This window comes from Centroberyx gerrardi, chromosome 3, assembly GCF_048128805.1.
Source record: "Centroberyx gerrardi isolate f3 chromosome 3, fCenGer3.hap1.cur.20231027, whole genome shotgun sequence".
NCBI lineage: Eukaryota > Metazoa > Chordata > Actinopteri > Beryciformes > Berycidae > Centroberyx > Centroberyx gerrardi.
In genome coordinates, this window is record NC_135999.1 from 25,460,555 (window position 1) to 25,582,450 (window position 121,896).

A 121,896-nucleotide genomic window follows, 5' to 3' on the forward strand; every position below is an offset into this window, starting at 1 on the left:
CCCGGCATTCTCCCCGGGTTAAAAAGGGAAGCAGGTCTAGATTATTTATGAGAGGGATTACTAGCTGTGACTCTCCGCAATGACTCCTTTAAGGAGAGGAAGGAAGGAGATGGAGTGCTGTACTTTGCGGATGTGGATGGTGCATGCCTACTGTATGTTAATAAGCACCCATGCTTGTAGGTAATCATAGTGCATGTTGAGCAGTATGAGATCTAAAGTGAGCGTAAAGATGTAAATCTACGCTGGTTTGTAATTACATGTGTGTGTGTGTGGAGCAACACAAGTATACATTCTGTCTGCACACACATACACACAAAGTGGTTCACCAGAGGGTTTCAAACATCGCATAAATCAACAAATTGTAAAGTGCTTCTCTGTCAATATCCTTCCATTAATAGCCTCCTGACATACCGTATAATTTCACTCGACTCAGCACTGCAGACAACAACTGGATGGAGGTGTGTGTGTTCCCCTGCATGTGTATTACACTGCTGCAGCTCACTGACACAACCTGCTGCTGAGTGTCACAACAGCTGTGGATCTGACTTTTTAACCTGAAACCCCTGGCTCTAAATCACTCATCTTAATCAGCACGTCACATAAACCATGCACACACACACACACACACACACACACACACACACACACACACACACATACAGACATGGAACAAAGAGGGGCACAGCTGCAGAGAGATGGTGAATCTTTCAAAAGCAGTGTGTGTGTTTGTATGTTGGAAATGAACGGGGCCACAGGTCAAAAAAGTTATTCAAATTTCATTAAATTTGTTTACATCTTATTCACTGGGTTGTCAAATTTTCACACGTGAATGTGACTGTGCCACCGGTGATTCGTAGCAGCCTATGATCGGAGGATTCTTTCCAGTGTGTTTTGGGCAAGAAAGATGGAGCAGATTTTGATCAGAAAGCAACAGAGTACGCAGCCTGAAGCAGCTGAAAGTTTTGGCACCACACAACCTACTGCGTCAACACAAATAACACAAACAATATTGTAAAAACTCAGCAATAGAGAGATGGAAGATAGCTGAGGACAGAGAGGGGAAAACAGCACCATCCTCTTCTGTAAGGCCCGCTGCCAGTTTCCAGCAGTGGGAAAGAAGCGTGGGACATTTAGTTGATTTAAAATAAAACAAATCTTAGTGGTACAAATTGAGTGTTTATTTTCCAGTATGTACTGCAAATGTATTATCTCAAAGTTCAATAAAATTGTCCCCGAAAAGGACCAAAATGCACCTAAAAATGAGATCAAGGGGCAAATAATGTCCCCTGAAAACAACAAAAAAGTCAATTCCTTACGTATGCACGCGTATCATACTGTGCATCCTCTTTCCTACGCTACATCCTGGAAAGAGCAGAGGCTTGCAAGGCAACTAAACTGCTGACGCAAGTTGAAATCCCCTGAAAAAGCCAGAGGAAGCGCTAGGATTCACCTGCAGTGGCCCACAGCGTCCCGCTGGCCCCCGTCCAGCGGTGGGATGAAGTGCGGGTGAGGAGGAGGGCGAGGGTGCAGCAGGAGGGCCTACAGCTGTCTCAGAGACTGGCTGTGCTGGCTGTATAGAAATATAAGCCACACTACGTCAAACTGTATAAATAATGCAGGAAGCATTAGTGCCAGCAGCAGCGGAGAATATAGTATATGTGTCAAACTGAGTAATGATGTTCCTCAGCGTCTCAGAACAGCATGAGGTGAAGCAGAGAAAACTGCATCAGTTTATATTAAAAGTGGAGTTTCTATTCTATGTTTCAGAGAAAATAGTATGACTTCCAGAAATATATAATTTATGAAACTCCTTCAGAGGTTTCTCATATCATAGACTAACATGTTGGAAAAAGATGATAAATAATTAATGAGTAAATCTCACATTTTGTAATAATTTAACCTGATGAAATGCGAACAAATAGCCCCAAGCACAAGGCTAAATTAATAATTCAGATTCATTTCTTTGTTTATTCCCAGAATACGGCTGGCTCGTGTCCCGGGGCAACTATGGGGTGTGGGGGTCGGAGGAGATATAACTCCTGGCCTATTTGGGGTTGGGGGTGGCTCTGTCCAATTCCTCATTTTGACTGTAACTCTATGTGACAGAGGTAAACACAGTGTTTCAGCTAATGAGAACATGTCTAGTCAAGAGCTGCTCATTATGATCAAAATACACAATGTGACAGGGACCAGGGCTGAGAGATACTGACAAAACATCTAAATGAGATTATTTGTCAGAATATTGCAATTGCGATTTAAACTGTCAAATTTAAAATGCTTAAAAAGCTTTAAAATTGTTTAAAGAAAAGTGATTTTGTTAAAAAAAAAAGTGCAGGATTTACTGAGTTTGAGTTTGATGAAAGGTTTTCACCAATATTGTACTTGATTCATAGACCAAAGATTATCCGCAGCTCTAAAATACCTCGTTTACAAATCCATTTTGGACGCTCCTCTCTCTTAAGCAATTAATTGCCGCCTCTGCGATTTGGAAATTGCAGAAGTTCATGTTGCAATTTTGATTTTTTTTTTTTTATTAATTGTTCACTTCAACAAACTTCAACAGCGTGATAGCAAGTAGACGCTAGAAAGTATAATTTAATTTAAAGACATGAAATTCAATAATCAAATTTCTTAAAACGGCGACAAATGTGTGTTATTTAAAATGTAAGTCACCTCAGTTGACCCCCCCCCCCATAACCCCTCTGCAAAGAAAACAAAATGCGTTCTGGTTATTCAATAACTTCTGTGATGTCCAGTTTGCAGATAACATAAAAGTCATCCGCCTACAACATGAAAAGTGAACTTAATCTCCCAGTAGGGTCTAGAGGAGCCAGTTCAGACATGAAGTAAATCTCACACTTAGCCGAGGGGGGCTTTTCGACCATGAAAGCCCCACGTGGAGAAGGGGGCCGCCGGGTTTAAAGTCTGACTCCAGTGGAGACGGGAGGGAGGGACCAGACAAACACCGCTCACTGCCAAGCATCGTTACTTACAACACCCATTCCACTCCACAGCACAGCACATTTCCATCGCCGGCTGCCAGATGCAGTAATGATGATATTAGATAAAAAACAAACTCTTTTTTTTTATCCCCTCCCACGGAACAAATGAAATTAATTTGGGATGAGGTATTGGAGAGAAAAGCATTTGGACAGCTTCAAAGTCTATTTGTGCAATAGGAATAAATGTAGATAATGACCAAAGAGTATAAATATTATTTAATTATTGTGTGATTCCATTGTGAATAATGATGTGTGATGGTTAGTTTCAGTACCTGGCACATACTGGGTTGCTATGGATGAACCAGCTTGCACTCTCACCAAGTAAACATGTCACCCCCCGCAGATGATGCAGGCACCCTGTGGGCCAATCAGCAACCAGGTGCATTGTGCCTCCAAGTTTTATCAACATCAGACTGGTGGTGCAGCAGTTCCGGCCTTCTAAAGTTTGACATTTTAGGCCAATCAGTGTCAACTTTTTTAAATGCCAGAAAAAAGTGCCAAAACCCAAGTTTAGTCAAAATCGGACCAGTGGTGTCAGAGATATCATGTTTTAGTTAACATGTTTGACCTTTAATTATAGCGCCCCCATTAGGCCAATCAGTGTAATGTTTTTAAACACTGGAACACAGCGTGAAGAAGCATCATCCTTCCATTTTTCATCAAAATCAGACCCTGATTATCAAGTCTGACAAACAGACACAACCCAATTTCTAGTCCCCACCCCCTGGATTTCATCGCATGGGGGACAATAAACACTCTTACATACAGTAACTGTATCTGTACCCCAACACTTATATAGTTCTGGGAAGCTTCTCAGACTCTGATCAGTATGAACGAGCCAGACACTACAGTGAAGTACAGTGTATATATCATATCTGTCCTAAGGGAGGGGAGGTCAGACAGGACATCAGGATGTTTCTAACCACACAGTTCAGCTCTCACACTCCTCTACAGTAGATATAATGCCTGTTAATTATAGAGGTAAAAAACTACTATTAATCAATATGCTGCAGTGCTGAGAGGTAGGAGATGCATGAGTTATTACAGCATTGCGGTGTGATTTCAAGTAAGATCTTCTTGCTACTTGGGCAGAATGTGAATCAGGCCATAAAAATGTTAGTTTGGTCTGACCATCATAACGTTTCTGACTGAACACAAACCAAGCCAGACAGTTATAGCTTTTTTGTGAGCCCACACTTTACTACGGCCTAAAATTTTCAAAGAATTTTCTGAAGGTAAATTCCCTGAACCCCTAAACCTGAGCATTTAAATGAGGCCTTAAAGGAAAAAATCCACCTTCTGATAATCAATCTGTTATGTCCAAAGCATTCCAGGAGTTATTTTGATTTACTTTTTTGGTGAACCCACTTTCCCTCATCCTGCCTCGTCTACTTCTACTTCAGCTAGTGATTTCCTACGTTTCCCAGAATGCCTTTCGACAACCCCCGGAGGCGTACGGACATTTAAATACCTTGAAAGTGTTAATCATTCAGCTGTGGATTGTGTAGGCGGAGAGAGCAATAGCGATACCGATAGCGAGAGTAAAAAGGAAAAGCGCAAGTTCTTCCAGTTGAGACAAAGTGAAAGTCATGTCTCATACTGAAAGTGCAACATGTCTTGTGGCTGCATTGCATTCTGGTCTATTGAGGCTGCTGTCGGTGGAGAAATTGCTCTCTCTCTGCTTCTTCTATGATGGATTTCTCCCTGTGTGATTGTTGAATGTCGGTGCAAAACAGTGAGTCTACACAGAAGCCAATGCTCTTTGATTCTGAGGGACTGACACCAAAACATGATGTTTACTGTTGATGTTTTTGATAGCTGAAAAATGTTTCTGCTATTAAACTCCATAGTAGTTGTGCTGGAAATATCTTAACATTACACAGTCTACATTTGGCCATTTTTTCGCAGGAATAAGAAAATTACACTGCTAAACAACAAAATGGGCAAACAAAGACAAGGTACATCACCAATAACTGTTTTATTTTAACAGTTTTATAGTGTTTTAGGGTGGATTTTAGAGCTGCAACGATTAATCGATTAGTTGTCAACTATCAAATGAATCGCCAACTATTTTGACAATCAATTAATCAGTTTGAGTAATTTTTTAAGAAAAATAAGTCAAAATTCTCTGATTCCAGCTTCTTAAATGTGAATATTTTCTGGTTTCTTTACTCCTCTATGACAGTAAACTGAATATCTTTGGGTTGTGAACAAAACAAAACATTTGAGGACGTCATCTTGGGCTTTGGGAAACACTCATCGACATTTTTCACCATTTTCTGACATTTTATAGACCAAACAACTAATTGATTAATCGAGAAAATAATCGACAGATTCATCGACAATGAAAATAATCGTTAGTTGCAGCCCTAGTGGATTTTCCCTTTAAAACTGACCTGACCCCACCTGGTCCAGTCAGGTCAGTTTTTGGCCAGAACGTCAACCTTTAACACTCCAAATCTTTCTACTCCTTCTCTCCTCATCCTCCTCTCTCTTCTTCTTCTCCTCTTCCCTCTGTAGCCGGTCCATTTTCTCCTGTCATGTCATGAGGAGGCTCTAATGAATCAGCCTATTGAGCCGAGCGGAGCTGTGCACTGGCCTGACACTGCCAAAGTGTGTGTGTCTGACTGTGTGTGTGTGTGTGTGTCTGAGTGTGTGTGTGTGCTGCGGTCCGACTTTCCCAGCCTCCCAGAAGACAAAGCTGTCGTTTGTGGCCTCTCGGCGCTACAAAAGCCCCACAGGCCACCAGAGTTGAAAGTGAGTGTGTGTGCGTGTGGGTGTGTGTATGTGTGTGTCTCTCTGTATACATGTCTGTGTGTGTGTCTGTATGTGTTTGACTTAATGTGCATGTATGTATATTTACGAGCAAATGCATCCATGTTCATAAATGTGTTCAAAAGAATATCTGTGCATATCCGCAAAATCCTGCATGACAAGTCTTTTTATATTTCTATATCGGGGTGTGTGTGTGTGTGTGTATGTGTGTGTTTGTGTGTGTGTGGCCATGATGTGACCACATACAGCCAGTCTGCCTTTTATAGGGATGCGCCTAATGATTGCAAGGCATCATGAGGCCCAGAACAGAGCGGAGCAGAGACTTCACCACAAAACCGCGTCACAGACAGACGGCGATAAACCAGCAGATCTACGACTGACCGCTTCAACAAGACCAGAACGCTTTCTTCCATCCTGACGCAACGACAAACAGAGCGCAGCAAATCATAACAAATATGGCTGTAAAAACACACACACCACACACACACACACACACACAATGGCTGCTGTCCAGTCAGATGACTCACCATGGAGACAGCTGGTTTGTATCAGGGAAACACCCATTCTGATTAATATTGAAGCATTTTGTAATTAGAAATCAATGTGTGTGTGTGTGTGTGTGTGTGTTGTGCCCCTGGAAAGACCTCTTCTGGTTAATACTGAAGCACATTCATCACAAATGAGTGTGTGTGTGTGTGTGTGAGTGTGTGTGTGTATGTTCTTCTGGGCTGAGAGAGAATGTCAGAGTCAGTCAGAGTGTGTATGTGCTTCTTTGTGTGTGTGTGTGTGTGTGTGTGTGTGTGTGTGTGTGTGTGTGTGTGTGTGTGTGTGTGTCTCCCTCCGGGGTGAAAGAGAGTGTAGCCAGTCAGAGTGTGAACTCGACCTTTTCCAGATTCATCTCTGTCCTCTTCTTCTTCGGCAACATTTGTGACTTTGGGTTTGTACAGTTCAAAATTATACAAGACAAAAATTAAAATTCAAAAGGTGACATTAGTTCTTACTCAATGAGATGTGAACGCTTTAACATTTGATACCTCAGAAATGCGGAAGAAATGTAGGAAAAATGTAGGTCAAAAAAGGTAAACAAAAAAAAATAGTACTCTATTATAATTCTAAACACAGTTTTCCCCGTCATATTTCCCCTGCCATGTTATCTTTCACTAAACTGAACCCATATCATGCTAGAGAGCTAGACTGAACAACATTCCACCATCTTCCACATCAAATTTGCCCATCTTTACATGATTTAGACCAAAGCGTCTCCCTTACAGTCCAAGTACTGCATGCCTTCTATCATTTACACCCTCTATGAAAACCATCACTTTGGCCGCCTGCCTACAGTCGTCTGATGTTTCTGTATCGCCGTCTCTGCCCACCGACGTCTGCCTGTCTCGTAAAAACAACTCGTACAAATCAAAACCTCCTTTGTCCTGCAGATTCCCCGATAACCTTTAACTCGAGCCAGCTTCCCCATTTGTGTGTTGATCTGTCTTTGAGTGTGAGAGGGAGAGTGAGGGAGACTTGTCTGAGTGAGCGTGTATTTATGAGAGAGAAGAAGAGAGCGAATACATGTGTGTGTGTGCACATGGTGAGCTAGTGGAGTTCAGGACAAGCTGATTTTACATTTCTGTGAGTGTGCATGATTTAAGTCCTCACATTCAAAAAGAAAACACCTGATGAACAAGTATCCGGTTTTGGTGTGTTTCCAATAAAGAGCAGAAACACTGAAATGGGGAAACACATGCAGGTACAATACCAGCACATCCTGGAGGAAGGCTCTGTGAAATGTCAGGTGTGTGTGTGTGTGTGTGTGCATCATTTTTGTCCCTGCTTCCTCATTTGAGTGTCACTGCATTTCAAATGACCAAAGATCAACCTCATGTAAATCAGCAAGGGAATTTCCACTGTCGCCAATCCCCGATGTATTCCTCCAATCTCCCCACCCTACTGTGTGTGTGTGTGTGTGTGTGTTTATGCAGAGGCAGAGTGAGTTATGCGGGCAGGCGGTGTCCGGTTTGGGCCAACAGGAAGATAAGAGCAGCTGTGATGCCATGCAGATGATTAGAGCGGAGAGGAGGAGGAGGAGGGGAGGAGGAGGAGGAGAGGAGAGGAGGAGAGGAGAGGAGAGGGCAGGCGGTCGTGTCACTGCCAAGTCAAACCAGCATCTTGGGTCACACAGCTGATTAAGCGCACCGAGCGCATCAACATCGGAAAGTTATCTGGGGCGCTGGCAGCCTGGAGGTTTTAGAAGCTGGTTTGTGACTGAAAGGTGGCAGGTTCGAGTCCCCGGACCGGCTGGGAAAATGGGAAATGAATGAGTACAAACTCAATAAATACCACAAATACCTTGAGAAAGGTACTTGACCCTCAACTGCTTATTGGCTGACAGTAGAAGACTGTGGTTGTACTGGGCAGCTTGAATGTGTGAATGTGTGTAATAGTATGAATGTAAAATGTGTTGCAGAAAGAAATGATGCATGTCCAGCAAACCATTTCTGGATAAATAAACGTTGAAATAAAAATGTATGTAAAAAAAATAAATAAATAAATAAAAATAAAAATTCCACTTTAAGGATGTGCCTTTATTTTCTTATTCTGCAAACTTGATTTCATCACTTGTAGAATAATTTTAGTGTAATATTAAGTATTATTAAGTATGTCATGTCATGTTTTGTTTTGATATATAAGCCTTTTCTTCCGGAGCTGTATTTAAGAAAATGAAGAGCTAAATGATGTCTCACAAAAACAAAAAATCACAAAAGTCACATCATGAAACGTCATGATGGTTTTACAAAATAAGGACAGAGGTCAGATCCAAACAAACCTCATATGAAACCATCAATATTTCGGGTATTTTCCCTGTCAATTTTTGTCAATGTTTCCTCTGCAGAATGCACAGCACTAGACAGGCTGCACTATAAATTACATCATAACCAGGTGCGTGACATCATCAGGGCAAGACAGCCAGGACCAGGGAGCGTGCTGAGGGATCTGGGAAGGACACGGGGAGATGAGGAGACTTTATATGAGCGCAGAGGGAGTCACTGACGTCTCTTTACTGCCCTGCAGAGTGCAGGACAGCTTGTCTTACTGAGGGGAAACGAGAGAGGGGAGAGAGAGAGAGAGAGAGAGGGGAGAGGAAGAAAGAGAGGGAGAGAAAGAGAGAGAGGGAGACAGATGGAAAGGGAGAAAGGAGAGAGGCAATAAGAGAATAGATGACAAAGCCAGAGAGAGAAAAACCAAGAAGTAGAAAGAGAGTAGAGAAAGGAGAAAGAATAGAAAGAGACAGAGAAACCGATCACTTACAGAGAATAAAAGAGAAAGCATAAAGAAAGAAAATGAAGGGTGGAAATTCTTGACCTCGCTCAGCTGGTGGGACGGGTGAAACCTTCGCTCCTAGCGGCCCAGTAAAAGATTTAGCAGTCATGGGGTTTTATCTCTCTATTCTATCTCTTTTTTTTTGACCCTCTACTCATCTCTTCAGTCTACCTCTCTGTGCAGACGCCCTCGCAAACTCTCAGGAATGCCCCGCTCTCTTCTTCATTTTATTTTTTTTTATGCCCTGTTGTTTTCTCATCAGGAGCCGTGCGCCTCATTACATGGAAGCCTTCGCAACTCGCTGGAATGCCCCCACTCTTTCTCTCTTTCGCTTTCTCCCTCTCCCATAGACATTAGTCACATTAGACTGACTTACAGGAATGGAATATATTAACTACCTGGAAAGACAGAGAGAGAGAGAGAGAGAGAGAGAGAGAGAGAGAGAGAGAGAGAGAGAGACAGAGAGGGAGAGAGACAGAGAGGGAGAGAGCGAGGGGTGAATGAAGAAGAGAGGAGAGAGGCAAGCTGAATGAGGAGAGAGAGAGAGAGACGATGACTTGTGATGCTTTTTTGAGAGATCCTACTTAACAGAGGAAAGACAGACGGGGCTTAATTCTCATCTGACTCCCACTAAACTTTCATTATTACTGGAAAATGTCAACATGACACAAGAACCACGATGACTAAGGCTCCTGCTATCAGTGCAGGATAAACCAAATCACAGAAAAGCACTATGAAACTCATTAACTGGATTACAGCAACAAGTTGTTAATCCACTTTCTATTGTGGCGTAATTTCTAAATGGAGCATTAGGAGCTTAGCCAGATGGCTTAGCTGTCATTTTCAGTCTAAATCGCAAACATGTCCAAATCACAAAGCCGTGAACTGCAGTGGCAATCCTACGAGAGAGTCAGCGTTGATAAGAGCCAGGCGTGAAATCAACTCAAATCAATTCAATTAGAAAACATGAACGTCCTCAATGAGGCAATTTGAGATGAAGCAAACACACACACAAAAATAAAACAACAGTAGATCAGGACAGGTAGCAGGCGTAAAGTCCCAAAAAAACACTGCAAGTATTGCTGCAAGTGCTTTATGGAGCCTGTGCTAAACCCAAATATCTTCACATATCTTCATATGAGTTTTGAAAAATCCTCTCTGCAGTCTGCCTCTGGTACAGTATGAGAAAACGATGCAGAATGTCTGCTATCTACTACTATCTACTACACTATCAACAAGTTTCCTACTTGGAAATTTAACATGAACGCCCTCTGAAGTCGAATCATTTAGTTGGAAACTTCTTTAATCTTAGACCTTTAACCTTCTCAAAAAGGCAAAAAAAATGAAGTTTTGTGTCAGTCAACAGTAAGAAAACACATGCACCTTGTTGTTAGCCAGACTAACCTAACATTTGTTTGAATGAAGTTTGGCAGATTAGCTTGTTCAGCTGCAGGAGGGCCATGTGTATTTATTTGTATGTCTGCTGGGTTTGATTTTCCGACAAAATAGCACAAAATAGCAGCCGTCTTTGAAGTCCTGGATGTCGGACTTTCCCACCAGCACATGAACACACAATTTGTCTCAGAAAGATATGCAAAGTAGCAAATTCCTACTTAGACTGTGTGTAACCTGACAATTCAACAGCCTGCTCTAAATATACAGCAGCATTAATCACAGATACACACTAACAAGAGTGTCAAGGACTGACTGACAATCTCTCAGAGTGATGAAGACAACTGAATCATTCAGCGATAGCCTTGGTGAGGCTCAAACCGTCCCATGCGGGAACACAGTGCACAGATATGAGAAGGCCAACTGTCGCCAGGCTTCGTCTGCAACAGTATCCCAGAGGAATCTGACACATTATGAGACACGTCAGCAAGCAGCGCTGCATTGTTTTGTTTTTTTTTCCCCTGGCCTAGAAGGCCCTGGACCTGGGAAAGCTGCCAGGCTGGGACTGAGATGACGAGAGAGATGCTTTAAAACTATCTGACAGAGAGAGAGAGTGGGAGGGAGAGATAGATAGATAGATAGAGAGAGAGACAGAGAGAGAGACTGAGAAAGAGAGGGAGAGAGACACAGACAGAGAGAAAGAGACAGAGACAAAGACAGTGAGACAGAGGATCTTTCTCAATATGCGTCCTTGTGAGTTCTTGTGTTCTCCATGATGCATCTGAAGTCACATCTAACAGCCAGAATACAATGCCAAAGCAAAAGAAAGCAAGGATAGAGGACGCATAAAGATCCCATCCAAGTATTTTTATGCAAAAGCATGTCTTGAATTAGAAAAGCTAAATGGAACCAACAAATTTGGATAAAAGTTACTCAATATCAAAAGGTTTTTACGCATAAAAGTCAACTGTACGATACATATCTACGGATCAATATCTACAATATCTATTCTTTGTAGAAAACAATATTTGTCTAAGTCACCCATCAAGGTTGTACAGCCATTTGTTGGTAAATTAAAATACTGCCAAGTGCATTTCTTTGTTTTTTATCTTTGGACTACATGAAATGTGGCTAACACTTAAGACCAATAACAACTTTCCAAACACTAATAAATTATTTAAATACTCTATTTTTCTGGTGGATGTGTTTTTTTCCTGATGTGCAAGAAGCCTCTTTATTTGCTTCGACCCCTTGATGGAAACACACCTAATTTGCAGTTTATTTTTTGCAACATTTCAGAAGTTTGCTTAAAATTCGCTTGACAGTTGGATGGGAACATAGCTTTAAAGAGGAAGAAAGAGAGAGAAAGAGAGAGAGAGAGAGAGAGGCAGACAGACAGGGAGAGACAGTCAGGCAGAGAGACATGAAGGAGTGGATGAAGGAAGAAAACAGAACAGGAGAGAGAGAATAGAGAAATTAATGAGAGAGATGCTAAATGCAAAACAGCCGTCTGGTGTCCCTATGCTACCAGGTGCCGCTGCGTCGAATGAGATTATCTCAGTAAATATCATTATTCTGCAGGCACAGAGACTCTATGAGCTTCAAATAAAGTTGTAAAAAGAAGCGAGGGCACTATTTTTCAGTAAGTGGAAATGAAGCATGGCAGCTGTGGTCTGTGCGCTCATGTGCAGGAAAAGCAATTAAATTCTCACAAGCTGGAGGGCTGACAGTGAAATGAACAGGTGCTCTCCCACTGTAGAGCGGGTATGACAAGATAACAGTCTGCTAAAACCAAGACTGAATAGGTTTGGGGGCGTGAGCGCAAAGAATTAAAAGATGTCGGAATGTAAGATTAAGAAATAAAAGTGAGGAAGACGGAAGAAGTGCTTAGAATCTGTACTTGAGGAATTAGTAGTGCTTGGAAAGTGCACTTCAGGTACCAAAAGCGGCTTGTAAAGTGTACTTAAAGTGATGTGGAATGTGTTTATTGTAGGATCTGGTGGTGTTTGGAGCCATAGCAGCCATCAGGAAGTGTGGATGTGTAGTGGCACTTGACCTGACATGCTTTGCCTCCAACAGGCAGCTCATCTGAGAAGCAACTCAACTCACAGCAGCAGTTGTGAGTGCAGCAGCATTATAAACTACCATTATGCAAAGACTGTTCCATTTTATGTTGCTTTAAAGACTGCGAGGATCACAAACCCCATAATTAAATGTTATTTCCATTAAGTCAAACTGACCAAGACAAATTCCCGTGCATTTATTGTACTTGGCAAATAAAGTGATTCAGATCCTGATTCGCGCTCTTTCCACCGGCCGTTGACAGATGGCAAACATTCAAAATAAACGAGTGCCAGAAAGTTTAGACAATCACAGGAAAGTATTTGAATGTCAATATTTCTGTGTTTGACAATTTCCCTGATGCTGAATTGTCCTGATGCGGTAAACCCCACCCATCTGGTACACCGTGGAGGTTAAAACAGAAAGTATTTGATAATACTGAAAGAATGAGCCAGGTCTGGTTTCTAAACAAAGAAAGATTTGATAGTCTGCAGCCAGGCTATAAAGGGGATTAATGGATGTTCAAGTCATCATATGGTAAACAAGATCCTGGTTAGTTTTCCTGATGACAAAATGAGAGAGAGAGAGAGAAAGAGAGAGATAGATAAACCCCACCCATCTGGTTCACCATGGACGTTAAAACAATACTGACAATACTGAAAGAATGAGCCAGGAAGCCATGAAAGATTTGAGAGAGAGAGAGAGAGAGAGAGAGAGAGAGAGAGAGAGAGAGAGAGAGAGAGAGAGAGAGAGAGAGAGAGAGAGAGAGAGATGATGCAGTAAACCCCACCCATCTGGTACACTGTGGAGGTTAAAACAAAAATTATTTGACAATACTGAAAGAATGAGCCAGGTCTGTCTCTTAACAATGAAAGACTTGAGAGAGAGAGAGAGAGAGAGAGAGAGAGAGAGAGAGAGAGAGAGAGAGAGAGAGAGAGAGAGAGAGAGAGAGAGAGAGAGAGAGAGAGAGAGAGAGAGAGAGAGAGAGAGAGAAAAAAGAGAGACGGGTCGTAACACCAGCGTGTCACTATTTCCCTTACAGGAGAACTTCCAGCACAGTAAACCGTCTGGCCAGACCCGGCCTGCCTGCCGCTGACCGGAGCCGTGTCATTTACTCAAGGCTTTCCAAAAAAGCGGTCACCCTTACTCTCCATTTGTCCTTGAGAGGAGCGAAGAGGAGGGGAGAGGCGTTCGGATGACGGACCAAAACTTTCCACTCCGGGATCGACGCTTAAGACTATATTTGAGACAAGTCCTCCGCTTTTTTTTTTTTTTCCACTGAAATTCCCATCAAGTGTGAATGTTATGGCGTAAAATAATACTTGGAACGGCACTGCGGTGTTGATACAGTCAACAGGTGTTTTAAAAGTTTGAGTAGGAGCTGAAACGGAGCTTGTTGAAATTCTTACCTCTCGGGGGATTTCGATGCCTGGTCCGGACCAACAGTTAACGCCGTCTCGCCAACTGGGACAAAAACAGACACAAACACATTATTACTTTCTGCACCCAAAGCCCTCTGGGGACTGAAATGTGTGGCTGCTACCTACCGCCAGTCAGTAAAACACAGCGCCATATTATGTGTCTGAGGAACTTTAAAAGCAAAATTAGTGACAATTAGAAGCAGACACACGTGCGTTCGGTTTAAACATCCTTCACTCATTCAGAGTTTTTTGAAGTCTGGGATGCCAGGTCGCGAAAACACAAATTAGGCACGAAAACCTGAAATCAAAGGGAGGCAGCTCCTGAAATAAAGCCCTCCTTCTTATCTTGTCATGTGTAACACGGGCCTTTTCATTATCCTTGAAAAGTCCCTTGTAATTCAAGAAAGCATAATACACATACTCGCAAAAAAAATCTATACAAATCAAAAAGAACGTATGCAATGCTAGCATGCACCTGTAATCTTTCATGGACTTTTACATTAGAGGACTGACATGGATTTATGTCTCAATGTTTAATGCTTGTGTTATTCTTACATCCTACACCTCAGGCTCTTTATTATGTATGTAAGTGAAACTAGCAGGATACTACAGATCTTCTAACTATCCAACTAACCAAATGTCAAATATTGTTCTTCCCTTTCTCACACATCATTTCCAGGAGGGAAGACTCTGCAGGGACGGGAAATGTTGTCCAAGTCTAGCATTTGTTTTCATTCTCTCTCTCCAAGGGTCAAGTGTATCCCGTTACCCCTGCAACAGCACAGGAACCCCCATCATCTGTGGTACGAGGCCCAAGTAGGAGAAGTGTGTGTGTGTGTGTGTGTGTGTGTGTGTGTCTCGTGTGTGCGCATATAGGCCTCAACGTGTGTGTTCTCCATCACAGCGGTCAGCAGTTTCCACTATGGGGAGTGGGCTGGGCCTGTGTACTGTAGCGCGGGCCGAGCCGGGCGGCAGGCGGCCGGAGGGACTCGGCCGCCCTTGATAGCCATCTCTGTCATCTGCACAAACACCAACTGTGTCAACAGCAGGCAGCTCGGCTCAACACAGGAGAACACCAGGGCTATTGATAGCATGTGAGATGTGTTATTGCTGAGGGTGCTGCGCCTACATTCCAATTTAATGATAATTGGCTACTGAGAATTTTGGAATTGGCTCAAACGACGTGTTAAAAAACATTCCGACTCTGTGTCTAAAAAAATTACAACAATGCGCTTAGAGAACAATCCGCAGCCACGAATGCTGAAGTGGCGATTAACCTTGTCTGAATCCTCAGGACTCGAATTAGCACGTGGAGATAAAGGCTAACAGCTGGCTCAGGCTTCACATGGAAATGAACGTGATGGAGTGCGTGTGCTGTCTGGTCAAAATGACGCAACTGCAGCCAAAGCAAATGGGTGTGTTGGCATATGGGAGTTGCGCGAGAGGTCGTACAACACCTGAAATCTGAAACAACACGGATGGTGCCGCAGTTACGTAACGCACCTCCATCCAGGATGAATGAATGAATGAATGAATAGGAACTGCGACCACAGGACCATTCTGGTGGGGCTTTATCTGTTATAGGGGGATGTGGAGAGCTGATTTTTTCCTACACCGCAAGAGTTTTCAGACGCGGGGTCGTCATGAGAAGTGCGAGAAGCATAAATGCCAAAGTACGCGGACGGCAAGTTTGCGTTCTTACGTAGCTCGAGTGCATCTAGCCACACAGAAAGAATAAAGCAGCCTGAGGATTACTCAGCTGGTTGGTGAATGTCTGACAGAGATAACCGGGGCTGAATCCCAATGTCAAAACTGGGATGGACAAGAGATTCTGCGATCACAGACTGTGGTTGCACTTAGATATGTATCCGCAGCCTGATGCATTGTGCGACTGAGAAAGTATGCCTTTGCAATGGGCCACCACAGATGTATGTTAACATGTAACGTGTCATTTGGTGGATGTGTTTATCCACAGCACCTTATAGTACCATTTTAATCATGAGTGGCCCCAGGGGGAATTAAATTTTCAAGTCATAACCTCCAGACATTAGTTTCAGGACTGGGTTCAAAACACAGTGTCAGAAGCAGTAATGAACTGTACCAGAGAAATTGAGAACAGCCATAATGAATTCTGCATCAGATCATTTGCTTAGCCACGTACTGCGCTGGACATTCCCATCATTTTTCCTTCGGTGAGATGCTGAGAGACAAGGACAAGCAGCACACTTACATAACAACGTTTTCTGCTGACCGCTGTGATGGCTGCAGTGTTTTGGTGGATGTGCTGGTCCAGCGACACAGCATGGCTCCCCCATCGGCCTAATTATATAACATCGCGGCCCAATTAATTACAAAGTGTTATTAAAGCTAATTAGCGCTTCAGTATCAAGGAAGGGGAGTTCAGTTCTCATGGTCAGGAAGCACTTTCAGGTCTTCGACTTTTGGCTTGAGGACACAAGCACCGCTTAATTAAAAGGAAAAAGCCCGGGGACACGATGGGGGACGGCTTCGCTTGCTGTCTTGTTGGTTTTGTCACAGTTACACAATGACCCCCGACATCTCATTAATGTGATTTTGTCAGTCAGGTTCAGAGAGGCGGCATTAGAGCGGCGGTGTCCAGTATGTTTGGCCCTGTGTCACTCTGACTGGGTCGTGGTTGGAGTTAATGCAGAGGTAAGAAGAGTCGATTTTGTGATCCGTTCTCCTACACCACCGTCCTTTCACTGCCAACTCCCATTTTGAGTTGATTTGTCTAACTTGTTAGACTGGTTAAAGATTCCTGAATCGTGTCCAGCTGACTCTAGAGATTTTGTCGAGCGATTCAGAGAGTCTGGTGTTGCTCTAGTCAACGGCTTGTTCTCACTTGCAGAAACAATCGAGTCAATCAAAGCCTTTGCGGGCGGGAGTAAAGTTTGAGCCGTTCATGCACCGGTTTTTAATTTGCGTTTTGGCAGAGTAATATTTTTTGACATCACCCCATTAACCAACATATTGTCTTTGCAAAAACGAGTTGGTAAATCCGCTGGCTAACCATGGATGTAGAGACTAATTGGCTGCAGCATCAGTGTTGACTGACGCTGCAGCGTCAGTCAACACTGAGTAACGTCAGAGCAGCCAGACTTTGAAAGTCAATGAGGATAAGTGAGGGAGAGACGAAGGTAGGGGAAGGTGGGGAGACAGGTGAAGGGGAAGATTGGTGGGGGCAAACTTGTGAGTAGAGGTTGAACGCAATTCGAACAGAGAGGCCAAACAATTTAAAGTAAAACCAGGCACGTGTTAGAAATCGCTCATCTTCACGTCGGCTGCAGAACAGATGGCAGATAAGACGGCCTGTCAGGACGGCGTTCAATCAGCAGGAAACATCAGCAGACGACTCTACATGACTGACGGCTTGTAAAATCAACCCACTTATCAAAGTCGGTGATCATACATGGACACAGCAGCATCCCGCCATGTTAGGGCAACACAATAGCGGCATACAGATCGTGGCAAGCCTGGTTGTCATTATTTCCCCCCCCCAATTCCTAAAATCAACCTCTATTTGGATGTAATTAAAATGTATAGCAGGATGGACCCGAAGTGGAATAAGCTGCTTCGTAGGGCTTGAGTCTCTTCACTCTCCAAATCAGTTCAAAATTTGCTTAGCATTCACTCTCAAAGATTCCCTCCCGAGTTGGAAATTGCAACCTGATCATGACACATTTTTCTGTATTTAAGAGTAAATGTGCCCTGCTGTCTGGCCCGCCTGGCTGGAGAGCAGTTTGGCGATAAAAGGAAGATCATTTCCCCCTGGCAGCAGCAGTTTTTGGGATGGTGTGATTCTGTCTGTGCTGCAGTTCAATCTAAAAGCCCGCTAATCTGACTACTGTTGACTCTGCTTTTATAGGGAGTTTGTGTGTGTGTGTGTGTGTGTGTGTGCGTGTGTGTGTGTGTGTGTGTGTGTGTGTGTGTGTTTGTTGGCTTCCACACTGGCGGCTCCAAATAGGATGAATCTATAGAGTCTCAATGGGTGGGAATGGGACACTTTTCTGTACTGCAGCCCTGCTTCATGATTTAGGCTGATAAGGCAGGTGCATCTTTACATACAAATCTTGGCAAATACAGGAGTGGATGGATAGATGGGCAAATTCCCCAATATGAGCAAATGGCAAAAGTGAGTGGAAAGGGAAATGGCTAGAAAACAAAGCTGAAATAAAGATGTATTTTTGATAGATTCTTTGATAGAGTGACACTTCAGAAAAAGAAAACAACTGTTTGCAAAGCGTGTGAACCCCTGGACTTGACTTGCACAACACATCATATAAATTTGCGAACACAGGAGGCCAAATACCTCTAAATATCCTCTTTTCCACGGTAGAGCTAAGTGGTACTTGCACGGCCAGGGCCAACTCAACATGTTTATACAAGGAAATTGAAAGCACTATTTGTTTACTTGAAACTAAAGCCAAAATTACAGCTCATCACTGTTGGCAACAAGATGCAAATACAGTTAAAGTAATGTTTTTTTCTACAGAGAAATGTGGTGAGTAATTGAGTAATGAATACACCCTGGCAGGCTATATCTGGCTCTCAGGAACAAGGCAATTGTCTCTTGCCGTCTTTAGCTGGTGGCCTTTGCCAAAACTACAAATGGGCCACATGGCTGACGGAGGGAGAGGCCGGTTGGTGGAGTCCCGTCCTGCAGGAGTCTCAATGGAGAGAATAGCAGTGAGGAGAGGAGACAGGCACCGGGTCACCAGGACTAAAGGAGGATAAACACAGCTGCTCGGGGCTAGAGCGCTGTACACACACACACACACACACACACAGAGAGTATGCATAGGCAAACATACAGTTACATGTGCAAATATAGATATCTGAGCTACGGCACACACACATCCCCCTCCTTCAGATCCAATCTTCTAACAGTGACAGTGATGGTGACACTGAATATAATTGTTTGTGTTTATGTGGAGCATTCATGACATGAATTAGCCTCCACCCTCATTCTAAAGGAAAAATCCACTTAAAAATTAGAATAACTTACAATGCCCTCGCTGCATCAAAGTCAGATACACTCTTTTGAGGGTTTAAACTTCATGACATGTGGATTGAGGTAGTAGAGTTCATGAGGGGTAAAGGGAAGATTTGGAGTTTCTGTGCATTGCATCAATCTCTTTCCTCTCTCCTCCCTGATCGTTTCTTGCCTCTTTTATCCGCCAATCTCTCCATCCTTCTCCATTTGACACTTCCTCTTAACACACATACACACACTTCACTTCTGTCTTTCACCGTCTGTGTTCATCTGTTTTACCCACTTTATCCTTCCCACTCGCTGCATAATCTCCCCTTCTTTCTTATATCCCTCCCCCTCCTTCTTCCATCCTCCCTTCCCTTGCTCCATCCTCCTATTACAGTAGAATTAATGACTTAATCCTCACTGTGTCCTTTCATCTCTAATCTATATCACAGAGATCAGCAGTGTTCACCTCACTCAGCCAGCCATCCCATCTTAGGAGGGGAACCCCGCCCATAAACACACACAAAGCCATCTAAAGCATTAAAGCCCCTATCCAGATTTATTTTCACTGTATAAAGTTTGGGTATACTCGCATACAGTATATCCTTGTGGATGGAAACTAAACGTTTAGGAACCACTTAACCTACTTAAACCAAAAATACAAGTCGATTGTAAATATTTTAAATGTAAAGAAACCTTTAACAACTAGAATCTATATTAATAATTCACAGTTTCCTAAGAATTCCTTCAGAATCAAGAGCTCAGTCAGTTCATTTGAAAATTATCAAGCCCCTCTAAAACCAGATTCAACTTTTTTGGTGGTGGAAATAACCTTTCGTTTACTTTAGGATTACAGGGCCTTTGACAGATACACACTCACACACATAGACCCACACAGACCCCACCCCAACATGCACCTCTCAGTCCCAGGCCATTAAGATGACATGATAATCCAATTAGGATGATTATCCAAGAAACGATTTGTTTGGCGGAAAACACCGCCTTCGAATGGCTGCGTACAAACATCAAATTCCCAGATCTTTAGTAGGAAGGCAGGGAACCAAAGATGGGAGTAGTGTGGCCAAGTGGTTAGACAGACCGTCCCGTAACCGAAAGGTCACAGGTTTGATCCCTGCAACAACCAATGTGTTGTTGAGAAAGACACTGAACTGTGTAAGTCGCTCTACATAAGAGTGAACACCTAAAATGTAAGTATATATCCGCACTGATACGACTGCATTTGTGAAAAATGAAACCTCACAAGCGCACTCTGTCCTTTCTCTTGTTGACACACTGTAAGAGTAAGTCAACATTTGAATGTTTGCTTTATAACAAAACTATCTGAGCGTCACTAACGTGTGGGACATGTTGTTGTCTAAATTCTGCCTGTGTGAGATGACAGGGTTTTCTCTCTCAGGTCGATCTGTACTCGGTCTGGCACACAGCCACAGTCTACAGAGTCTTCACAGATCACCCAGACAGCTGTATTAACAGGAAGAGAGCAGCGCTGAAGGATGAGTTCAAGCACAGTACATGACAGGACTAGCCTGGATCCAGACTCATTAAACACTCATTTTTGTTTTGTGTTTGCTTTATTAATAATAACAACAACTATAATAATGTGATACATTATTAATCCAAGTAGGGAAATTCCCTTTTCTCTTGCCATGGTCAGACTCAGCTAGGGAACAGCACCCCTGGAGCACCAAAATGTCCTGCTCAAGCAGAAGTATTGTTGCTTTACTGAAACCTATATAGAAATAAAATTACTAATGAACTATATTGACTATTTGGCAGTTGAAAAATCTACTTCAGTAAAAGTCAAAAGTGGCTCATTAGCGATGTAGTCAAATTTACTGAGTTATTTTTTGATGTGTGATAAAAAAAAGGGAAAATGCTCAATCACAGTACTGCATTGATATACTGTATCTCTTACTATTAGCTATCCAACTAGCTACCAAGGCTAACAAGCTAACAAAACAACAACCAGACAAACACAAACCTGTAATGCTGTAGCTGGATGGATGGCTTTTGGCTACTGGTACCTAAGCTAAAATCATGGATAAATTTTAACATTTAATGTTACAGTTAGTTTCCCAACTGGCAGGAACAGAACACATTTCCCAACACAATTTGTACTCATGGTACACACTCACACTCTGTAGTCATGGATGTGATTAAAATCGAACAAAGTATAATACTTCACTCAAAACCTACAGTACAAGGACACAAAAAGCTACTTGTGTTTTTTTACTTCTACCCTTGCTTCCCAATCCCCTTGTTCGCTTGTAAACCACGTCAGCATTTTGAATTTTGCGGCTCATGGGACTGTCACAGCTGTCACCTGAATCTGTGGATTACATCATTGCCTGGAGCAGTGACATTTCAATGTTGGCCAGTTATTCAGTGTTGGCCAGTTATTCAATCCTCATGCCAACAGTCTGGCACGAGGTTTGAATAACTGGCCAATAACAGCAGTAGGTGTTTAACTCAAATGGGTACATGATGGGGTAAGTGAATTAGAAACGCTCTCCCCTCCCTCAACAGTTGCCGTCAAGCTGCTCTCGAGCAAGGCACTAAAGCCCTCCGTCTCTCCAGTGGAGCTGCTCAGTGACCGGCAGGAGAAGACTGACTGTACTGGGCAGCTGCCAGGTGGGAATGTGTGTAACTGTGTGAATGTGACATATGGAGTTGCTGAAAAAGGGCAAACATGCTCAGTTAATGTTCACTGGATAAATAAAGGTTAAAAAAAAGAAAATTGAATCACAGGGTAATGGCATCCGGTCCACAAACTGGCTGTGAACTTGAACTGCCTTCTCAGAGGAAAATCCTGCCAGTCCCATGAACTACAAAATTCAGATTATCATGTGAAATATCATGAGTGAAAACAACACTGAGCAATTCACGGGAATAGATCCAGGCTATGATAAGACACTGTCCTGTAAAAGTGTGGTTGAAATACACAGGCATATCCACACACACACACACACACACACACACACACACACACACACACACACACAGGTGAAACACCCATGAACCCGAACATGTAAAACCTTGCATGCACATGCTAGAAAACAAAACCTCAATTTCTTACAAATACTCAAAAGCTATATGTATGAATTCACACACACACACACACACACACACACAGAACCCCCCCCCCAACACAGGCCTGTGAACTTCAGATGCAGTTGTTATTTCCCTCTCTAGCTGGTTGTGAAATCCTTCGGTCCCTGAATTTATCACACTAACACCCGTCTATTGGTCTGGACTGGCCCAGGCTCCCATGCATGACTTCAGTTATTATGCCACAGTCCGAGCCGGGCCAATGAAAATAACCATGATATTACTCAGAGCTGGCATGGCACCCGCACTGACGCAGGCTTTGACTGTGTGTGTGTGTGTGTGTGTGTGTGTGTCTGTGTGTGTGTTAGTTAAATCCAGAGATAGCTGTTAAAATCAATGTAGCGAAAAGAAAACAAAAAAAAGATATTAAAAAAGAGACAATTCTTTGTGATTTATAGGTCATGAAGTGTCGTCACAATCACTAATCCGACTTCTTATGAGAGTTTCTTTTTAGTCATATTAGGAACATTTTGGGGTTGGCCTAAAGTGAACTTGTTCTGCACGAGTGTGTGTGTATGTGTGTGTGGTGGGATGCATTCTCAGTATAATAGTATCTTGCTTTTTGCAGTAGTGAGCATGAATCTTGCTCACACACACACACACACACACGCACACACACATGTTGGAAGAACACCGCAGGCCTATTTGTCATCTTTTCCCCCCATTGTCACGTCCCAGAGGCCATGGAACAGATTTTTCCGGAACAGAGCGACATCACATAAGGGCCCCAACTGATGACATCATCTTCGGGACAACACCACCAACTTCCTTTAACCGCGGGACGGATGACATCACTGATCCAAGCTGACAACAATTGCTCTTGAAACACCAGAACATGTCAACAGCCCATAAAGAACATAGAAGCATGACATATGGAGATATCATATGGCCGCGTGCGACACGCTGTGTTGAACTAACTTACAGCCTGAAGCCTATCAGCGCTCATCCTGGAGGGACAGAACAAAAGATTTGTCCTTATCTAGTGATTTCCTTTGCTGAGGAAAAGGAAATAAGAGTCTTCCCGTACTTCCTGTCATGTGACAGGGGTCTGAGGCATGTGACCCGACACCAGAAAGACATCTGAAGGGGTATCACACCCTGTCTCCATCCAGATACATCCTCAATGGAAACTCTGTGTGTGTGTGTGTGTGTGTGTGTGTGTGTGTGTGTGTGGGTTCATCCATCGGGAGGGGGGAAACTGATAAGGGGCAAAGTGTACTTGACATGAGGATCTGTCTCCTGGCTTAAAGGAAAATCTACCATAAACCACTGTAACAGTGTTAAAAAAAAAAACATCTATTAGTGATGTACGTTGCATTTCTGGGTCCATTTTGATGTTTGGTGGTGAATGTTTCTTATTCCCACAGATAAGTGGCCAAACACAGACAATGTGAAATCAAATAGAGGAGTTTGATAGCAGTAAATATTTCAGCTCTCTAAAACATCAACAGTAAACATCAGGTTTTGGTGTCTGTCCCTCAGAATCAAAGAGGAAGAGCTTCTTTCTACAGCCGACATTTTGCACCAACTTTAACAATCATACAGAGAAATGGGAGCAATCCATTGTAGAAGGAAAGGAGGGCAGGGAAGAAGAGTAGAAGAGGAAGAGAGACCAATTTCTCCACCCACAGTAGCCTCAGTAGACCAGAATGCAATGCAGCCAGAAGACATGCTGTGTTTTGAGTATAGGGCGAGGCCTCGATCACAGACACGTCCCAGTGTTCGTGAACTAGTTGGCTAGTGAGCTATATTTATACACCCACCTTTGATTGGAAGTTCACGCCCTTCCTCTGGGGGTTTTCAAAAATAACCTGCTGTCTTCCTCTTACTATCACTATCGGTAACGCCATTGTTCTCTCCGCCCACATGTATGATCCACAGCTGAGTGATCACACTTTTGAGCATTTTATAAGTCCATACGCCTCTGGAGGCTGTCGAAAGTCATTCTGGGAAATGCAGGAAATCACTAACTGAAGTAGAAGCAGCCGAGGCAGGTTGAGAGAAAGTGGCTACACTAAAAAAGTAAATTACAACACTTCACATCACAAAATAACTACTGGAATGAATTGAACATCACAATTTGATGAGGTCTAATAGTGTCTAACAGAGTATCTGAGGGTGGATTTGTCCTTGAACACAGCCTTTAGAAAGCCACTGAAAGCACACTGTGTATGCCCACTATTCACTGTGAAGGTACACACACACACACACAAATACACACACACACACATGCATTCAGTATCACAAGATCAAGTCGAACCAATGCAGCCAGAGGCATAATAAAAGTTTCAAGAATGGAATGAAATATGGAAGCAACCGGTGTCAAGTGCTCACATGTAGCTGTGGGGGCTTCCTTCCAACACAGAGAAGTTCTTATGATTAAAATCTTCAATAAAAAGGTATTGAAGTAATTGTCTCTCTCTCGCTCCCTTTTTATATTTCTACTATAAAGAGAACGGGCCATTTCCATCATGACTTATTTCATGTTGTTCATGACCACTGGAGAAAAAAATGGTTTAAGAGACTTAATCCATGTCTGTCAAACCAGCCTGCTATCCAGCCTTACCACACCTTATCAACTTTATACCAGCATGGCTGAATAAGACTTAATAAAGAAAATACACTGAGATCATCATTACACACGTGTTTTATGTACGACCAAAACGGCACCTTGTCATCTCAAATCATCTGTGTTTACTTTCAAAACAGAGCGTGTTTCAAAGTGACTCACATGTACATGCACACGCACATGCACATACACACACTGGCACATTCACCTTTGCCAGCGGTTGATTTACGGCCATTCATACGAGCTCTAAAAGTGGCAGAGAGCAAAGTGCTTCTTGCCAAGCTGCCAGACACACCTCAGGGTTACAGGACACCATGATAAAAGAGCTGCAGCAGGGTCTGTTCGTCTGTTGGTAGCGCACACACACACACACACACACACGCACACACACACGGACAGTCAAACAGACAACCACCAGAGAAGGGGTGTGTAGGTGGAGAGAGTGATAGCGTAGTAAGAGCAAGACAGTGAGTTCTTCCAGTTGAGAAAAAGTGAGAGTCGCGTCCCTTACTCAAAACACAACATGTCTTGTGGCTGCATTGCATTCTGGTCTATTGAGGCTGCTGCCAGTGAAAGAAAAGAGAAGAGAAATTGGTCTCTCTGCCTCTTCGACGATGGATTTCTCCCTGTTTGATTGTTGAATGTCAGTGCAAGACAGCAACTCTAGAAAGAAGCCCTCGCTCTTTGATTCTGAGGGACTGACATCAAAACCTGACGTTTACCATCGATGTTTTAGATCGCTAAAACATTTTCTGCCGTCAAACTCCATTGTAGCTGCGCTGGAGATATCTTAACGTGATGTGATGCTGTCTACATTTGACCAATGATCCACAGGAATAAGACAAATTCACCACCGAACCACAAAATGGGCCCACAAAGGCAAGCTACATCACCAATAGCTGTTTTTTTTAACATGTTCAAGTGTTTTAGGGTGGATATTTCCTTTAAAGGAAGGGCTGTGTCACCATCAAAATACACAGGATGTAATGCAACATCCCTCCTCAGTAACTGAAACTAGTAACAGATAGGGAAGCTTGGGTGTGACTGTGTGCATCTGCTATCTAATTATCAGCCTGTTCTCTGCTGCTCAGGCTCAGCATGATTTCCACTATAATAACTTGAGACTTGAATATGAAGACTGAACAGGACAGGCTGAGTGACAGCCGGGGGGGCGGAGACAGATGGAGAGGCATGGTGGTGAACCTGCTCTGCATCACAACACACACACACACACACACACACACACACACACACATACATGTATGCTGTATCAATTAGGGTCAGACCAACATATCAGACCAATATTATCCTTTTACTAAATATCAGATATCGACAAGTCATGTTCATGCTCTGAATTCGATTTATTGTTCAATAAGTAATAATTTTTGAAAATTAATTATTGATTTAAAGGCAGTAATGTATCCCAGAGTTTCCCCTACCATTGAATAAGTACAGTGGGTCACCATGCCTTCAGGAGCTGCAAGCCCATCTAAAATAATTTAATTACTCTGGGTTTCGCATGATGGTTTAAATGCTGTTTCAGAGGCTTTTTCCACCCTGTCAAGTGGAATTACTGAAATACTGTAATCCATGGGGCATTAATGGTCCTACTTGAAGATATTTGCATACAATATTGGAGACTTCAGTCTAAAATTAGCCTTCAAAAACCCATATTGGTCGAACTCTAGTATCAATATGAACAACAAACAAAAAGCAAACACATTTGTACCTGTGATAATAAACATTTACACCGTTCATAAGTAAAAACGGACACTGTCAACACAAACAAATCAATAGGGAGCACACTTGGGTGCATATCAAAACGTCAACACTCTACACACACACAAACAAACCAGCTTGTGTACTGCACTCACAAACAAACATACACTGTAGACACACACACACACACACACACACACACACACACGGTTCTGCCATGCCCAGCGGGCTTTCTAACAGAATGCAACCTGCGTCACTGATGACACGGATCGACCCTCCTGCAGAAGAGAAGCACAACAACATCAACAACAGGACAGTGTCATGTTGAAACCGCCTCTGTCTTTACAGCACAGTGTTCTCTCTGGCAGAAACACCGACCTCAATACACCGAACTGAACTGAGAACACACACCTGGCTGGGCTCTCAGATGTAGATTTAGCCTCAGGGCCGTTCCCACTGTCTAGGTGTACAGCATGTGAATGTGCATTATGTTTAGTATAAATGGCTCCGGGGTCACTGAGAGATATACATCATTCAGAATAAGAATTACATTATTCATCAAGTAAAGCAGATGTACTGGTTACGCATGGTTTAGTATTATATGCTCATGGGCGCTGTGAGCAGGGAGAAAGGTGGTAATGATTCAGGGCGGCCCCGAACTGGAGGGAGCCCCAAAAAGTCTGGATTCATTTGACTTTTTAACGGTCTTAAGGTCCTCGGTGCCTTAGTCTTGCATCCTGTCAGGACACCTGGAATTTCTCTGTAGACCTGGAGTCACAAAGTTTATGGCTACACTCATTGTAATGCAATTTTTATCCGATCAAATCATGCCGGGAGGCATTAACTGACAGGTCTGGAGGTACAATATAAAAACTGGGTTGTGCTCACACTGCTATCAATAGCGTCCTGATCATAATTCTACATTGTCTGGACACAATCCAGCCACAATGTGCATATGAAGGGCCTTTTCACGTGTGGATGGACAGGCATGTGATCTCATAAAACCCCATCTTCACGATCAGATATCAAAAATCCTACTGAAATGACAAATGTAACCATAGCCAAAGTAGGGATGCACCGATGCCACTTTTTCAATGCCGATACCGATTACGAGTATGAAAGTTTAAGTATCGGCCGATACTGAGTACCGATCCGATCCATTACTTTTACTGAACAGTGCAGGCTTACTTCCTTAGTTTGGGGTCAATGGACAAAATGATTGAGATAAAATCCTTGTTTTTCCCACTGTTTGAGAAATACAGGCTTCCATGTGCCACAAATGCATAAAATCAAGACAGTTTGCTTTTATTTCTTACATGTTACTCATGGCTTTCGGTATCAGATTTTAGTCTTGGGTAAAATCTCCGATACCGATATTCCATTTTAGCCTGGTATCGGCACCGATAACGATACCAGTATCGGTGCATCCTTAAGCCAAAGGCAGCAATGATACACATGGAAATGAATATGAATATGTGGATGGTTCATGTCCCATGTGGTATTTTTGGATATGCACACATGAACAAGAGAGGTCATATTTGCATGTAACTCAATAAACACATACAGGCTACACCTCTATTTGTGTTCAAACTGCAGAAGCAATAAACAAACCACGGATTAGCACCATGGTGGTCCGTGGATCTGATGTCGCCACACACATAGTTCACAATCCAGTTTTACCCCACACTGAATATGACCCACCACCAGTTAGCCATGTACCGTTCCTTTAAATACACTCTATCACTAAGGCCAACTCTGTCTGTATGCTAAAAACACACATACACAAACTATCTGACACACAGCCATCTGGCATTAACCCTTTTTACATTGGCAGCCAAGAGACCAAATAGTTAGAGAGATCATCCTGGAAGTGTTCGGTCACAGGTTTGATTTGCCTGGTGTCCAGCCCCCGTGAATCGCAGTCTTTAGCACTTTTTGAATTTGCATGGTGGCAGTTATTTCGGACAAATACTTCGGACATACCCAATTGGATGGTCGATGCAGGCAGGACAAACCTACTTATGGCGAGTGTTACAGAGCGTGACAACAACTACCAAAATGGCAGCGCCAGCAAAGGAACTGGATGTCCTTAAAAAACTTAACTAAACCCCAGCCAAATCTGTGGTGAAGCCTGACACCTAATGGTGAAACGTAGGGTGCTGAACTGGCCTTCTGCTATTGGCTGGTCTTTGAGCCAGGTGATGTCACCTTCTATAGAGTACAATGGGTGGTGACATCACCTGGCACAAAGACCAGCCAATAGCAGAAGACCAGTTCAGTACCCTACTTTTCACCTTTAGGTGTGAGGCTTCACCACAAATTTGGGTTTGGGGTTTACTTACTCTTTAATGGCATTGATGAGTTAAAACAGGATCAGTGTGTTTAAATGCTCAGAAGTGAACGCCGCCATGATTGTTGTTGCTCTGAGGCGTTTCCAGATTACGTCAATCTGCTTTGCTACTGTGAAGAAGATTTTGATAACTGACAACTAACACCAACCAATCAGTTGGGGCGAGAAATTATGTCAGTGACTCAGTCGTGGATAGGCTTGGCCTGGCTTGGCTTTAGCACTTTTTGAATTTGCATGGCGATTCATAGTTCGCCATGCAAATTCAAAAAGTGCTAAAGACTCCGATTCATGGGGGCTGGACACCAGGCAAAGGTTTGATCCCACAACATTTCTCATATTACTAAATATCCATTTTGCTACTCTCTATCGCTGATGGATATAACACAAAGCTTGGCGCTCTGGCGCAAAGGAAGTGACGTGTTTTACTTTTCCAGCAGCAGCAACAGTGGTTTAATTTGGAATCAGTAGAAGAAGAACTGGGTAGTTAGCATGAGCAGCGATACCCACCATGGCTGAACAGACAAAGAAAAGAGCGCCACCTACAGAGACTCAAACTTCATCAACAGAACATCCAAGGAAAAAGACGTCACAGTCCCGCCCACACTGTTTGATTGACAGGTGATCTCTGAAGAGCAAGGCAGAAACATCACACAACAATGAGGACTTGAGCACCAAAGATGTCGCCAAAACGAAAGAAATGAGGATTACCACTTTAAATGTAACATGTAAATATCAACATTGCATTGTAAGAACACATTAGGGTTCTGGTTATGTCTTGCCGTGCCATATTCCACCACAGATCCAAACAATAACACACTAAAGCTCAGAGCTCTTAAAACCATCACTGGGGACAGTAACTGACAAAATGCAACATCAAGGTTCGCACTTAGCCATGCTGACACAGCTCTTTGCTTCAGTGGCAGTGGGGATGAAATCACCGTCATCTAGTATTCACACTGACCCAGTTAGAGACAAGACAACAGACGAGCGCAGCGCAGTACCTACCCACAACACCGGCACCAAGCTGCAGCAGCCAGCCAGGCTCAGTCCTGCCAACACTGATTTGTCACTGGGTGTGTGATGTGACAATAGCGTGGCGTGTGTGGGCGTGAGTGTGTGTGTGGGCGTGAGTGTGTGTGTGTGTGTCTCAAAACAGGAACTAAGGCATGGGTGTGCCCGCTGAAAACAGTGGATGATGTGGTAAATTTAGATATGTGGTAAGAGAGGCAATAAAGCATGTTTCCTGGACATATGGGGCCAGCAAGAGTTCACACACACACACACACACACACACCATTATTTTCATTTACTGAATTACGTTATAATTTCCACCGGACTGCAGTATTATTCCAGAGGTTCAATATGAATTAAGAACATTTGAGGATACAGAAAGCATCGTCTCCACCACAGCTACCTATTACTGCAGAGACTGAACAGAACTGTACTCGTCGTTTGGCCAGCAGTCTGTAAGCCAAAACACACACACACACACACACACACACACACACACACACACACCACATTCAAACAATGACGACCAATAAAAGCCTCCACATCCAAATGTAGTGGTTAAAAAAAAGTCACATCAACTGATAAGACGTGTTCATAAATGCCAAAACGACGCAGCTGGTGGTCAACCAACTGAGAAGATAACCAGTGATGTGTTTACTTGTCACACACCCAGTACTAAACACATTTAACTGCATCACCCAGTAAGATCTGTATCTATGAATGCTTTTCTGACACCAACTCGCTGTGTTGGTGTGGGTTTATCAGCACTGTCCCTTCAGCGATGCACAATGCAAACCAGCACGCTCATTAAATATAAGGTCAGTTACAGCCTGATATGCTTTATAGGCAATAGTGACTGAACAAAGGCTGCAGTGAAACTTCACCCCCCTCTGAATGAACAAAACACACCATCTGTGCTGAATGTCACTGTGTGATTCAGGGCTGTGTGTGTGTGTGTGTGTGTGTGTGTGTGTGTGTGTGTGTGTGTGTATATAGAAGAGTTATGTTGCTCAGTAAGCGGTGAGGCTTTTATAGTAGGATAGTAAAACAGTAGAGAAATGTGTCTCAATAAAGAGAAGAGAAGAGAAGAGAAACAGCTCAGCAGGCTGTACCATGGATCTAGAGATGGTACACACACACACGCACACACACTCAGAAATAGCAACAGCGGGTCCTTTCCAGATCCCTAAACAGCGAGGGGATCAACACTCATAATAAAGGCATCCATGGAAGCGACTCACATGGCATATACAGTCTTAGCTTCACTGATGGATACAAAACCCAACAAACACTGTACATGCAGGGATTTGTCCTTTGCAGATGAGTATGCAAAATGACAGTCATTTAATTGACTAGATTTGGTGACCTGGAAGATATCCAGTCTAATCTCCATATAAATGTAGACCCTGGGGGCACAGTAATGGGCGGGGCCCGGCTGCACACTCGCTCCCAGGCTGGCAAGCAGCCCAGGCAAAGCAGCATACCAACTCAGCACCGCTCTCCGCTCACAATGGGAGCATTTCATTGGTCATCAAACAGTAAAATCCACAATTAAGACTCCTGATTAAATACGTATTCAAGACTCAGCCAATAGCCTTGTTAACAGCTAATGCATTGTTCCGGTTAAACAGATCATAAACATCTGATGTTACAAGATCACATCGCTGCTATGTCCACACTAGAGCTGAAACCATTAGTCTACACAAAATTAATCAATAATAATTTTGATAATCGATAAATCGTTTTAGTAATTTACTCCAGTAAAATTACCAAACCTGCTTACAGCTTCAGAAATGCTAAGATTTGCTGCTTTTCTCCGTTTCATATCATTATAAAATGAATATTTGGGTTTTATTTGGCTGCAATTTTAAGGATCAGTTTGGGCTCTGGTAACTTGTGATGGCATTTGTCATTATTTTGACATTTTATAGACTAAATGAGTAATCGATTCGTTTTAAAAATAATTGATACATTAAATCGATAATGAAAATAATTGTTAGTTGCAGCCCTAGTTCATTCCATTTTGTGAATGGGAAAATTAACAAGACAACAACAACACATTGTTTCTAGTGGCATACGATAAAATTACTTGGCATATAGCCTAGATGCAAATCTTAAATGTTTAAATTTAGCTGTTTCTGGTGATTTAGTTAACATAAAATAAATTAGATGTCCACCCATATAATAGTTAATAAACTAACTAGCTAAAAGTTATACAACCTGTTTCCCACATGATGATCTACATAGAATGTATTTAAACAATATTACTGATACATAATGGGTCGGGAATAGCCAATGAAATTTGTGCAATGGATAATCAGAACAGTATGGAGTGGCGCTCTGTGCAGCAGGCGGAGCGCCACGGCAACACGATGGCAGCGAGCCTCGCTCCCTCTGCTGTAGCTTCTCTGTATGGCTGAAAGTTGTTGTTGTTTTTTGCCCACATCTGCACTGCAATTTTTAAACTGCATGACTGGATAATGAAAGTGGAACGTCATATTCAACCTCATCATTCACTTCAGCTAAAGTGAAATGAACACTTGATAAGATGAAGTGCGCAGCAGTCTGGTGCTGCGGACGTTCCCATGTCCGCCGGGCTGCATGATCTCTCTGGTTTGACCCTCACAGACTCTTTAATAAGGTGACTGGCTCAGGGATCAAACGAGCCGCTGTCTGCTTCAAAAGCTCATTTGGCCCAAAACTTGGCACCTCTCGCTCTCCCATGGTCGGAGGCTGACCCCGTTGCCATGGTTACCGCACTCCAATATCTATGCAAACTGCTTTTCACTGCTTGGGAGGACCCACTGCTGGCCGGCGCTGCTGCTCTGCCAAGCACTGCCCCCCCACACAAACAGACACAGGCCTGTACACACACACACACACACAAATATGCACCCCGGCCCGTACACACATGCACATATGCACACACATGCATTCACATACAGTATCCACATGCATGTCCACATGTACGCACACATTTCCCCTAGTTGGACAGAAGTCAGCTGTATTCCAAGTCAGGCCGGATCCTTTCAGTAAATCATCCACCCACAAGTGTATAATGAGGTTATTCTAACCCCACCCCGCTGGGACCTCTGGCTCTGGCAACCAAACAACACTGGACTCCAAACACTCAGCCCACACATGTATCACATCAAACAGCTCCCTGGCTGTGGACGCACAATAGCATGAAATAGGAGTCTGATCAGCTTCGCTTGTGACTGCTGCAATCAGACTGATCAGTGCATGAAAAATAAAAGTTCTAAGCTGGAGGCCAGTGGTTCAGTTCAATGCAACTTTATTGGCAAGATAAGATCATCCTTATATTGCCAAAGCATTTAGTACCAAACCCAACACAATACATTTCAAACTAAACAAACAAACACAAAGAAGTAAATGGCAACCATGCAGACATACAGTACAGGAACAAAGTAATCTTAATTCAGGTCTTTTTTCCAGGTTCTCCAAATTGATTACCCCCTAACTTACCCCAGGCAAAATGTTTCAACCCACCAGCATAACTCCCCCAACCCGGCCTCTGATGTGTAGCAACAGAAAGTAAAACATTGCGCACTATTTAGTCCATAAAAAGTCAATGAAAGCAGGAGCATGACTCTATGACCTTCGCTTCACTTTCACTACCAGAGAAACCATCCAAAACTGACTGCATATCAATAGGTTACTCATTCTGAGATCTACGTTCCTGTCAAGTTGGGAGAAACCTCTGGATGCCTTTGAACCTTGTATTGCAAATTTTATGAAAAAAATTGTATTGTGTGATTTTTTTATTTATATGGTAAATAAATCCCCACAATCTGGTTTCATTGGCCGTAACAGACACATACACACAAAGTCAAACACTCAGGCATGGTACGTGTGTGTGTGTGTGTGGGTGTGTGTGTGTGTGTGAGTGTGTGTGAGCCTGTCCAACACAGCAGGCCTCGGACCTGGCTGACCAAACCCAGAGCTACAGGCAGAAACAAGCCAAATGAATGACAGATGAAGTCAAACCCAGAGAGAGACAAGAAAATCCAAGATAATAAAATGAAGCCTGCTGACGTGCACATACACACACACACACACACACACACGACTTCTAACAAAGGAAAAACATTGGAGTCCAAGACTCAATCAGTTTGCAGTGTGTGGAGAGCGGAGCCACATGTTTTTGATCAGTCCTCTAGCAGAGCAGGGTGAGGTAATGATGAAGTCATCGCTGTCCTCTGGACAGGTTCACATTAACTGGGCTGTAAGCATTTCTAAATGCTTTCACGCCCACTGGCACACACTCACACACACACACACAGACACACTTCACACTTTTTCATCATGTACCTGGCAGAAGGTTTTAAATGTGTGAAGGAGTTGCAACACGTTAGCAAGCTACCTCATCTTCCTCCACACACACACACCTGTTGCTAACAACAGTCAGGTCTGCAGAGGAGCTCCTGTTTCAAGCAAAACTAACATTTCCTGACTTTCACCAAATATTTCCTCTTGATAACTCCTTAGTTGTTCTTCGGCTCTGGTTTCCCCGATACACTCTCCTGTGAGCAGGCCTTCCTGTGGACACCCCTCATTACCGCAGCACTCCCTGCTGACTGGACCCACTCAGCCGGTCACTTCGGCCCTGTTATTATTACAGTCGCTTGCCATCAGTGAGGCTTTCAGCCCCTTCCTCTGAAATTCCCTGAGTAAAATGGACCATGGTGGACGCCCCTCTTCCTGTGTCTTGGCATGGATGTCGGGATTAGCCGAGCTCAATAGCGCCTCGGGGTGATTATAAAGCCATTCATTAGGGAGAGAAAATAAACAAGAGAGAACAGACTAGGTTCTGAGAAAGAGAGACTGCTGCAGATGTGTTGAGACAAAATATTTCCTTTTGCTCAGCTCTATCTAAATGTTATTCTGCGAACACTGTAGAGGTTAACACTGTAATATTAACTGCTCGTGCATTTATACATACAATTCATTACTCACACAGGTAAAGCTTTGGAGAAATGATTCATTCAGTCGTTATTATTCTCTATAACAGTGATTCTCAACTTCTTTCATATCATGGACCCCTAATTTAGTCCACATTAGGGCCACAGAGCCCCATTTGATGAGATTTTGTCTCTCGGACCCAAATCTGAGAATATTTTTATTGACTATCTGTATTGTAGGTAGAGAGATAACAGTGAAACTATCAAAACAGTCATTCTCTAATTGTGTTGACTTCTTTTAAATGAAATAATGTGAAGTGAAGTTTAACAATTCATCAATTTGCTGTGGACCCCCTGGAACTCCCTCAAGGACCCCTGGTGGTCCCCGGACCCCACGTTGAGAACCACTGCTCTATAAGATGAGCCAAGAGATCTGTGTTCTACAGTAAAAATTACTTTCTACTCTGTTAATTTTGTTTCAATGGCAGCAAGATTTATGGATTTTGAGTGTCTTGTAAGCCCATGTGGGCTGAGTAGCTAGAGCGCATCACACTCAGCTGTCATATTGATTGAGACAGACTGGCTTTAAAGGAATAGTTTGCCCCAAAATTACAAAATATAGAGATAATGAGGTAAATATTGAATTTTTGAACCCACAGTGCAATCGTTTGGCTACAAAACACTTGGGTTAAGCTGCACAAGCTGTTTGGAGAACATTTACTGCATTGTTTTAGCTGTAAAAAGATGGATCCATTAACTTCAATAGTTTTGGAGAAGGCTGAGATGGAATTACGATGGCTAACTGTAACTGAGTTTTGACTGAGATGGCCGGAGACTAGCTAACGACTTGCATTTTCATTTTGGGGTGAACTGTTCCTTTAAGGCAGCTTTCATCTCAAGCTTGAGTAGAAGGAAATGTTCCTCCTCTTCCCTCAACTAAGACCGGCGATAAGAGCCAGAAAACTTGCTGTCTCGCCTCCCCAGAGTCACCGGCAACTGTATTATTCATGAGGAACTTACAAAACACTTGGAGCAAAACAGGGAAGAAAAAGGAGGTTACATCAAAGAGGGCGTGTGGAGGGGGGGAGGAAGAATAAATATGGACTATGTTTGCATTTTCTATCTATTCCGTCATTGGCTTGGGGGTTAAATATGTCTCATACAGGACATCCCTCAAGGAGTTTGAATTAGGGCCCCTTCCACCCGAGTAAATCAGAGAGAGAGAGGGGGGGGGGGGGGGATGCCGCTTTGGATTTCAGGTCCATATGGTGAACATTCCCAGTTTCTTGGCTCTGGGGACCAAAATGAACCAGAAAAAAAAAAAAACACAGAAAAGACAAATCAAGCACCTCGCAGTTCAGGCCTTTCGGAGACAATTATCATATTTGTCCGGGCCCTTTTAACTTCAGAGAGCCGGGCTTCGCTGTGGAAATGGATATCCTCCGAGAGTCATTACAGGTTGAGGAATATCAAAGCGCCAGAGGTGGTGAGGAGGCGCTCGAGGGGAACAGGCGAGTTGAGGTTGAAGTTTAGGGAGAGAAAAGAGGCAAGAGACTTTTGATCTGTCCAGGTTGGGAGGGGGTGACAGGAGGAGAAAAGCAGGGAAAGAAAAAAGTTGAAAAAAAAAGAGGAGGAAAAGGCGGGAAATGTAGAGAGAGAGAGATAGAGAGAGAGAGAGAGAGAGAGAGAGAGAGAGGGAGACAGTGGCTTTGTTTACATGCAGAGAAACCCAGCTATTGGCCATACTCCAGTTAAAGTCTCATTCAGGTAAAGTGGTTTACCCTGTGATTGAGTCTCACCATTACTATGAATTAATCAGTTAACAGAATATTCCTGTCAACCTGCAGATGAAACAGTCCAGCAGCAAAACGTATGAAAAGATGCACCCGCCAGCTACCCCTCTTTGACTTAACAAAAGCTTACTTTTAATACAGGGGGAAAGACATGATGATATCCCAGTAGCAACTGTAAGAAAAGCAGCTCATCACCATGTGTTCTGTTGACATCAACATGTACCCATAACACTGTGCAAGTCTGAGCTTGCACAGAAACAAACCTAAAAGAGAAAGCGGTGAGATGTTTCCATGCCACATTAACACATTTAATATGGGAGTGTGCCAGGTGTCTTAATCAGGTTTCACAATCAGAGCATGAGCTTATTCTAACTGAATAATGATGTTTATGTGCGTCGACCCAAAAACATGTTATGTTAGTAACCAGGTTACGGAGGGAACTCTCTGTGCATGTAAACGAAAGAACATTTAAGACTAAATGTTCTTTTAAGGTTTGTGGTGCTGAGAACTGGAATAAGTTGCACTTTAAAATGCAAAGTTAGCCTAACCCACGTGTGTTTAAAAAGCAGATCAAAACCTGGCTCACGGATAATTTGGAAATGTGTGTTAGTATAGGAATAATTTAGATTGAATTTGTTGTGGTATTGTGATATTTGATTGTATTAATTGGGTGATTGTTGCTTGAACCTGTTTTTCCATATTGTGTTTTTAGCTTGTAGTTGTTTGCTGTTGACACCTGCCTAGATTCTTCAATCTGCGCCATCTTGCCATCAACACATCAAGAACCACAATGGAAATAAGTCTGTTGACTTTATTGTGTTATCCTTATCAATTTTTTACGCCAAGATGTTTTTTTGGTGTTTATCTTGCTTTCTATTGTCAAATAAACTCAACTAAAAACTTAAACATAGTCAGTGAGAAGAGTCAGTGATTGAGAGTTAGTGAATCATGTCTATTGCAGGGATTGGCAACCGCATGCCATGTGGAGCTGAGAGTCTGCAGGTTTTCATTCACAAACACTACAGCAGGTGATTAGCTGCTGTAGTGTTTGGTTGGAATGAAAACCTGCAGACTCTCAGCTATCCATGGCACATGGTTGCCTCTCCCTGGTCTACTGTATGACTTGCACTGTTCCTTTAAACTGTATGCAAAGTCCTGTTGTCCTTATGTCAGTATGTGCCGTGTTACTTCTAAGTTGTCAGTATGTCCTGTACATTTTTTCCACTGTGTGAATAAAGTAATTATGAGAGTCAGAGAGAGCTCCAGCCAGTCGTCTCTATTCAACCCAACACTGTAACTCAAGCTGTGATGAAACACACTGTCAGACTGTCTGGTCAAACCGCTTGTTATGACTGCGGCCGTTTTCATCTGTGATGGGAAATTTTTACTTTCCATAAATGGTTTTCAGTTGAGCCGGCACTGCAGTACTAGAGGAGATGGTGAATGTACAGGCTGCAGGTGACAGGGTGAAAGGGCTGCTGTTCTGGACCTGACCCTGACCTCTGACCTCTGATCTCCTCCTGGGATCAATACAGTAGGCCTACTGCATGGGTTTTGCTCCAAAATTAGACATCCACCATTTGAAAAAACATGACACCTACTCTTACAACATGAATGAAAGCAACAAACTCAATTCTGGTCCGTGGTTGATAAAATCATCCCACTCCCACTGACTGGACATCTTAGACATATGAACAGCAGGTAAAATTCCTCATTTTTATCTCTCATTTTGTTCAATTCAGTGTAAACAACAGTGTCACAGTGAACACCCCCAGACTTCAACTTTGTAATCACAGGCTCAGGCTTACTCACACAGCAATGAGAGAGGGAGAAGAGTCCTCTACATCATCAAAACACAAGGAGAAGAAACTGGCATGGCATCTTTGCGACACTTTGTGGTAATGACTGCTCAAAGCAACCAATGTCTAGGCCTACTCCTTGCACATAAAGATGCTTAAACGCTGGGTATAGGCATATCCTTGCACCCAAATATTAAATAATGGACCACAATGCATCTGCTATCGTACTGCATCACTGTTACGCACAAGACTGCACATTTAGACAAGCTACTGGACGACATTTCATTCATCCTAGACTGATAAAACAGTCATAACACCCCAATAAAGAACTACCGAGTATTTTAACTAGTTTCATGGCTACAGTCGCCCATAAACTTGTTGTATTGGGATATATTGCTGCAAAGAAGCTTCATTTAAACGCCTGTAAGTAAGCGAATAACCCCTAAAATCAAAATGCATGCAAGCGAAGATAAGCAGTTACGCAGCTTGAGTAGCATTACATCCACTCAATCTTCGGGAAATCTCATTTATAGGCAAAAAGAGAAATAAAAACACACAGATACCTGCTATGAGGATCGGAGCTGGGAGGAGATGACCTGCAGAAACACACACACTCACACACACACACACACCACAAGTGTCCCGGAGCTTGATTCACGATTTGAAATTCAATGGGTCAGTTCCAGCACGCTGTGTGTATCACTGATATTAAAGTCAGCTGGATAGTCTGAAGCGGCTCCCAGCGGGCGGTGCAGGCCTCGCGCACATGGTCTACACATCTAGTATGCCGGCTAATGCGGAAACGCCGGTTCACTATATGGCAGGAAGTGAGGTGTGATTCACCAAGACCGGCGGCGCTTTTTTTTGCAATTCCCCTGCTCCGGAGAACACGTGATTTAATCAGGCTGTTGATGTTTATGGTTTAGCCTAAAATATGGAGAAATTATCGTATTTGGTATTTTTATCTCCTATAATATCATTATATTATTCTTATTATATTGACTTGTAGTGAGGCTGTGGGGCTCAACAGTGAATTTATTGTAATTTGTGGTATTTTTTATTAATTTATTATTGTACTTTGTGGTATTTTTTGGTCTATCTCCTATGATATCACTAGACTATAATATTCCTATAGGATACTGTATAAAGTTTGTGTTGGTTTTTGTATATCATCGTGCTAACTTCATTATAGGAGTATTATAGTTCTTTTTCAGAATGGTGCAAATATGTTTGTTCTATTTAAGACGTCAACGAGGCCTACCTGAAATTAAAATGTGTATATATCATTATTAAATGTGGTTCCACTACCCTAAAGCCATAGCAAAGGTGCAAAGGTATAATTCAATATTAAGTGATATGTTTCAAAATAGGAAAACTTGGACCAAAAAATGTATCTATACATGTAGATGACATCACTTGAACTATAGTTTGGACACTGTTAGCTAAATGCATTTTCTTCCTTCGTTCTATAGACAACAACATACTGTATATCTGCAAATAGCCTATAACCAAAATGTATTATGGATGTTATCTACATGCAAATTTTTTGGCCTAATGTATGGTATGGTTGTGTATGGTTTTGAAACATGTCTCTAAACATAGTTGGGGGTATGTGAAATGTATTTTTTGCCAAGTGACCATTCAAGAGTGTAGATTTGAGAGGGAATGACCGTTCCACCGAGCAGACCTTTCCTCCACGCCGCACTGCCGCCATCTAGTGGCACTAACATGCCGGTGACAGATACACACCATTAGGGGAAAGGGGGGTAAGATGAGCCTCCACCTTGTATCTAGGAAGAGTAATTCATTTCCCTGAAACTGTGATAGAGAAGGAACATGGAGAAAGTGATGAGAGAGAAAATGTGATTTTTGCTGATTTTTGCTGATTTGTGTGTCTAAATGGGAGTAGATACATTGAGGTTTTATTATATATTATATACTTTATAAGGTACGATGTAAACATAGCCTAACTGACTGATTAGCTGTGTGACACAGTTTTGCCACCGTCTCAACTCAAGTCTAATCACATTTACATTCTATTAAAATGCCTCAAAGTTAAAACACATGTGTGCTCAGGTGGTATTTTTTTATTGCATGTGTTGTATCATTATGCCACAAGATCATGAACGCTAAAACCAGCATTCACCTTTGCTGTGAGATCCAGAAGCTTCCACTACAATGGTTTATAGAGAAAGATGAAAGTGATGACCTCGAAAAAAAGGAGTGACTCCTTTGCTTGGTCAGCCAACTTTCACATACAAACCAATGGTGTGTGTGTGTGTGTGTGTGTGTGTCTGACTGGTAATGTTGGCAGAGAAGGCAAAAGGAGGAAACAGGTCAAAGAGAGTACAATAGAAGAGCAGCTAAGAAAAGGACATCAGTATTTTTTTCAATGCCAAAGGTGATTAGGAAGATGAGTAGGAAGGTGCAGCTTGACATTTAAGTGATATTCGAGCGGGTCATAGTTTACTTGACAATTAATCTTAAACTAACAGGCAGTGGCACAACAGTGTGAGATGTGATATTGACAAATTGCAGTGGTGTTCTATTACTTTATAGTGGTTCTCATTAAATGTGTCAGCATGGGGCCTTATTCTATATTAATAATGCATCAATAATGCATGTATTATTTCAGCAGATGGATGAGGAAGTACAGCCAAGTTTAAACTCATTAAAGAAGTTAGCATTAGGCCATTTATCTTATATTCAGTGGTGGTAAGAGTAAAATGTCCTACTCAAGTAGAAATATTGTTACTTTGCTGATATTTTACTTAAGTAGAAGTAAAAGTACTGGTGTAATAATCTACTCAAGTAAAAAGTAGCTCATTTAAAATGGGCTCGGAGTAAAACTAGTTACTTTTTAGAAAAGAGAACAGTGTTAGATGTGATCTTTCCCATGCAATTCTAAAAGGACAAGAGGACAGAGTTCACACTAGATTCTTTCATTGGAAAATTTGGAAATTATAAAATAAAGTGCACAAAGTAAAGTCAGATTACTCTTCTCTTCTTTGCTGACTGATCATTCACTGCAAAGGGCTCCACAATTTGTTTATGGAGAGCCACAAAAATATATAATAATAATAATAATAATAAATAAATATAATAAATAAATAAATGATAAATTATATGTAATATTATAAATATTAAATAAATATATATACTTTGTAATGGATGTGATTTAAAATCTAGTGAGGTACAATACTTCAGCAAAAACGTACTTAAGTAAAAGTAAAATTACTGACTTCAAAAATTACTCAAAAAAGTAGGCTACAAGTAGACAAAAAAGCTACTCAATTACAGTAATGAGAGTAAATGTAATTAGTTACTTCCACTCTTGCTTATATTCATAGACCATCAAGTATTTCAGAAGATGGGTGAGTAATTATATGTATCTTTGTTTTGTTCAAATAGTGTTCCTTGGTTTTACTGCATAACAAATGAGGTTCTGATCAAAGTAAATAAATATGCTGTTTCGGGGGAAATAAAATTAAAAGTACAACAGTATTCCAGTTTTATATCAGAGCAGAGGTTTTGATTTGTAACTATCGCTACATTTACAATGGGTCAGCTGAATGTACAGATGTAGCTTTATAGGGGTAGATGTTGTCTGTTGTGAACCATCAGATAGTGAGCGATCAATAAAGTTTTATCTTATCACAATGATCCATGACAGTTTTTTTTAAATGTGTTTTTATATTCACAGAAGAACTATAAACTATACATACTATCCTATAGGAATAGTATAGAACTATTATAATGATACCATAGGAGATTAAAAAAATACCACAAAATAAGATATGGTCACTATAAACCCACTACTGAGTACACAGACAGATTCCCTCTAGAGTTATTATAGGAGCATTATAGTGAAATGTAACTGTTTTTATGAAATTGGGTTTTTTAAGAATGCGGACATGTGTCTAATAGACAGCCAAACTGGGTGTGTGTCATTTACTTACTGTCTTTTATAAACAAACTTGGTGACAGCTTCATGGCAGCATTCATAAGAAGCCTGTATGATTCATCAACTCCCCTAAAGCTTCTTCCTCTTATCTGAATAAATCAACCACACCCATCAATCATTTTATGTCATATGTCATACTGCCATGAAGAGTCACAGAATAATGAATAACAATCTCAAAGGTGTTGACACTTAATAAATGAATGGAAACTTAAAGGTGATGGAGATGTTTGTAGTTATAATGCACCATAGCAACCACCTAGTACACCCTAGCAACCACCTAGAAAGACCCTAGCAATCACCTAGCATACTGTCTTAACTAATCACCTATCTAACTGACTGACCTATCTGACTGTATTCTGCCCACACAGTTTCTCCAGGAACTGTTTTTCTAGCTTGTAAACTAAAATCCGAGCAAAGAACGACCCATATGTCAGTTCCTGTGGAGGTTCGGTGGGCTGTGGAGACTAAGATGCCAGTCTGAGCATGGGCAGTGTCACAAGATACAAAGATAAGATGACCTTTGTTTATCCTGGTGAGAAAGCTGGGTCATACTTTCAATTCCTTTTATTGACCAAGGAATTGTGACAACATTGACAGGTCTCTCTCGCACACTTTACGGCAGCCTGTAAATGATATGAATTATAAAAGTGACATTTCACAATAGAGATGAGTAAGCTAGCTAATTAGAGCAGAGATCAAACCGCCTAGTGAAGAGGAAATATATCACCATAAATACTGTAATGATAATACTGCACATAGCACCGTCCTCCATCGCTGAGCAGTTGAAATGCAGGTGTATGTGAGGGTGTGTATGGGTGTGTATGGGTGTGTGTGGGCGTGTGTTTGTGTTGGTGGGGGGAATCTCAGGACCTGGCCAAGAAATTTTCTGAGTCACTGGTGTAGATCAACAACCCTATCAGGGTTGGCAGAGCCAGTCTCATCTTTTAAGTCTCTTTTAGAAACTTTTTTATGATTCTTGTGCTATTTCATTTCTATTTTTTTATTTCATTTTACTTTGCCTATAGTTTTAATTCATCCATTGTTGTTGCCTTTGCTTCTCTTTTAATTTTTACTATTGTACTATATTCTATTGTATGTTTGTTTTACTCTTGTACTTTGTTTTTATTTTTAAAACACCTTGTAAACTCTGTTCAAGAAAGGTACTATATAAATACAGTTTAATATTGTTGTTATTATCAAACTCCTACAGATGTATTATGGTCATTTTGTGCTATGGGACAATACAAATCTTAGTTGGCTTAACTATTTATCAACTATTTATCAAACTGATTTTTTTATTCACTGTTGGAATAAACAGAAACACTGATGTCACACAAAGCAGCAGCCAACGGTTTTATACAAATTGTTAAACCTGTGTATATTTTCATCAGCAATGCTTCCATCAGTGATCATTAACTAAAATAAAGTCACTCTGTTGATTCCAGCTCAATCACATAAGGGTTTCAAATGGGGTTGGGCCCAGACATCACAGTTAAACAGTACTTATGTTAGGAAGGAGGAACTTGATGCTCCCTCACCTTAAAGAACCTGCCCGTGTGCCAGAAGCTCGGCTTGCAGTGCGATCTAAATATAATCCATCAACGCATCAGAAGGTATGAAGTTCATGTGACTGAGAGTGGCGTGTTCCCTTCGGGCGCCTTCATGTGTCTGTAGATAAAATCAAACTGTGTGTCTATCACTGATATGTTGTAGTGTAAAAGTATGTGCTGTACATGCCACCGGTCTCCAGGACTAAGCCACCTTGTTTTCACATGTGGGCCCTGCTATAAGGCTTTTTCATTTCCACACAGGTAGCTGAAATTGTGACTCTAAACCCGAACCCTTGTGGCATTTACCTTAGACAGTCATCGCATGCTCATGCATTGTTTACAGCACAAACTCCTGAAGACTTTTTCTCATTGTTTTCCTCATAATTTCCACTCAGGCGGGTCCCTGTGAAATGAGAGGGTGAACACTAAAGGAAGTAAGTAGGAATTATGCATTCAAGTGATGTCAGGTCATACTTTGTTGTTTAGTTGGGAACACGTCACAGCTGCCATCTGAGTAGTCTGCATTCATGTGCTTTATGGTTGGAAAGTTGGAGAACGTTTCCTCAACTGTTTACACGTTGCCAGCCTTCTATGCTAATGTTAGCAATCAAGCTAGCGATAGCCTAGCTAGGAAACAATCTTCGGCTATATTATAATATATCTTATATAATATACATACACTCACCGAGCACTTTATTAGGAACACCTGTACACCTGCTTATTCATGCAAATATCCATTCAGCCAATCATGTGGCAGCAGTGCAATGCATAAGATCATGCAGATACAGGTCAGCAGCTTCAGTTCATGTTCACATCAAGCATCAGAATGGGGAAACAATGTGATCTCAGTGACTTTGACCGCGGCATGGTTGTTGGTGCCAGTTTGAGTATTTCTGAAACTGCTGATCTCCTGGGATTTTCACGCACAACAGTCTCTAGAGGTTACACAGAATGGTGCGAAAAACAAAAAACATCCAGTGAGCGGCAGTTCTGCAGATGGAAACGCCTCGTTGATGAGAGAGGTCAGAGGAGAATGACCAGACTGGTTGGAGCTGACAGAAAGGCTTCAGTAACTCAGATAACCTCTTTACTACTGTGGTGAGCAGAAAAGCATTTTCATGCAATTCATGCATTTTATGCATGAATTGTGCTATATAAATAAAGTTTATTATTATTATTATTATTATTATTATTATTATTAATATTATATTTTTGCTGGCAAGTATTTTTTGTTACAACTAGATTGAGCTAGCAAAGCCGTTTTCTCTGACAGATGTTGAATTTATTAATTTTGGGCAATGGTAATGAAACATTTTGGCCAACAGGCTGCTATGATACTGAAAGACAGCAAACACAAAAGACGAACAACTAAAAGGTATTAGGTATTGGAGTGTAAGGCAAGTTTATTTATGAGTGTTGTGATTTGTTGAAGGCAATCAATGAGGAGGAGAAACAATAAACAAACAATAACAACAGCAACAACAAAAAAAGAGGGTTACGGGGGAAACAAAAACAAGAAAACAAAAGAAGTAAATGGATACATAAATAAAAAAAATAATGTAAGGGGAATGCTAGTAAATGGCCAGTGAGAAATAAAGAGGAGAAAAGGAAAAATCTCTATATGTTTAAAAGGGAAAAATTGCAGGCCAGGGTGATTCAGTGAATATATAACTATTAGTTGAGGGTCATTAAGGTCATAGATTTGAAATGATAATCTCTTACAGGAAGGGTGGAGAAGGAAATGAGATGAAAGGCAGGTGAAAAACAAAACAACTAAACTGTACAGGGTGCATGACTAGTATTACTCTTCTTCTACGATGCGGGTGGAGTGAATAAACACCTGGGGCGGCATGGTGGTACGTAGCCCAAAGATTAGAGAAGTTGGCTTCAGAATTAGAATCTCAGATTTGCTTTACTCCACTAAGTACAACAGGTACACCTCTACATTTGGTACATTTAACCTTGTTAGTTGGTGCTGCAAGACAGTTATGCAACTCCGGACTGACTCACTAGGTGCAGGACAGAAAAGTGACACTGATATATGACAGTAGACTCAGCAGTATACCTTCAAAGTCAAAGAATTGTTCTAGTGCTGCATCTTAGTCACAGAGGCGCAAAGGCTGATCAGTAGCAAAAGATGCATAAATCACGCAGAGTGAAAGTTGGTAGACAGCTGAACTTCACTGGCTGGAATTTCGAGACCAAGCAGGAATATCACCGTGGGAACAGTGAGTGACATTCCACCCATCAAGGTGTCCATCAAGGCATTTTAACCCCCAGCTGCTCCACTAAAGCTGCGACTGGTCAACAGTAGAGACTGAGGTTGTGTCACTATGTGTCACTGTGTGAATGTGAGGATGAATAAAGGATAAAAATACAGAAAAGTGGAAGCAGGGGGACTTAGGAATCACTGTATCATGACAAAATGTATAAAGGTTAACATCTATTTTTGGTGGCAATTCAAGATTTCTGTTATGTAGACACATCAAGGTGCAAATTGTATTATTGTGAGAATGTGTTATGAAACGTATCATGAACCTGCTATGAAAGTCCCATGTAGTGCTACCCATTGCCAAGGAAGTGATACTTTAATTAGGAACCAAAAGAATTGTCACTAGTCGCACATCAAACATCACAACTAAACTGTACGTAGGTTGAAGATGAGGAACCGGGACCGAGAAAAATGAGGACAACATGTTAAAGAACCTGTTCTGCGGCGAGGTTCGGGAATTTCACATTGACTCATCTCTGCATCTGTTGCGGGACATCATTTTCAAAGGATGCTTTTGCTGGCACAAAAAGCAACAAGGGCACATGAACTGCAGCGCATACCACCGCCTTATCACTCACCACGATCCATCACGCAGGTCGTTTTGATATGTGATCCCGTGTCCCGGTTTGTGTTTTTGCAAAGAATTCTTGACGTTTGTTTTTAATCGAAAATGAAACGACGGATAGATGGGACTTTCTGCGTCGCTTCTATTCAGATAGTGGATGAGTCACAAATCAAAGAAACGTACTGTACACTAAATTGACTTTCAGATACTCTAAACTCTATAGTATTCACATTGGCCCCCATTCATCAAGCTATCATGAAGAGTGTAGAATCTACTGTGGAAATGATCCTAAGACTCTTGCATCGTCTGACTCATGAAGCTTTCTTACATCAAAATGAGCGCAAATTACATTGCAGATGGATCAACCAGACTGTTTCCTTAGGACAGACCCATAATTATGTGTGTTTGCTGACTCTTGGCCTATAAAAAGCAAGGCTTGCCGCAAGATCCTCTAGTAGCACGAGACTTGCCTTGTGTAAAGCACACAGCGTCCAATCATCCAATTATGCTCCATGTGCCTCCATAAAGAGCCTATGCGTCTTCTGAGACTTCAAGTAGGCTATTTATTCATACCTTTGATGCAAAAAAATCCACAATAAGCATTGAATATTGCATTTCGAAACGTACATGTGGCGACAAAATGAATATGCCATTATTCTTCGTCACAGAACATGAGGACATTCTTGAATATTCTGTAATTCCAATAGTTTTCCATGTGGAATGCAAATGTGTAGTTCTTCAAAATGAGCGTACGCAAGATTGATTTTAGGGCTACGAAAAGGATGGAATTCATAAATCCCGATTTTGCGGTAAAAATGAGCACACAACCACATAAATATCAGATTTGATCATGTGATCACCTTGATGAATGAAGGCCATTGTCTTATGTGGCACCCAACTCCACCCATCTGGTACTTCAAGAAAACAATGCCAAGAAACTTAAGAAACTATTTGGTCCAGGTCTGATTGACACAGCACCTGGCAAAACCACCTGAGCTTGGTTTGCCTCTTTATGTGTTTCCTCACTGAAGAAAACACGTAACAGTTTGATGCTGAAACACACTGCAGTAGGAGTCCAGAGTGATTGATCAGGTCTTCTGACACTCTGAGCGGGGTCAACAAGACTTGAAATAATTGAAGTGGTGAATGCTCCTCTTCTTCCTTATGTAATAGTACAGGTTGCATGGGCACGATCCATACATAGATGTACCAACTAAGTGTGTGTGTGTGTGTGTGTGTGTGCGTGCGCATGCGTGATTCTATGTCCCCAAATTTAAATCAGTTTTTGAAGGGCTGGAACAGAATGCAGCATTGACATTGCTTCTCATCTTTCATGTAAGCCTACACACTTTCCAACTTAAAAGCGTCGTCGGTGTTCCAATTTCCTCATCAAACTAGACTTACTTTAAGATCTGATGTCATCTTGAACTGAAAAATGGCACTCGGATGGACCAGTTTATAATTGCAACATAATTTATGGCGCTCTGAGGAAAGGAAACATTGTTTTCGACTATTGTCTACGACTGTGACTGTTGAGGAGTGTTTCCTTGTGTTTCATGTTTTTGTCTGTGTTTTTATGCACTCTGAGACCAAAAGAGTTTCCCTTAATATGATAATAAAGTACATTGTGACCATGTGTAATGATATGAATGGATGTTTTTTTATTTCTGTGAAACACTGGTTGTCACCTGTAGCAAAAAAAAAACTGGACATAGTCAGAGAAGATCCCATTTCCTCAAGCTTACAAGACTTCACCAGTTCATATAATAATAATAATAATTATAGTCAAGGTGTAATGCAACGAGGCAGCTGCACGCTAATTCCTTAAAATTCTGCTTATACTGATTATCTTTTCCTACCCTTTTTCATAAAGTGATAGCGAGTGATTATGATACATATCGCTGAACTCAACGATTATCCAAGGTCCTGGTGGTATTGAAGATTATTTGAACCAATATACACTCATAAGATACAGTTTTCATAGCTTCTGTCATTGAAAACGCACGGAGCAACCATAATGTCACTGAACCCCTCCTGGGTTTGGGAATCACCTCGGTTAACATTTGCACCTTGAAGAGAAACCAGTCTGCCTCCATGGTGCCTCTGCTCTCTTTCTATTCACCTTTTTTTTTTTTGCTGTCAGTCTGTGTGTGTCTTTTTCTGTTAGAGCCCATTCCTTCTGTTTTTCCCCTGTATGTGTGTGTGTGTGTGTGTGTGTATGTGCAGATGGTAAATGCATGCAGACGTGCGGGCAGACACGGCCCCATCACGATTCCTCCTCCTACCGCAATCAGCGATCTAAACGAGCCGAGTGAAGGACCTGCACCTCTTCACAGACCCTCCAAAATGTGTAAATAGCCCCCCAAAGCATGGCCTACCCCAAACAACACACAATGACGGGTCGTTGGGCTGCTATTCTTAGCACAAGGTAGTATTTTCTCTTCATCTGTTTTCCTCAACCCTGTCACAAGGACAGCTGAGGCAGAGTGACGCATTTTGACAGAAGGAAGAGGAAGAGAGAGACATGGAAAGAATAAAGGGAACGAAAGAAATAGACCATGGAAATGCAATATGCCCTTTTCAACAGGAACAAGTTTGTGTTTTACAATATGAAAGTGTGTTTTTCCCCGAGATGCTGGCACCTTCAGCATCATTATTCCCACAAAGTACACCCATACATGAAATGAGGGGCATGAAACTGACATTTTTGTTACTGAGCCACTGTGAATAGAAGTTTTCAAGATAATTCAGAATTTTACTGGATAATTTAGCTATTCAGCTGTTAAAATAGCTTTTTCTCTTTTATAAGAAACGACTGAAAGACAAGCTTGAACTCTTTTAAGACCTTTTTATTCAGGAAGGCTTTTTCGTGTTAACTTTTTAGTGATTATTTTCTTTCAGTTTCTGCTTTATGTTTTGTTTTGAACTCTCTAGCACTTTGAGATTCACTGTGAATGAAAAGAGCAGTACAAATAAAATGCATTATCAGTATTATTATTATTGTTAAAGCCACCAGTAGAATACTTTTTAACCATCATTTGGCTGCTGGCAGGTGGTCATCTCAAGCCCTGCATATACAGTATAAGGCACTAGGAGAAAAAGAACTCAATCAGGTTTCACTGTCACTTGAACTAACCCTCTCCAAAGCATATAACAGTTTATAGTTCCTGTGAAACAGGGTAGGGGTCAACCCACTGTCACTAACACAACTAATTAAGGAAGTGGAATTTCTTCAAAATCCAACTCCTTTAAAAAAACAAAAGCTTCATAAAAGCTTCATATATAGAATAATTTTGAATGCATGCTGTGTTAGTAGCCATTGAATATCACTTTTCTTTTGCATTTGGAACTGATTGAACTCAAAGAGGATTGAGCCCAAATCTGCTGGGAATGCATGTCGCCTCCAGCTGAATATGACCACAGCGATGAGCGACGGGCCGCCTCCACCCATCCCGCCTGCCAAAACACTCTTCCTCCCTCCCTGCCTCCCTCCTCTCCCTCCCCTCCGTCCTCCCTCCCCTGCCTCCACAGACGAGCCACTGCTGTGCTGTTAACCAATCACAGGCTGACACAGACAGTGAGGGTTGTCTGGGGCTGAGAAACAGAAGCACAAGGGAGGCTGCACACTACACTCAACACACACTCACACCTCACACACTCTTGGAGAACACACACACACTCACACCCTTCTGCATTTTTGCTGTCATTGAACTTCTTCTCACTCGTCACTTTTTTTTCTCTCACATACACCTTCAGTGAGGATTTACATTTTCATGACTTGAATGACATTTTTTTGACATCATTTTCTTTTTATTCTACACACACTGATTTTTCTATTTGCTCTCTGTCTTGCACACATCTGCCAACATGTGCCTTCTGACAGTTGTGCTGCAGTTTTCTTTGCTCGGTGAGTTCCTTTTGCAATGTTTGATGATGATTTCTGTATATAGTGTGAAGAGGATGTGGTAGATGATGCACGTCTTATAATATGCTTCAGCTGTCTGATGGTTATGCCAGGAGTCTCAAACATGTGGCATGGAGGGACAAGAGTCTGCAGGTTTTCAGTCCAACCCAAGACTACACAGGGCATTTCACTGATGAGTTCCTGAGTGAAATCAGCTGCTGTAGTGTTTGTTTGAAGGGAAAACCTGCAGACTCTCGACCACTGGGTCAGGCTAAACCAGTGTTTATCTTTCTTTATAATATTTAACTTGCTTTGAAGACAGTTATGCTTTGGTTACAATCGCTGCTCAATTTCATTCATTCAAGCATGGCATGTTGTGGTCTGCATCTCCCTCTGAGAATCTTACCATGGTTGTGGAAAGGGTTAAAATGATCAAGATGATAAAATTAGAAAAATATGATCTTAGTACTTTCTAACTATAATTCAGTCCCAAACTAGCACAATTCATTGAGTTCATTGAATTCATTGAATGGGGAAATTGAGAATGAAATCAGTCTGATTCTCGACATGTGTGCCAATTCAGACTTTTCCGTTCAGCCTCCAGAGTCATTTCAGCGTTATCACTTTGACAGCCAACAGCGTGGAAACTGATCCCTTCAGTTAAATAACTTATGAATTCACACATCTGTATTTGCAGCCACTTCTCTCTTCGGTTGAGTGTGCTGTTGATGTGTTGCCTTCATAGAGGAGTGTGTGTGTGTGTGTTGGGGTGGGGGTGGGGGGGTGGGGGTTGTGTTTGACAGGGACACTACATCAGATGAAGTTTGACCAGTTCTAATATTATGTTTATCCTCCTGTGTCTGCATCGGATAGTATTTCCAAAGCATCCTTAGCATTTGTTTAAACCTTGCACACGCTACCAGGTATGTTACTAGATGGGTTTACCACATCAGACACATTTCAGACACATCGTAAATCACAGTAACATAATCAGATATCTATTGTTACAGTGTGTATTTTAGAAGAATGTCGCGCACGTCATTGCGCCAGTTATTGCTGAGGCAGCTCATGTGTGTAGATAAATCCTTTTAATTATGATGCAGCCGTAAATAGGAATTGGGTGAAATTGGGTTTAAATGATTTTAATGTTTGAGATAAGATAAGATGAAACTTGAATGATCCCTGTGGGGAAATTAGGTTGTTGTGGCAGCAACAGTAATAGGATTCAGCAGGGGGGAAAAAAGACAAGCAAAATATAAGCACATAAAATATAAAACACATAATAAAAACAGTTAAATAAAAACAATAAAGCAATAAAATAGAATGTAACCAGTTGTTGCGTTATTTTGGCGTATGCTGGAGACAGTTTGAACAAAGACAAGTAGACTGTATCGTTAGTAAACATCAAATAACTTCCTGGAGGTAGTGAGGGATGGTGCAGGTACAAAATGAACCTCATCAATCAGGAAAACGTATGTCAACATGTCAGTATTTATGTGAAACAGTCATGGCACGACATTTAATAAGCACTGAAATGCACTTCCTCATGCACTTAGTATATACACTTTTTCCTGTGTGTGTGTGTGTGTGTGTGTGTGTTTCAATCAATCAGTCAATCAGTCAATCTTTATTGTCCTGGTTGGGAAATTTGTTGTGCAGTACAAGTACAAGTACAAAACAAGAATAGACAATAGATGGAAATAGATAGAAATTTATGGCAGGAATCCATACAGTACACATATCTAAAGAACATAGAACATATAATGTAATGTCAATCTGTGTCTAAAACATATAAAACATATAAAACATAATGTCCATCTGTAGACAATACATTATTAAAAGTTGTACATAAGCAGAAGCAGAACAAGTGATTAACAAAAACAATGAAACAGATCCTCCTTGTCTTCCTTTTCAGGTTCCATTTCCTGTGTTCAGTTTCTCGCTCACCTGAACATGGGCGGAGTCACGGGCCAGGTGCGGTTTGACTCCGCCTCCCAGATGGCTACCGTCAACGTGTCCGGCACCGGAGCCTGCGCTTCTCTCAACCTCTCCCTCAGCGATTTCCCGGTCATGTACGGCCATTTTGCTCAGCCCTGCTCCGAGGCAAACATCGGCTCCAGCGTCTACACCTTCGCCGCCGATTCCGCCTCAAACTCAACCGTTAACGTGTCGCGCCTGTTTGAACAAAGGTCGAACCTGGATGACCTCTCGCTGACTTTGGAGACCTGTAACGGCACTAAAGTATGCACGGTTGTAAGCCGAGGTCAAACGTTCATGACGTGCCAGGCCAGGTTCACCGGGTCCATTGCTGGTAACGTTTATATCCGCCTAAACCCAGGAGTGACCGACATCAGGTTTCTCACAGACCTGGCTACAATCGGTCAGGTCAACGCCTCACAAACGAACATCACCCTCTTTGGATCCGTGAGCACCGCCGCCAACTGTGACATTCTTCTTGGCAGCTTAGACCCCTCAGCTTTGACCCAGCTGGGTGTTGTTAAAGTCGGAGCCCCTTTACGACCCGTGAAATCCCGTCTGGACCTGACCACCTTCAACATCAACACTTTCTTCCTTCTCTTCCGCATGGGGTCGGGTTACAAGTGCGCTCAGATCTACATGCTGCACAGGAAAGAGGTGAGCGCGGTCGTGGATATGAGAGGGATCAAAGGCTACCTCAGCTTCCGACAGGCTTCCCCGTTCGACGTGACCGAGTTGAGGGTGAACCTGACCAACTTGCGGAGCAGAGTAGGGCCTTACCATGTCCACCAGTTCCCCATGCCCTCGATGAGGTCGCCGTCTTCAAGCTTGTGCGCCAACGATAACCTGGGCGGGCACTGGAATCCGTTTGGGATCGACGTGAGAGACCCGACATACCCGAGAGTGCCCGGATCGACACACGACAGGTATGAACTCGGCGACCTCAGCTCCAAACACATGTCCCTGGAAGGTAAAAACGAGACGGACACGGTCTTTACAGACTTCAACCTCCCTCTGTTTGGACAGAACAGCATCGTAGGCCGGTCAATTGTGATTCACCAGCTGGACGGCTCCAGGTATGTGTGTGCCTGCATCGGCTACCCAGGGGAAGTGACAGTAGCCAGAGTCAGGTTTGAGAGACTTGTGGTTGGTGAAGTCCAGTTCACCCAGCTGAAGAACAACCCTCTGTCTGATGTGTCCATCTTCATGCATTTGTCATATGGAAATCCCACAGCGACTGCCACCGAAAACCACAATTGGCATATTCACACCTACCCAATCAGCTCAGAGAGCGACGACGACGAAGGGCGCTGCAGCACCACAGGGGGCCACTGGAACCCCTTTAACGTTGACACCGGAGACAGCAGCTACGGCCTCCACTGCGGCCAATCCAGTCCGTTATCCTGCGAGGTGGGGGACCTCTCCAACAAACACAACACCATCAACCTCGGCACCAGAGTGGGCGGGGTGGAGGGGAAAAACTTCTTCACTGACACCACTTCCTGGTTGTCAGGGTCGGGCTCCATGATCGGCCGTTCGATTGTCATCCACCAAGCGGAAAACGCCGCGCCCAGGATGGCTTGTGCCAACCTGACACTGGTCCGTCTCCCTACGGCGAGCTCAGGCGCCTGGTTGGGGCCCGGGACCTCCAGCGGGCAGATGCGGTTCTCCCAGTCTGTCCCACAGGGTCCCACGGTGGTAAACATCTCCCTGACGAATCTGAACTCCAGAGCTGGGGGCTACCATGTTCACATATTGCCCCTCAAGAGCGGCAGCGCACATCCTTGCTCCAACGCAGACATCATGGGCCACTTCAACCCGTTTGCCTGGAACACGTCGGACTCCCCGGCGCCCGGGACTGGCACCGTGGACCAGTATGAGGCAGGAGACATCAGTGGGAAGTTTGGGATGCTGAACGGTTTGAACCAACTTACGGCTCTATTTATGGACGCTAACCTGCCGTTAACTGGGCCAAATAGCATAGTGGGGAGGTCACTGGTGATTCACTACAGCAACGGATCGAGGTGAGAACACGTGTGTGTATCTGTGCGTGTGGTTTTGTGTTTGTGTGTGTGTGAGTGTGTGTGTGTGTGTGTGTGTGTGACAGAGAGAGAGAGAAAGAGAGAAGAAACTTTTCTTACAAAGGACAAAGACCACAGCTTCCTATTATCAGCAATAGAAAGGCTGTGGCCACTGACTCTCTATTCCTCTTTACGCATCCTAAAACCTGCATACCTTGGTTTTTGTTTCAGCAAAGTGAAGAGAAATATTTGTCATTTCTATATTCACATTATCCTGATATTATAATTCAGGAAATATTGTCAAGGTCAGCTTCTCTGAACTTCCTTGTTTTTTTTGTAAAGGTGAGTAATCACTGATGCGATAGCAGCTTGAGAAGAATACAAACAGCTTGCTGACACACATAACCCTTCAAAGGCTCAGTAACAAAGACCTTGTCAAAATAGAGGGCAATTACAAGGGTAGGATGTCTTCGATACAAGGCAATCTCCTCCTGAGGTTTTATGGTGTAATACACAGATGATCTTCTTCTTTCACTGAGCGTGAGTCAGCGAGATATAGTGAAATAATATATCCTAAAGTCTATCCTGGGGATGTCTTTGCTTGTGCTCATCTTGTGTGTTTATGTGTGTGTTTTTCTGTGTGTGTGTGTGTGTGTGTGTGTGTGTGTGTGTGTACATGTTTGTGTGCTCTACAGAATGCAGTGTGCTAACATCTCGGCTGACAGAGCTACAGATGGACATTTCGTTTTTGCCAAGGCTGTTTTCAACAGTACAGTGTCTGGGACAGTCAGACTGGTAAGAACCGACAATGACAGCAAAGGTCTCACCCACTCTTTCCACTTATGCCTGTGTGTTATACCTCAATATAATAGAATTTCCAGTGTATTATACATCAGTATCATTTCTTATAAGTCTTTTTCGCCCAAGCCACACCGTCCTTGTTTAATTACCCCAGGCTCCATATTCAATTTAAATGACTGTACCCTGCGTTTTTCAAAGGTCAAGCGTCATGATTCAAGTTTAGAGTCCAAGTTTAGATTTAACAAAAATTAGAACCATAGGTGCTACTAAACAATACATATCATCCGGTTTGGAGATAATGAAGATGAAAATAATGTAAAGTAATGTGTAATGTGTAAAGTAATTTTTCTTAGTTTCATTCTTCTCTCTCTTGCTCGTTTGCTGTTAATGCCCTTTAGCTTTGTAGGGCAGTATTATCGTCCTGTGAGGGAAAGTGCAAAAAAATGTCTCATCAATGCAAAATACAAAGTTTAATACACGCATAAGAGGATACATCATTACAGGTACAGATCAAATAATCTAATTGCAGTGTTAATAAATGAATTAGTAGTTCTTTTATTATAGTTTTGGCACTGTGGAGCTCAAATTGCTCTCTGACCAGGCTGGTTGAGACTGACATCGCTCAAGATTACCGGCTCACACCAGTAATCTTAGTGATCTTGACTCAGCTGCCCAGTTTGTTTTTATTGCACAAGCTCAAGTTGCCAAACCAGGCTGCAGTGCAAAATGCCAAAACAGATTTGGTAGCGCTGTGAAAAAACAAGGTGGTCATTTTACCACACGCTGAGTTCATTAAGGAAAAAAACAGCACTCTTTACAGTGCCTTCTTCTTCTCACACCTTGTATTTGTGTTCATCTCAAAGTTTGTTTGGTATTATCATCAATTCCAAGGTGTTGGGTTAGGGTTAAGGTTAGTCGTTCAACTCAATGTCCTTGTCTCTTCAATAGGTTTGTACGGAAGCCCATTGAGGACATACATTCATATATTTTATTTTCATTGTTTTCCCATTTTAACAAGTTCACAAAGTCATGATCTTGAGATAACACATTTTGTTTTCCTGAGATAATGACCTAATTTTCTCATTATCTCAAGATAATGACAAAGTACAGGCATAGAATAATTATGTCGTTATCTCAAGAAAACTAAACTTTGATTTCCCGAGATAATGAATTAATTTATATTGTTCCTCGAGATTTATAACTGCGGTGCATCACACTTCACATGATGACATGCCCTGAACACTAATATGTAGGCCTACTGCAAAATTATCTCAAGATCTTGGCAGAAAATTAGATAATTTTCTCATTATCTCAGGAAAAAAATTTGTTATCTCAAGATGATGACATAAATAAATTGAAAACTAATTAACTCGTTATCATGGGAAAACAGCATAAAATGTATGAATACATGTCCTCAATTGGCTTCTGTAGGTTTGGGAACAGGTGGTAAGCTTCTAAATTCCATTACTGTGTGTGTGAGTGAGTGTGTGCGTGTGTGTGTGTGTGTGTGTGTGTGTGTCTGACCTGAATTGAAATAGGATACATAGCCTATTCAGAGGCACAGATACAATGTCCCATGCTTTGAAAATTGCACCACTATAATATTCAGCCATGTAAAACAGCAGTCTCCAAAATGTCAACTTTTCAGGAACTACGAAAAATGGCCATGTTTTTTGCCTTATGACAATGCATTTCTGTCGTTATCCAATGGATTTTGAAAGGGTTTCATAAGCCGAAGAAGTCCGAGATTTTTTTCAACCCGTAGATGACCATGTAATCCTTCAATTCAAGAGAAAATAAAATGAAAATCACCAAAATTTGAGTTATGAGGTTTTCACACGACAACAGCGATTTTTAATAATCAGAAATCAGGAGCTTCTCATTGACAACCACATAACGCATAAGGAGTTTTTCTTGCTAACTTACATGGGAGCCAAGCTGCCACAAAAACATGACAGTGTGTTTCTGCTGTGCCGGACAGACAGTGAATTCATTATGACTGTGGCGGGTTGCAGCAGGGAGCTGTGGGAAGCGGGACCTCGTCATTAGCTTAGCTTAGCATCAGGCTAGTGGAACCTACTGGCCCCGTAAACTAGGAAGCTCAGCGAGGGAACAGCTGTCTCTGTCGGCCCCATACTGAGCTCTGTGCTACATCTACGGATAAGAGTCCATAATATCTCCTTAGAGGCCATATTATCAGGGGGAGGACGGTAGTCTGTGGAATAAGTGTGTTCCCTCAACTTTAATCTACTTTATTCTGCTCAGGCAGATTGAGCCGGGAGTCACACAGCGAGTATAAGAAATGGATTAAGAGTTAGACAGTTGCAATCCAAGATGTCTGTAATATCCAGCCATTCCCACTGATGTCCATTACAACTGTCTTCGTGTTTCGGCAAAGCTATCATCCCCCCATCTCAGGTTGAATTATAATGTGATTGAAAGACATTAACCCTTCACTCTTTCTCATTGTTCGTTCATGTTGTCCATTTGCATTTTCCACTCTCCTCAGTCTCAGCAGACGTTTCCTGATGGGACTAGCAGCGATGTCACACTGGAGGTGGACCTTCAATCGACAACGAAAGAGGCTGTAAGCACACATGCCCGCACACACACACACACACACACACACACACACACAGAACCCACACACAAGGAGGATACAGATATTGACAAATAGACAATAGTTCCCAGATATTTATTGTTGTCCTGCAAGCCAGTTTCCTTGCCTTTGATTGCAATGGGATTAGGAAGAGGTTGTAGATGTGTTTAAAATCCAATGCCGTTTGTTTGTGTGTGTGTGTGTGTGTGTGTGTGTGTGTGTGTGTGTGTGTATAGAGTATGTGTGTGTGTATGTGTTTCTCTCTGCGTCTTTGTGTGTCTGTGTATGAGCCAAATTGATATTGGATACATAGCTTTTCACACACAGGCACAGAGAGACAATGTGCTATACACATACACACACACACACACACACACACACACACACAGTCTTAATGCTTCCCACAATTAAAAAGCGTAGAAAAGCTCATTTGTGTTTCACTCCACCCGGCAGATTACTGAGGTTTCCTGGTTCATCATGGAAAACCGCACAGGCAGCAACAGCAGCCAGTGCAGCGGGGTGGGCGGAGTCTACAACCCCTTCAACATGGTGTCTATGGTGAGAACACACTGCCTCTTTTTCTTCTGCCCCCCCCCCCCCCCCCCCCCCCCCCCCAGAATTGTATTCCTATCAGGGTGGAAAATCATCTGAAACAGCATTTAGGCCATCATGGGACAATAAAACTCTCCACTGAAACCCAAATTAGCTTTTTACGGCAGGGAGACCCACCCATGTTTCACTAACAAAGACCACGCCACTATGAGATGTATTTGGATGGTTTATTGAGGGAAAGAGGGGTCGAGAATGGAGGGATGAAACAAGGGTGGAGGGTGGAGGGATGAATCAGGGGTCGAGACGAAGGGATGAATCGAGGGGTCGGATGAGTTGGGGTCGATGGTTGGCTCGAGGAACCAGGGAATTGAGACTCAGGGTGGGGGCACTGTCTCGCTGATGGGGAGTCTTCTGGCCCCATCATTTCCCCCTGTGGTTCCTGTACTGAGAGAGAAGAGCATGAGAAGACATAAAAAAAGGGGTGGGGGGGAGGGATGAGAGAACTGAGACATACGAGAGAGAGAAAAGGTTATGGTTAGGCGCGTTTAAATAGGGTGGAGCAGGAAATTGAATGTGTGCTTGAGGTGTGGTCTTGTTCCCGAACCTCAGTTATAATAATAATAACTTCATTAGTGGAAACTCTGGGGTGCATTACTGTCTTTAAATGCCGACTTAATTTACTAATAAACTATTGAATGAATACAACTAATGAATAAAATGTGCAAAGAAAAAAAATTGGAAGTGAAACTGACAATATCAGCCTGATATAAAAAGCATTTTCAATGCATTTTCAGTGCAGGTTTTACGAGTATCCTTTTCAGCTTTGCATGAAGGGTGTCATTTAATTTGTATATGAGAACCACAGTGATGTTAGTCAATAATTACGCATAAAGATGCCGCAAATAACTTATGTTCATTCATATCATAATCATGCATCAATTAACTTACAATACAGTGCTTTACTGATGGATCGATGCTAGCTACGGTCCTTTAATATGCACACACAGTAGGACAAAACTGCCAACCACTGACTTCACAGTAACAACAGATCTGCAGTACGACTCGTGAGTTTCTTTTCTAAAAATAGAAAGCTGACCATCGAACAGCAGAACAAGTGAAAATCCAGCCACCGTCACTGAGCCGCTGCCCAGGTGTGGGAGAAGTGAAATTGAGTTTCACGGTTCTGTTCCCCTTCAGAGCTCCAGCTGCTCGCGTGACACCCCTCTGAGCTGTGTGGTGGGCGAGGTCACGGGACGCCAAGGCCCAGTCAGCCTGACGGAGAGACGGCTCTACAGCGACGACATCATCCAGCTGGCCAGGGAGCACACAGGTATAAAACAGGCTTGTAGTTGTTCTTTTTCTTACTTGAATTAAAATGTCTTCCTGTATGTGTTGAGCGGATTCCCTGAAACTTTGAAACCTGCTAAAAGCCCATTATTTAAAACCAATGCATGGGTGCCAATGAGAAAATAAGCTTTAATTGCTTTACTTCAGGAGTGGTTTTCATTAAATACTGGTCAACTTTTTGCAGTAACAGCTGTGTGTTTGAGGCTCTTGTCATACAGGAACTATCTCACACACGCACACACACACACACACACACACACACACACACACATGCATTATTCATCACTTTAGTGACCATATATCTAAATAATACAGATATGATTGATATACAGTATATAGTTGTGTATCGCTAAATTAGCAGTGACCCACTTTTTCACATCCTAGTGGGCATGACAGGACTTAGTAATGCCGTAGCTGGTTCCCAAACTGGGGTCTGGGGACCTCCAAGGGTCCTTGAAAAGATTCCAGGGGGTCCTCAGCAAAATGTAGAATAGTTTATAATTTCACTGTTATTTCACTCCCTAGACGTTAATGCAGTGAATGTATAAGGATGTGTAAGGATGACTATTTTCATCATAGGTTTAACTGCCCCGAACTACAGTCATATAATCATATAGTCATATTATTCTGCACAAAGTCATATCTAACAACAAAAATCTTCTCAAACAAAATCATATCAAATGTTCTGCGGTCTTGCTAATCTCTGAGGGGGTCTGTGAGACATGAGAAAGTGCTCTAACTGCTCCAGTAACTGTTGTCTAAAACGTTGTTGCACAATGCTCTTCCAGTGGGAATTAGTGTGTGCATTTGTGTGTAACAGTGCTGAAAACAATCCCTGCATAGATAAAAATGAAAATAAAACCTTACAAGTGATCTTATATCAGCAACCCTATACTCAAGTTTAGGAACATGAAAACTCTTATATCCCACAAAAGAAATCAGTTTAGCACCTTTGTTGGATGTGAGTTTAAGAAAAGATCTTTGTGTTGCTGTGGTTTCAGTCATCCACAGATCCCTGCTACTGAAGAATGGAGACAGCGTCGTGGCGTGCGCCGACATCCTCCCAGAATCCCCTTCAGCAGAGCAGACCTTTCCCAACACCACTTTCTTCAGCGGGTGAGGGTAAAACCCCTTTTAGACTGCGTGACTGAAATCTGATAAACTGTGCTTTGTTTGTCTGGAATCTGTCTGCAGCCTTTCAATGTTCACCTGAGAGTTTATTTCCTCATATCGTTAATTCAAATGACATGAGGAAGTTATGGTAAGTCTTTATATAACCTGGCTGTGCTCGGCCAAAAACTACACACTGGCTTTCATGAAGAAGAGGACACCTCAGTTATCTTATATTAGCGCGTTATACACAACATCTATCCATGATTTATAATGCTTATGAATAATTGCAAATTGATGATAGTGCTGTGCAATTAAACAATTACATCTTAACCAATTCACATCAATTTCAGCAGCAGCACTGGTAGAAAGTATATATAAGTACACATCGGGTACCAATATGAATAAATAAATAGACAGCATGTAATTAGCAAAAACATCTATTTTGTACAGTGCTCAATTCCATTTCAATACACAGAAGAAAATGCCATGTGACTTGATTCAGAGAATTCCTAATATAACAGCATGGCTCTTTTACGGCTTTTTCAGTGTTTTCTTGAATTTCTTCCTGTGTATATGTAGAGTGAGTGAACCTTGAAACCTGCTAAAAGCATATTAGTTTAAAAAACAAACAAATGCATGGTTGTCTTTGAGAAAATAAACATTAATCTCTTCCGAAACACTTGTCAGGAGTGGTTTTCGTGAAACCACTTTGTGGTGATGGCAGCTGTGTCTGAGGCTCTTGTCATGCAGGAACCAAATCACATGCTTCATGCAAAGCTGAGAAAAACCATCTCATCCACAACTTTGTTACTCCAGTGCCCATATATCTAAATAAACCTATATGATTGATATACAGTGTCTCTAAATTAGTGTGTGAAGAAGGGGGCAGAGAGAGAAGCTGCTTTTTTGGACTCAAGCAGAAAGGATGTTCATGTCACCTCAAGACTAATAAATCTTAACAGAATAGTTGAGCCATTGGAGAAAAAAATAAATAGACTAAAGCCTGACACTCCACAATATAGTTCAATGCAAAACACAGTGTGCTACCCCACCCAAAGACAGAACAATACCTGCACAGCAGACTGATGCTCACTGATGTTTAATACATGCAACAAGCGGAAATTATCTTGTTTGCCACACCCAAGTCTTTCAGTCAGATAGGGCTCCAAGATTGCAGGAGCCCTTTCACATAACATTAAGCCAACTGCAAGAAATTTGGGTGTTTTATTTGATTCTGGCCTTTGTTTTGATGACCAAGTTAAGGTTGTTCAATCAGGTTTCTTTCAACTTGATTGAATTTCAAAAAATTAGATCCTTCTTGTTCTTTGAGGATTTACACAAGGTTGTCCATGTGTGATCATAGGGTGCGAACACAGAGGGAACCTCTGGCGTAAACCTATCAACGCCACCCTGGGAATTGCACCCAGAGAGTTCGTTTTACCAAAACCCTCACACAAGAGAACACAAGTTCGTAAAGGAGGAGCAGAGACCAGGTTCCCAAGGTTAAAAAGACACTTTTGTTTAGGAATAAAAAGGATCAAAAGGGGATGCAGGGGAAGACCAAATGAGTATAAAAAGATACAATTTATTTGTGCATAAAATAGTTACAAATATAAAAATGGTTTAACCAATAAGGAGAATTTGCATTAGAGCGGGACGTTACCGACCAAGGCAGGTGGTATGCCGGAGGGGGAACCAAAGGCCGAGCCTGGTTGGAAGAAAACTATACGCAACCATTCGTGAGTTCACACACACACACAACAAATCACAAGGGTTAAAGTGCACAGTGCAGCACAGCAATAGGTTACACACTCAAGCATGCAGTGAGAGGGGGAGGCTATTAGCATAATAGGCCCCGGCTTAGGCCGCCACCAAACCTCGGAAGGCAAGACACCGTCTACAACAAGGGAGACAAACAAACACGGCAGATGGTTGTGAAAATATATTATCAACCTATTCATAGGATGACAAGAGGCCTAAAAACACTAATCATAATATAAAAAACATGGGCAAAACAGCAGTTTGTGCTATAAAAAAACAAACAAAGAAATGGTTACACACTGCTGGCAATGCTATGGTCCAACTCAAACATGTAAGGGCTGACTGTCCATCAATCCTGTTTTTACCTTAACTTATCACACAAGGGTCAAGACAACGCTCCTTGCGTCTGGTACTCTGGGCAGGGGCTGCGACCCACTCTAGGCTAGAGACATGTTAGATATGAGTGGCTACCATGACCAGTTTGAAGGAGGTGGTGCATGCAATCTGTTTAACATACCTTTGCCAGTGGGCCCACAGATACTCCAGCAGGTTTGCTGCGAGTCAGGGGAACAGATAGCCTAAAATACATTAAGAACAATAAAATAAATAAGTAAAACCCACCAACTGAAGTGCAAACAAACAGCCACAGGAAACATTACCTTTAAAGTAAAAAAGTACTGCTGCCCAGTTTGAGGGAGAGACCATACCTAGTCTGCCTAGCAAACTGCCAGCTTATATAGGGGGGAGGGGGAAGACACACCTGGAACCTGTTAGGAGGGGAGTACCCTTTAAGGTGGACCCATATTCTTAAGGTGGACCAGTTCACCCTGTTACACATGCCTTTATTTTTTCTCGTTTAGATTTCTGTAATGCCCTCTACACAGGTATTACTCAGGCTTCCCTCTTTCGCCTTCAATTGGTTCAAAATGCTGCTGCTAGGATTATTACTGGTTCAAGAAAACGAGATCATATAACTCCAATTCTGGCCTCCCTGCATTGGCTTCCCGTTCATTTTCGCATTGATTTTAAAATTTTACTGTTGACCTTCAAGGTTTACATGACCAGGCCCCTAATTATATCAAAGATCTACTAACCCCTTATGTGCCTGGGCGCCCTCTTAGATCGGCTGATAGTGGCTTTCTGGTCGTCCGGCTGGTGACTAAGGGCTATCGGGCTTTTGCAGTTTTTTAGAAAAGCTTTTATCTCTGTGTGAATTTTATTATAGTTTTTTAGAAAAGCTTTTATCTCTGTGTGAATTTTATTATTATTATTATTTATTATTTTTTTTTTATTATTATTATTTCATTTTACTCACTTATATTGTATTATTATTGTTTTATTGTATTTTATCCTTTTGTGAAGCACTTTGTAACATTGTTAAGAAAAGTGCTATATAAATAAAGTTTATAATTATTATTATTATTATAACATTTTTAAACAAACATGGTCTTTGTCAGGCTTTCAAACCAGGTATTTTTCAATTCATGGTGAACCAATCTAAGCATCTATTGTCTTTTTTGGGTAGCTTGATATTAGGCACTTTCACACACTCAGCTTGCTCTGCTGCCAACAGACTGCAATCATGCCAGCAGGTGTAAAGTGAGACTGTTAGATACTTATTAGTGAGTTAGTTGAACCTGTGAGTCCCCAGATGGGATGTTCGTATCTGTCTACAGTTTAGTTTATTATTTTTACTGCACAAAGATAAAAATCAATGGAATGAACTCTTGCTAAGTACACAATGAAATCAGTGAAACAATGAGTTGCTCTTCTGTTGTACTTTTTTTCACAGTCGTTTGATCAGATAACATGAAGAAGTGCACACCAAATCATAATGAATGTTATACAATGAGTCGTTTTAGCCTTCAGACCTGACAGATCAAAGATGTTTTCCAACCATGCTGAAAACTGTTGTGGTAACCAGGGTGCAAGTTAGCAATCTTTGTGGTTTTCCTGTTTCATGTGTGTACACTAGAATTGCTTCAGATAGTACATGTGTTTTGGTAACTGCTGCTCTTTGCACCTATTGCATCACTCTTATACTCATAAGGACAGTAAAGAACATCCTTTCATTATATTGCATTAATTGCATATTGTATTAATGCCATAATAAAGTTTTTCATCAGGGTATGGTGTCACCATAAAAAGTAAATTACAACACTTCATCATAAAATAACTCCTGGAACATCACAGATTGATGATATCTAACAGTGTAATGGCATCTGAGGGTGGATTTTTCATTTAACAAAGATTAACTCTGTGAAAGTAACAGCAGTAACCTCAGTAAATTATTGTTTTCTGTGATTTTCTTTTTTCCAGCTATGACTTCCGCAGGAGGGTTGCTGATGTCCTGGAGGTGGACACGTCCAGAGTCACCCTCCTGCCCGGCTCTCCTCGCTCTGCAGCTGATGGGACGTGCCAGGAAGTCAGCTTCCTAGTATCTGGTAGGCATCCAGACTCTCATGCAATCCCAACTGCACTCTCAAACATTATTATGCCATTTTCAACACAACTGTGTGTCTAGTTCGGTGTCTAATAGGCATTTGTATTACCTTTCCACTAAGGATGGGACGATACGCTTATCTCACGGTACGTTTTGATACGTGATAGGGGGTTCACCATTTGATACAACCACGATACAATCTAATAAATAAAAGTTCAATGACAACAAAGTCTGACTGTGCAGAATTATGTTTATTTCTGACACACACATCTCGGCATTGGCTTGCTAGAATATAAACAATTTTAAAATGTCATTACAAAGTGAAAATAGTATAATTTTGATAGAGAGCTTGTGAAATTGTGATGGTCAAGCCGTCTCATTTGTGATTACTACAGCAGAATAAAATGGAGCTAATATCATGATTAATTTTTCTGCCCCACGATACGTATTGTCACATTTTTTATTGCGATATATTGAATTTTGATATATCGTCCCATCCCTACTTTCATATGGTAACTGTCCAGTTCTGCGTGAGTTTGTGATTAAAGTCAAAATGTGACAGCTGATATGAAGGGGAAGCAGTGAGCATTCCTTCCTCTTGCTCTGTTCATACTGATGACAGCAGGAAGCCATGTTGACCATGTGAAGCACGACCACAAAATCAAAAGGTTTGAAGTCCTGACCGAGGCTTTGCTATTGACACACATCTGCGTGATGCGTCGCCACAACCCAATATGACTGTTCATACGGTAGAACATTTAATCCTCCTTTGACCCGACACTTTTGCAACAATGAGAATAATCAGGTCACACGTGTCGGTTAAGTGTTGAGAGCGGAGGTGACAGAGTAAAATCATGAGAGTATGAGTTGAGTCATCTCACTTCTGCAGAAGAAACTCCCTGCAGATTCCTTTGAAATGATTTCCATCACAAATTATAAGAGGGCCAGATCCAAGGGTGGAAGCAACTAATTACATTTACTCACGTTACTGTAATTCAGTAGGTTTTTTGTGTACTTGTACTTTTTTGAATATTTTTTAAAGTCAGTAATTTTACGTTTACTTAAGTACATTTTTGTTGAAGTATTGTACTTTACTACATTTTAAATCCCATCCATAACAGAGTACAATTTTTGTGGCTCTCCATAAGCAACAGAAACTGGACCAACATGAATTGACAAATTAAGGAGCCATTCACAGCAAACAAGCAGTCAGCAAAGAAGGGAATAGAGTCATTTGGCTTCACTTTGTGCACTTTATTTTGCAATATCCAGTTTTTCCAATGAAACGATTCTAGTTTGAACTCTCTCCTCTCATCCTTTTAGAATCACATGGAAATGATCACAGCTAAAAATGTTCTGTTCTCTAAAGTAAAGTAACTCAGTAACTTTTAGTCTGAGGACATTTTAAATAAGCTACGTTTTACTTTTACTTAAATAGACTTTTACTTCTACTTAAGTAAAATATCCACAAAGTAACAGTGCTTTCCACCACTGGCCAGACCTCACGACATTGCGTTCACAAAGACAGCTGTGAAAAAACAAAACCAAAACCTCATATCACCATTATGTTGTATCAGTCATTTTGTGTTAGGTATTACTTTTTGTTTCTCTTGTTAAATAGAATCACATTTAGCGAGGAACCTCATAGAGGAGGAATGCTGTAGGTCCTGTCCCATCAAAACCCACAGGACTCCACTGACTTCTCCTGAAAGTCAAAAAGAGAGGGAGGTGCCGATGAACAAAGACAAAAAAATTATACCATGCAAAACAATATGAGTGAGATTCTCAAGAAGAAGCAGACGGGTAGGTTTAGCTAGTACCTGCCCTTCTGCTTCTCCTTTCTTTTTAGATATGAGAATCTCTTGGCATCTCATTGTGGCATACAGGATAATACCTGCATTATAGCCAGGACTTCCATAGCAGATCCTGTATCTGAACACAAGGCTTTGCCAGAGCAGTTAAGTTTTTGTGTGTCATATCAGTTGAATCCATGGGAGTGTTTTGTAAGTCTATACGCCCGGGATACATAAATCAAACCCGAAGTGTTGATTCCCTTCTCTATGGAGATTTTTGTTATTTCCTGGTCTTCCCGGGGCCGTAGCTGGTCAGCCTTGTGTTTGCCGGGACAATGGACAATTCTGGGCATTGAAAATCTTCAGAAAAACCTGAAAAATTGCTCAGTAACCCGACGCTGGAGTTGAGTGTCCGTGTGTCTCGTTTTCAGTCCCCCTCTCCTCTCCTCCGTCCCAGCAGGGAACAGAGGAGTATCTGTACAGAGGCTTCACACAGTATAGCACAGGACGGGCATTTATCTCCCACAAAGCCAGGAGTTTAGTATTGCATAACACCCAAGAGGGCCTTCCTTACCGCAATTATGGGTATGATGATTATGCAGCAGAACGATGCGCACATGCAGGTTTTCAGGCGGCTACATAGCTGAGTATGTGGGATGTTTAGAAATGTTTTCTTTAAAGTAGTGTGCATCAGAGGTGGGGAGTCGAGTCACTATTTTAATAGCTTGAGACTTGACACTTGACTTGGGTTCTGGTGACTTGGGACTTGACTTTGACTTGTACTTTTATGACTTGAAAAGGTTTCTAAAGTCTTGACAAAAGATCTTGTGTTTGTGTAAATGACTTAGATTGAAAGTGATGAGATTTGTTCCAGCAGACGACTGAATTTAAATTCTGTTTTTTGAATTTGTATGGAATGATTGAATTTATTGAAGTTGAAGCTGATTATAGAAATCAAACTCATGATGCTCTTACCAAGTTTTTATCCTATTAAAACCATATTGTGTTGAAAAGTCCTAGATATTTAGTTTAAGATATGAAATTGATGCTGGACTCTTGATTTGTTCTGACTTGACTTGCTGCTCTACATTTAGACTTGAGACTTGACTTGAGACTTGTGCCTCAAGACTTGAGACTGACTTGGGACTCGAGCAAAGTTGGTCACACTTCTGGTATGCATACATAAATATCAGGAGAAAACAAGACTGATGAACCAGTGAAGCAAGCCTGCCAATGCTTTACGGGAATTATCAGCGCAGATTGCTCGGCTGAAACGAAAGCGCTGGAAAAGTAATGACATCCACTTTGACAGCTGAGTGAACGGAATGTAAAACTCGCTATCGAATACAATTGGAGTTATGAGTTATTTTTGGACATTTGGGAATACACTGCAGTATTATTACTGGCACAAGAGCAGGTTGATCTTCATTTGCGGTGACGACAGAATATCAAGTGGTTTTTGGTCGGCGTCCATCCTGCAGCCTCCGCTAATCACCGAGTGTAACTGATCATTAAGTGTGTCTGGGATTGTGTTATGAGTGTTTAAGCATTGCCACATTGTCTGTGTCTTAAAGGGGAGGTCAGTATGGAAAGTCTGAACTCCGTCAAAACCAGTGAGAAGATGGGCGAGTTCAGAGAGTCGGAATCATGCACCAGTGAGTATGAGCTATTTTGTGATCATACAGCTTTAACCAAACATCAACATCAGCTCCACAAAGGGAATGTGAGACTGTTGATGTATTTAAAGGGGAACACCACAACACATTTTAAGAATTCACTGGACAGTAACCAACCAACTCTCTCTCTAATTAAATAAATATTATTTATAAATATTATTATTATATTGTGGCACCCATCCATCTTGTGCATCTTTTCTATCTGGATTGCTATTATCACATGACCTCAGAGTTTACCAAAAAACAGTTAGTATTTTACTTAAAAATTACAGACACGGTCAAATAACTGAGATATGACATTTAGGGGGTGGAAGCATGGAAGCTGTGTCTATAGTTGTTGGTAAACGTGAGGAATACATAAACTTTTAGCCAATAAATCAATTAAAACATAAAATTGCATGCCAAACACACATTTTCTCCTCTTCTTCTTTCTTCGGGTGCTATACATCTATATATATATATATAGTAGGTCTTTGCCCCTTGATTTCTAAAATAAAACAACAGAACATAAGATCCGCACACAAAAATGCTCCAGTATGAAGAATTAAACAAAGAAATTATGTTTCGAGCAAGTAGCTCTTCCTCAGACTTACAGGAAGAGCTACTTAAACGCTTTTATTAAAATCTTCATACGGGAGCATTTTCGTGTGCGGATCTTGTGTTGTATTTCACTTAATATTTTCTTTGATCCAGCACCTATCTTTTGGATGTGCGTGTCTTTCTTTTGATTAAAATAAAACAACAGCACACAAAAAAATTGTTACATAGTCCATTTTGTCATCATTTCGAACCAAGTCAAGCACAAAAGTCGTAAATACAAGCTTTTGATGAGCACTTGAAAGCAGCAATAGTTTTGTGGTTCCTGGCTTTAGGAGAGAGGCGTCCATGCCCAAAGGTGGAAGTAACTAATTACTCAAATTACTGTAATTGAGTAGCTTTTTGCGTACTTGTACTTTTCGTCATTTTCAGTCATTTTACTTTTACTTAAGTACATTTGTACATTGTACTTCACTACATTTTAAATCACATTCACTACAGAGTACAGATTTTGTAGCTCTCCATAAGCATCAGAAACTGGACAGTCAAAGAGAACAGTAATCTGGCTTTACTTTGTGCGCTTTATTTTGTAGTTTCCAAATTCTCAAATGACAGGAATCTAGTTTGAACTCTGTCCTCTCATCCTTTTTTCAATTGCATGGAAAAGATCACACGCAACAATGTTCTCTTTTCTAATAGCTACTTTTTACTTTTACTTCAGTTGTACCAGTACTTTTACTCCTACTTCAGTGAAATATCAGCAAAGTAACAATACTTCTACATGAGTAGGACGTCCTAGTACTCTTTCCACCACTGTCCATGCACATAAATATTGACTAGACTGTTCCAGAACACAGGAATAACATACAGGAATCGAGTTGTGTTCCCCTTTAACGTGGTTCCCTTCCATGTTTGAGTAACCTGTGTTAAACTGTATGACTTGATGCCTTCAGGGAGTGCAGCTCTGCCGCTAGAACCAGGAAGACTTCTTATTGCCTCGGTGTTAGCTGCAGCCTTCTTCCTGCCATCTACAACTCATCTGTAACAGATTCAACCATGCCATGCATCACCAACTGGGGAAACTCCTCATACACTATCAAACTGTGAATATGTTTATGAAATGTAGCCCACAAAGTGATATGATGGTCATAGAATCTGCTTCATTATCAAGCAAATAATAACTGTGTCTCTTGGTACAATTTTTGTCAACCAATCCAATTCTTGTCAGTTTGCGGTTCGATTTTTTTAATTTTTATTTTTTTTCACACCTGTAAATATGTCATTATATATATACATGCTATACATGCTATTAACTGTGACAGAAAATGTTGAACATAGCCTAGCTAGAAACTTCATTCTTCCACAACAGATGTTACTTACAGATTATATCTATTTGCACTGTTCAGTATAGGTGGTTGGATTTATCGCTGTACATTTTCCAATATTTTTTTCTTTATGCATTTGCACTGACCATATTTCCATGTCAACTTTAATTTTGTGTAAATATATCTGGAAAATCATGTGAATAAAATATTATAATATTTGTATTATAATCTTATATTGTATTTATGCGGAAAATCTGTCTTTACTGGGCTTTAATTCCACACAATCTCACCAGATAAATACATGTCTGTAGGCTACAGTACAGTAAGAGTAGCCTACAGTAATCATGCAATATATTTTAAGGGGTAGCCTACTATACAAATATCACAACAAAACTATGAACTTTACCCTCTAGGAATGTTACAGGAAAATTATTGTGATGCCATAAGACATAAAAAATAACTTAAATCACAGTAATGCCACTTCAAACTCACTATTGAATACCACTGATACACTGCAAATCCCTATAGAAATATTATAATGATAGCATAATAGGTAAAGTACGTTAAATTCATTATAAACTCACTATTGAATATGGCATACATCGGAATTATACAGGATTACTGTAGTGATATGTCGTTAGTAATATGTCTACTTGGAATATTCAATGAAAAGAGGCGAGTCTGGATCCCTCTGCGTCCACTGGAAGAAACTGCAGTCACGTGACCAGAAACGTCAACGACGAAATGGCAGCCTCCTGTTTTGTAAATTGACACAAGGTCCAGCTGGCAAAAACAGTCTTTTTAACGCAAGAATCACATTTTTGAGGCAAAACGACCGGGTGTGTATGCAATATTACGACCATTGCGTGTAAGGAAACTTTTCGGTGAGCTTAAAAAACAACAAAAAAACTGTAATATCGCGCGGCGCTGCGAGCGAGTCGAGGGATGTTGACTGTTTTCAAATGAGGGAAACGTTGGTCATCCCACGCCTGTTTGTGTAACGTATTCTCCATTGTAGCACGGCGGTGGCAAAGGCGTGTACCGAGAGCCATAAAATTGGGGAAATAATTTAGAAACTTTACAAATATCTTAACGGCGTGCTGCCACACCCACTACTAAAATCAACTGCGACACAATGAATGAATTACCGAGAGTGTTATTGTGTTGTGGCCCGTTGAAAACGGTGATATTTGAATTAAAATATGTCGCCCGGCCAGCCGTACCCTTCCACAGACATGTGTAGTTGTGTTTCTTTTTACAGAATAACAATGGTTCAGATTTTCTTTTCATATATAAGTAGTAGATATTGAATGCGAGTGACCCAGGCTGATGCCAACTTGTAAACAACAATCGCATGCGGAGCGTTAGCCAATGGGTGAGCTCATCGATGAGGAATTCAGCAACACTATTGGTTGCTTCGTGGGAGCCGTTATTTACACCCGATGGTACTCAAACTAGCGGATTTATAAGCTTGTCACATTCAGGTTTAGGACAGCCTTTCAGTTTGTTTTAGGAAAGCTATTGTAGTGGAAATAGGTCACTGACTCGCCCGCTCCAGTCATTACTGTTTCCTTTTAATATTTAACCATGGCTCTTGTGTCAGACTTTGCTTCATCAGCATGTTAATGCAGGTTAAAGATCCAGGTGTAGGCTGTGACTTTGAGCTCCACGTTACACCACAGCTAGGCTACAGTCAGTCACTGTCCAGCCACAGTCACTTGAAGTCAGCATGGGCTCCCTAGAGTCAGGTAATCTCATGATAATTACTACATGGGTTTTAGAATAACAGTGATGAAATGCCTCGGTGCATGTTGCGCAGACAGCTGGGCTGTCTTTGGTTGAAATTGGTGTTTTTGGAGATTGAGTAGATTCCCTGCAGGTCAGTATTGCCTAGGTGCAACTTTGTCTGCACTTGTCCAATCCGCACAGGTTTCAGCTTGTTTAGATTTTGGACAAGCTCACTTTGGAGCTGCTATTGTTTTATTGCATGCAAGGATATTGTAACTCTGTTATGAAAATGTCTGTAGATTAATATAATGTCATGCACATAATTCCAATGTAGTCCGTGGTGCATAGACCAATTATGTCAATAGAAGAATAACAGGTCCATACTCATATGTATTATTTTAACTCATATTTAATTCACACATTTGTCGACAAACGTTTTGCCCTGCGTGGCAAATGCATATGAGTGCAGACCTGTGATTCTTCTATTGAAAAGGGCTGTAGGAATTGCATTTATTTATATGTTACATATTTGTTTACTGTGTCTTGTTCCGTCTTCATTCAGACACAGCCATGTCTCCAAAGATCACCGTGGAGCTGCTCAGACAGCTTCGCCTGGCCATGAGGAATTGTAAATACTTCTCTGAGCCCATACAGGCCTACATCGTCCCCTCCGGAGACGCTCACCAGGTGAGTGACACCACACACACACACACACACTACTACAACTGTTACTATCACATCTTCCTGTGTGTGTCTCGACTCACCTCTTATCATAAAATGCACTGTCAATGTGTTCATCTGACCTTCAGAATAAATTGTACCCCCAGGCTGTTCCTTCCTTTCTCCCTCTGCATGTACAAGTCGTGATGTGAGAAGAGCGGCAAAGGTGGCAATTAAAATGTCTGACTGGTTGATGGCCACTTTACACTGATTGTTAATGAAGTTGATCTCTCTCTCTCTCTCTCTCTCTCTCTCTCTCCCTCTCTCTCTCCCTCTCTCTGTCTCTCTCAGAGTGAATACATTGCACCATGTGACTGCAGACGTGAATTCATCTGTGGATTTAATGGCTCTGCAGGTGCGTTGAATGTGTGTGTGTGTGTGTGTGTGTGTCAAAAGTCACCCCAAGTTCAATTCTCAGTTGTATAGAAGCCAAGGTGTAATTTCCTTTGTGGAAAAACCAAGAACAACATGATGGTAAACCAGTTGGCAGGAGGTTCTTCTGTTATTGGATTCTGCCTTTCTGACACGAACATCATGAAATTTAGGGCAGAAATGACTCCTAGTCTGCCTGTAAGCGTGTCACTGATACATTGGGAAACTTTGTAGAAACTCTGACGGGTAATAGTGACCAAAGAGTCTATTCTTAGCATTGCCGATGTAATTACATAGGAGCATTATCAGGAAGGAACATAGGAACATTATGTGTTCTTACCAGGAAATGACTGAATAACTTTTGACCCTGTGTCTTACTGTGTAGCTCGTTGCTGGGAGCGTTGACAGTCTGCATGGTGCAGAAAAACTGCGTAGTGTGTAGTGTATCACCACCCCAATATCAATTAACTTGCATATTTTGGAGGGAAGAAAAAGAAAAACAAGGACTTTAATCCATTATACAAGCTGGAATGCATTAGTGATCCTGTGTGTGTGTGTGTGTGTGTGTGTGTGTGTTGTGATGTGCTCTCTCCTGTAGGTACGGCCATTGTAACGGAGCAGCATGCTGCCATGTGGACAGACGGCCGCTATTTCCTCCAGGCCAGCCAGCAGATGGACAACAACTGGACCCTCATGAAGATGGGTGAGGCCCAGCTTCCTTTTTAGTCTGTGATTTGCATATGGAAGTAAATCTTCCACCTCTTACTGATGTGATTGAAAGCACATTTTGTCAAACACTGATCTTTTTTTTTTAAGGTATCATGGGCATTTATGGGATACATTTTTAAATGATAGGACTTGCAGGACAAAACGATTAGCCTCAGATTCAATAGTAACTGACAACACACAGTCTGATATTCTTAGATTTAGTTCAGTCTTCACACACAACACAAATATTAACACAGTACCTGTAGCATCACAATGTTATCAAAGCCCTGATGTTTATGCATGAAACACAGCTAGACTCTGCATCAGAAGCTTTTCACCTAATTTGAGAATAAAAAAAGCCTCAAATTCCATATTTTGGCATGTTTTTTCTTTACATCCAAATTGGGTCTTTAAGGCAGAAAACATAAACCTTTAAAAAGATATATACCACAGCGGTGTGAGTCAGAATGACACGTGTTGCTCTGTGTGTTTTTCACATGTAGGGCTGAAGGAGACGCCCACGCAGGAGGACTGGCTGATCAGCGTCCTGCCAGAAAACTCCAAAGTGGGAGTGGACCCTTGGATCATAGCTGCTGGTTGGTCGCAAAAAACACACCTGCCAATATTCAGCATTACACATCCAAACATACAGTACACCACTATACAGTTTAACATCAACAGAATTTATACAGGTGTGTGTTGCTTTACCTTAGACACTGCAGACCAGGCTGATCCTTAAAAAGTCTTAAAATCTTAACAAAGCATTAAAATGTCTTAAATACAGTTATTTTCTCACCATGCAGTGTTTTTTTGCGCTGCATGCCCACTTTTAGGTTCATGCAGAAAAAGTTTATTCATACAAATGCAAAACTGTTTACTAAACATGTTTATTACACAATATTGGGCTTCATTTCCTTAACTTCTTAAATTCCTGCTGTCCTCTGTTTGTGCCTGTTTATAGTTTCAGAAGTGTCATTAGCTATTTCAGCTATTTTAACTTTATTTTGTTTAAGCATTAAAAAGGTCTTAAAATTCTTAAAAGTGGCTTTCTGAAGCCTGCAGATACCCTGGTTGACATTTACAATTACACTCATTGATAATTATGTGATACTTTATTGATCCCCATAGGGATGTTCTCACGTCAATCTTGTTCTTAAGATTGTGATGATATTGTCTTCTTACCAGTATCCATGCATCTGAACATTGTCTCTGATGTTGTGTATCAGACCAGTGGAAGAACATGTCGAAGGCCCTGACCAGCGCGGGCCACTCTCTGGTGGCGGTGCAGGACAACCTGATCGATGCGGTGTGGGACGACCGTCCTGCCAGACCTAGCACCCAGCTCATCACCCTGGGATTAGACTACACCGGTCAGTGTACCGCTGGATTCATGAAAATACACTGTTATTTCATAGTGACTTATTAGGGTGTTGTTTAATGATGTACTGTAGTAATCCTGATATATTTAAGACATACAACGTGACTTTTATGTTAGACATTTGCTTCTTATCTGGATTATATTTCTAATACTTTTGCTTGTGTTTTGACTTACTACTGGTGGTTGCTATATGTTCCTTTGCCATATGTGATCACTACATGTTGAGTTAGACTTTCTCTTGTCTACCAGGTTTGACAGAATATAGTGTACATGTGCAGGTTTTTTCGTAGGAAATGATTCACTCAGTAACACAGACTGCTGTCTTCCTACAGGAATGTCCTGGCAAGACAAGATCACCACGCTGCGAGCCAAGATGACGGAGAGGAAAATCACCTGGTTTGTTGCCACGGCGCTGGACGAGATTGCATGTATGGTTGATATTTCAGGAATAGTGAATAGTGTAATTACCTCCGCCAAGGAGGTTATGTTTTCACCCATTTTATTCTATCTGACTTTCTGTCTGTCATCAAGTTACCTCTAAAAATGGGGAAACAGATTTCCACAGAATGTTTTTTGTGTGAACAGATAGGCCTTGTGCCAAGCAACAATTGATTAGATTGTGGTGACGATCTGGATCTGGGATTTCCGGCATTAGACAATTATCATTCTTTACCCATAACTATGAAACAAACAGACATAGAGACTTCATTCCCCTAAGCGTATGATTGCAGGGTCAAGACATTAATTGCACGTAAAATTTAAGTGATGATGTGCCTTGTAGTTGATGTACAGAGTTGATCACAGGAGGTTTTACTTGGAGTAGCATTTTTAATTATTGCTATATGAAAAGAAGTTGTGTGTTGGCCTGTCTATCAGAAAGCTGCAGCCCCACCCACTGTGTCACCACAGTTACATAAGTCAGTGATGATACCTGATCACGATCCAAGGACCCCAGGCTGCTCGGATGTCCCTCTAGATGCCTGTTTAAGCACCTTGTTAACCCGGCCTAATGAGCTCTTGTGGCTGATTGTTAGGCCTAAGAGTTTGTTAATTAGAATAATGCTGATTTTGATTGTCATCAGGTCACTTTTGACAAGAGGGCTCCAGTGGGGTTTAAATTGAAGGGGATTTGCTCAGATGAGGAGAGTGAGAGTCTAATAATAACAGTGATACTTAACACCAACCAATTTGGACTGAGGTTTCGGATGAGACATAAGTGAATTGGATTTAAAGGTACTAAATATACAAATGTTACTATACTGTATGCCACCGTCAAATTAAGTTTGATAGCGACAGTTGCCGCTACGCTCTGTAACCCCTCAACAGAATTTATTGTTTACCCTCTTGGCTGCTTTTGATATGTCCATTAAACACTACACTTAAAATAAGATTTAAAGTAATAATCCACAACATTGCAGATTTTATATTTGCCATTTGTTGGATACCTTTGATCCAAAGCATGTTACAGTACCATGTGTGCATATCTTTTTAGCATGGGTGGCCCCATGCTGAGGTTCATTCAGATTATACATAAAGTTCTTTTCATAGCAAATCATTTCAGTAACAATCCTTAAGCAGGTTTAGTTGCCATGCCAGCAATCATTTTGTTAGAATAGATTTCACACCTAATTTTGGAATGAAGCTTATGAATTGTACAATTCATTTTAATGTTCCGTTGTTTCCTTTTTCCAGGGCTTTTCAACCTCCGCGGTTCAGACATTGAGTACAACCCAGTGTTCTTCACTTACGCTATTGTGGGGATGAACACAATAAGGTAACAGAATAAAAGGCACCGCTCCAATATATTGCTTCGATCAGTGCCACATTACCCTCCGTAAGGCTATAGACAGATGAGTTTCACAGTACACACTGTAGTACAAAGACAGCATGGCGTCACAGATCTTATGCCCCCTTGATCTAAATTGTAGCCACATTGTATTGACCTATGAAATAGTACATTTGCATTGCATATTGGCAAATAAACACTCAATTTGTTTTATTTTAAATCATAATATACCACACATCCCACATTTCTTTCCCACTTGAAACTGGCAGCAGGCCTTACAGAAGAGGATGGTGTTGTTTTCCCCTTTGTGTCCCCAACCAGTCCATCCTCCACCCCTCCATTGTTGAGGTTTTAACCATATTGGTTGTTTTATGTTTTGTTGATGCAGTGGTTTGCCAACACTTGGTTGTTTTCTGATCAAAAACTGCTTCATTTTTCTCACCCATATCGCACTGGAAAGAACCACTGGTAATTAGCTCCTATGATTCAACCACAGTGGTGCTTGTATAAATATTTGACAACTCACCGAAAAAAAACAAAAAAACAAAAGTGAACAGGGTGAAATGCAAAAAGGCTACTCCTAATTAATGGGAGCATTGTCCTCGTTGATAATTTCACAGGCATTTTAGGAACTTTCAAGGCCATTTTAGCACGAACCACCGTTAATTTCTGGTCCTGTTCTGAGCAGACTAAGCATATTAATTGCTGTTGTTGGGTGAAAACCTTGTATCTCCAAAATGTCTGCTTTTCAGGAACGAAGCAAATCAGCCTTGTTTTTAGCTTGACGACCAAAAAGGTTTCATAAACCCAACAGTTGTAGAATTTTCTCGACCCATAGAGGAGCATGTAATCCTTCAACTGATCATGAAAATCACTAAAATTGGAGTTACAAGGTTTTTATCCAACGGAGACGATAAATCGCTGACCTGATTTTCCCCATTTCACTCCTTCACTGACCTCCCTCCTCGTCTCCAGGCTGTTTGTGGACGTGAAGCGTCTGTCTGACCCGGCGGCGAGAGCCCACCTGCAGCTCGACTCCCCCAGCAAACCTGAGCTGAGCATCCAGACGTTTCCCTACGAGTCGGTCTACACCGAGCTCCAGGCCATCTGCGCCGCCCTCGGCCCCAAGGACAAAGTGTGGATCTGTGACAAGGCCAGCTGCGCCCTCACACAGGTCATCCCCAAGGTGAGAGACTGTAACCACGGACACAAATTGGTGCCATTTGCATGATGGGTGTTATTGTTAAATACCCAGATTCAGTTCAGTTCTTTTTTACAGTTCTTTGGCTCGAACCATGGTGGATAAGTTTACTTTATTGAATTTTTGTACTTGCTTTGTTTAGGTTGACACCGAACCAGGGCCTGGAAAAAAAAAAAAAGTCCCTCTAGACTCACAAGTAGCTTGTCTATTGGACAGAGTTTTGTTAACCTGTCAGCCTACAAGATTAGATTTTGGTAGCAGGGAGTCAAAACAAATCCGATTCCCTTCCCTGAAACTTTAACTAAGGATGACAGACTTTTTACCTTCTCTGGTGTTCATAACGGACACATGAATAGCTGAATATGAGCATCAGTCCAGACTGCAGTTTGCCCCTGGTTCATTTTGTTATGCTAGGCTTTCCAAGCAGCAGTAACTGCGATTATCAAATGTCAACATCCGTCTCCTTATATCGAAAAACAGCACGTTATGAGGTTGTTTTCCGTAGTTGGTTTGGATTACGTTCTCACTCCTAACTGATCTGCAGTTTGCTTGGGAGAGTACAGAGACACACATTTTCCGGTGTCTCGGTGCGGTTATTGGGTGCCAAGTTTGAATGGCATTGTTCTCATCTGCTCAAACAAACAGAACTAAAGGCAGAAACACTGCAGAGTTTGAATAAATCTTTCCCATCATGCCTGGTGTGAACGCATCCTTAGACCAGCGAATAGGTTTTTATTAATCAGGTGCACCGAGATATCTCTTCACTAAATTTGTCTTATATGAAAACATTCAATCTGTAGCTCATGTACCATTTGTCAAGAGACACAGGAATGTCTAGGCTTTGACACTTGTAATGTTGCTGATCTAGGAATTTATTCTAAAAAGAAGTTATTCTACTGTTGCATTCATTCGAAGAAGTTGGCCTCAGCTAAATGCCAAACTGTCAAAATGTCAATGTAAAATGTAAGTAGTTCCTCCTCGTCTCTTCCAGCTCCACAGGTCTCCGATTCCCTACACTCCACTCTGCCTTGCCAAGGCTGTCAAGAACGCCACTGAGATTCAAGGCATGAAAATGGCCCATGTAAGAACCTTTGAACCGCTTTAAAATCAGCATTATACATCTCCTATAAAACTATTGAGGCTATGAGATCTTCATAAACGGGTCTGATTTCCCTCATAGAAAATGTCATACAAGTCTCCTGTCTCTCTCACCTACAGATCAAGGATGCAGTTGCCCTTTGTGAACTCTTTGCTTGGTTGGAAAAGGAGGTATTTTTAACTCTCTCTCTCTCACAGGCCATACAGTTTCAAAAGTGAAAATAATAGATATGTCCAGTATGTGTTCACAGGGTTCCCAGGCCTTGAAAGTTTGTGGATTTGAGAAAAATGAAACAAGGCCGTAAAAGTCATTGAAAATCAATGGATGGCCTTGAAAACACTAAAATGTAATAGGCCTTAGCGTTCTGGACCTCTCTCTGTCCTAGCATCAACACTTCACATCCTGAGGAAAACCTGATGATGGAGATTTGCGTTGATAAAGCAGCAGTTTCAAAATGAATGATTTCACCAGGATTTGTTGAGTTGACACGATCATGAGTAAAAAAAATATTTTCTTTCTCAAAATGATGTCTTATTTTGACCAATCTCAAGTCTTGCGCCAAAAAAATGCCAATTTTGAGTCCTTGAATTTCATCAAACAAGACCTTAAAAGTCATGTTTGATGAAACCTTAAAAGTCATTGAAAAGTTCTTGATTTGATTTGATTTCCAAGTCTGGGAACGCTTTGTTCTTGTAAATGTGATTACATAACCCCCGCATACACTTTAACTGTAGCCTGTTCTGTTTTAACTGTGTCTTCACGGCTGACTGCTGTGGTTATTTTTTTATAGATTCCAAAAGGCACGGTGACTGAGATGTCTGCCGCTGATAAGGCTGAGGAATTGCGCAGGTGGGTGTTTTCCTTTTCAGCTGTAGCAGTTATATAATCCAGATCGGTTTTCCTCTTTAGGTTGATGAGTTTATCCAGTTTTTAACTTCATGTCGGATTCCACACTTCAAAAGTAGTGGGAGAATTGTGTGGGTTTGACAGATACATGACTGTGTTTTTGATAGTGAGCATTTTGGAGTTATACCGCCCTCTGCTGCACATGGAAGTTACACACTGTCAGGGTGTGCGTAGGTCCTTTAAAAATGTCTGAAAATGTATTTACTTGAGGTATCTCTAAGGCCTTAAAAATGTTAAATACAGTGAAGTATAATTTAAAATGCAATTTCAGAGGTCTTACTGTTGTATTTTCTGAGTGTGCTGCTTTTGGAGCAAGAAATCAACCAGACATCAATAATATTGTTATTTTCCCCTTTTGCACATTTATTTTTTGGATTAAAAATGGTCTTAAATTTGGCATCCTAACTGAATATGTTTTAAGATATATTAAGTGCCAATTTAATTTGCCAAAATCTGCAGACACCCTGCGTGATAAAGTTATTTTTCTTAAGGATTATGTGTCTTTTTCAGTCAACAGAAAGATTTTGTCGGCCTCAGTTTCCCCACAATCTCCAGTGTTGGTCCAAACGGAGCAATCATACATTACAGGTCAGTTAATTCATCAAACATACCTAGGTCAAATTGTATTGGCAAATAATTCTTAGTGTTTGTTTTAACCTACGTGGAGCACCAGATGGGTGGGGTTTATCATGTCAGATCACGCCAGATGATGTCAGATATGTTATCAATCACATAAAAGTGAACTAAATTGACTTTCAATACTTTATAGCACTATTGTCGTACCTGGTAAACCCCACCCATCTGCCACTCCGAGTAGGTTAAAACAAACTCCCAAGAGTTATTTGCAAATACTGTTAACCAAGATCTGCTAATTATGTCAAACTACTTATAATGTCTTGAGTTTTTAATGTCTTTATTCATCCCTTCTGTCTATTTCCTTTAGACCTCTGCCTGAAACCAACAGAACTCTCTCCGTGAATGAAGTTTACCTGATAGACTCTGGAGCGCAGTACACGTAAACAAACAATCATCTATTTTACACAACAGCCACATTTATGCTACTCACTCATATGCAGTAATCCAGTGATTTTTGGGGTTTTGATCCAGACATCTCATCAATCCCAATGTATCTACCCATAAATAAGAATGCCAACCAGCACAAAAATAATAAAGAATGTTTTTTTGTGGATTACATGCATACAGCCTTTTAATGTGCTGCATCTACACTCAGTATCATCACATGTATTTCACTATCCCCTTCAATCCAGTTAATAATTGATGAGACAATACTGATATTCTATTTTTAAGCAACGTTTTGGTGTCTTTGGCAGTGATGGAACCACAGACGTCACCCGCACCATGCACTTTGGGACACCCTCTGCTTTTGAGAAGGTAAATTATACATTCAAGTGCACCATTAAGGTCTATCTGTCTGTAATTTCACTCATTTGTATTGTATGCTCTTTTTTTTCTCCAGGAATGCTTTACCTATGTACTGAAGGGACACATAGCTGTCAGTGCTGCTGTTTTCCCCAACGGAACCAAAGGTACTGCCTGCTGCTGTGACTTTAGCATTAGGTTTATTTATTTATTTGTATTGAAATCACAGTCATATAATCCCTGATGTGTCAAAGCCATAACTGACGTACAGTTGGCCTCATGAATCATAGATTTTACATTAGAAATATGTTCAGTTTTCTCCAATAGTTAAGTAAGGCTCAAATGACCCAAGAAATTGAGTACTGCACATTTTTTTCTGTTGTTTAATTTATTCTATCAAATATATTTCTTGAATTTCCTTTGCTGAATAGAGTACTTTTCCCTAAATCTTGTCCCTCCAAGTTTTAAAATCGGACTGTGAGTGACTGTATATTACGTAACGACAAAATGTGATCCCAACTCTCCTTCCCCGTCTCCCCAGGCCACCTGTTGGATTCGTTCGCCCGTGCGGCGCTGTGGGACTCGGGGCTGGACTACCTCCACGGTACGGGACACGGCGTGGGCTGCTTCCTCAACGTCCACGAGGGGCCGTGCGGCATCAGCTACAAGACCTTCGCCGACGAGCCGCTGGAGGCCGGCATGATCGTCAGTGACGGTACGACAGGGGGCCGGGAGGGGAGTGAATCAAACAAATCAAATGCATTCAATCATAATGTATGTATGTTGATTACATGTTATGCGTCAAATACCACCTGAAAGGTCCCTTTAACGTTGTATGATATTCAGTATTGATCATATATAACACTACGTGTAATCTCAGATATGTAGTAAGAAAAAAAAAAAAAAAAAACGTAAAAAAAATTTTTAAATTCAACTTCCTGAAATTCCAATTCAATTCCAATTCTGTTTCCTGTAGGTTTTTTCAAATTCTAATTCCTCAGTTGAATTGGAATTGATGAGTTCACCCTGTTGTGAATGACACCTGTAACACCTGTACACCTATATTTGCACAAACGCACAATAATCTCTCTCTTTTCCTGTATTTTTATGTTCTAAATCTTCATCTCCTCGTTTTTTGTCTGTTTTTCTAGAACCTGGGTACTATGAAGATGGATCTTTTGGCATTAGAATCGAAAACGTGGTCCTTGTTGTGCCATCTAAACCCAAAGTAAGCCCTTTGACTAAGAAATATGTTATATGGGTTGAGTAAGGAGCGAGCATTAATGCTTGTTCTTCGATGTTATCTTAACATAACTGCAGAAATTGAAATTCATAGTTTGACCCACACAATATGATTTCTTATAACAATGCTATTTAAAAAAAAAAAGCAATCTTTCTCCTGCTCCTTTACATTGATGTATGTATACTACTTTGAAGAAAACTTTTTACGCAGTACATAAAGATTCTTAAACGCCATAATACTCTTCAAGCTGTTCTGTAATTATTTGGTAATGCCGATGATACTTGGCTGTGCCTCTTACCTGTGTCGTACGCATTGTCACAGAATATTTCTTGGCTAAAATTATGCTTATCACTGACCAATATCTGAAACTAAAAAGGAGTGTTTCAAGGAAAAGCATTCATGTTTTTGTTCCCCTGCCTGTGTGTCTCCAGTACAACTACAGGAACAGGGGGAGTCTGACGTTTGAGCCCCTCACCCTCGTCCCCATCCAAGTCAAGATGATGAACACAGAGCTGCTCACCCAGAAAGAGGTGACGAATTCCCACTATGATTTTACTCCATAGCCTCCTTAATTGAACGCATAAACACATACATTCACACATTTATTTTAAAATGTTCTCTCAAACACATTACTTTTATTGGAAATTTTAAAAACACAGTGCTCCAAGTAAAATTACATACCAAATGTAGCCTACTTCACATTCTGCAGTATTGTGAGCATAGTCGCACAGCATCCGATGGTTGAGTTAGATGAAAACTAGTGAGAAATACAAACAGTTTAGCTTCAGACGACCTATATGAAAACCATAAACTGTACCTTTTGATGTTAGATAATATTCCCAACTACTCCGGTTATATTCTGCACTCAGAGAAATCATCACAGTTCTGTCCATGGTTCGATTTGCTTGACGCTCTCTCCTCTGTGCTGCAGCGGGACTGGGTGAACGACTACCACAGGCAGTGCAGAGAGGTTGTGGGAGCGGAGCTGGAGAGGCAGGGCAGGAAGGAGGCGCTGGAGTGGCTGATCAAGGAGACCCAACCAATCGTCTGAGGAGTTTTCAGTGACTGACTCTTGTACAATCCAATCATTTTGCCCAGGAGTACGATCGATGGCTCAGCAGTGATAACCGTTTGTGTGTTTCTGGTCTCTCTCTCTGTCTCTCACGCTCTGCTTCTTTTGTAAAGCACATCATGTCACCAGTTTTATGAAATTCATTAAAAATCAAGAAAGAAAAACACTGGATTTGCTTCTGAATTTACATACTGTCACTGCCTGAGCGAAAACCTTGTGTCAGCTTTTCAGGAAATATGAAAAACACCCTCATGTTAAGTTTGACCACCATGCATTTTTGAGTTTATCCAATGAGGTTTTGAAAGGGTTTCGAGGGTTGTATAATTTTCACAACTAAAGGAGCATGTAATCCTTCAACTGAAGTGAAAAAATGAAAACCAAAAATTGGAATTATGAGGTTTGCAGATGACAACAGTGATATATATATATTTGTACAATATATCCTAGTGTACATTTAAAGAGCAAATCAGCACTAAATCACGTTTTTTATAGCAATAGCATTAATCCTAATTTCGAATTGAGTCCTGCATCTGTTTCTATGGGCAGAAGATTGTTGTTGCACTGCTTTCTAAGGGCTGAAACTTTCAACCTTGTTGCACTTCTGGCCAAACCTCAATCAGTGATGTGAAGGCAGGTATTTGGCAGCGTCAAAAGCTTTCCAATCAGAAAATTGTTACTAAAGATGTGTGATCCGTTATCATAGACACACCCTCCTGTTGGCTCTCGCTCCCCACCCCACTTTTACACATCTTTCAAAATTGTGTATTAGGCGCAGACTGGCTGAAAACAGTGTTTACACAAACTTACACTGCTATCCAGAGTGACTTGAACAGATAGGTTTCAGTTTTCTTGCACAAAGACACATAGCTGTTGGACGCACACTGGCTGTTGCAGGGATCAAACCTGTGACCTTTCACTTGCAGAACATTTTCTCGCTCCACTAGCCCACCCTGTCACCTACAAATCAACAACTGTAGACTGATTCAGAAACCCACCCCTATCCCTCCTAAAGGCGAACACTCCTCCATCCTCTAAAGCTGCATGTAAAAAATGGGCGGGTCCAGGATGACGCCGCTGGCCGGGTCCTTGGCGTACTCCTGGAACGACAGCGGCAGTGAAAGCGCAGTTTGCTCCTCCGGCGCTCGGGGGGCTCCGGTCGTCTCCTTCTCCGCCTCCTTCTCCGCCTCCTCCTCCTCCTCCACCCCTATGGGCAGCGGGTTGCTGTAGATGTAGTAGATCCTGGAGTTGTCCTTGGCCGCGTCGGGCTTCCTGAAGAGGGCCAGAGGGTTCATGAAACTGGCCGACCTCTTCACCGCTTTGACCGCCACCGGGTTCACCGGCTCGTCCCGGGTCACTGCGCTCTCATACACATGGGCCCGCTTTGACTGCCTGGCGGAGAGACGGGTTCACTTCATTACACTAATGAGTTCAATGGAATTTTACACTGCATACTTAGAGCTATAGATAGACCAGAAGTGGCTCTGACTGTCCATGTCCATCTGAATTTAGGTGTAAACACTGTAAGGCTGAGCAGTGGGTTTATGGGTAGACTCACTCTCAGACAAGTGTCTTAATGACAGACAAAATGGCTTTTTTTATTCTAGAACTAGTTTTTATTTTTATTCTAAAACTAGAACTTAATTCCATGAAGTTCTAGTTTTACTGGATTTAGGGTTCACATAATGCTTAAGAGTTTATAAATATGACACTAAAGATCATTTAAAAACAATGTTACTTGCTGGCATGAATGTGAAATTTCCCTAATATTAAAAAGAAGGTTAGTCTGAATCTCTTCTTTACCAATACTCAGGATGTGATGTAACTATCCCATGTGTTATTAAACTAGGGGGGTGCAGCTGCTTAGAAACCCCCACTTGGATCTCAAGAGTTATGAAACTTCACAGTGAAATCTGAAAAGAGTTTCAGAAAAAGATGGATGCAGGCAAGCCGTAGTGTGTGATCAATATGTGATGTTTACCTGGTGCGGTTGTAGCAGACCGTGATGCAGTACAGGCCGGTGAAAGTGAGGACACACAAGGCCAGGGAGATGAGGACGATGTTGAACACTTTGACTTCTGGGTAATGGAAAACACAGAAAGCAGAAACACTGAAACATCATTCTCACAAACTAATTCTATGGTGTTGCATCAAAAGTTAAAGGAATAGTAAGGTAGGTGTAGGTGGAAAAATAATGGCTTTTCCACATATATAATAATGACTATAACAATAACTGGATTTGTATTCCTTTTTCTTAACACATTCACAAAGTGCTGTAAAATAAAAGTCTATTTATATAACACTTTTCAATAACAAAACAAGTGTTAAAAGTGTAAAATAAATAAAACAAAAAAAAGTTAAAAACAAACAGAAAATTAAAACAGACCAAAGGAAAGAGGACAAAAGAGAGCAGGACATTAAGTGCAAAAAGAACCAAACATAAAGGGAAGATCCAAGAATCAAGCTGCTGGCTTGTTTGATGTCAATTATGCTAATTATGATCATTCAAACTCAGAATCCATTGGGGAATATGAAGAAACAAGAATGCCAGCCCCTTATGTCTTTTACTTTAAGAATGTGGAACAACAACAAGGCTTTGTGAACTTTTTTTTAAAGAACCAGTAAATAAATTGCATGTAAAGCTCTTCATTTTAAAGACAAAAACAAAGCACATGAATGAAGGAAATGCAGCAACAAACCAAACAGGGCCGTGTTTATCTCCTGGTCACGCAGTCCCAGAGCTGCCGTCCCGTTCAGATGGGCGCTGGCGGCCGTCGAGGCGCCGTCCTGTTGGGCTCCACTCATGCTGCTGCCATTGGCTTCCAAAACATGGACTGAGACGGGGCTCCGAGCCTCTCTCTCACTGGTGTGAATAGAAAACCAAGCCATGTGACTGGAGCGGCTCGCCTCAGTCGCCGTGGAGACACCCCCCTTCTTTTGTCACCCCTTCAGTTCAAGTTGGACCCCCCCTTCCTCTCCTCCACACCCCCTGTTTACTGCTCATTATGCTCTCCATCTTTGGGGGACAGTGTGTGTGTGTGTGTGTGTGTGTGTGTGGGGGGGGGGGGGGGGATGCTGGGCCTTTTATACTGTTTGTAATAAGCTGTGAGTGCTGACCCAGAACCAGACTGTTTGTCTGCGTTCAGGTTGCAAAGACCAGAACAGAAAACATGCGAGAACTTAAAGATAAACTCAACCAAAGGTGATTTTTGGGTTCAGTGAAAAACTGATAAGCCCCTGCAGTACTGAAAGTGCCTGGCAAGTGCAGGAAAAACCACGTTTGCAAAGTAAAAAGTTTAGTTCACTCCTAAACTTTACATTTTATCTCATGTAAGATAAAGGAACTTTTTCTAGAGACTTGATGTGCGGCGGCAAGAATCAATACTTTGCAACAGTGACTTTTGTTATCCTGCAAAACATTTTCTTATAATTTCTCTTGTGAGTTTTCGGCTTTGAGTTCTTAAGAGCAAAAAGCAATCCTCTGACATCAAATGCATGAGATGGATGAAAGAACATTTATGAAAAGTAATGTTGCCCTTGTGAAACATACTACAGTTTATGCATAGTATGTGTCTGGAAAAAACGAAGTCCATAAAATTTCTCTTCAACCACCTCAAGCAATTGCAGTTCAGTGGCTTCATAGAGGTCATGCATGTTTTTTAATCTCGGGAACTTGCAACACAAACCTTATAAAACTAGAAGATGATCATGGAATTTGTTAGGAAAATATCTCCTGCTGCAGAATAGAAACCTAAGTCAGTTTCATTCTGGTTTAACTAAATTTAAGCAGATTTCCCGGCCATCTCAGTGTTTTAACATCAAGAGAGTTTCACTGTCTTTATGTTCATCGCTGCCTGATTTCTGTGTACAATAACCCAAATGACTCAGATCAATAAACCAGGACCAGATCTTATAATGTGAGTGTCAGTCAGGCTCCGGCGGCCTCCTGACCGTCCGGCTGCTGGTCTCCATGGTTCCACTGAGCAGCGAGAGCCAAGGCCAGAAAAACAACAACAAAGACGCCATTCTCCTCTCTGCTTATGCTTCACTTCACCCTGGAGCACCATGGGAGATATTATGCAATTAGTTGAGAGTCTAATTAAAGAGCATTTTGTCTCGCTATTTGACGAGATGAGGGATGTTTACCTTGATTTGCCTAGTGGAAGTTGCAGGGTGAGACAGAGTGCTTAGTAGACCTTGGTGAAATACTGTACTATTTTAAGTTTTTGGCAAATTTCCTCTGTTTTAACCTGCATTGGAGAACCAAATGGGTGGGGTTTGCTACATAGCATGGTACAACAGGTACTAGAAGGGGTAGATCATCACAGGAAAGTATTTGAAAGTCCATTTAGTGTAGACTACTTTTCTGGTTGACAACTTACCTGGCTCTATTTGAATTGTTCTGATGCAGAATATTCTACCCATATCTGTCACTCCAAGCTAGTTAAAAAGTTATTTGCGCAAATAAAATAATAACAAATAGATGCAACATGCAGCTAAACAAATTGTGCAGGTGAGGAAAAAAAGGCCGGAGGGACTTATAGTATCTACCCTAATTACCATAAAATGAAAAGAATATACGATAATAACGCTAAAAAACAAAACAACAAACAGACAATCATGCAATGATTAAAAGCGAGAATATTTTGAATTTTGTTTGAACCAGTTGTGGTGCAAAAGTCATACATTTGTGTTAGTTTGTCATTAGTTGAATGTGTTTGACTCCAGACAGCCAGTGGGTCAGCACTTTCTTTTTTTTTTTAACTTTCTTAGTAAATATTGGCAAACAAATGTTAGTACTGGTAGTGGTTGCAGTAGTAGTTGTACAGTAGCATTACTACATTGTGGGAAGTGAAACAGTCTATTCTGATACTTTGATCCCATCATCTGAGATATTTTCCATCCCATCTTTTGACAGTATCAAAGTTTAATGTTGGATATCTATTATAAGGATGCTGCTGGATTTTCCATGAACTGTTTCTATTTCCTCTCATCCTCCTGGGGTTGTCTTGTCCCATTCAAATCCATCTGGCTTTATTGTGATGAGTCTGGCACTACAACAAGAGAAAAATGTGTTGGTTTTTTTTACATGATTTTCCATGGAAGGCAAAAGGTCTTCTTCTCTCAATTCTTTAAAACATGGTATAAAGAGTCATCTTGATAACTTCTCACTGATGCTTATTCAACTGTGACAGCTGTGACCAATTGGACAATCACAACCTCATGCAGTCTTCACCTCTCATATATTATCAAGATGAAGACTCTCAGGCCTATCTACAGTATTCATAGTATCCTGTTACATCACCACACGGCCATCTCGGTAGGAAAATAACAGGTGATTGTAATAAATTAACAGGTGATTACAATCAAATGACAAGCCACACAGCCAATGAGCTGTGTGTATTGTAAAGCACCATATTGGTAGGAAATGCATGTGACATCATGGGAATACTATGAATACAAGCATACTAAGTACTTGGTGAAACTTGAAATTAGATAACTAGATTTTATTTCTTCTGTTATTCATGGATATATCTGCTATGGTTTTGGGGAACTATTTTGTGGGTTTAGTGTTTTGTTTTTTTCTTCTAACAGATCCTCCACTAGGTGTCAGGCCTTTCCTGTGTATCTATAACTCAGTCTGGATTCTACAGTATGAAACTTAGTCAGCAAACGAAGGCTTGACTTGATGCTGTTTATCTGTCTGCAGTTTGGAGGTTTTGAGTGACAGCGGCCTTTATGCTCCAAGCAGGCAAAACAGTAAAGAAAAACACAGACAGAGAGAGAGATTGACTGATTAGGAAATAAGCCACGACACAAAGGCTTAAAAATCTGTTTATTAGCCCACTAAACCTGTTTAATTTCCACATGTACACTGGCCCTCTGTAGAGTTAAGCTGTTTTGATTTGAGGGGCATGTGGGTGGCATTAAGCTGGTATGGTTTATTTGAGCGGAGCAGTGTGCATAAACCAACTCTGTCTGTGGTAACTATCGTGGGAATGAGACCGGGAATTTTCCAACTGTGTGTTTCTCAGTTTCGCCATGAATATTAACACTGAGGAGGAAATGGCTATATATATATATATATATATATATATATATATATATATATACAGTATATATATACACTATCAGTCAAAAGTTTGGACACACCTGATTGAATGAACTATGTTTTTCATTATCTTAAAGCCATTTTGATCTAAAGGCTTATGCTTAAATGCTTGAAATTTGTTTCTTAGACAAATACAGTATAAGTAGTGAAGTTGATGCCTATGTATGAATTTCTTTCCAAAGCCTTTTCCTTTCCATCAAGGCAAAGGGTGGCTACTTTAAAGAATTTAAAATATAAGATCGTTTTGATTTGTTTAACACTTTTTTGGTCACTGCATGATCCCATTTGTCTTAATTCATAGTTTTGATGTCTTTACTACTATTCTAAAATGTGGAAAAAGTAAAAATAGAAAAATGTGGTGTGTCCAAACTTTTGACTGGTAGTGTATATTTATATATATACAGTATATATATATATATGTATGGCTAGTTGGCTGGCATATCACTTATATATGTGCCTAATATATGCCACGCATTCCTGCCTTACCTCTAAATAGCCACATATGGCAGCTGTTAATGCAGTTTATTTGTGTTGGAGGGACAGAAATTAAATTTATGAGGAGGGAAAGTATATGTACTTATTGTTTAGATAAACCCACTTCTTCTTGATGTGCTGCCAGGTTAAATAAGGAACTCTTCTGGGAGCGTGTCAGCTTTTGGAAACGCAGAGAATAAAACATTTAATGTCATCGTTAATGCTCTCTCTCACCTTCACAGTCGATCCACAGCCAGCCACCTCACTTTTCAGCAGAACACACTCTTAAAATAGAACCTCATCTCTTTCTCTGACTCTCTCACAGACAGTATAATCCCATATGAGGCAACATTTAGATTTAGGCTTTTTTGATAACACTTCTATAGCAGCTAACAGTGACTGAGCAGGTTCAGTGTCTTGTGAACCTATAACTCTACAAAATCATCATCATCTATAACTCAGTGCCTCCTCCACTCACTTCCACCCTCTCTTCTTTATCTTCTCCTTCATTGCCTGGGATCATTTCATCATCCTACTTGCTTCCCATATTTCTGTCCTGGCTGTGATTTTGCCCCCCACTTTTAATAAATAAATAACAAATGTGAACTGCTGGCTGAAGCAAAATCAGCTGTATGCATTTTTAATCATCTCATTATTAATGACTTGCTTATTTTATTATTTGTTGGTCATCCCATTTCTCCTCCTTTAAATTATGCTTCATAATTGTATGTAACCATGATATTTTCTTCATTTTTTTTGGAGTTGGAAACTAGCAATAACTATAATCTCTGTTTGCAGAACATCAGTTGCATCAACTTGTTTGTAACGAGTTGAAGTGGCACCATGTTCATTTGCATTGTCCCTATCAAATATACTAATAAATACATAAATAAAATGTCCACCTCCCATAAGGAACCCAGTGGAAATACGTGAGTTAGCTTTGCTGTGTTATCCTTGATAGTTTTCAAGGGATATTGAGTGTGGGATGGTGACAAGTTGTGCATTTAAAGTGTTCTGCTCCAAAACAAGATATTGACCATTTGAAAGTCATTTGAAGTGACACCTGCTCTTACAAAATGATTGATAGCACAAAGGCTAACTTCAGGCCTTTTAATAAACTGGATCCACTGAGGGTAAAGTTGTTGTTTTTTTACCCCTGACATGAATATATACTGTAGGGTTTATGTATAGAATTCTTTATTTCATTTACTGCTTTTCATTGAATCATAAAAAACAGTCAATCAATCATCTCTCATATAATCTGCTCTCCAAGCCTTTCCCACTCTCCCTTATTAGCCATTGCATTCCTGACCGTCCCTCGTCACCCTCCCACCCTTCCTCACCCCTCCTCACCCCTCCTCACCCTTCCTCACCCCTCCTCACCCTCCCCACCCCTCCTCACCCTTCCTCACCCTTCCTCACCCCTCCTCTCCCCCCTCACCCCTCCTCACCCTTCCTCACCCCTCCTCACCCCTCCTCACCCTCCCTCACCCTTCCTCACCCGCTCATCCACGCTCCTCCTCTGCCTCCCCCTCTCCATGTTTATACAGAGGCTGGTGGGGAATTAGCGTTCTGACGTGATCCATTTGTTCGGATGCGGTTCAGCGGGAAGGTCCTGCCTTGATTTATTACACTTGTCAGTTACATTTCTGGAGGTTCTTCTTAATACACAAAGACTGCGTACGCTGGTCCTTTCTGCCTCTGTGATTTTGCTCAGTTCTGATATCAATGATCATGTCATGAAGCATGAAACACCCTTGACTCTAGTGAATGATTCACTGTTGATGCAGGTTGAATGGTGATATAGAGAAGATAAGATTTTGTTTTCAAATATACTATGTGCCCAGGATCAGAATAATGTTCTTCATGATGTAGTTTAGTTAAAAGGGTATTTACTGAATTAATTTGAAGACTAACGTCCTCTCAGAGAGACCAGTAAAAATACTGGACCCTGATTGGCTGACAGTTATCAGCTTGTCTGATTGGAAGGATTTTAGCAATTAAGTGAGGGAAGCCAATCAGGACCAAATCCACTTGCTTTGACTGGAGTTCATTCAAAGCAGACTGTAAAAATGGATGGATTTTTAAAAATGTAATAGCTTAATTTTAAACTCACAAAATCAAATTTTAACAATGTCTTCATTAAGTAGCTTTGTTCACATATGTATAGATAAAGAATTTTGAATTCCTATAATAGGGCTCCTTTAAACATTGCACATTGTACATAGTATATACAAATATGAGCAACGTATGAATAATGCATAGACTCCGCTGATTTGGGACAACATATGAATTAAGGCTATGCTAAGAGGAAAATGCATTCTCTATACTGTAAATTACATATAAATACTGACTTTGTATTAGCTAAGTCTTCAAAAATGCAGTCAATTACTTTATTTTACCAAATGCAATAAATATGCAGGAATTTATCATTGGTGCAGAGACATATCGACACCTGACATACATTTAAAAATACATTCATTATTGCATTGCATTCACTATTCACTATGTTCATGGGGCAGTTACAATGAACAGGATGAGATGCATAAAGTAAATTATGAGCAAAATGGAACCAAAATGGACATAGACTTGTGCAGACATTTTGAATAATGCAAGCCTTTGTAAACAAAACACCTAGGTAATAAGTTGCTTACATTTACTATAAGCTGTAGCACTGTAGTTTGCAGGTAAAGCCCATTTGGCACCGAAGAGGAAAGAGAACGACCCGTCTCAGAGTTATAATGTGAGAGGCAGGAGACACCGAGGAGACAGAGGCAGTCAGACTCTGTGTTTATATGAGTGATTTAATGATTCCTGCTGTCGTCGCTGTTCTGTCCAATTAGAGCCAAACACACGGTGTTGTGGCCCGCAGCAGCAGACCCCTGTGAAACTTTACCGTATATCAGAGGGAGGCTTGTACATGGTGCATGACCCATAAAACATGCTAATGCCCTGCCTCCTCGACCCTGTCTGACCCTGATCCCCCATACTGTACTACACAGGAACTGTACTGTGTGCCAAGTCAGGTTTATCTATAAATCTGTTAACAAACTGGTTTGTCACACAGTACTACACAGGGCAACAAAAGATATACGGTACGATAAGATACAATAAGATGCAAAAATTTCACATTTCCTCCCATAAATAAAACTAAATTAAATTAAAATAGAATAGAATAGAATAGAACAAATAAACAAACTATAATAAAATAAAGTAACAACATATAGGCTACACACATTTAGTCAGTATGTCTCTGAGCCTACCTGCCATTCAGGGCTTTGATGGACAAAGAGACAAAGGAGCTTTTGTATTATGAATACAAATGAAAACCACAAGCCAGAGTACGTGTGTGTGTGTGTGTGTGTGTGTGTGTGTGTGTGTGTGTGTGTATATGTATAACAGAGAATCCATATAGTCTGCTTAAGCTTAGTATGTGTGTCCAATGTTCTTCCAGCTTTGACCTAAAGATTTCCAGCAGAGATTTTCTCTCCATTCTCTCTTTTTGTCTTTATAAAAATCTCTTTTCATAAACAGTATAGCCTAATGTAATCTCTTAATATAAAACAACACCATTTAAAGGATTCTGAAGATGTCTATCTCAATCCAGGGCTTCAGGTATTCCCAAGCCTGAGCAGCTCCTGCTGCCGTCAAAAGATCGCTGAAGACACAAAAACCCCCAGGCTGGTTTTTACCTTGTGCCAATATGAGAAGGAGAATGAGCGAAGAGCTGTTGTCAGATGTAAAAAAATCTGTTTCCAAGTATCCAAAAAGTATGCTTTGTGTATTTTCTTCTTGACATCCATCCAAAATCTATGTTTTAAATTATACAAAAGGTTTTTATCTGGTTTCACAGGCCTTAGGGTCATGAATCTCACTCAACACATAAAAGTCAAGGTAAACATTTATAATATTGCAGATATAAAATTTTACTGAGCGGTGCAATATCTTGCATCGGTCAAATAACTCACTTAATCTTGTGGAAGAGAGTTGCCAAGAGCAGCTCTCTTCATGCTTGGAAACAAGGAGTGTGTGGTACGCTGACATCTTGATTTTCATTTGAGAATTTCTCTGCTGGGAATCCTTCTTTTTGAAACATCTTTAAAATTCAGTGCGAGCGCCCCGTCTGAACCCAGCACCTGTATTTCACATCTATCAATCAAACCCAAGCTTCCACCAAACCAAGCTGTCATAACTCAGCGCAGGCGGGACGGGGGTGGGGGGGGGGGGCGGTTCCTCCCCGACGCCTCGCTGCTCAGTCTCAGCCCGGCTCAGAGCCTGTTGGCCGGGCACCAAGAACCTGCTGCTCCCCTGAGGATATCCAGACCCGCTCTTCTGTTTGCCGGTAGTAAATACAGTTTGGCAAATGGGCCTCGCAGGCTGTGTGTGGGAACCGCCCGCCGGACCGAAAGCAGGACCCTCACTGTGAGTTTTGGACTCCCTCTCCGACCGGACTCGCCGCCCGGGGTTTACTTTGGGCCGGGGCCGGTCGCCTGCTCGGGATTGTTGGAGGAGCCTGAACTTCCAAGAGGAGGAGGTTCAGGGTCTGAAAACATGACAGGAGATTTGTCTCAATTAGTCATTTTGGGGTAAATACATTTCAAGCATTCGCCACTGAGGGGACGGAGAGGTCGGTTCTCCAAACAGTTTTTTATATGCAATCCGCTGATGCTTTTGCTTCAGGCATTAATACAACATAAATCAAAAAATCAGTATATCACTTAATGGAATTAAAGGTGCATCAAGTAAGATTTTTTGTGCACCATAGCACAAAATTACCATAAAAAATCTGCAGGTTGTTGATCAATACCACTGACTCAACCATTACTTCCCCGGGTGCTGAGATTTCTAAGCTTTCAAAACTCACTTTTTAACTCACTTCTTGGTGATTAGAGGTGCTTCAATTTATCATTGTCAAATGAATTGTGATACCTTGGTAGAATTTCGATAAACAAATGAGACCACGGTCGAGAGGATCTATCTCACCCTTATAGTATATTTCCCATAAATCCCAATGTAAGCTCCGGTAAGAGCAGCCAACGTCAAAGTGTGAATACTGAAAAAGGCGACATCCCGACAACAAATTGTACATGTAAGTGTCAACCAGGGTCTATGAAGCTAGCGAACTGAGTTAGCTGGATTGCTACTCCAATAGTACCCAGCTGCAGACCCGGAGAAGCCCCTGGCTCGGCTAGGCGAAGTTGGGGATAGGGGTTATGGAAGTCTTTGCTAGTATGAACTAGCCTGCTAATGTTACTAGAGCTGTCAGATAGCTACCATTAACGTTAATGAGTAAAGGCTGTTGCGTCCGTGTTTTCCAGAGAAAGCTCTCTGGAACGCATTTAGATTGGAGAACTACCGACCTCCGACTTCCAGTGGAATGCACCATTAGGGTGAGCGTGCTGTGCCAAGCCAGGGGCTTCTCCAGGGCTGCAGCTGGACTCTACTGTAACTGTTGATTTCGGGGGTTGCTTTTATTCTTTCCAACTAGCAACTGCGAGGCATGATGTTAAAATATATGGCCACTTACTAAACTAAAATCTTTGCTATTGCTTCTGGGAACTCAGATTACTAACTAACTAACATGAACTGAGTGGCTGCCGGTAGCCTTTCTTCCCCTGACATGCACGCGCACACTTTATGTGACGTTGCTCGGAAACTCATCTATTCTGTGCCATAAAGCAATCCAGCAGATTTCCCACGAAATCCAACCTGGTGTCACACAACAGTGTAGAGGCCGGTAGAGACTGCCAGTCATCTTGGCGATGATCATGTTTGTTTACAGTAATTTTACTAATGCCTTAATTAATGTGGTAATGATTTATTGATGTTAAAATGCTACGTGAAGCACCTTTAAACAAATTGTAATTCTAACAGGAATAAAACTGCTCTGAGTTGCAGCTCTCCAAAAAAGGACAGCAATGTTCATCCACCACCGCCCCGACTTTGTGAAAATTCACATCATGCCACTTGCTTTAATTGGGTCACACTTAAAATGAGCGAACACAGAAAAGGTTCCCTTGGACCCAGACCACCCACTGTCTCTCTCTCTCTCTCTCTCTCTCTCCTCTCTCTCTCTCTCTCTCTCTCTCTCTCTCTCTCTCTCTCTCTCTCTGTGATAAGAGAACTACACAGTGGAAAAAGGGGTTGCAACATCGCTTTGCTTCAGCCTCACAAACAACATCATTACAATGTAATGTAAATACAGAGGTTAAAAATGTTTGATGTTCAGAATGTGTTGAGCAGGTTTGGTCAGTTGCTTACTGCAACTGTTTGAATAGTTTCATGAAAATAAATAATTGGGCCGGAATTTTTCTGACGTTTTTATTTTTATTTTTTTAACTTTTAACTGTACACGTTTACTTGTCTTATAAGCTACTTTTTTTTTTACGCTTTTTTTGAAAAGTAGAATAATATATACCTGCATAAATGTGGATTTAGTGAAATATATATCCTGATTTTACCTGATTTTTTTGAACATTATGTACATATTTCTAGTTTAATGAGAGTTTAATGAGAGGTTCTGTCCTACTGTTCTTCTGTACTGAGGAAGCGTCCCAAGATAACCTGTGTAGGTTTATCTCCTCTCCGATTTCTCTTCTTCTCTGGTCCTTTTCTTGCAGACAGCAGAGTCAGTGTGTGGGTGACATGGGGGTTCCTCGACAGCCCACACAAACACCCCATTCTCTGCATGGATAAACTGTCATCAGTTAAAACCTTGCCAATGTTTTGGAGACATAAGAAAAATAGGCAGATTTTCCCATTAACAGCCATATCATAATCCCACAATGATTTTTCAATGGGAGTCATGGGCGAGAGGGTCACACTTTGAGCTTAAAGTACCAGATAAACCTTAGAAATACAGCAGCACTTTGTTGAATATATGTGTGTATGTGTTTGCATTTGTGTGTATGTCTTGTATGTGTGTGTATGTGTGTGTGTGTTTGCTGCATGGACACTGCTGGGTCCCAGAGAGTCAGTTCTGTTATCTGAACAATGCCCATCAGACATCCATTTATCTTGGTGTGTGTGACAAAGCAGACTAGGGAGTCTTGGTTAAACAGTCCCTTCAAAACAAGCTGCTGCTGGACAGATGAAGTCTGAACGGGAATGGTTGGGAATGAGAGGGGGAATAAGAGGGGGATGAAGGCCAGAGAGACGTTCTCTGGAAAGGAAAAGAGTAAGATATGAGAAATATTCAAATTTGCATACTCCTCATGATGGCATAGGAGTAGGGATTTATGTTGCCACTGCAGATGTGTAGATGTGTGATGGGGAATTGTGGTGACATTACAGTCTGTTTGTGAGGCTTGTCTCCTCACCTCCTCTCACCTTGTCTCCTCTCCTCTCCACTTCTTTTATTTCCTCTCCCTTCCTCTCCTCTCCTCTTTCATTCTTCCCCCTTCCTCTCCTGTCCTCTCTTTTCTTATTTTCTACTCTCCTTTCATTTCCTCTCCTTTCCTCTCTTTTTGTTTCTCCTGTCCTCACCTCCTCCCCTCTCCTTACATTTCCTCTTCTTTCCTTTCCTTTCCTCTCATCTACTCCTCCTCCTTCTCCTCCTTCTCCTCCTCCTCCTCCTCCTCCTCCATTCATCACATTTCACAGCAGCAGGTTTATTAACCTCTGGATGTGATAAGACAGCTACTATCTGTAATCCATCAACTCAAACTACATTATCCATTTTGAACGACACACAGATGAGATAAGGTACATTTGGAACTGGAAAATGTACAGCGACGGTGTAACCCAACGAACATACAATCTAAATAACGTTAGTGAAGATGATATTGAGATTAACGAGCCCTTCATGATGTTATGAATCTGAAAAAAGATAAATGGCTCGGTGCATTTTTGGGGTGATGTGTCATTAGTTGAACTTTGGACTTGAACTTGAGCTGTGAGCAACCTGTTTAATGTCTCAGAAAGACAAACTGGCCTGATGAAGTTAAATGCGATGATTGTGACCTCATAGATTGAGAAACCATTTCAAAAACTATGTGCTTTCTACACTTCCTCGCCATACACCTCCTTAAATATCAGCCTTGAGGTGTGTAGTCGTTCCAAAAATGAAGTCTTCTCTTAAATACTGTTCTAAGAAACATTAATTGGGTCGTTTTTACTTTGGCTCCACTACATCTAAAATCAAATATCCTACTTTATATTTCACAAAATTTAGGCCCTTTAACACCTTCAATTACTATCTACTTGAATGCAAAATACTTGATTAGGTGATGAAAATCATGCACTTTAAAACCTGTCAGTTTTAAGAGAAAGATACTGAACCTGCATACTGTAACTGTATCACTGATACAGTTAGCTACTGTACTACTACACTATACTACACTGTATCAGTTAATATTGAGCATGAACGTTTACTCTTGGCTGTGGTTTAATATAAAACACTGATACTTTTACTTAAGTATAATTTTGAAAAAGCCACTTTTTAAATTAACACTTAATATGCGAGTCAAATGTGATCAGGGTGCTTAAAGGATTGGTGTACTTTTTGTTTTTACACGGCTGATCGTTAATGTAAAGTTTAACATATGTGGCGTGTCTGAGTGTTTGATGTCCAGGTTCATACATCAGCAGCGGACTACAGGAACACTTATCCTCGCCCTCTCACCTCCAGTGTGATGGATCACTGTCCTGTCAACCTGTGTTTGATAACATCATGGCAGGGCTGAAGTCAAGACCACCTTAGCTGAGTCTGACTTTGAAAAAAAATCCATCCTCTGATACTCTCACACTGTTAGATATCATCAATTTGTGTTGCCCAATGCATTCCAGGAGTTATTTTGAGATGAAGTGTTGAAATTGTTTTTTTTGGTGAACCCGCTTTCCTTCAACCTGCCTCGTCTACTTCTTCGGTGGTGAGTACAAGTGGTGAGTCTAGAAAGAAGCCCTCTCTCTGTGATTCTGAGGAACTGACACCAAAACCTGTAAACCTGTTTACAGTTGATGCTTTGGATAGTTTTCTGTTATTAAACTCCATTGTAGCTGCTGCAAATATGCTGACATGACGTTACATTGTCTACGTTTGGTCAGTCATCTGCAAAAATAAGAAAAATACACAAAACACAACAAAATTGCCCCACAAATGCAAGGTACATTGCCAATAGCTGTTTCTTAAAGCCATGTTAAAGTGTTTTAGGGTACATTTTTCCTTTAACACCAAGACAAGGCCTAGTCATAATCTGATTATGCATGCAAATAAACACATTAATCACACAGAAAGAAGAAAGCAAGCAAATGACAGAGACAGAGGAAAGGATGAGAACAGATGGAGTGATAAAGAAGTCAAGGGTGAATTTATTTATCGAGGCCTTTCAACAAAACAAGTTTGTAGCTAAGTGCTTCACAGGGCAACAAGGCACACAAACAAATGCAAACACATTTAATAGAAAACAAACACATCGCAGTATGATGCAAAGCCTGTGTGTGTGTGTCTGCAAACGTGACGGCGCCTACGTGTGTGTGTGCATGTATGGAAATGAGAATATATAAAGAATATGACAGGGAAATGTAGAGGAGAAGAAGCCCAGCACATCCAAGCCATCGTTTAACCTTCCAGTTCTGTCGGCCACATGCGTAATGCCACCCAGCGAGGCCGCATGCCAGCTCACAGCCATGTTAGGTTGTCTGCGGAGCGACCGTGGCTCCTGGAGGAATCAGAAACAACATTCCTCCTTCTTCACTCTACCATGTCGCTGCAAACACCAGGCCAGACACTCCGGCTGCTGCGGCCGGCTGGGTTCAACGTACAGGCTGTTAGCAAAGACTGCAGCGATTAGGGGAAAGAAAGCTCTGTAAAATGATGTATTAAAGTAAACCGGATTACTCAATCAAATCAAATTGTTTCCACGTTGTCTTATTGCAGTACAGTGCAACGCTGGCTGCCACAAGGATCCGAGATCAGGACCTCCAGCCTTGCCAGACCTAAAGGCTTAAACTGTCTGAAGAGGCTATTACAATCAGATTTAATGGTGCAGAGGAATTAAGAGGTTTGTGAATGCGAGGAGGGAATCTGGAGATTTATCAGAGAGAGAGAGAGAGAGAGCTCCAGTAAAGAGGAATACACACTGCTGCTCAGATCCATCGCCCATTAAACATGCTCATCACCTCAGTGGCAACACTGTTTCTTAGATAACTGCGATCAGAGGAGAGAAATAAGACCAGACTTTAGTCAGTTGATGTCAAATGTGTTTTTTGGATAGAGTTGTCTTCTCTTCCAGCCACTCCTTAGTTTGTCTTCTCCAGCAGCTGCTTTGGCTAGCAAACTGTTGCCTAGGGTTTTCTTTTTTTCCTAAAATTCAAATAGGTTGTCTGTCAAATTGTTAAATGGTTAAAGTGGCTGATTGTCTTGTATTCTGGAAACCACAAGTCATTTTCCTGTCCTGACTATTGCCATCCTGTTGGTAAATGATGTGTGAAAGACAAGCAGAGGACACCTTAAATAATGTTGAATGACATATGTAACTCCTTGAGTAATGCTAGTTGAATAACAGTGCCCAAATCATTTCAGTGCATTATTTTATTTATTTCTTATTTTCATGGTTTTCTTAGTGTGTGTGCGTGAATTAGTACAAAGGCATAAAATGTTGTTTCAACATTATGAGTCATAGACACATTTGTTCGCTAAAATGTTGAAAAGTTCATGTGTGAGTTCACTAGCATTAGCGTAGCAAGCTAACCTGCTGCTAGCTAAGCAGTCAAGTAGCGAGTGTTTTATTGTAATTGTAGTGTTTCTGGATGAATATATGGAAATATAGTGACACAGACAGAAGCAACTCAGTAAATAAAATGACTGATGACTGAAAGCAAACTGCTACAAACTAGTGAACTGTTACATATGGATTTTTGATGTGTCTGAAATGTTTTGTTATGTGTAATTCATTCATTACCTAAAAACATGGCAATGGAAATAATTTCATGAAACGGATTACTGGAAACAAGATTGATGTGCTGCTGCAGATTTGCAGTAAACAAATGACTAGGTTTGGAAACAACTGCTTGATTATTGGACAAACTGAATACACTGACTGACATCATATGAAAGTTTAACACATGATTTGCTTATTAAAGAAAAAAGGAAGAAAAACAAGTGCCATCAAAAGCTGCTCCCCATATATCTCTCTTCCACACTGATCTCATGTTCTATAAATCTTCAAATCCATCCTTTGAAGAGTGATCAATGTCTGGATTGCTGACATCTACTTGCCAACTAAATGTCAGTTCCCTCTTTAGTTTTGTCTAAAAGATTTTGTTACTGGATCTTGGCGTGGAGTTCCTTTCGCTAAAGACAGAACGCAACATCCAAGAGTTTCGGTGCAGTTATGAAAAATGATTACTGACTGAAGCCTGACTCAGAAGCATCCAAGACGGAAAACACAGATCTGTCAGCCAAGCGCCAGAGAAAATGTAGAATCTGTCTTGACCGTTAACATGAAACCCTATCATATTTTACTGGAAGCATCTGGACAGGCTGTTTGGTCATTCTCATAGGGTTTATGCGGATCAGTCAGTTCTTCTATTCAGTGGTTATCTGTAGATCTCTGAAAGAAGGAGTGCATGTCTATTTTAAAGTGCTCTTAAAACGGAGTTGTGTCCTCTCTTATCCAGCCGTGGAAGTGCATTTTGGCTGAAGTGCCGAAAAAGACGAACACATGGAGGATCATGGATCAGGCAGAAAGCAAAAGGCTTTTCTCTCTGCACTGCATGCAGCTTCACCTCATCATGCATCTGAAGGCATAGGGGTGGCTGCAAGCCCAAACAAAATGTAAGCATTTCCCCTGTTATCAGTCTTTATATCTGCTATGCTGTGGAATACACCTAAAACAACACGTCAGATTCAACTCAAAGTGACCTCTTGATCTACAAAATAGACAGATAGATCACACATTTCTGTGCAACTGGGGTTTTTCTTTTCCCCTGCTCCAAAAGAACCGCAACGTTTGCAGGTTTTGCTCCCAGTCCAGCGCTGGAACAGAAGCTTACTGTAGATAGGCAAAGTAGGTGCTGTCCTAGTTTTGACTGCAGTCTAGAGATGACAATCTAGGAGTAGAGTTATATCCAGCATATCTATTTTGGAAAGAAAATGCTTCCTGATATTTATCAGTCAATATGTCAAAAGCACAGATGATTCCGTACTAAAAAAAAAAAAAAAAAATGCAATCGTTTTGTAATCAAAGATCTTAAGACGACTTGGAAGTTTAATAGTAACGCTTAATATGATTTGCTTTCATTCCAGCAATCATGTAAGAGGAAGCTTCAGTTTTTTCAAACTGTGGATAAATTATGGAAATCTAATTTTGGAAAGCAGCTCTTGTAATGCTTCGCAGCACAGAGCCGGGAGCTATTTGACAGAAGTTGTCAGTGCATCGGAAAACAACAGAATGTAGTGTTGGAGAAGATCCAGACCAGTTGCACTCTGGGAGACTTTCCACCATCGTCCTCTGGAGAGGATGCACAGTGACCAACCATTTGATGAGTGTCAAATCAAAATGATTCAATATGACATGTTTATTTGGTACTGCAGAGGAAATCTAAAATGAGCCAAGAACTTATTAGATATAAAAGATATTTTTCCGTCGTGAAAGACCTGAATCTGATTTAATAATACATTAAATCTTGGCTATTACAGGACATTGCTCAACATGCCATACATTTCTAATCTACTTCTCAGCAGTTTAATTGCTATGAATGAGGAAAATGGCTGAATGTTAATGTCAGATGCTAAATGCCATCGATTTATATGTTGGCATTGGCAAACTCTACCGTTTGTCTGCTGGTTTTCTCACCGTCTTGCCCACTTCCACGAGACAGACCTTGTCTCTGGGAACCGCATGCTTGAAACAAAGATGACCCAGGACGCATGTATACATAGATCTCTGGGAAAAAGATGTCGCCAGACACTCCAGGGGAATCATGTATGTGTGGGACGCAGGAGCAGGGCCCAAAAATAGACAGAGACCTCTTGTATGGAGATGTTTGGAGGAATGTCGCCCCCCTGTCGACTCTTGTTTTCACAGGACGGACACGGGAAACAGGCAAGGACTCTGCTGAAGTGCCAAGCGCATTCAATCTCATCATTCATATCAAGTATTGTGCATTGGGGGATTTGCTTCAGGCCTTCTCCCTGGAGAGTCAAAGTGTATGTTGGCTTTTTACAACCAGCAGTCAAAAGGACAACACTCAGTTTCCCAAAATGCAGGGGCGGTCTTACCATTAGGCAAAGGTAGACGACTGCCTTGGGCCCCGGCAGCCAGACGGCCCCACAGAAGACAAGAATAGAACGAATGTAAACTTATTTTTAATCAATTTAAAATAAATGTACCTATTGAAAAACACCCGTCATGGTCTCCCCACTACTCATTCAGGCTACAGTGGGCTATTCCACTTCTTGTGATTGTGCCACTTGACTTTAAGCTAATTTTCCTTGCCACTGCATCAGTAGAGAGAAGTAAAAAAATAAAAATAATAATAATAAGCAAAGCTACCCATGTGAGGCGGAACAACAAATAAAAAGTGCCCTTGCATGCATACTTTGCTCAGCCCAACTTGAAGGTAATGTATAGAAAGGATGGATTAAAAAGGGAAAGGGTTGGGATTCAGGGGGCCCCATGCTTGCCTTTGCCTAGGGCCCCCAAATCACTAAGTCCGCCCCTGCCAAAATGAATTGGTCTGTTAGGGGAAGGCCATATAGGACTTTCACAAAAACAAATTGCACTGAAAAGTTTGGGTTCAAAAAAATGTCACAGCCTGGAGAGAAGAGTGTGTGGCTATATTCCCTCTTTTTACAATCAACAAGCCGAACAACCGACAACCCGACATGGGCTGAAGTATTAAAGGGTTTGACCTAAACACCTTATAAACTGAGATTGTCCATGACCCCATTTACAGATATGACCTCAGTGCTGCATGCATTCATTGCATTCAGCTATGAACATCAAAAACATAAGCAACCCATGACTCAACACCACTGAATTCAGCACAAAAGTCACAAACATGACTAATGTGTTTGTACTATACCAGAATACACACACAGCTCTATCAAAGGAACTAAAAGGGGAAATTGCTCAAATATTTCTTCTATGATTCCTTTCTTTTCCCCCCCTCACAATCCAGCTGGCCTGGAAGACGCGGACAGGTTTAGGTCCGGGCTGCCAACCCAAACAGTGAAATCACATACTCTGCGGCTCACGGTACAGTGAGTGCGCTCGTCCAAGCGTGGAGAGCGAGGGGATGGAGGGAGGTATCGGGTTCTCTTCCCCGGAGATCAGACACACTGGAGGGGCTTCGCTCGTCAGGCCTCTGCCAGCTGTACCGGTCCGCTGTGGTGGGGACCGGAGCTGGAGCGGCGAGGGCGGGCGTCCTCTTCCAGATCTGTCTTCCTTGACTGACAGCTCTTTGGATTTGCTATGTTCATTGTAGTAATTGGGTAACACTTAATGAATGTTTATAAGCCCTTAATAAACAATGAATTACTGATGAATTAATGACGAGATCATGTGGAGTTAATCATCAATTCATTCTTCTAATGATTTATCAATTATATCTTAATAATTTATAACAAATTAGTACATCATTAGTAATGACATTAGTTAAATCTTTGTATTTGATATTTTATAAGTCAAGAATACTTTTGCTAATACATCATTTGTAAAACATTACCTAATGTAGTGTACATGTAACTTCCTAGGGAGCATGTGATGTCATTATTGTTCTTAATTAATGATGAACAATCTATACAAATCTATACAAATAATTTATTGATCATTAAAAGATGATATCTAAATGCTCGACAAAGTATTTACAGAGGTTTTATTCATTTATTATAAAATATTTGTTAGAATATTTATTAACAATCTGTTAAACAGTTGTAAACGTTTTGCAGCCCCCAATCTAAAGTTGCAGCAAATAACATTCATTAAACATTTGCAAATGTTTAGTAAGATATTCGTTGCCATGACTTGACAAAGGAAAGACAAACAAAAGTACAATGACAGTAATTATATTTTATTGTACACTTTCTGCAGGAAAACCACAAGGCTGCTCTCAAACTGACTGGATTTGACCAAAGTGACACAGTATAGTTCAGGCCTGGCAGTCCAGAAATAGTAATACACTTTCACAACAGATTTACATAAATGTATCGAGTCACCAGCATTCACTGTCATGCCATGTCATTTAAATAATAGTTAGTAGTTCCCTTTGGGCTTTCATTTGCACATTAACACAATAACACCTGAGACACTTCTCCAAAATGTATATGGTATTCATTGCATTGAATGTTAGAGGACTGCACTGGTCAGACCTGCGCTCACTACACTTACATTACACTGATCCATCCATACTGCCAAGCCAGTGTTGTCGGACTGCAAGTGAGGAGTGACAGAAAGATTGACTGACACTTTTACACAAAAAGGGTAAGGCATCATTTCTTTAAAAGAACATTTCAGCTACATAAAGAACATTAGTTAATGATCATGGTGGTGAGGTGATGGGTAAGTGTTGAAAAATGAAAAAAGAAAAATGGAACAGTGCCTTTCACAAGTACAACACCACTTATGGAATATCTTCAGAGATTAACAGCTAAATTTGTTATGGATAACATATAATAATTAGGTAACACTTTACAATAAGGGTCACTAAGTTAAGGGTTAGTTAATGCTAATAAGCATTAACTAACCCTTATTAAGAGTTAACTAATGTGTAATTTACTAATGGTGTTCATGTTAACTAAGGTATTAATTTATACATTATTTAATAGTTTATAAAGATGACTATTAAATAATGTATAAATTAATACCTTAGTTAACATGAACACCATTAGTAAATGATTACCAGACACATTAGTTAACTGTTAATTAAGGGTTAGTTAATGCTTATTAAGCATTAACTAACCCTTAACTTAGTGACCCTTATTGTAAAGTGTTACCAATAATTATTCTAAAAACCAAGTCAGAAGTCTTGGTGTAGTTATGGACTCTGACCTAAACTTCAACAGCCACATCAAGACAATTACAAAATCTGCCTACTATCACCTTAAAAATATCGCAGGTATTAAAGATTCATGTCCAAGCAGGACCTTGAAAAACTTGTTCATGCATTTATTTTTAGTAGGCTTGACTACTGTAACAGTGTCTTTACTGGTCTCTCTAAAAAAGACAACTGCAGCTCATCCAGAATGCTGCTGCCAGGGTTTGAACCAGGACTAAGAACATGGACCACATCACTCCAGTGCTGAGATCACTGCATTGGCTTCCTGTGTGCCAAACAATTAAGTTTAAAATTCTGTTGCATGTTTATAAAGCACTTAATGGTTTAGGACCAAAATACATTTCTGAACTCCTCCAATGTTATGAACCCGCCAGACCCCTCAGGTCTTCAGGTACTGGACTGCTTACTGTTCCAGGGTCAGAACAAAGCATGGAGAAGCAGCTTTTAGTTTTTATGCTCCTCATGCCTGGAACAATCTTCCAGAAAATCTGAGGTCTGCCTCCACTTTACAATCTTTTAAATCAGGGCGTAAAACTTTTCTGTTCGCCAGGGCTTTTTAAGAAGTTTAGGGCAACACTCATCTGCACTGGAATATTTATTTATTTTTATCTTTTTTTTTTTTTCTTTTAAATGTGATTTTAATGCACTTTCACTTTTCTTCATCTCTTTAATCTTCTTGCACTGTCTTTTTATCTATGTCTTTATCTTTATTTGATTTATGTAAAGCACTTTGAATTACTGTTGTGTATACCTTGATGTTGTGAATGTACATTTATTAAAATGTATTTGTCAGCTGTTTAACACTTTCATACACAATAGTTAAACAATGTTAAACAAAGGTGCTTGAGACACAAAATGGATTTCACAGAAATCTGACTGTGCTATACCTCTCAATCTACACATATACATTCAACATAGTGACTGAATGCTGAATGTGATATGTATGGTCTACTGTTCATGTCTTTTTGTGCATTCATCAAAAATATGTCATTTTGATTTTTTATTACATTTTGTTACACGTATATCTGAAGTGTGTTCTTCATTATAGATTCTTCAAATATTAGATACATTTTTAAAGCTGCAGTAGGTAACTTTTATTGATTTACATTTATATATATAAGTAATAAAAATCAATCGGCATGTTTGGTGGCCAAAGACGAGTAGGATAATATGTCAGAACTCACAAACAGCGGTAGTCCCATTCTCATTTCTCATTCTTCAAAGTGAAGTGTGTGGAAACCCATCCAACCAATGAGGAGAAGTCTGAGGCAGAAGGCGTGACTCTGTCCTGTCAATCACTCCTCCTGTCACTCACTGGGAGGAGTGGGAGGCGTGTCTGTCATGCCTACGCCCGCATCTGCCTCTCCATCTCCTTCTCCCTCTACCTCTGTATCTCCCTAGTCTTGTCTCTGTGTTCTCTGTGTGTCTGTGTGTGTTCTCTCTGTGTTTCTCCCCAGGCCCGGTAGTTTCCCTCTTTTTGCACCAGCACACCTGCCTGCCATCAGTCAATTAGTCCCGATACTTTTTCCCACCTTCACCTGCCTGCCATCAGCCTATCAGCTCCTTGTCTCCTTCCTTCCTCTGTAATTTTTTTAGCCACAGAATTTGAATGGATAGAATGGTGAGTGGGTTAGCTTTGTAATGTTACAAGACTATCTTAAATAAATCAAATGTGACGACTTACAACAGTAATATAGAGCGATTAAATCCAATCTGTCCAAAAATCCTTGAGTACCTGACAGAAAGCTGACAGCAAAGCGACGGAGATAGCACAAGACGGCAGTTTTCCACTGCTTGGTCCTTGCTGCAAAACCTCTAGCCCAACGGTACCGAACGGTACCAAGGAGGTTCACATAGATACACATAAAAATGGCCGCCGCTCCAACCATCCAGGAGCGTTGATCATTCAAATTCTGTGGTTTTAGCTTTGTTGCCGCTCTGTTGTCTATTACCTGTCTGACGTGGTGTTACTGATTCCCTTACCTGCCTGCTGATTTGGATTGTTAGTCTTTCTGATTGCCTGTTGCCGACTGTACTTCTACCTTTTGACCACGAGTAAAGTATCTTCCTTAAACGAGTAAAGTATCCTCCTTAAACGAGTAAAGTATCTTTACTTACTTATCTTAACTTTACTTTCTTAAACCGACCTGCTACGCCCACCTGTGTTTGCATTTGGGTCCAGACTCTGAGTTTCATTGTTACAATGTTATTCCTTGTGTTGATTTTGAATTTCTGGAGGTTTGATCTCTTTCCTCCCGAACTTACCTACAGCAGCTTTAAAAATTAAAATAATTGAGCAGTTCTCCTCTCACAGTAATCATCTTATTCCGATGACAGCAAGGTGCAAGTGAGCTGTGGTATCGTACATCATGGAAGGGAAGACGTTTATTATCACGGTGTTATCAGCTTAGTGTAATTTTTTCCAAGGAATTCTGATCAAAATGAAGAAAGTCAAATGTCTCACACTGAATTTACTTCACAGAGTATTAAATCAAGAACTTAAAAAAAAGAAAACACAAAACAAGTAGATGGGGAATGTGCTATCTCCATTCTTGATTGATTTTTTTTAATGTGTGAGATACATGAGACTGTAAAACAAACCAGGCATTGTCCCTCCTTTTTGCTTGTATCTTGTGCCTATGTCATACAGTAAGTAATATCACAGTATAGTACAAACTGATTTCACTAAATGCATTAAATTGCAGTTGTTTTGATTGTCGTCACAGGACTGTGCACCCTCCCCCCATGTTTTCCTCATCAGTACCACCTTGTGGAAGAAGCAAAGAACTGGACTGAAGCCCAGAGCTACTGCAGGGAGAAGTACACTGACCTGGCCACCATAGACAACGAGGAAGATATGGCCAAGCTGAATGTCATTACAAGCAGAAACTATGATAGTCAAGTGTGGATCGGACTGTATGATGACATTAATAGTTGGAAGTGGTCTCTGGAAAGTAAGGGTTACTATGGTGAAGGACAGGCAGAGTTCAGGATCTGGGACAGCGCTATCTTCCATAACGTCTACTATGCGACCTGTGGGCTTATGAATCAGGCTGGGAAATGGGGGGATGGTTCGTGTGATGCAATCCTTCGATTCATCTGCTACAGTAAGAGGAAAACAACAAAATTATTTATTTATTTAATATGTGTGTATATATAGGTATATATATATACGTATATAAATAATTAATAATATCAACAATAACAATCATCGTTATAGTTTCTACCATCTCCAGATGAATGTATAGCCAATGACAACATCTCACCTAGCGTCGTTGTAAAATACTTTATAGGAACAATCATATTTTACTGGCTTGTTGCACAAAAATTACCATAATATACCAGCGGGGGTTTGCAAGTGTTGTTGATCAATGCCCATCACTCCACTGTTACTTGGCTGCTGAGATTTCAAGCTTTCTAAACAAGCAGTCCAAACTGTGGCCTACTCTCTGTTTTGGTGGAAATGCTCCACACCCCCAGGCATTTCAATATGCAACCAAGCTCCACCCCCTGAACTACGCCCCTTGCGTTCGGAACTACTTTCAGCTTCATTTGCGCAACCATGGAAGAACGTACAACGACCAAACGACGGCTTTGCAAGACACCTCTGCAACGTATAGCCTAAAAAGCCTTGCTGTAAGGCCAAAAAAGCCAATGACAAAGCTTGCTCCAAAACCAGAGTGAACATTGCTGCAGCATTTCAAAGGTGGAGGTAGCTTAGGACTCTGAGAAACTTCAATGCAGAGTTAGCCTTATGGTTTTTTTTTGGACAGATAAGTAACCTATGATGGCTAATGTTAGGCACACAAAGCTAGCTAGCCAATATTTTGTGTTTATGCAACATAGCAAACGGTAGCTCACCACAGCTTTGCTGCGCATTAATAAACATCTGTCAAGCAATATGCTCACAAACAACCAACCTGTTTGCTGGCTGAGCGCCTAAATGGTATTGGGTAAACCTGGTTAACATACAGCTTGAGCTGCTAGATCTCTGGGTTAGCCGATAGCACAGCGTTGCTATCAGCATCTTTGACTTGAATATTTCTGTAACTCTGTGGTATGTTCTAAATATTTATAATAGTTTGCAGTGGGATATATACGATGAGAGATAATGATGTCAAATCTTTACCTGGTACCTGGTTGAATAGGGTTTTTCGTTAGTACTGAGAGAGTCCAGGGCAATGGCTTCCTAGAAAAAGATGTATTGATGAAATGGCTACCTGTTGCTTGTTGTGTATTGTGTCTTATAAGGAAAGTTCAAGAAGCGTTTGCTCTAACTCGAGCCTGACATTGTCTTCATATTTACAACAGCAATCTGATCAGCTCTTCTTACAGTAACAGGCAGTTACGCTGTCAGCTAAATTGACTGTTAAGTTGTTGCCTGTGTAGTCTTTTTCTATTTATTTTCAAAAAATTAACAAGCCAACCACTTCAAGTAAATGTTTTATAAATGATTACTTAGAGATTTTCTCATTTGGCCCCTCAATCATCCCCTTTCCCTTTTTCAGCATAGAGGCTACACAGTAGGCTATTGGCTAGCTACTACTGCTTTGACTGAGTTATTGGACATCCTGTAAACCAGCAAAACACTTACAAAAGTAACATTTTGCAGAAATTTTTGCTACTGCACCATGACTTTTGGTAACAAATCTTTTCAGTGGCCCAGGACGCTTCCAGATTCATATACGTGGAAGAAGCCAAGAACTGGACCGAGGCTCAGAGCTACTGCAGGGAGCACTACACAGACCTGGTCAGTGTGAGGAACCAAACTGAGAACGATGAGGTACACAGGTTAGCCATTGATGACCACTATGTGTGGATCGGCCTGTTCAGAGACTCGTGGAAGTGGTCAGATGGGAGTGCCATTTTATTCACTAACTGGAATACTGAAATCAAACAACCAAATCGCTTAATCTCAGAATCTTGTGTGGCTACAAGTTCAGGCAAATGGGAAACTTGGTCTTGTGGTCACAGAATGTACTTTGCCTGTTCCAGTGGTGAGTTATGATCTACAATTAATTCATTTTGAAATGAAGTCAATTCAATATTCACAAAAACCTTCTGGTCATTGGCTTTAATTTTTACTTTTTACTGGATAGAAAACCTATTTTATTAATATAAAATACCTATCCTTAAAGGTCTTCTGACGAAGCAGGTGGTGAGGGTGAAGCTGACTAAAACAGACTCCTCGGTGGACCTAGAGGACCTGAAGGAAGCCATCTTGCAGCAGGTAATGATGGATGAGCATAATGCTCAAATTTCCACATATAGCAGCTTGATTTTAATACAACCAAAAGACTATCCTAGATAATACATTAAACTACCAACTAAAAACCTTCCACTGAATTTGCATGCTAAGTTTCAAACTTTGTCAAAGCCACTTCAATGGTCAGAAAGTGTCATAGTCACAGAACAAAAAAGTTAATTTTCATCTTCTCTTGCAACAACATAGTGGATTAACTATTAATCTTTAGCTGGTTGGCTGGATACAGCTGTAAACAAATAGCAACCACAGCAAAAAAATTGGAAATTGCCAATAAATTCCATTCTGAGCATTTTGGATGAACTGCAACAATTCCTCTGGTTGGTGTCATGTAGTTGCCTCTGATGAAAGATAATGGCCTAATACAGACAGCATGCTACAGTATCAGCATGAGTCAATCAACATGAGAAACAAGAAAGGATGGTAAAGTTAAGCCAGGAAAGCAAGACATTTACCAGTCTAACTAATCTGATCTAACCTGGCTTGAATGTCAGTGGGAAGGCGGCTGGCTATAAAATGGACTCCTCCCATCATATACAGCTGGTTATGCTGAATTAGACCACAAACCTCCAGAAGGCTGAATGGTGCTAATGATCTAAAGTAAAGTTTTCTTCTTTTACTGTTGAGATAAGATCCGATGGACAAGTTTATTTGTCATCATCGTCTTCTTCTTCTTTTTATCATTATTATTATTATTATTATTATTATTATTACTATTATTATTATTACAGTGTTATAATAAAGTGTTTTTGAATGTTTCTGTTTCTCAGATGAATCAGAGACTGAAGGACCAAGGCGTGAGTGGAGGCGTCAAGCTGAGATGGGTGAAGCAGCCGGATGGAAAGGTCTTCCACAAGGAAGAAGAGGAGGAGGAGGAGAAGGAGATGAGCTGCAACCTCAAATGATGCTTTGGATTTTCCATTTGTGCCGTTTCACCTGATGAAGTATTATTCATTACTTCACAAGAAAAAAGTCACAATAATTGTAAACATGCTAGTGTATCTGTACATCACAACTATATTCTTCAGTTTGATTTTTTTTGTTTGTTTCTTCACTATCGGTGCGGGACTGAAAGCTTCAGGCATAAGATTTATCTTTAGTAGTTTAAGTTTCGGAAAAGTTTGATGAATTTTGTTTTGTTCCTGGTGGATGGTGATAATAATAACGTAACCATATATAATTTTTCAATTTTAAGAAATGTCATTAATTTTGGATGTAAGTGAATTCTGCATTTTTTACCTTTATATAGCTATATCTCTCTTATCTCCAACAGAATTACAGTATGTTTGTTTAAAGATGACAGCACACACACACACACACACAAACACACGCGCACACACACTCATACACAAACACACACACACACTTCAGTGAGTTGTAATTCAGTATATTTTTAATGTATTTTGTTTTTTCTCCTTGTAGACTTCTGTTTTCACTTTCTGTTATCCAATTCAGTCGTGTTCTTGTTTTTCCTCTGATTTCTTGTTTTGATTTTTCTTCTGATTTCTCTCTGATGTTTCTTGAGGTGAGATGATCTCTAAAGCCTGTTGATATTGACAGACGTGCAGTAACTGATCCGGTGCTGTTGGAAGACAAGGACAGACTTTGTATGGTAAAAGTGTATTGAGAGATCTGATGTAGATGATTTTCTGCCCACACAGGTGTTCTCCTAAAACAGGACAGAGGATAGTTGGTATATCTTTAAAGAAGAGACAGATCTACACTCTACTGTATTTGAACACAAATGAAAACCCATTTGTTTTTATTTTTCATCTTTAAAAAACAACTTGAAGCATTTTCTGCCTTGACTCCCTTTTATTCATTTTCTATTTACTCTTTTTTTAAAACTTGTAAATTACGACAGATTTGGTGAAAACTGCAGTTTATCTTTCTGTTGTATTGTTCTGTCAATTCATTCATTTTTATTTTCCTTGTTTGTGAAGAGCTATCTAAATAAAGATTATTACTATTATTATTGTTGTTATTATTATTATTATCATTATTATTATAATCATTACTACTACTACTACATATTTTGACATACTCAAAATCCAAAATACTCAAAAACCTCAAATAAAAGCCACTGAGAACAAATGTGTCTGACAAAAGGAGTATTTTCATGTTACAGATTAATAATACTGCTATAAGATGAAACTCATTTAAACATGAAAATTCATTTTGTTCCATAAGATCAGTCAGTTCAGATTGTATATCTTGATTACAACAAAGGTTTGAGTCTTAGTCTTCTGGTGTCTGGCTTTATGAGTGAGTCGTCTGTCAGAAACAGATAGGATAGAGTCAGCCATCATTAGAAATAATAAATAAATACATTGTTTAATGAATACAAAATAAATAAATGGAAAAAAAATAAAGAAATAGAATTCATAGAAATTCTGAAATAAATATAAATAAACAGTGAGCATAAATGAATAATGCATCAACAAGAAAAATGATCTATATATAGTAATTTTTTCCCCCATTTATATTTTTCCCTATTTATTACTGTATTTGTCCCGTATGATAATGAGGCTGTGTCCCTTTAACACTTGTGGCTGGTGTTTAACACACTCTTGTTGATCTTTGTTCTGGTGCATTGCTCGATTGGATTTACCTCGCTTGGCTGACAGCAGAACAACTTTGCCTGCAACAAACTTCAAGTCCCATAACTTCACAACTAGGCTGTAATTTGGCCACTGAAGAGGACTAGTGGACTAGTGTAGAGGGTTTTTTTAGTCCCGCTCCCACGATATTCCATCACACTCCCGCACTAAATTGATCTCAATCCCACTTGCTCCTGCCCGCACCCTAAAAGTTTTGTCCCGCTCCTGACCGCTCTTGAAAAGTTTTGTCCCGTGACGTCACACTGTAACCAGAATGAAGCAAGCGTGCTAGGCTAGCTGTAGCTACAAGAGAGTTATTAGCTCATGTGAGAAACGTAAATGATTTGATTCATTTTGTTGGGCTCTTTCAACAATTCTTTTGGTCCCATGTAATAAATAGGTTGTTTTGACATGACGTCATGTACATGACATTGTGCCTTCTGTGACACAACAGCAGAACACACGCTGGGTTAATCTAACACAGCAAGACAGGGTTGTTAGTGTAACCCAGCCAGATGGGTTGAGTCATAGAGATAAAACTGTTTTATCTCTATGGGTTGAGTATTCAATCCCAATGTTGGTTCATATTAACTACAATGCTGGGTTCATTCTACCTCATAAATAGGTTATTATTTTCATGTTTCCATATACCATATAACCATTACCATATAAGGTAAATGACATATCAATTATAATTTTGACACCATTATTGCATAATCACATGAAACATATCTATGCAGTTCGAGAAATACATTTTAATTTTCCAATTTGCATCATCATTTGAATAAAGCTAAAAATAAAGCGTGCAAATCTGTTTAAATAAAATGTCAATACTAGTATAGGAAATGTCAAATGCAAATGACAATATTGAATTTGAATTTGAATTCTTAGCCAAAAATTGCACATACAAGTGACAAATTTAAATTCAAATGTAGGATTACATGGCCATTTTACATATTACATTTCCATTTCAATTGTGCATGTGATACGCTTCCATAATTAAGGGCTTATAAACATTCATTATTTTAAAGTGTTACCAGTAATTTAATGAAGGACCTACTAAGGACTGCAGGATGGTCCTGCTGCCACTTTTACCAAAGAACCTACCTGAGCACTTTACCTGGAGTTTTACTGATAGTTTTTAGATAGTTTTTAGATGGTATTTGACAGTTTTTGTGATAGTTTTTCTTGATGGTAAGTATAATGGAAAAGGGTATGATGTTGGTATGTGTGACTGCATGTACCCTTTAAAGGATAATAGATAACTTAAGACCTTGACAAATCTACACTGAACATTCCTCGATATTTTGGAGACACTGAATGATAAACTTCCGGTGATATTTCTTTCTTTTTTTTCCACAAAATCGATATGTAGCATTTGAGAATTAATTCATCTATTATAATTGTGTTTTTGATATTGTGGGAAAGGCAGTTCTGTATGTCCAGAGCTCTTTTGTCAACATATAGTGATATATAGGGAATCAGTGACAATGTTGTTTTAACTGGCACACGCAGGTCCAGAGAAAACAAGCTGGCGACATGGAACCAACAAGCTTCTCATGTCAGAACTGAAATTTGCAAGTATAGACTTTTGATTTTTCATAATCACAAATGCTTCAGTGTAAATAATGTTATGTGTTAGTAGACATTGCTATATATTTTATGTTTTCTCAGCATTACAGCCTTGTTGTGCTTATTATAACAATGTCGGGAGGCCAGAGGTTCAAGTATCCGCCATGGGAACCCAGGATATGTAACTTGATGGTCGATTGGTTACGAAGCGCAATTATATTATCCTTCCTTTAGGCCCAGGTGCACATTGTCTGTATGTGACACACACCCGATGATAACAAATTACACTGTCAACTGTATATAAGTACCATATACTTTCCTTTTGATTGATTGATATTTTTCTCCATGGAAAAGAAATCACTAAGGAACTAAAGATTACTTCAACAGTTCTGCTGGTCACATCCATACACAATCATTCACTTAGTTATTATTATTTATTTATTTTTGTCATCGAGGGCTTTTAACAAGGCGACTAAAGCTTTCTTTAGCGGTTCTATTAGTGACACACAATATTTCACTGGATTTAACTTCATCAAGGGGCTTTAACAAGGCACTCATCATAAGTCCCCACTTATAAATCAGCGTTGTTGTTATCATACTGCTTTCAAAGTGCTTCATCAGATCTCAATCAGTGATGATGAATGACAGCAGCCTGAGTACATATTTGTCTTCATGGAAAATTAAGCACCAATCTGAATCTTCATGATGATGATGATGATGGCGTCTGAAATCTGAACCAGCGCTTGCAGAACGATGGCATTATAATTGCCTTTATACGATAAGATAAAAAAAAAAGGTAGTTGTTAATGCAATGTGTGTGAGTTTTTACTGTGAAATAAAAAACGATTCATTATCTACATTTGAAGTATTTTAGGCATCATTAAATCTTGAATGTAGCATAAGAATACTGCAATTTAAACTTATAACACAACATGGTATTACAATATCAGTTGCTTACATCTAATTGAATGAGTGAATGAGGGGAGCTGTGTATTTCTGCCATGTGGCCCGGAGCCATGTTGATATTATGCACATCATCGTGGATTATAAACAATGTAGATGCCGGCGCAGAGAGGAAACTGTGGGAAGTCAAGGACTAATGCCAGTTTACTTTGCCAAGACGTTAAGCAACAAGCTTAATGCAGAGACAGATTTGCTTTATGGCTGCGTAATGGTTTAAGAAGGAGAAATGGTTGGTATATGTAAGACCACTCGGCCTGTGTTATTACTAAACGGTTCCTGCACATTAAACAGATTTATTTGCGGTTGATATAATCGGAAATTTGTAGTCTTAGTTGCGGCGGTGTGGTTTGGCCATAGCTGCTCTCCTTTCACACTTCGCTGAAACACCCGCTGTAGAGCCGCTGCACATCCAAATGATGACTAACTCCACTTAGAGGATTTGTTTTGAAAAGCTAAGGTCAAACCTGGAGTTGTAAAGGCTGAATTCCATCATGACTTCATAACTTGACTGAGCAAACACCGTATATGAGGATTCGACACCCAGGAATGAATCATATGTCACTATTACGGTCAAAGGAGCCAATTGACATCTATAAAATGCAGAGGTGGGAAGTAACTAAGTGAAAATACTTTGCTACTGTACTTCAGTAAGATCTTCAAGTATCTGTAGCATCTGTACTCAAATTTTTCTTTCAATAAGACTTTTTACTCTTACTCACTACATTTCAAAAGAAAAATCTGCACTTTCTACTCCAAATGTGATTGGCTGCTCGCTTACCAAAGTGACACCAAAAAGGAGGGAAAAGGACAGAAAGAGTAGCAACACGAAGAAAAGAGAGAAGCAACAAGAGAGCAGAGAATTAACGTTTTTTGATTTGAGCTGCACACTTTTCCTCGTCTGTGATTCAGAGTGACGCTCAACAGAGAACCAGTTTAGTTCATTAGAAATGCCTTTTTTAGAGGACGACTTTTACTTTTATACTTTAAGCAAATTTCAGACGATGTACTTTTATACTTTGACTTAAGTAAAGGATTTGAAATGGGACTTCAACTTTTACCAGAGTATATTTTTAGATGAGTATTTGCACTTCTACTTAAGCAGTAAGGAATTTGTGTACTTCTACCACATCAGATAAAATGACTCTGACTCATGTACAAATGTCTCTGAGGCTCTGGGTAGAAGGTTTAAGGATGACGAAGCATGACTCATTCTGGACAAGCGAGTCATGGATCTTTGCTTCTCTTGGATACAATGAGTCCTACACAGCAGAGTCCGGGGAACATAAAACAGAAATGACCCTCTGCCTTTAAGGGCCTCACTCCCACCACATCTTTCAGACACAAACGCACGACTTAAAACACACACTCACACTGGGAAAACAAGATCTCTCATAACACTGTGTGAGCGTCCCGTCATGGTACACCTCAGAAGTACAAAGTGTTACCCCAAACATTTTCACAGCATCGTCTTGTCAGTGGAGAGACCCGGGCCCGTTCGATTCGCCACGGTTCCCCCTCGGTCATAGCTGTGAACTTGGCGAGAGTTTATTATTTCTACTCAATTAGAGCTAAACCCGATACTCCGAAGGGGCCTCATTTTTAGCTCCACGCCTAAATGTGAAAATGGGCTCAATTTTTCGGAGCAGGCGAAGTGGCTCATTAATTATTTCCCTATCAGAGTAATTGACGATGGCATTAGGGGAAAAGGTCGGCTTGGTGAGCTATTAGAAAGTTCTCACCGGGGGAATACGGCCACTGGGTGGGTCGCCACGGAAACACGTCTCCATAGTAACAATCACATCAGTCTTTCACAGCAGCAGCCATGGTAAATTGCTCGGCAAATCCCGTCAAAAATCGTTCCAAAGGTGTTGCGGAGGTAGAGAACATCGTGCAGGCCCTCCAGGAGTGCGAGCTCACCCACAGCTCCCATCAGGCCTTTAACGGGTCTGTATTCGTCACGGGGGAAAGAATCAAGACCATTAACTATCATGGAATTCGGTCAAACGGTATTGATTTCACTTTGCTCCGCAGCCCGTTGTGTTTAAATACAAAACCACGATGACAGAAAAATGGAAACCAGCTGAGCTCCCTGCACAGTTGGCACTTTAAAGCTTACATAAACCTTTAGTCCTGCTAATAAAATGAGCGGCAGTGATTATCACAGTGATACGATTGTGATCTGTGGGTCCGCAGAGAAAACAATCACTGAAGCCAAGGCTTTGATACAGGCTCGGAATAAAGCTGAAATTACACTGTGATGGAACCGAAGGGTATTTTTCAGTCTCTGAGTAAATATTTAGGCTAATTAAAGTGCAGCTCATCCCGACTGGCGATGGTTAATGATCTCTTAGAGACAGTTGAGAAGGCAGGTGCTGGTGAACGGACCCATGGTACCGGTTTCAACCCCGAAACCTGGGTCAAGTGAGCCCAAGAGTATTAAAGTTCCCCTTTAAGAGGCCAACATCCCTCTTAAAGGGACTTCCAAATGTTCAAATACTCCAATGAAGTGATTGTTCCCAGCGCTCCTGCCCATCATGTTCTACACCACCATCCACGTTTTCGGCCTCAATCTGTGTGTCCTAAATGAAGTCAAACAGGGATTTGTGTCTGGCGGTGGAACGAGGAACAGATCTGACAGCTCTCCAGGCAGCCATGTGTGAAGCGAACACGCTGATCCAAGTGTGTAAAAGCTGAGCTGGGCTTTTCCCCCGCAGAACCACCATAACAAATTTTACAGTAAATTGACGTTAATCTGATGTAATGGAGGCATGCAGACAGTTAACAGTCCAAACGCTGAGACGCTGATCTGTGGGGCGGTGCAGCCTGGAGGACAGGGGTATGAGGGTGTGAAGGCAGATTAGTGTCCATTTACTTCACATCAGGCAGTAGATCATTAGTATGCCAAAACAGTGATACTGATCCTGTCAGACAATGGACGCATTGATAGAAGAAGGACCCCCAGGGGTAAATTAGGTGGCTTCAGAGAATGCCTGGTCAGTAGGGGTCAGGGTAGAGCTGCAGGTTGGACTCTTCTTCTCTGCCACCTCTCTCTGTCTCTCTCTCTCTCTCTCTCTCTCTCTCTCTCTCTCTCTCAATTCAATAGGCTTTATTGGCATGAAAGTTAAGAACAATATTGCCAAAACATTTAGATACAGATCACACTTAGAATCTGTGTGTGTGTGTGTGTGTGTGTGTGTGTGTGTGTGTGTGTGTGTGTGTGTGTTGGGTTGACACTCCACCAGTTCAACAATAAATAATACAGTAATAATACAATAAATACACAATACACAATAAAACAAGCATCAAAAACACAAGTTGATCAACATGTATGTGTGTGTGTGTGTGTGTCTCTCTCTCTCTCTCCCTCTCTCTCATTTTCATTTAAATTTAACAGGCACATATAAAGTTACAGTTACATACTTTTTTGTCACTTTTAATTTTTAAGCCCAAATTACACATAACTTTCTGTTATCAAAATAACGCTGAGATAAACGTGATAAAATTGGTTGAGACATTGAAATAAACCACTGGGCTTTTCTTGTTGCCCCAGTCATACTTCCTGCAGTGTTAACTACACTAGATAAACTAGTCCCAGTGTTTGTCTTAGGAAGGAGTCCGACCTCATTCTGCTGAATACAGGCCACACACACACACACACACACACACACACACACACACACACATACATACATAAGCGCACAATCAAATATATAAGTACACACAAATACGCTCATGCAAACACACAAACACATTCGTATATGTACACAATCACACACATATAGGGTCACTTATGTAAACTTACATGCACACACACACACACACACACACACACTCATATACTGATCCCTAACCCTAACCAACTTCTACACCCATGTATTCAAACGCAGCCACACACCCAGAGGAGCCTGCGTGGCAGCAGCACTGAAATAAAACATCCACCGAATCACGGAGGTCCAGAACTATTAATTTGATTGAGTCGATAAACATTTTTAAGTTCAAAATGAGGACCCAGCGGAGCCCGCTTCGCTCTTTAGGGCCAGTTGGTTTCCATCTCTCTCTTGCACAGTACGCGGCTGTACATTCACCACGCAGCGTTCCAACTGCAAGCCAGCAGAGATCGAATATGAAAATTGCTCGCTTTCTCTTTTTTTGCTCCTTTCAAATCCCGGTCCTCCTGTGAGAGCAACATAACCCAGAGACCTCGTCCTCAACCTCTGGATCCTGTGTCATGATGTTTCTGCCCTTGTGATGAATGACTGTCTGGAGCAGGTTCCCTCTCTGCAGTCTGTCCTCCTGATTACCGCCCCAGCAGCCAGCTATCAACATGCCTAGGTTTACAGAAATCCCCATTATACTATTTTTTTTTTAGTTTATTATTACAGAGGTATGTTCATTTTAACATGTGTCTAGTCTCCTAGCGACCACAGCCGGCACCATCGCTGGAGGTCCGCTGGAGAATTGGATGGGCACAAATAGGTCTAAAGGTTAAATATATAACAACAAGGCAAGAAAACAAGAGATAGCTAAAAAAGGATGTGTGAAGTTGTGGTTTGGGTGTAGATCCATTCAGTAATGTTATAAGTAAAAGTGAATAGTCTGATTTGTTTCTGAATTTAGGTTACTGTGAGGAAACTGTCTTTTCTTTAGCCCTCCTTTCTACACTCTGAGTTGTAGCTTGAGAAGAATCATCTTAGTTAATCTGAACAACGTAATTTTCACATAATTTGTGTCCACGGCACGTAATCTGCGTTTCAGACGGTCAGATTTATCAGTGGAGAAATTACAATTTCTCAGTCAAAAACGGCACAGAAATTAACCATGTCTATTGAAGGCTGTTTACAACACACACATGAGTTGTAAATG

The 121,896-nt window shown here is 41.0% G+C and overlaps 4 protein-coding genes across 8 annotated transcripts in view; 3 read left to right on the top strand and 1 right to left on the bottom strand.

Moving 5' to 3' along the window:
• Positions 1–38,902, bottom strand: part of add3a (adducin 3 (gamma) a) — a 125,738-nt gene extending 86,836 nt beyond the window's left edge. Inside the window, exons 1-2 of one of the 2 annotated variants that reach the window (XM_078282716.1) lie at positions 38,824–38,902; positions 13,958–14,012 (exon numbers count right to left, since the gene is read on the bottom strand). The gene's annotated coding sequence lies outside the window, so the exon portion shown is untranslated. Of the gene's footprint in view, positions 1–13,957; positions 14,013–29,740; positions 29,771–38,823 lie in introns of those variants that run through there. The other variant, XM_078282715.1, reaches the window with a different exon arrangement.
• Positions 38,903–50,379: 11,477 nt separating this feature from the next.
• Positions 50,380–70,655, top strand: cusr (Copper-only SOD repeat protein). The gene is made up of 10 exons (XM_071896264.2): positions 50,380–50,518; positions 52,431–54,516; positions 55,209–55,308; positions 57,824–57,901; positions 58,367–58,471; positions 59,663–59,795; positions 60,814–60,928; positions 65,006–65,130; positions 68,497–68,577; positions 70,089–70,655. The coding sequence occupies exons 1-10, from the start codon at positions 50,479–50,481 to the stop codon at positions 70,178–70,180; spliced, it is 2,955 nt and encodes a 984-aa protein (XP_071752365.2). The 5' UTR covers positions 50,380–50,478; the 3' UTR covers positions 70,181–70,655.
• Positions 70,656–71,196: 541 nt separating this feature from the next.
• On the top strand, positions 71,197–84,211 carry xpnpep1 (X-prolyl aminopeptidase (aminopeptidase P) 1, soluble). 4 transcript variants are annotated; one of them, XM_071896248.2, is made up of 20 exons: positions 71,197–71,299; positions 72,751–72,875; positions 73,200–73,263; positions 73,879–73,983; positions 74,492–74,584; positions 75,215–75,358; positions 75,699–75,794; positions 77,059–77,140; positions 78,128–78,338; positions 79,345–79,434; positions 79,572–79,622; positions 80,243–80,301; positions 80,869–80,946; positions 81,302–81,373; positions 81,690–81,750; positions 81,836–81,905; positions 82,280–82,453; positions 82,890–82,966; positions 83,413–83,511; positions 83,913–84,211. In XM_071896248.2, the coding sequence occupies exons 2-20, from the start codon at positions 72,759–72,761 to the stop codon at positions 84,030–84,032; spliced, it is 1,863 nt and encodes a 620-aa protein (XP_071752349.2). In that variant the 5' UTR covers positions 71,197–71,299; positions 72,751–72,758; the 3' UTR covers positions 84,033–84,211. The 4 variants fall into 4 exon arrangements, with proteins under 4 accessions (XP_071752349.2, XP_071752348.2, XP_071752350.2 ...); XM_071896247.2 differs by having other exon boundaries at positions 71,204–71,344; XM_071896249.2 differs by having other exon boundaries at positions 71,207–71,328.
• Positions 84,212–97,743: 13,532 nt separating this feature from the next.
• Positions 97,744–111,643, top strand: LOC144542773 (lithostathine-like). Its single transcript, XM_078290022.1, has 5 exons — positions 97,744–97,813; positions 108,093–108,097; positions 109,397–109,742; positions 111,294–111,483; positions 111,631–111,643. The coding sequence occupies exons 1-5, from the start codon at positions 97,744–97,746 to the stop codon at positions 111,641–111,643; spliced, it is 624 nt and encodes a 207-aa protein (XP_078146148.1).
• Positions 111,644–121,896: the final 10,253 nt, after the last annotated feature.

Coding starts and splice junctions, on each gene's coding strand:
- cusr (XM_071896264.2), top strand. CDS start 50,479: ATGTGCCTTCTGACAGTTGTGCTGCAGTTTTCTTTGCTCG. Junction 54,517..55,208: donor CACTACAGCAACGGATCGAG/GTGAGAACACGT, acceptor TGTGCTCTACAG/AATGCAGTGTGCTAACATCT. Junction 57,902..58,366: donor AATCGACAACGAAAGAGGCT/GTAAGCACACAT, acceptor TCCACCCGGCAG/ATTACTGAGGTTTCCTGGTT.
- xpnpep1 (XM_071896246.2), top strand. Junction 72,876..73,199: donor CCTCCGGAGACGCTCACCAG/GTGAGTGACACC, acceptor TGTCTCTCTCAG/AGTGAATACATTGCACCATG. Junction 81,751..81,835: donor CACCCTCTGCTTTTGAGAAG/GTAAATTATACA, acceptor TTTTTTCTCCAG/GAATGCTTTACCTATGTACT.
- LOC144542773 (XM_078290022.1), top strand. CDS start 97,744: ATGGTTGGGAATGAGAGGGGGAATAAGAGGGGGATGAAGGCCAGAGAG. Junction 109,743..111,293: donor CCTTCGATTCATCTGCTACA/GTAAGAGGAAAA, acceptor AAATCTTTTCAG/TGGCCCAGGACGCTTCCAGA.